This window comes from Parasteatoda tepidariorum, chromosome 5, assembly GCF_982258835.1.
Source record: "Parasteatoda tepidariorum strain Cologne lab strain chromosome 5, Ptep-v5.0, whole genome shotgun sequence".
NCBI lineage: Eukaryota > Metazoa > Arthropoda > Arachnida > Araneae > Theridiidae > Parasteatoda > Parasteatoda tepidariorum.
Genome location: NC_141759.1, coordinates 80300480 through 80410183, shown reverse-complemented (window position 1 = coordinate 80410183; position 109704 = coordinate 80300480). Strand labels below are relative to the sequence as shown.

Here is a 109704-nt window from a genome sequence, read left to right as displayed (position 1 = left end):
CAACATTAGTATAAAAATTTCTATATATTGATTAAGCTATTAGGAATTGTTCAGCGCTCTATTTTAACTAATTGTGTACCAAGACTTCTTGATATAAATTAAATAGTTTTGAAATGAAAAATATTATACCACATTTTGAAGTTTTTAATAATCATGATATCCCTATACTTTTTTACTAAAAAATATTAGTCTATTTATGAACTCAATATTTTTTTTATTTCGCGAAGTTCCAATTTGTTTTAAAGTTATTGTAATTTAAATTGTTTATTTCGGCAACTTTTAATTTTTTTTTTAAAATTTGCATTTTGTTTTGTTGGGCGAAAACAAAATTTAAATTGTTTATTTCGGCAACTTTCAAATTTTTTTTTAAAATTTGCATTTTGTTTTGTTGGGCAAAAACAAATTGACTTCGTAACGAGAAATTTCGAAGGGATATAGAAAAATGTAAGGAATACGATGAAATAAAAAAAAAACTTAACTTTTGTTAATTAGTTCGAGAATTTTTAATTGTTAAACTCGTATTAAAAATACTACGTGATTCACTTAGCAGTTCGCGTAGCTGAAATTACAGAGTGGCTGATAGGACCATTCTCATTTATAACTTATAAAAGTTTTTTTCTTCATTCTCATTTAAATTTGTTCGAGAATTATGACCACTTTATGCACTTTTTCACCATTTCTTTTGCGTTGAATAATTCCTATTTATTATTTTTCTTCTTTTTTTTTCCCCCCGGGAATCTTCATTTTGCATGCTCGCACTTAACTTCATGTCAAAAGTTACAAAAAAAATAATAATAATAATAAAACACTGTAAGAGTCTGAGATTTAATGCTGCTAGATATTAAGTTAATTTTTTTTATTGAAATTTTTTAAAATATACACGACTCAAAAAAAAAAAAAAAATTAAAATTATTTCTAGTTTTAACAGTTAACCATGTCCTTGGGGAGGACATGGACTTTGCCCCATATTTCCGTCTGTCCTGCGCTCATCTCCACTACTGTGTGTGGACGCTACTGGGAGGCTAGGGCCCGCATGGGCTAAGTATGTCACTATGCATTCTATTCTATTTATCTCTTTTTGCCTTGTTTTTCCTGTTATTTTATCCTTTTTGTTCTTTTAAATTGGCCAGTCACTGGAAATAAAAAAAAAAATTATAGAAAGTTATATTTATAAATTTTTAACCATTAAAATTAAATCTTAACAAAATGTGTTTAAACGAGTAGTTTAAAAACAAAATCATCTTTCTTTAAAATCGATTTTTAAGATAAAACATAGTTAATAATTAATCTTCTCAAAAATACAAGTTAAATCAAATCTTTGGGAATGGAATTAATTTACTAGACTTTTAAATTTACTTAATTTTCTAAACTACTCGATTTTTCAGAATTTGACTTTGTTTGGATTTGAAAGTAAAGTATCATGTTTTAAAAACATTATCAGTGTACAGAATTACATAGAAAAAATATATAAGTTACAATTAATTAATAAACATAATCGTTGTAGAATATTTCATTATAAAATAATATTGATGTAATTTTAAATTTCAGGAAAGATAAATAAAGTTGCGTTAAAAAAGTGAGATTGTTTACTTTTTATATTAAGAAATATTTGAACAAGATTAAAAACTAATCATATTAGAAAATTTCTAATTTTCAAGATAATTTATACATTGCAGTTCTAAGTTATATATATATATATATATATATATATATATATAAAAAAAACCATTAAGAAATTTTTCTAATGTTCAGATATTTTAACTGGTATTTTTTTTCCTTCAGACGTTCTTAGTTGTAACAGCAAATCATTAATAAGAAACATTCTTGTAACAGCAACTCATTAAAGACAACATTACCCATGAAATATCATTCCATCTATATATATATGTATATTTGACTTTATCTCGCTATTCTGGTGCACACACATAAAATATTTCTATCTTGCAGTCTATCTTGAACTGATAAGGGGGAGTTAATCAAAGGCAGGTGTGTGGAATGCTTAATTATGGGGTTAGATTCTGGCTGGAACCGTTAGGGAAGGATAGTGCTGTACCCAATATTATTCTGACCCCTGTAAACATTATTGCATTCTAATCCAATTTATGTTCAATTTTCTATTGATTTCATCATCAGTTCAACTGATTGATTTCCCACTCATAACTTTACTACTTCATGCTTGACATCCCCTCTCCCACCAATTTTACTAACACTTCACACATTCCCCTATTATATGTCTCAAAAATCCGACGACTCAGTTAATGCTGCAACATGGTATGGCATTGAGATTTGAGCTATGTTCTAAAGAGTCTGGCAGGTAAACAATTAATAGCTTATTCCGAGCTGAGCTAAAAGTTACAACATTTCGTACGATTTACTTCACGAATACGAAGAAAAAAAAAGTAAATGTGCCCACCATCTATAATTAATAATAAGATTAATACTTAGTTAATTTCTTAAAAGCTAATGAAGATATACAACCACTTTTTATTAATAAGATATGTTAGCCTCGCTAACATATGAAACAAAACCTTGATTAAAGCTAGCCTTAATGTGAAAATCATTTTACATCTAGATAATTATAAGATTTTTTTTGCATCGTTTTGAATCTTCAGCTAAAATCCTCCTTGTTATGACATTTCTATTGACCATGCAAGATGATCCATTTGTTAAAGTGTCGCCAGCTAAAACGCCAGTCTTGACGTGACATCACTCTTCCACATTATAAGAATATTTTTTTTTTTTTGCAACGTTCTGCATCTTCAGCTAAAATCCTCCTTGTTATGACATTTCCATTGACCATGCAATATGATCCATTTGCTTATGTGTCGCCAGCTAAAACGCCAGTCTTGACGTGACATCTCTCTTCCACATTATAAGAATATTTTTTTTTTTTTTTTGAAACGTTCTGCATCTTCAGCTAAAATCCTTCTTGTTATGACATTTCCATTGAGCATGCAATATGATCCATTTGCTTCTGTGTCGCCAGCTAAAACGCCAGTCTTGACGTGACATCACTCTTCCACATTATAAGAATATTTTTTTTTGCAACGTTTTGAATCTTCAGCTAAAATCCTCCTTGCTATGACTCTTCCGTTGACCATGCAATATGATCCATTTGCTTATGTGTCGCCAGCTAAAACGCCAGTCTTGACGTGACATCACTTTTCCACATTATAAGAATATTTTTTTTTTTTTTTGCAACGTTCTGCATCTTCAGCTAAAATCCTCCTTGTTATGAGATTTCCATTGACCATGCAATATGATCCATTTGCTTATGTGTCGCCAGCTAAAACGCCAATCTTGACGTGACATCACTCTTCCACATTATAAGAATATTTTTTTTTGAAACGTTCTGCATCTTCAGCTAAAATCCTCCTTGTTATGACATTTCTATTGACCAAGCAATATGATCCATTTGCTTATGTGTCGCCAGTCAAAACGCCAGTCTTGACGTGACATCACTCTTCCACATTATAAGAATATTTATTATTTTATTTTTGCAACGTTCTGCATCTTCAGCTAAAACCCACCTGGTTATGATTTTCATTGGCCATGCAAGATGATCTATTTGTTAAAGTGTCGCCAGCTAAAACGCTAGTCTTGATGTGACATCACTCTTCCACGATAGAGATCTACAATATAAGATTTTTTTTGCAACGTTTTGCATCTTCGGCTAAAATCCTCCTTGTTATGATGCAATATGATGCATTTGCTAATGTGACGCAAGCTAAAACGGCATTTTTGACGTGACATCACTCTTCCACGATACTATGACAACATATTTCGGAATATTATTTATTTTATATTTTACTATCAATAGCTTTTTAATCCATGGAAAAAATTTCTTTGTTTTCTATAAATTTTCGCTATTATTATGGGGAAAAAAAAGCTTTTTTTTTTTAATTGGTAAGACTTCCTTTGCTGTAAAAACGTATCGATTTATAAGCAAAAATATGATTTAAAAGGAAATAATAATTTTCTTTTATTAACGACTTGAGAATCAAACACAAACATTTCATACAAAATAATTTTATATATGTACAAAGAAAGTTTTAAAGTGCACAAAAAATAGTAAAATAATTTACATATTTTCATTAAAATTTTTGACTGCTTTTCTTTTAACACACATTGGAATAAATTACTAAAATTTCATTTACAAAACACACTGTCTTGTCTCTCAGACGCATCTTCAGTACTTCTTACTATACCTTGAGGCTAAAAAAAAGATATTTACAAATCAGAATATGTTTTGCATTAACATTTAGAGTATTTTATATTATATTACAGTAGCTCCTAGTGCTGGGCAATATCAGAATTTTATTACTTTATCAATAGATTCCTAATTTGATACTAGATTGCCCAAGGAAGTAATTTTGACTGCTTTTTAATTTCAATTAGAAAAACAATGATGTATATAATGACACAATTTCTTAGAATTTTGTGACTTTTTGCATAACATATAATTATTTTTATTGTTAATATATTTTCTAATAGTTATTTATATAACTATAAATAATGTAAAAAATATTAAAAATTAATTTTAAACAAATTTCCTTACACAATCTAGCCATTTTGACTGCTTTTGGGCAATATAGGTACATACTAAGTTTCAGTCTTTCTAGTGTTAACGAACATTTTTTTATTGCTCTTCAATACAATGGTACCCAAATGAAAATTAAAAAAATATCACATTTAATGATTATATTTAGTGACAATATTAACGAATTCAATGCTAATCACTATTAATGATAATATCGTATTCTATAATTATTTATATCAATACTACTCATGATGTTACAGAATTTAATAGTTACAGTAGACAATTCTGAGAGTGACATTACCATATTAAGCAATTATTCACTAAATTCACGATATTCAATGACTGAACTCATGATATTAATTATGATATTCAATGTTCATTGTTGCCGATAATGATCATGACATAATCCTTTGGAGTGCGATAGTTTAGGAGCCTGAACCTCACCTGGCTCTAAATAAGTTGTCGATTGAATGCTTTACGCTAAATACTTACAAGAAGTATGTCATTATGATAAATTTCGGAGTCACGATCAAAATGTTAATATTAAAGATAAAAAAAATTTATCTCTATATGCTAAAAATTACTAGTCTTTTAGAAGTACGACAATTGTTTTTAGGAAAATACATTTTTCTGTTGTTTAAGTGGGCATTATTATAGGGAAAAGGTTTAAGTGATAACATTTTGATTTATTTCTGGTAGAAAAACAAGAAACTAGCTCCTTATTTTAGTAATGTGTAAGTAAACACAGTTTGAGTTATTTTCCTAACAAAATAAAAGTTTTTCAGCTATTTTTAAAATTCCTATGGCACGTTGATCACATATTCCCTTCGTGACAACATACTATCAACATTCACTAAAATCAATAACATCAAAGTGCATTGCATTTCATTTCATTCTTACAAAACCTTGTTACAGTTTGGAAACTTGTTAATCAAATATTTGCATCATAGACATGAGAAATACTATTGCAAATTTTTAAAAACTTGTCTTTTGCAAAATTTATTTAATACATTATCATTAGAAAAGTCACATTTACTGAAGAAAAAAATTTCCGTTTCTTTTTTATAGGCACTTTAAATGATGTCGTAAAAGCAATTGAAATATTAAGTAAATAATGAAATGTGATTACAGGTTTCAAAATGTTTAAAAAAAAAGTCTTGACTTTTGGAGCTTCTTTAACTTTTCCACAGAGCCCTTAGGTTCCGTAGAATACCTTTTGGAAACCGCTGGCCCAATACACCCATGAAATTGAGCATATATTTTGACTTACCCAGCATAAGAAAGAAAAATTGATTAAATATTAAGTAAATGATGAAATATTAAGTAAATAATGAAATGTGATTACAGGCTTTTAAATGTAAAAAAAAAAAAAAAAAAAAACAGTATCGACACTCTTGGAGCCCTTTTAACTTTTCCACAAAACCCTTAGGTTCGGTAGAATACCTTTTAGGAACCACTGGCCCAATACACCCATGAAATCGAGCATTCATTTTTGACTTATCCTGCATAAGAAAAATTGATTAAATATTAAGTAAATGATGAAATATTAAGTAAATAATGAAATGTGATTACAAGCTTAGAAATGTAAAAAAAGAAGAAAAAAATTCTTAAAAAAAAACAAACAAACAAAACAGTTTTGACACTCTTGGAACCTTTTTAACTTTTCCACAAAATCCTTAGGTTCCGTAAAATACCTTTTGGGAACCGCTGGCCCAGTACACTCATGAAATCGAGCATTCATTTGACTTACCCTGCATACAAAAGAAAAATTGATTGATTAAATATTAAGTAAATAATGAAATGTGATTACAGGCTCCAAAATGTAAAAAAAAAGAAAGAAAGTTTTGTTTAAAAAAAAATCTTAACTCTTGGAGCTTTTTTAACTTTTCCACAAAATCCTTAGGTTCCGTAAAATACCTTTTGGGAACCGCTCGCCCAGTATACCTATGAAATCCAGCATTAATTTTTACTTACCCTGGATAAGAAAAAAAAATTAAGAAATAGCTACTGTCTTACCATTATAAATATATGGGAGGGTGTCATATCTTTAATTAAAGAATCCAGAGACATCTCACTACCTCCTCTTCCAGGGCTTAGCGTTAGCCGCAAGTGAGGTAGAAGGACAAAACCAGGTAATAGAGGGTATAGTATGTAGTTTAATTGGTAAACATCCCGAGGAAGAATTCGAAAGTGCATCTGAAAAATAAAACTGTTTTTAGAATGATATGAATAAAGCTTCTGCTTTAAATTATGTTACAAACATATCGTATGTTAAAATTTTCAAGAAATAGGTATAAAAATTTGTTTGGGAAATTTAATTCATATAAAACAAGATATAAATAAAATGATTAAAATTCCCTTTCCTTTTTTCATAACTTGACGAAAAAAATATTTTTTGTGGAATTTTTTTTACTAAGTCAGTGAGAGTAATAAGCATGAAAAGAAAACAATATGCTTTTTAAATTAGCCGCAAACTATTTTTATTTAAGTATTTTTGGCATGGGCAACAGAGCTGAAACAAACTGAGGTATAAAGCAGAGCCCGAATGAAAAGTTAAAAAGCAAAAAGATTTAAATTTAAAGACTAATTTGAGCAATTTTCATGAATTTTTTTATCAAGTCAGTGGGCAGTCATAAGAATGATAAAAAGAATACGTCTTTTACTTATGAACTATTTCAATTTAGATATTTCATGCGTGGGTATTGACAAACTGATTTCACACACTGGCCAATATATTAGAAATCTTAGATTAATATTTTATAGGAGCTTTTTTTGGCAAAGATAAATGCCCTTATTTATGAGAGTATAGATTCTAACAGCTTCTGGAGTGCAATTATGTCAGAGAATATTACACACTTGCTACACGGACTTTAAGATTTTGTAAAATTATATGGAAGAGGAAATTAAGAGCTTGCTGTCAGATGTGCCAGTTCAACCAACATGTCTTGAACATTTTCTATTGAGTTAAGATCTGGCTTTGGGGTAGCCAGGGAAGATGTTAGAAGTTAGATTGATGCTCATTAAAGCAATTTTAAATGTCTCTGGCATGATATACAGTTGTATTATCTTCCATGAAATAGCATCAACTTTGGAATAAAAATGAAACATTGCAAGATGCACTTGATCTGCGATGTCCAGGTAATGTATGTGTTTTTTTTGTTTATTCTTGACAAACACCATTGCGTCCTTTCTATACCAGGGGAAAATGCTCTACATAAACTAGACTCTTGCAAAGTACAAACAAGGTAAGATGAGCCATGGTCGCTCAGGGTATAGAGCGTTCACCTTCCAATGAGATGAACTAGATTAGAATCTTAGACGGCTGGTCAATATGAATTCCTCACCTGGCTTGCACAGACCACAGTGCTGACTTAAATATCCTCAGTGGCAGACGGATTATGGGTTAGCGTCTCCTTGCCATCAGGTTAACCATGGGAGGTTCTCGTGGTTTTACTGTCTATGTAAAGTAAATGCGGGTAGTTCCATCAAAAAGTCCTCCATGAAAGCAAATTTTGTCCAATACTTGATCCAGGAGTTCCCTTGTCTTCCGGATTAGGTTCAAAACCACAAGGTTATGGAGTTGAACATTAGAAGTAGTAGACCCAAATAATTGGGTCATCTGCTCAACAACGGTTATAAAATATAACAAAAAAAAACAAACAAGGTAAGATGGGTTCATAGCTTCATAAGAGTTCACACCAAATTCATCCTCTTCCATCAGTGCAAAACAAAGTGTGCAGTATAGAATAAACATATATATGTACAAAAAGTAAAAAACCATTATTTACCAATTTCTAAGATAGCATTATCATTATGAGATTTTTACTCTAATTGTGATATAAATTATTGTTTACTTGTTTGTTTCCTGCAAACATAAATGCATCACTACTCTCAAGTAACAGTTCCATGTCTTGGACAGCAGTTGTACGGTTGTGGACAAAATATGTAACAGGCAAAGGTTTGCGTGCCAAGCCAGATGCCGGCATTTTCATTTCCAAGTATATTGGTGGTTTTGTGACATCAACTGATGGAAGCAAGATTTCAGTTACCACAGTGGGTGATGTACCATTAGGCGATTTCCTGCCAAAACAATTAAATATGTTCCTCATTATTAAAAAATATATAGATTTTATAGGATTTTAAAATATATTGAATATTATTTAAAACAAAAATAATTAAGCTGCATCAAATTGTTGTTATATGCAATTTATGAGACATTTGAAGAATGTTGCACATTAATGTTAAAGTATGTGCAAATGCTGCTTTTGCAACACCAATAAGTAATGAGTTAAAATTAGTTGACCACCTTTACTTTCCAGGCATGTTGGTACCCATCAATTTAAAGCTGGGTGGACTTCAAGCTGCCATAGGTGATCGAACCCCAGTTCTACACAATTACAGTTCAGTACCTTGACCACTGGGCCATTAAGTCTCACTACAACTTATAGTTGATTAAAATTTCCACAATTTCTAGTTACATTTATATTATCTTTTCAGTATTTTGTGATACTTATAATCGAGGGTGGCGTCCTATCACCTTGTCCCTAAAAAATCCCAAAGGTGTGAATATTTTAAAAATCTGTAATTCCTATTACCTAATCCCTTTTATTAAAATCTGTTTTTGGAAATGTAAATTTTAATTTATTGAAGACTGGCTATTTTTATTATGCTACTTGTTTGTTATTTATCTTTGTTGTGTCATTTATATTTTTGAAACAATTATAACTTTATAATTATTATGTATGAAAAGGAGTAGAAAATGTATATACAGTAGGGAACCGATTATCCGGAACGATTGCGACCATCGCTATTCCGGATAACTGATTTTTCCGGTTTTCTGAATCGCTACAAAAAGCCGTTTTTTTTTTTATCGTTAAACGCAACTTAAAAAAAATTTTGGAAATAATCTTAAAAAGAAGAAAAAACGATGAAGTAATACACTAATGATTATTTCCAAAATGATGGTAAAGTAAACATCTTTCAAAAAAGAAAGAAAAATCCTAAAATCTTATGAGGGAAAAAGTTTTTTTTTTAAAAAAATGGTGGGAAAATTTATCGAATTTCGTTCCGGTTTTCTGATTTCCGGATAACGGGTTCTGTACTGTAATGCGATTATATAAACTATTTTTTATGGATTTAAACAATGAAAATTGCAGCTTAGAAATTTCTGTAACTAAGTAAGAACAATTAACTTTTTACGTTGCTTGTTTAATTATTTATTAAGGGGCTACAATTTCAAAGGATAAGTAAACCAAAATCAATAATTTTTACTAGTTCTAAAGCTTTAGAAAATTTAATTTTTTTTTCTTAAGGGCATATTTTTGTGTTTTTAAGTATTTATATCTAAAAATTAGTTAAAAACATTTAATGATTGATTTGTTTCTGACTAACATTTTTACTGCATTTATTAAGTAAGTTTAAAGATATGTGAAATAATATATCTATAAAATGTAAAGCCTTCTAATTCAAGATTTACGTTATAAAGATTTTCAACTGTACTTTACACAGTTATAAATATTAGTGTAACTTAAGATAAAAGACTTTAAATAACATAAGATCAAAAACTTCTTTTCAACTTTTAAACATATAGAAAAAATCAACAAGCTAAAGGTCAGTTTAACAGATCTTTTTAACTCCCCAACATTGTGTTAGACCCCACTGCCCTGTATAATTAGCACTAATAAACAACACACATAATATGAATCCACTGTGTAACAGACAAATTGCTTTGGAAAATCCCTAAAATTAAATTTCAGCAATGCATGCAGAATAAATGCTACATTACAGATTAATTTTATTTTTTGAAAAATCAATGAAAATTATATGAAAAATAGAGAATGAGTTGACTGATTGTTATTACTTCTGAATTTAAATTTACCTTTGCCATTTCACGGAATACATTCCAAAATTGACTTTGGTTGGTGTATCAAGAGCTGCAACCAAAATGAAACAATCCGTCCCTGCCTCATTGTTATTTAAATCCACTAAAAAAATAACAAAAACAGATTTACATATAAAGTAATACAAAACAATTATAAACTATTATTGAAATAAATAAAAAAATAATATTATTTATTAACAGTTAGATATCAAATTAACATCAGTCTGGTGATTACAATTTTTCTGAACAAAACAAGCAATACTTATTAACTTTTTAATTTTAATTTTGAAATGCATTTAAAGTAATTTTAGAATTTATACTTACAATTTTTCACCATAGACTTGACATTCTTATCAGCAAAGCTTAGGTGATGGGGCTAAAAAAAACGCATATTTTTAGTTAATTGAATGCATAATCAGTGCGAAATAATATGAAGGATTGAGTAAATGGAAAAGAAAAGAAATATTTTTAGATTAGTACTTTAATAAAATTAAGATTTAAGTCAAAAAAAATTAAAAGAATTTAAAAATTGTTTAAATAAAAAACTTGTTATAAAAATAAATTAAAATTTTTTCATTATATTCTTATCAGCAAGGGCTATGTAATTGCAATAAAAAAATATTTTTAGTAAAATAATCAGTAAATAACTATAGATATTATGCGTAAATAAAAAGGAAAGTTCAGTGCTTATATAAAAGAAAGTGATCGTACGATACATAATTCTAAAATATTAAAAAGAATTCAAAACTTGTTTACATTTTGATTAATAAAGCTTAGGTGATCAGGCTAAAGAAATACATATTTTTTATTCAGTACTTATATAAAACAAACTGAATTTGTGATACTTAGTTCCAAAATATTTTTAAAAAAATTATTTAATTAATAACAACATATTATGAAAGACTTTTATTCCACTTAAAATTCCCTTAAAGCAAAATATCTTGCAATTTTTCTTTTGGAATTCTGTCAAAAATTTCATAAGATTATAAAACATTATTATTATATGAAATTAATTACAAAATTCATGCAAAAAATATATTAACTTCATGTTATTTTTATTATGTATATAGATATTATTGGAAGAAGGATAAAATTTTTACAAGCTTAAGATATAAATCAGAATCTTTAGTTTTTTTAATTTTTGGTAATTGCTTAAACAAATTTCTGGAGTTAGAAAGAAAAAATATACTTTTTTAATTCAATATTTGTATGCAATAAAAACATTTAAGTAAAGGTTTAGTTTAAAATTTCAATTACAATAAAATAAAATAAAATACACAATACAACGAATCAAAATCTGTGAGGACCAATAGATTATAATTAAAATATACATAATTAAAATATATGCGACAATCGAAGCATGTACTAATAAAAAATACAAGAAGTAAAAAACAATACATTTGAATGATATCACATTTAATTACAGTACATTATCATTCTATGAACCAAATTAACTTCAAAATTACAAACGCAAAACAAAATTCATAAATTTTTAGATTTTATATCTGAGGTTTATTTAATTTAATTCCGAAATTAATAAATACCTGAGCTCATGTTTTGTGTTTTAAAGTATTTGCATTTAAAAATTAGTTTAAAGCATTAATATTGATCAGTTCGAGATAGATATTAATATAAGTTAAATGTTAAGTTAAGATAAGTTAAGTTAAGTTAAGATAAGTTAAATGTGAAATAATCATTTTGAAACATAATTTAATCTAATGCAAAGTCTCATTTTGCAAGGTTTGCATTATAACGATCTTCTACAATATTAGTACAAACTTTACATATAGTTTGGAGAAAGCAATTCTCACCAATTCAACTTTTGAATCTTCAATATGAAGAGGTAAAGGAGAATAGGAATGCACATCAACCTTAAGGATAAATGGTTCTTCTGAGCGAATTGATTGCATTTCTTCAAACTAAAAATAAAATAACCATTTAATTCACACTTTAATAAAACATTATACTCAGTACGAGCACATTTCAGATTCTTCTTCAAATATATTTGCAAGAATTTTTAAATAAGAAATTGTATTATTGTTGTTTTTAATGACACTTGGTCCTACCAAGCCTTGCAAATTAAGTTAAGAATGTGTGCCTTTCCTTTGACAAGAGAGCACTATAAGAGTGAAAGTACATCTCTGCTCAGAACCCTACAAATAGATGGCAGCACTTCTAATTCATGCGGCTATTTCTCAATTTAGACGTAGATCTGAAGGGGAAGAAAAATTTTTTTCCGGATCCCAGCATTCACAGTACCGATTAGCAACCGACCACAAGACTTTTGATTTCACAAATTTTACGAGAACATACATGGCATGTATTCGGAGGGTTTCAGCAGAGTCGAAGGTCGAACCCTGGCCCCTCTGAGTCAGAGTCTGATTCTCTAACCACTGGGCTACCATGGCTTGTAAGAAATTTTAAATGTTAGTAACTTCTTAAAAATAAAATATAGTCACCTACAGTTTAGCAAGAAGAAGAAAAATCAAACAAATGCATTGCAAAAAATACCATACATTTCTTGATAACTTTTACAGAAGAGAATTAAGAGCAAAAATTTGTATTCGGCATAAGACAAAAAATTCTATCAGTTTCGATCCTTGTAAAAACTAACAAAATAGGTTGAACTGATTAAGAATTAAATACTAAGTTCAGTTCGTCTTTTATTAACTGCTATCTATTATTCATCTTTCATACTCATAGTTGTTTTACCGAAATGATTATAAGTACAATCAAATTTTAAGTCTACAGAAAAATTAAATAAAATAATTACTTTTGTATTCAATATTGCAATTTCAAACTGAAATAGCTCAACAGTAAATTTAAAAAATCTAAGTTTAGGAATAAAATCAAAATTTAAATAAAAATAATTCTTTTAAAAGCATGAATTACTTTTCTATTCAATATCCTAACTACAAACTCAAATGGTTCAACTGTGAAAACTTCTAAATCTTGAGTTTTGCGGCAACTGCAACATAGCAGTTGATCATCAATTTCAATCTTAATGTTGTAAGTGACCTAAAAAAGAAACAAAACTACTTAGATGCTCTTGAAAAACAGAAAAATGATAGAAAATGTCACAATAAATAAATCATATTATTCAAATGTTTTTTTTCTTCCTTTCTTTTCCTGTTGCTAGGTTTTAAATGTATATAAAATTTTTAGAAGCATGAAAAAAAGTTAGTAACTTTGTAGCCTTTCTAAATTCGTAGCTCTTCCAATCTTTTTAAATTCTCAACTCTTTTAAACTTTTTTAACTTCTGACTTCATCTAATGTTTTTTTTTTCTACAATGAAATTTTTTTTTTACTTGAAAGTCTACAATTATGCTTATTATACAAATTAACTTTTAAGCTTATAAATTACTAGTAAGCTCTTTTGCACAGCATCTTGTCAAAACTACCTTTAAAAAAACAATATTTTCAAAAAATATTAAATAAGTTTGGAATAAATATAACTACAGTGGGTGATCGGTTAACGAACACTTTCATGAAATATTTTTGTGTTCGGATAACGAACACTTTCAGGAAAGATTTTTTGTGTTCGGACAACGAACACATATTCGGATAATGAACAAAACGAATTCTAACGAACACTTCTGTCTGAAAAAAAAATTAATATTAAACATTTGTTATCATTTTGCACACAAAATAAGATCACTGAAAGGAGAAATGTTTAAAGCATGCTTAGTATTGATAATTACTAAATGAAACTTGAATTAACAATGAATTTAAAGGTCATTCAATAATTATTATTATGACTAAAATCAATCCAGAAAAAGAGAGAAAAGCAATCGACATTGGACATGCTCTTCAATTATGGGCTTCAATCTTCTTATGGGGCATAAGCAAAAAATGAAAAGGATTGATTAATATGCAAGACTATATGTATGTATTATTTTTTAAAAAACTTACTAAGAAATTATACATTTTTTAAAATTTAATTTTCAGGGTCTCCAGAACGAATTAATCGATTTCACATAGAAGTCTATGGTGAATCGATGATCGGTTAACGAACAATTCGGATAGCGAACATAGTCTTGGAACGGATTATGTTCGTTAACCGATCACCCACTGTAAACTAAAATTTTATAGAAAAAGGATTTTCAGTGAAGTTTCATTTTTTATTTAATTATAATGGTATGATTTAAAAACAGTGGAAATAAAAAAAAAGGAGATTTAATCTAAAAAGTAAATAAAAAGCACATAAAAAGTTAAATAAATAAAAAGGGTATGACAAAGTAAAATATTTTTTTCCCTTTTTTTTTAACATTTTAAATATCCTGTTTCTTTATAACAGTTTTGTTTCCAATATTAAGTAGTTTAATGGTATTTAAGGTTTATTTTCATAGTATTTCAAGGATTGGTTATAGTCTAGTTTTAAAGAACAAAACATAAGTGATTCATACATGAATAAATTGAAATAATCCAAACATAAATAGAAATATTTCAATTAGCTGAATTTTTTAAGAAAGTGTAACGAATAAATAATAAAAACTGAACAATAAAAAAAACTGGTTATGAATAAATAATCTAAATATGAAGACAGGTTTTTCAGTCTAGTAAAAAAAATAAAAGTATAATAAATGTCTTGTAAGGTAATAGGTAAACAATTTGACACTGATTCTGTCATTCAAGTAGGATTTTGACTGTAAAGAATTTCAATAGTTTCATTAATAAATAATAATAATAATAGTTTAGAAAACTTAGGACAAGTAATTTTTTCACAAAATTATTTTTAATGGAGATTTTTTATACAACTAAGATAAAAACATGAATGTAAAACTTTTCTAACAATAATTAACTATATCATGGTATCATCTGATATAGAAAATGAATCAGTACGCTGCATGCAAAAAATGGCAATTAAAATTTATTGTGCAAAATAGGAATTAAAAAAAGATAAAAATTAAACAATTAAATAAAATTTTGAATACAAAATAAACATAATTAGGGAATCACAATTTTATTGAACTTTTGATACTAATAAACTGAACAGGCACACAAAATTAAAATTAAGTATAACTACTTATCACACAGCTAACTAACAAAGTAATAAAAATGATTAAAAAAACCATAAACAAAAATAAATTAATGAAATATGGCATTTATTTTATTTATTTTAGTAAGGCTATTTCATTTGTTAAAGCATAAATTATGTGTTTGAATCAGCCTAACAATAATGAATAAAATAATCTAATTACGTCAAACACTAATCTTCGCACAGATATGTCTAAGACTTTCATATAAATGCACTTCTGAACCTGAAAAATAAATTTAAAAAAATTAGAAGAAAAAAAAACTGCCATGAATAATTTTCATTTAAGTATCTGATTCTTTGATTTTGCAGGAACAATCTCCTACAAAGGAACAAAATTACAACCTCCAAAAATTAACTAAATTCTAACACATTGGAATATAGTGTCTTCAAAACAAATTTGATCATCAATTTGTGATAAGGATGGTAATAAGTTATTAAATAATTATTGAGTATCAATAAAAAGTTTAAAGTAGGGAGCTTTAGAGATAACAAGTACATAGTTAAAAGATAAAAATCATAAAAAAACACAAAATGTATATTATCATACAAATTAAAGTCATAAAAGATGAGAATAAAGAATAAATAAGCAATGATAGTTGACAATAAATCTATTAAATTACTTTCTCCTTCTCACAGGGTTCATACAGAGATCAGAATAAGAAATCCAAGGAGTATCCAATGAGTCCAAAATTTAAAAACTTTGTGTAAAAGATAACTCGACAGTTTTTTTAAAAAATTAAATAGAAAGAACTTGCAAAAATGTATATTTTGCATAAGATATTTTTTTCTAGCTCCTTTGAAATAAATTTTGACTTTGTCAAACTTCATCAAGAAAAATAAGGTTATAACTTTCACACATAAATACATTTTCCAATTTCAAATATTTTAAAAATTAACATAAAAACCTACCAATCTTATATTTTTAAATTTGAATACATAAGAAAATCTAAGGCACTTTATACAAAAACAAAAATCCCAGTAAATCATTAATTAAGTTTGCTTGCAACATGTAAAATTAAAATTATTTGCTGTTAATTTTTTCTTCTAGCTCTTTGCAATTCGAATTTTTTTTCTTTTTCAGTTTTTCTTTAACTATCAGATTTTGACAGCTAAGTCATATCGTTTCGTTTACCTGCTTGGACAGCAAATTCATCAGCGGACTTAGTAAGTTCATCCATGTAATGCAATAATCTAAGGAGTTTCTAAGGACTAATTTAGAAATCTAAGTAGTTTCAAGTACTCCTTGGAGACTTTTTTTATTTCCAAGGAGTTTCTAAGGAAGTATACGGAGTCTGTACGAACCCTGTAACTCAGATTGGTTCAACGTAGAAACCAAGGAGACTGCTAGTGCTCAAGACAACTAGCAAATGGAGATATTTCATCAAACAGACAATAAGTTTGGCCCATATCTCCCTTTCTCCAAAATTGTCTTTTATAATCTCAAGTATGCTGCTTTCTCTACTTATTTACTACTCAATAGGCTATACGGACATATTGGAACCGTATATGATCCCTGAGAAATATGTAGCAAAGTCAAAAAGTTCCCGGAATAGGTCAATTACAAATTATTAAAAGAAAAACAATAATTTACATTTATTAGACTTTAAAGTACTTTCCTCCTGCATCTACACACTTCTTCCAATGTTCGTATAACTGTTCGAAAAATTCCGGAAATCCATTTTTTGAGAAGTCCGCATTTTCAATCACCTCATTTGAATACACAAAATTCAAGTCCACTTAATTTCATTTTCAGCCGTGGAAATAGGTAAAAATCAGCTGGTGCTAGGTTGTGAGAACAAAGAGGGTGTTCCAGTATGGTAATATTGTGCCAAAGAAACCAATCATTTGTAGCCCATTTTACAGGTCGTTTATGCTTAATTGTATCTCATATTCATTTAAGGATCTCCAAGTTCAGAGGCAATAGCATTAATCAACAATCGCTTATCCGCACCCATGATATCTTGAAAGCGCCCAACAGTGTTGTTTGCGGTAGAAGGGGAGGGCGCCCAGTCGGAGGATTATCTTCGATGCTTGTGCGACCTTCACAAAAATGCTTATGCCATTTGTACACAGCTGTTTTTTATGCGTTTCGTTTCCCTATGCACATCATTTCTATATGCACATCATTTCTATATGCTTTATTCAGCATTTTGAGAGTCTTAGAAGGAATTTCCTGAGAAAAATTCAGATTTTAATATTTGAACGCTGCTCTAAAGACGAGATTCAATGAATCCGATGAATCAAAAATTCTTTTCGTCAGAAATGACCTGCAGCTAACGTCGACAGTACCAGAAATAAATTCCAGATAACTGTATATTTTCGTTATTATTGCTGTCTAACTCTAAAAAAATATTTCACCTCAAATGAACACCTGTGTGAATGTAGGCAACCTTTCTGAGAATTTATTTACTCTACCTCGTATTAAGTAAGGTGAAAGAGATTCTTGAATTAAGATGATTCTTGAATTAAGATGATTCTTCTTGAAAATATACTCCCATATTTGCTTCAAAACAATTAAATGGAGATTTTTCGAAAAAAAATATTCACAACCTTCTATAGTTTTTATTAAAAAAAGGTCAAGGACATCTGCAGAAGCAAGTTGTTAGCCAAGGTGGTCAAGGGAAGTAAAGGCTTTGCAATGTTGTTATCGAGCATAACACTCAGGATCTTAACAATGGCAGTTCAGTGCCTTAACCAATATGCCTTCATGGCTTATCATTTGTTTATAAAATGATTTTTACTGTGAATAACTCACAGTTATGGGACATAACTTTACAATGGCAATATAGTGAAAAGTTAAAAATACAAATGAACAGTAATTAAAACTATTATTTAAAACTTATAATGTGAATTATCAATCAATGTGAATTATCAATTTTCACTAGTAATGTAAATAATTGTAGCATAATATAATAAAGTATGCCATTATTTTGAAGAAAAAAAATGCATATACTTGTTGGATTAAAATTTACTACATTTCCCATTGACTTCAAATTGAGAATTGAAAACATGGTATTTTTAGGTTTAAGAACATGCTATGGTTTGTTTTAAGCATAGAAACTTAATTTATTCTACAGAGAAGATTTACTGTAATGTTATAAATGGCTTTTTATTCATGTTATTTGTAAAAATTTAAAGCTAGTTTTCCTTTACTAAAATGTCACATTGTATAATTAATCTGATGAAAATAAGAAAGTACCTTTTCTCCAGGTGCTATTTCTCCCAGAGGTAAATCACTTAAATATTGCATAAATTGCTGTGGTTTTTCCATTTTGTCTGAGATATGAGCTTAAAAAGAAAGAAATTACAATTAGAACTTTAAAAAAAAGATAAAAATCCAGAATGAACATCTTGGCTATTTCCAATGACTATTTCAAATTATGTGGAAACATCCTGTTAAACCTCTGCAAAAATTTCCCGCAAAGAGCAGAGAAGTGCAATAAAACAAGCAAAAATGAATATTTCAGTATGTTTATGAAAATAGGATTTTTGTGTTTTGAAAAGGGGTCACAATTGCATACTAGTTTTACATAACAGTTCCATTATTTTTGTCATTTAAGATAAACTTATTTATTCCAACATAGAAAAGATTCAAAAAGTAAAATAATAATTACACGTTCCTACTTTAAAGAATACTCACTGTTTTCATGGACAAACTGCTCTTGTCCTTCCTTCAAGCCGACATTGATGACTACATTTTCTATTTGGGAGATTTCATCATTTGTGATGGAAAGATTGAAAGCATAAAACTCATTAATTAGAACAGGTGGAGTGTGATCAACATCAATAGTAATATGAGCATTTCTGGGAAGGACACTAAAAACAGAACAATAAAAGACTCTAAATTATGTTTTTAAAACAAAAGGTAATATTTTAATAGAAATTTTAAAAAAAATATTGTAGAAAATTATATTATATTGCAAACAATAGTAATGAGGATCTAAGTGTAAATATGGTAATATAAAGCTATTAAATTCTAAAGATTCAAGGAATTTATAAGAGGCAGGAATAACAATGAGAAAAAAAATATTGTGTTGAATGACCGATGTTGTAATAAATCAGATTTTCACCAAGTTAATTTTAATCTTAATGATTAAAAGGAAAATTATAACGTTAATTAATTAGTACAAACCAAGAATTATGTTACAAAATCAGACACAAAAACATATTTTCATAGAATAAACATATTTTTTTTTAGGAATTTATGTTTTTGGTTTTGAGTAGCCTCTTAAAGTTCAACTTAATCAAAAGAAAAACTTAAGTATTGTTTTACAAAACACTTATAAATGAGTTATAACATATACTTAGGAAACATAGACCTTCATAACAAAAGATGACAATGCTCTCTCAATATCTCAATATTTGAAAGAAGAGTAGTGGTGGAATTTCTAACAATGGTGTAGAGAGGAAAAGATACAACTTTGAACTATATAAATTATATAAAATAGATGACATCATAAAATCAATCAGATTAAACAGAATGAGATGGACAGGCCACCTGCTATGAATGTACTGAAGCAGAATTTCCCTGAAAGATATCAATGTTAATCCTTATAATAAAAGACAGAGGCAGAAAAAAAAAAAGATTGTTCAGAACAAAATTTTTCTATAATTGAAGTAAAGAATTGAAGGACAGTAGTCTACAAAAGAGTGGACTGGAAAAATCTTCTAAAAAAAGGCAATGCCCAACCTGGGCTGTTATGCCACCAATAATGACAAGGATGATAAAAATATGGAAAGGGGGCAAAAGTTAGATCCTTTAGTACTAATAAATTTTTTTGTGTGTATTTCATCATCACAGGATTATCAGATTATCTGCAGCTTATTTTCCCCCTCAGATTTAAAAAATAATTATGGCAGATTTCTTCTGAAAATTATCACTATACTCTGCTGTAAGTTAAGAAAAGACTATTGCAGTCTCGTGATTTAAGTAATCATCTGCCTTTATTTAGTTATCAAATTATACAAATATGGTTTCAAAAACCTTTAAAGCTTTTGAAAGTTAAACACGTCAAACTGACAATTAATTAATGCTATCTCATATAATATAAATCACAGAACTATTAAAAAAAGGTTATAGTATCAAAGTCTCATTGGAATCCTAGATTTAAGGGCATATTTCGAATAAAAAGGAGAGAATTTGTACATGAAAACGAAACAACTATATGACGTTGCAAGAGCATTGAGTTTGATTGGACCACTAAACCTGGTGCATCTTACGCTCACATGCCCTTAACAAATCAAATGCGAGAGATAAGGAATTGTTACTTTTGTTTAATTGTAGAAGAGTTTGCAAGAAACAATATTTATTATTTATTATTAATCGCGAATTGATTATTCAATAAGTTTTATTTTCCTCATTTCACATGACTTAAGAAAGCAAGCAAAAAAAAAAAAAAAAAAAAAAAAAAGGCTGTGCAACATTGTTTCAAGAGTTTGGGTTTTTGTTGATATTTTTGTTCGCTCTTGGAGGATGATTTGACATACATTTAAATACAAACAGGCTCTTTCCATAGGGATAATGGTTTTTGGTTTTTTCTTAACTTGAAACAGAGTATAGATTAGGTACCCCTGAAAAGAAGACTGTTTTCACTGGAAAGGATATAAATAAGCAAAAGAAAAAATACATATTTATGTTCCTTCAATTCTATTATTATTATTTTTTTAATGTAAGTGCAATGCAAAAATTATTGTATGGCAAAAAACTATTTTAAGCAAAATATGATTTTTTAATAAATAAAAAGATCTAAATGTCAAAACCTAGTTTTACCATTAATTTTCTTGAAAAATAATATTTTTTATTTTTCAGAATTACTTTCCTTTAGCCTAATGCAAAAAAAAAAAAAATTATTTAGTAGATGGATGCCTGAGGTGTTTAGATAAGTCAATTAACCTTAATGTTTAAATAAGAAAGTTAAAGTAAGTACACAGTTCATCATTTAGTAGATAAATTTGGTTTAAAGCTGAAAAAGCAAATTTGTAGCAGTGTCCACTTTTGTAACCAATTATTTCCAGCTGTGTTCACTTTTGTAAACACACACTTTGCACACGTCCATTCATGTAACCACACATTTCAATCTGTGTTCAGATTAAAAACTCCACGACAAAATGTTCTTAAAATTTTGGTTTAGATCTAATATGAATATCTGATGCGTGCCTAAGCCTACAAAAGCTTTATCTTAAAAAGAAGAAATATTAATTTAAATTATTTCTTTAAAATCCTGCAAAAGCAAACATTGCTTTTAAAAATTGTTTCAGAAAATATGAAAATGTTTGACAAACATTTTTTAAGAGATTTATAAGAAAATTAAAAAAAAAAAAAAAACAAGTGAAGAATTCAGTACAGAGATTTTAATGGATTATAATATAATATTGCATTCACGGAACAACAAATCGTACTTTATAAATTATTCATCACAATAAAAGGGTCACAGTAATGGAAGGTTGTTTTAAAGAGAATACACTGCATTTAACAAAACTATGATACAGTTATAAAGAAATATTAGAGAATGTAAAATCACCTAGCATGGAACAGAGGAATAATATGTTGAAATGTAGGATCATCACTAAATGAGCTAGCTTTAGGGGTTATAGGATATGATATTTCAGCAGGATATATCTCATGCGGTGTAGTCCAGTGTAGCACAGCGCATATATAATCTGGAGAACCCATTTGAAGTGCAACAGATGTTATCTGCATTAAAAAAACTATGTTATACTATATCAGACTCACGACGTATATAACAAAAGACAAATAAAATGATAATTCATAATAGCAGATGAAATTGCTGTTAGAGTGAGTTTCTCGTTATAAGCAAGAGACATATGTTAAAATAGCAATAAAAAAAAAGACTAGAAAAGTAAATAGACATATTTATCTTTCATTTTCAACAACTTTTTTCATTTAAAATACATGCCCAGAGTACACTGCTTTTGTCCACAGATTGTACAATGAATTACAAAGCAGAAATGGCTATGGCAAAAATGTTTGAATAACAAGTTTTCACATCATAACAATGAAAGAAATAAATGAAATAAAGTTTAATACCTTTTGACCTCATTGACGAGAATGATTGCTAATAGTTGTCAAAAAGGGAAATAAGAAGGCATAATAGATATGTGGTCACCAAAAATGGCATTATTTTAGCAGAAATTTCTTTTTTTTTTTGTTAGGAAGAAGGTAACAAAGGGGGTGGGGTGGTTGAACACATATTGTTTTATAAAAACAAAGGGTAAAATTGCTGGTAGGAAACGAGTTTCTTTTTCTTTTTCATGTAACGACACCAAAGATAAATAAAAATGTCTTCCATTTAAACCTTTTTCATATAATATTATTCACTTAAACAGCAGAAAAACATTATTTCCTAAAAATAAAATATTTTATTGTAACATTAGAAGGATAGTAATTCTTAACTCATTATAAACAATCAATGCTTGTATCTGATATTAGGCATTACTTAATTATTTTATCACAAATAAAGAATAATTAACAATCATTTGATTAGGTGAAATGTATTTAATTTTTAACTATGTATTTCTCTCCTTAACCACTTCCTTACTAATTTTTTTTTAAAAAAAATGCAAAAAATCAACATATTTTCTTTTTATTTCAATAATAAATACAAAGAACTAAAACAAAACATAATACACAAGTTTTAAGTTAAAATTTTAATTCTTTTATGCATAAAAAATATTTAATTTACCATCAGTTTACTATCCCAAATTATTTCGGGCAAATGAAAAAAGTTAAATATTAATCTTTGTATATTTTCTCATTTTCATAATCTGAAAAATCATCTGCATTACTTTCGCTAGAGAAAGCCATTTTTTATACTCTTTTTTCTATATAAAATCATCAACCATAGTGTATACAATTGAACAAAACACGTCTGCAGTCCCACAAATAGCAAACCTCCCAAATAAATATTGGCAAACTTCCAATCATAGCAGATTATTATTATTTTTTGTTTTGCTTTCGGCCGAATACTACTCAGGATAATAAATATTTGCAATATATACATACCCAAGTTACCTTGGGATAATCAGGGAATCTGTTAAGGATATTTCTGCTACAATAATTAAATATATTTTAACCTTGGTATCACATATCTTGATAAAATAAATTTTTCACCATTAAAAAAAATTTAATTCCCCAGGCATTTTTTACTTTGGTAATAGAAAAAAAAAATCATTTAGATCAATACATTTTTCGGTTTCCCTTAATTTTACAAAACTGTTTGATTGAAAAAATATTTTTTTCCCTAATTCTTAAAGACTATTCTTGAAGCCACAATAGAAAAGATATTGCCATGTTTGAAAAGAAGTCACTTAATCTATTCCTAAATAAGTGGACACTAAAATATGCATACATAGATAAGAAGATTTGCCTATAAGATTTTAAAGGGCTTGCTAGTTTAATAAATTCATAAGAAACTGATACTTATGAGGAATTACTTGTACTGTGAACAATAATGTTGCAGTAAGTACTAATAGGAAAAAAAACAGAAATTTTAAAAGAGGCCACAGCATTATGAGATATTTTAGAAGAACATGATCAAACATGCAAAATGTAATGTCAAATAAGAAAGGGATTTGCATTATTTAAAGTAAAATTTTTTTTGCTTTGTTCTTATTAAGAATAGTTTTGACTAAAATGTTACAAAAATACTATAGTTTTTAGTATCTCAAAATCTTTTAGTGTCTTCTTTCAAGTTCATTACATCAAAGTTAGGCTATAATGACAGCAGTTAATAGATGATAAGCTGATTAATATTTGATAAAATAAGTTGAAAACTAACCTGGATAACTTTTCCTATGTCATTAGAATGAGGGATGAAATTGAAGGTATAGGTATAAGTGTTACGAGGCACCAAGTACAGTTTATGCAACTTCTTGTCATCCGAAAGAGCAGTGTTTTCATTAGTACAAGGAACTTCACAAAATTTATTATAATGCTAGAAATGCAAAAACAAAGCAATGTTACTTCATCACAGAACTTACTTAGCTTATTTTTTTCATAAAACGTTTAACTTGACACATTTCTGAGATTTGATTCCACAAGTAAAAAATATCACATTGATTTTTTGTTTACATTCAAAAATATATTTGCAAAAGCTTTTAAAATTTGTAACATAACCTATACTTTCTCGAGATTACGGGCCCATTTTTTTTAATGAAAAATTTATATTAAAACATTAAAAGCCAAAGAAACTAAGATGTTAGTTATTTTTTTTAATGACAATTTAAAACGGCTTAGGATATAAAAAAATTCCTCTAGAATTGTCAGTGTTACAAACTCATTAATAGAAGAGAAATTATTTCAGACCATCAAAAATTAAAAAAACAAAGATTTTTGTTCTTCTTTCAAATGCTATAACTGAAAATTTTTTTTAAGAAGTTTGCTACTTAATAAAATTTTTTATCATTATGATTATATTGATCAAAAAATAGATTACATTTTTGATTTTTCTTTTGAAAACAACTCTGTGGTGTCTTAACAAGTCAATAAAATAAATTCGTATATTGGTATGAGATTATGAGGTAAGTTAAAGGCCTTCCTTTTATTAGTAAGTTGACAGAGCTATGTTGACACTTGTTAACAAACGTATATGTTAACACATCATTAAATATTTAGTTTCTCATATTTTAATGGTAATACTTTTAATTTGAAAATTAAGAAGTTTGCAAGATAAAAAGAGAATACTTATTGAATTAAAAGCTCATTTATAGAAAAAAGAAAATTAGCAATTAAAATATCATGGATTATAAGATGATAAAAACCAGAATTTTAATAATTTTTATTTAGTATAGAACTAAGAGAATCGCTTCCAAAATCATTGTATGCAGCAGCAAATAAGCTAAATACTGTCTTTTAATTAATTACAAGCATTGAATAAGAATACATTGAAACAGGCATTTATATTTTAGAAAATATAATAAAACACCAAAGAAAACAAAAATGAAAATAACATAAATTAATTCTATTAAATAGCAAATAAAATAAAATAAAATAAAGTAATTAATGCAACCTCATAACAAACAATGAAAATTAAAAAATTAGAAATGAACGTTAGAATTTAAAAAAAAATAGTATTATAATATTACTATATAACTATATATAAATTTTTTATGTGTCAAAAATAAAAAAAGCAACAAGTTTTACTAGAATATAGGCTGAAAAACAATTGATAAACCTAAAATGATTAATTTCTTAAACGAAAAAATTAAGTTTATTTAAATGCTTTGAAAGCTTGAAAATATAATAGAAGAAATAAGTTGTGTAAGTAGTAAATTGAGTTAAAAACATTATTTTAGTTTCAAACATAAGAAGGGCAACTCACTCTCAGAAAAACTTATATAATTTGATTTAAAAGATGAAATGTAAATTTTGTTAGATAGGCATAACACTAAAATTTGCCCAGTTGCATCTTCTTCATATAAATAAATGATACAATGAAGATAAAGACTTGAAAAATCATTTATTAAATATAAATACTTTATTTAATGTGTTTTGTAAACAAATAAGCCTTTGAAATAGCTTTTTGAAGAAAGACAATTATTAGTATTACTTAAATATTTTATAAAAACATATTACGTCTTTAGCATATGAAGACTGTAAATTTAGGTAAGTATATAGTTTTAAAATTTCACTCCAACCCCCTTAAAATTTTCTCCTAATTTTTGAAATAAATCTAACTTTCAAACAGTTTAAATCGTGGAGAAAAAAATTTCTCCAAATAGATACAGATTTTGTGAAATAACACAGAACTGTTATTTGCAGTCTTCAGAAAATTGAAATCAGAGCAATGAAGATTCTAAAAAGTGAAATAGTAAATGAAGAAAATGAAAAATACAAAACTTTGAAAAAATTATTAATACAAAAATACCTCATTATTGAAGAGGACAGTCAACTTAGAAAATGACATAGGCTGAGGACAATTCATTCTATAAAAAATATGTATAAGGATATATGTTAAATATAGCAACACAAAAACCGCTAGGAATTATAAAGTCAGAAAAATCAAGATTTAGTAAATTTACAGAAGTACAAAAAGAAGTTTAAAATAAAGATTATTTCTCTACACTTATTAAAGGATAAAACAAACACAAAACTAGACTTTTTTTGACAACAAATTTTAAAGAATTGAACACCATTTTTTTTTTTGATACATGATAAAAGTAATAGCCAGAGTAAGGACAGGCATACTAGACCCTACAGTTCAGTGAATTTTAAAGATGTACTATCTTTAATTAGCACAGTTATAAAAACTCATATATGAATACTTAGAGCACACTATTTTTTTTGCAGAAAATCTATAGATATATATAATAGGTAAAAAAAATTCAAGAAACAAATAGAAATATTTAATGCAAATATTTTTTATTATAAGTATATTTTTATATAAATAATTTTGTTATAATTTGTATTAAAAAAATCAAATTCACTTATTAATGGAAAAACATTTTAACAATACGGAGATTTAAAATATTATAGAAAAATATTAAGTAACACAAATAAGTTTTTTTTCATTGTACCTGAGGTAGATGGTCACAGTTATTCGTTGATCTGCCATGTAGGTTTCTGAGCCAAAACCAGCTTTACATTCAACTGAAATTTAAAAAAAAGTTTATATTAACAAAATAATAAAGGTTAAAAAAAAGATATTTATATAAAAAATATTATAAATTTTAAAATCAGTAGTCTTAACAGAAGAATCTACTTTTAATTAATTTCAATTCATAAATTTTCTTATTATCACTATTACTTAAATTTTTCCTCAAAAGTATGAAAAATATGGAACTGTAACAAACATTAATCTTGATAAAGGATAAAAATATCGTTCAATAACTTTGTTCAAAATTCAAAGTTACAGAGCATAGTTTTGAATACTGCATCATATTATGCAAAATACACATACTGTTAAGGGAATCTTTTGGGCAAATACAACAGAGATATAAATATTACGTGCCTAATTAATCTAAGAATGGTGTTTCAATGCAATTGGAGTAATATTAGATTAAAAATTTTGGACAAACTAACTAATATAATGACCACAATGCATGTGGGGATTGATAGCAAGATTTAATACAAAATTTTGAAATACATGCTAGATTATGTAATGAAATATGTGCCTTTGCAATAATAAAAGATTGTATTTGAGCAAGAATATTGTAACTTAGTGTGTTTCGTGAAAAACGATTAATGTATTAAAATTAATGAGAGGTAGTGTAGGTAGATGAGATATGGTGGTTAAAGCTTCTTAGTTGCCGTAGTGAAGAACTGGGGTTCAATTCTTCTTGAAGCCCACAATATTGATAGGTAAAGCTTAGATGGGAAGTAATGGCAACTTGTATGCAATGCTGACCACATTGCTACAGCCATGCCATTGGTCAAGAAATTGTGGAGCCTTAACTTCTGCAAACTCCTGAATCACAATAGATAGTTGCGGGAATGCTTTACTTTTCTACTCCAGGTTTTATTAGAAAATTATACAGTACGCTAGTTATCAGTACAAGCAGACTAATTCAAACCCTATTAACAACCAAACACAGTTAATTTGAACCAAACAAATGGATTTAAGTTATTTAGAAGAAACAATCAAATGTGAAATTTGTAATTCACATGATTGTGAATTGCTATGGAGAAAAAAAATGAATAAATTTTTATTACTTGACACAAGACATATTACTTGACTAAAAATTTCATTCATTTCAAAAATGTACAAACTGGAAATAACAGTCAACATGTTTTAAGCACTCAAAAACAGGTGCCCATTTTCACGACTTGCCAGACAGACATGAAAGAGAAGAAACAATAGTGATTTTAAAAATAAAACCTAAAATTATCAACAAAAAAACAGAGAAATAAAGGGGAAAAACAAAACAAGATCATCACATGTGATTTTTCTTTACCACCTGTAGTTCAAAGTTTTTAATCGAATGATATGTTACAGATCCAGTTTTTTGGGGTTATTTATTTAATAAGACATTATTTTAATTTAAATTTAATTTAAGTTTTATAATTGAATATATAGTTTAATTGAATATATAGAAAAATTGTTTACATAGTTTCTTTAAAAAAATTAATATGAAAATAATATTAAAAAAAATAGTGAATATAATAACCTACACAAAGATTTTGATGTAGAGAAAGACCACAGATACACTTCAAAGCTAATAACCTACTTGCAGTTCTGTTGTAATGAATTAAAAGGCCTTAACTCAAGTTTTCTTTTCTTCCATATGTTTTTTGTAACATTTTTAAAAGGGTCTTAAAACACTCCTTTTTTGACCCATAAATTCAAAATTGCTCTAAATCCTATACTCAAGGAATTTTACTGAAATTTAGCTTAACTTTAATTTTTATTTGATATAAGACAAAATTAGGAAATTTAGTAATTGACCTATCCAGTAGTAAATTTTAGCAAATGGAGATTTTTGAAAAATTTAAAGCGATCAGATTAAAAAACTGTTGATGTTAATATTGTAAAGTATTATTCAAAACATGGTTAACATTACAAGGTTTATTTCTAAAATGAAAAAAATTTAAAAAACAAGCATGAAATAAAGTAATTTTCATAATAGTATAAAAGATCATAATTCTATATATTTAATAAAATAAAATCTGTGCACATGGGGTGCAGTAATAAAGTGCACAAGGTGGGCATTTTCGATGAAAAAAGTGGCAAATGAGTGCCGACTTGCAGATAATTTTTTAATTATCATTTGTTGAATTTAGCCCCCCTAATGGCAATGAGTACAATCAATTTCGCCCTATATTGTTTGATGCATATGAAGAAATTTGTTTTCTTTTTTTCAATTCTTTTTTTGATTCTTTGAAAATATGGCTTTCCACTGTTATGTGGGTAGAGCTAATTTTGAGTTTGCTGTAATGCTTCAAAAAGTCTTTTCTTAAGTATTAACTGCCATGAAGTAATTAAATTTAAGGTTTTAATTCCTCATTGCAACTTCAGTTGCAGATAGAGCTTCTGAGAACAATGTTTTAAAGTAAGTGTGAATGTAGTAAGTAATTTTATACTCACTGAAAGGAACAACTGATGCCATTTGGATAGTGAATATTGGTTCAACTGGGTTAGATAATTTCTCCATCCATAACTTCTCAGCTTCTTTGCAGTCTTGTTCAGGTATTCCAGGCATTGGCTGGAGTGGTTTTTTCTACAAAATGTATAACAGTTTCATAAAAATTTTTAAGTTATAAAAATAATTTAAGTGTTATGTACTTTTTTAAAAAAAAATTTTAAGAAATTATTTATTCAAAACTTTTTAATTATTTATTCATAAGAAAATTATTCTTCCAACATACCTGCATTATTTGTTTAAATATAATCAATATTTAACCAACAAATCAAAAATTTTAAGATTATAGTAATAACCAAAAGCTAAAAAAAAAAAAAACATCGAATAATAAATGAATGAAATGAAATGGAAGGGGCTTATAAGGATTAACCATTATGCTCCCTCCTAAAAAAAAAACTTCTTAAATTGGGTTACAGCAAATGTATTTTAAGGTTAAAAACCTTAAATAGAATAATTAAAGAAAAAACAACAATGTCAAAAGATTTAAGAAAAATTAAGCATACACATAATTGGTATGCCTATTTTTTTTAGGCTTTTTCAGCTTTATTTACCATATTCCAAAATAATTCAATCAAGAAACTGAAAGAAATTTATTAAAATTCAAACCAATCATAAAATGAGACCCAAGGAGGTAGTGCTAACCTGCGTAATATCAATAGAGTGGTTGGAAAAAAATTATAATGTAGATCCACTATGTTATTATGAAAAAAAATTACCTACATTGAAGTACATATTATTTAAAGGTTAACGTAAAAGCCTTTACAAAAAAAGAGCTAAACAGGTTAGACCATTTATTAATTTTTAAAACTAATTAATAAAAATTATTTCATTTTATGAAAGTATAAGAATTTTTTTTCTGATTTCAGTCCTTTTCAAAAAGTAATAATGATTATTAATTGCATTTGTAATAACTAAATGCTAAAAAGGTAAAAAAGCGTACTTCTTTTAAATTCAGCTTAGTTTTAATTATATATTTTGAAATGAGATATAAAAGAAAATATAAGAATATTTTTAAAAAACATAAGCAACAAAACTTTTAAACATAATAACTGGATAAGGCATATAATTAATAACTGGATAAGGCAGTATGTTCAATGAGGATGATGATTCAAAAAGTTCTCCTAAATGAAAATCAGAATTTATTCACTATATCGAAACTCTAGATCAAGGGCTCCCAATTATTTCCATTTATGGAACCCTAAATGATTGAGGTACAAAATATACAACTGTTTGATAATCATAATAAAGTTCAAATCCTAAGTAAAATTCATTAGCAGATATGAATATACTAACCAAAAAAAACTTCAAATCAATTTGGATAAATATAATGAGAAGATGGATTTTTTAATCATTTTAAGAATCTCAAAATTAAGTAAAATGTCAGACTGTTGAATTCACAGATGTGGAGCGGCTTCTAGTTTTGAATTTGTTTTTGGCAAATGCATTTATGGTTTTCAAAATAGGAATGTATAAACTGGGAGAAATATAAATATATATATATCAGAGAAATATAATTCTATATTCTTGAATTTAGTAATTTTGAATTAAAAAATTTGAAAAATGCTTATGCAATACATGTATGTATAACCTTTTCGTATTTCTTTTTAATACATCAATAATGGAAAATAAAATGTTTTTTTCTTTTTTGATTTTGCTATAGTCTTTCATTAGCATTTTACATAAATAATTTCATGAAAAATAATCAAATCATTGAATAAATTATGGAATATTGGATGGAAACTAATATAATTATAGATTTTAAAAAGCCATTTCTTTTTTTAAAGTTATAACTGTCAGAACCCTTGTTACTTTAGGGTAACACTAGGGATCTGCGATAAACCTTTTGAAAACCTCTGCTCCATACAACAAGTTTTACATTCATGTCTATAATAAACAAAACAAAGTTACTGCATCTATTGTGTATGTTAAAATGTGTAAATTTTTAGAAAAAGATTTTAAATACATATTTTTAAACAAACTAAAAATCTGCATTAAAAAATTAATATAACAAATTCTAGTAAATGTTTGTGCTTACTGATAGTAGATTGCTGATATTATTTTGAACAATATTTTTTTCATCAATACTGCATATAATCCCTTAAAAGTTTGAAGTTAAGGAAACAAAGTGCATCAGCAAAGTATATTATTTCTTTGAAATATAAAAGATTTAAAAACAATGTGTCTTAAAATTTTACTTCATTTTAATAATATAAATAAATCTATGTAAATAATATAATAAATATAAAATGTATAAATGAATTCAAAAATAGTATAATATAAAAAGAGAATGGGGTAACGCTGGGTAGTAGAGAGAGAACAGGTACCTCAATTGCGTAGAAATTAATTCTGTTTTCGAGCAAACAAATTGCGAATTACAGTTTACAAGTCAAGAACAGAAGGACCTACCGTATTAGCATGCTGTGGTTGATTAATTCAATGCATCTGAGTAGATAGGTTTGTTTTACAATATTAACACTTTAATGTTCTTTAGTTTTTAAACTAGCTTTATTTATTGGTCATTGCAATTACACAAGTTATTTTTAGTCTAGCTTATTAAACGTTTAGTAAAGACTCATATCTTAAAAAATAATAAGGATTTAGTCCAATAATAGAACTGCTCTGCTACGTTTTTATAACTTCTACTCTTCAGACTAAGTACTATCCTATTTTGTCCCCACCCCCTTGATGAAAGTCTATGTAGAGCCTACAAAAGCTGCACTGCAGCAGAGAAAGAGGATAACTACATTTAAGGCTAAACAAAGGTTTAATGAGTCGCAGAATAAAATTTATAGTGAGCGATGCAAGTCTATGTCGAGCCTACAAAAGCTGCACAGCAGCAGAGAAAGAAGATAACTACATTCAAGGCTAAACAAAGGTTTTATGAGTTGCAGGATTAAATTTATAGTGGGCCTCTTCTTCAAAGCATAAAAATCCTTACTTTCATATTTTGAAAACCCTTATTCAAAATTGCAGTTTTTATTTCAATGTAAAGAAATTCGTTGGCATTCTTTTTTTTTTTTTTATTAATTAATAAGTACTTCATTTTTTGTAAGAAATTGTGGTCAGGCTCTCAGAAGTCCCAGGCTTTCTTTCTCCTCACCCCTTTGAATCAGCCCTCGATCACATCACATATAAATTACATACATAATTTTCATAAACTGTCACATAAAATAGAAATGCTTGTTAATTTTTCTTTAAAATTTTGGAATTTATTAATTTCCCATTGAGTTAACATGTATACTCAATTTTACCCAACTAGAGGGGCACTTAACTATCAGGCACTTAAACTTTTTCTAGAAAATAAAATCTGTTTTAAATAAAAAGTACATCAATGATTTTTCAGAATGATATACTGTATACAACTAAACAATAAATATCTTAATTAAATCTGACAGTTTCTAGGTCGAACAGTTTATTGCCAACTTACACCACTTCCTCCTATATTGATATAGATATAACAATTTATAAAGTAATCCAATAAAGCTGATATTACAAAATTTATATTTTAATAACTTTAAAAATGTTTTGAAAAGTTTAGTTTTCAGCTAAAATTTTTAAAATTGTAGCAAAATTAATCAAGAAAAAGCCTTTAAACCAATAAAGGATACAATTACTGATCATCTCGATTCCTAAAGATATATAATCATGTTCATTGGCCGATAAATATGCTGATCTCAATGCAGTAATAAGTATACTTGATACAAGAGGTCTCCACTTTTCAAGTCTATAGTCCCAAAGAACATGCTTCAAAAGCCTGAAATCACATGATAAATAGATGCATAAATTAAAGATTAGTCATCCAAACTAAACAAAGTACTTAAAACGGAGGTATTTTTAAGACTACATATAAACAGACTAATGATGTTTAAAAAATTTAAATCTTTTTTAAGACATTCTAATGAAGAAAGTCAATTTTTTGCATTCCAGTTAAAATTTAAAAATGTATACATATTCCAATATCAGATAAATATAAGATGAGAAGTATGATTAAAAATTCATTTATACTAGTAAATTAAGTTATAGAATTAAAATTATTTTTTACTAGGATCTTACTAAGTTGAATAAATAACACATTTTATAAGTGGAAAGAAAGCTTCTATCTTAAAAAAGTATATTTAATCTTATTTAATAGGAAATGATAACACAATTGTGCCACCTGCAGGAAAATAATGATTTAATGCAAAAAGAAGATTTGATTAAAATATTACCATTATTATAATTATCAAATATCACCAATATCTAAAATTAATGTTATTACCTTTCGTATTCAAAAATTTTCAAACCTTGGCATAAGCATAGTAAAAAAGCATTTGTAAATACAGTACAGAACCCGTTATCCGGAAATCAGAAAACCGGAAAACCGGAACGAAATTCGATAAATTTTCTCGCCATTTTTAAAAAAAAAAATTTTTTCCTCTTAAGATTTTACGATTTTTCTTTCTTTTTTTAAAGATGTTTACCTTACCATCATTTTGGAAATAATCATTAGTGTATTACTTCATCGTTTTTTCTTATTTTTAAAATTATTTCCAAATATTTTATTTTTTTAGTTGGGTTTAACAATAAAAAAAAACGGCTTTTTGTAGCGATTCAGAAAACCGGAAAAATCAGTTATCCGGAATAGCGATGGTCCCGACCGTTCCGGATAATCGGTTCCCTACTGTACAAACGAAGACATGTAGGCAAACAGTTACCTACTATATATATATACACATGGAAATATTTCTATGCATAAGTAGTATACTTACGTCAAAGCTTGCTTGTAATCTTTGTATGAATAGTATTCTTCTCCCATTTCAACAGCTAAAAATTAAGTATAATTGAAGTACATCAATATATAGAAATAAAATTGATATTTGCACAGGAAAATGGGCACAAAATAGTAAATATTTAAGAATAAAATAGTATCACTACAATAATTATATAGTTAACAATATAGCTATAATAATTATATAGTTAATAACATAACTATAATAACTATATAGTTAATAATATAACTATAAAAACTATATAGTTAATAATATAACTATAATAAGTATATAATTTTAATATAATTACAGTATGGTTATCTTTATGATTTGGAGGCATGCCATAGCCTCCAAAAACTTCAGTATTTAAATTAAATCAGTTATAGTAAAACAGTAGGTTTTATGAAAGCAAAACTGATGAATGAATTCAAATTATTGGTGTGGTTGGTCTCAATAATCTCAAAACATAAAGAAACACTAAAAATGAAAACTGATTTGAAAATCTAAAACGTTTATGAGTGGTCTTAGTGAGCATAATTTTAAATGATAAAAAAAAATTAAAAATAAACTATAATTGAGAAAATGATTTTTTCAATTTTGCCAAACCTAAAAGGAAAACAGTAAGGTGACTCATTTTTGAAAAAATATTTTGCCAACACCAAAATGTTCTCCATTATTTCTTTGTGACATTTAAAAAACAGTTTCAAACTTATTGTTATTATTGAAGCTCCCTTTATAATCTAGTGCTATATCACCTATTTAAACTCTTAAGTGAACTATTGGAAAATCTAATAGAGTTTGCAACCATGAAAATACAGTGAAACCTCCTGTTATGGACACTCCTGCAAAATGGATGCCTCTCAATATGGACATATTTTTAATTCCCTGTAAATTTTCTATGAATAAACCATTATGTACATTCTCCGCTAAGGTAACACACCCCTAACGGGACAGTCATCTTTGCCCTGAAGCATTATTTTTTTAATCGCTTCAAACCAGGCACTGTTTTTTTCTAAATTTGGAAAAAAAAAAAAAAAAAAACTCCTCTTTTTCTGGTTTAAATTGCAACTTTTCAAAATTTTTAAAGCATGTAAATGTTTTGCCCTATCTATAACTAAAAATATCATTAAGCTATTTCACTACTTAATCAATCATTCTACTATCACCTCGACTGATCTTTGCAAGGAGGGAAAATTATACTGCTCATTCGGATAGCTGCATCTTTTGATCTTTTCATCTGGACGACACAGGTTGTGGGATCTCACAACCTGAAATGACGTCTTAAATGCTCCCAATTCATTACTGAATATTTCTACTGAAAATTTCTTTCATTTTCTCATAAATTTGAAGACTGTATTTAACACAGTTGGGGTAAAAAAAGATAATAGAAATATAATCTTCGAGGTATTCATATAAATGAAACATTTATTCAGACAATTCATAGATGATTAATTGTGAATATATCAACTCCACAGGTCCTCGTATCTTACAGGTAAGCATTGATTTCGTTTGTTTTCTGTGAATCGAGGGAGGTTTACTTTAAAGGAGGTATTAACCATGCTCCCTATTAAGTGATGGGCAGGTGTTAGGAGGTGTAACCTAATAATTGAAACCGACTGGGAACTAAAAGTTCGTATTCGATATCATATGACTAACGTGAAAATCTGCGTTAATAGGAAAATTATATTCATTCATCTGCAGCTGTATCTAGAATCATGTATTTATTAAACTTTACATTATATATAACATTATATTAAACACTTTCACATATAATTTGTATATAAATTTTCTTTTTTTTTGAAAGTTTGAATAAATATCCATGTAGATAGTCATTGTAGATCATTTAATTATTTCTATACAATTGAAAACATTCTAAAAACAATTTACGATGTTAAACTTTGTAATTAGGGTACCCTTTCCCTAAATGGACAATTTTTTCAGTCCCAAGAGTGTCCACTAAATCAAGGTTTCACTGTACATAAAATTCACAAGTAGAATTGGCAAATATATACAAAAAAAGAATTGACAGCTAGAATAGGCAAAAGAAAAAAAAATTAAACTAGCAAAAAAATACTAGTAGAACTGGGACAACTAATAAACTTTACCTACACCTATACATGCGTATTCTTTAAAGACAATATTAATGTTTATAGATATTTAGATGTAAAATAACTACTTACTTAACTGCCTCTTCATCCTTGGACATTTATATTTTTTAAATTGTGTAATAGCACTGCTCAAAAGAGGTATTATCAGCATCTAAACACATACATTTTTTTTTAATATTACAATTTAAATCTACCAGGGCAAACACAAAGTTTTAGAGTCGTGCTTTTGCCTCTTAAAATAATATTTCATGACTTATTCAATAAGGTAGATACAAACGTACATAGTAAAATATTACATCTTGCTCTAACTTATTATATCATTAATTAAATTTTAAGATATCTTGATAGAAACTTCTTTTTTAAATCTAATTTCTTAAACTCTAAAACTGTAATTGTTTGTAAATTTAAAAAAAAAGTATTTAATGAGTGCATGTAGATTGAAAAAAAAATCCTCTTTACAAAAAAATGCATATTTTAATTTTCAAATCATAAAAAATTAAACAAGATAAAAAGAAATATAAATAATCTAACAAAACATACTAGTCATAAATTTAAAACAAAACAAGTACATAAATTAGAACAAAAGATCATCCAAAGTACGATCATTCAAACACAGAAGATTGAATATCAATTTCAAATGTAAAATGAGTTGTAGTGTAAAGGCTAAAAGCAAACTGTAATAGAGATCTTCAATAAAATACATTAGCTTAGAAGGGATATCCAAGAAAGCTACAAAAATAAGAGAGGGAAGAAGTGTATGAACTTTCATAATCATATAGTTTTTTTTTTTTAATGGCCAACTCAAAATTATTCTTTCTTTTATTAGTTGAAAATGCTTTTGAAATAAAAAAGAGTTCCTAAACTTTTTATTGAAGACATTTTGTGGAAAATAATTATGTAAAAGTTGAACACTGATAGCAATTTAAGTAATTAAACATTTCAAAAGATTACAGTGAACATATTAACGCACATGAAAAAATTAATTATATCAAACAAAAATAGGGAGATAGAATATTACCAAGAAAAATGAAATGACAGCAAAACTGTACTTACTGAGTGATCCACATCGTGAAGTTCTTTGTATTTCAAAGCTAAAATACCTTTCATTTCTTTCTGGGGATCTGGTGGTTCAAGACCTGAAAAAATTCATAATAAATAGCAGGTAGGAGAATATTATCATGAAAATCTAAAATTCAGTAAATGTCACCTTCTTTCTGAGAATATCAGATATAATCATAATCAGGAGTTATTCACATTATCCCTTTTGTGAATGTGCCAAAATTTATTTTGCATGTGTATAAGAAAATCCTGACATTCAGCAGTGAGTGTTGAATAAAAAAATTACTTAGAGTATGCTTTTTTCCTTACAATCCTTCGTTAGGACCAGGCAGAATATCACCATTTGCTGGAGTCAGATAGAAGTAATGATATTGAACAAAAATATTTTATTTATTATTCACTATTTACAATAGAATATTTTAACATTCAATAGTGCAACGAATGGTGAAATATGCTAGTATAAGAGAGAAATTACTGACACTCCGGTTACTCTTGTTATTGATTATGAAATTACTCCAATGGAAAAAACTCCTTGAGTTGGCTCTGACCTGCTCTAAAAAGTAGTGCCAAGAAAGAGAGAAATGAGGAAATTTAATATTTATCTAAGGGATTATAAGAGTATCAACGTTCACCAGATGTTGATATTCACTATTTTAGGTCTTTCAAAGTGTATAAATACATAATTAACATTTTAAAGGATATGGCTAGATAAAGTTTTGATATCATTATTAATAGATAGCACTTTTGATATTACTATTGATTGAAAACAACTAAAAAAATTACAGCAAAAGTAGACCAACTGAAATTCATTTGCTTTTTTAATTTTTATTGTTTTTAATGAAGTGGATTTTGTTTATTTGTTGTTATTTTATTGTTTGCAATGAATCTGCTTTTGTTTTTTTGTTTACCTCAACTTTGAGCGATAATTTACTGCAAAGCTCACCAACTTCAACTGGATAATCATGCACATAAAAAAAACAGGCTAAATAAAAATATCAATTTAAAAAAACTAAAATTTAGAAAAGCTAAAAATTTCATACCAAAAAAACACCCAGCAAAAAATTGAATTTGAACTAACTATTTAAATTGGTGTTTTACAACTGTTAGAAAGATCACAAGTAGTATGTAAAAGGTAAAAAAAATTCAAATTTCTTTAATTAAACAATTGATCGGATGAAGGGACAAAGTGACATTTTAACGGAATAAATTGGTATGAAAGCTCAAAGGTTGCTCTTTCACGGAACTGATGAAATGAAGATTATGCTTTGCTCTTTTTTTTCCTGTCTGAAAGCTACTGATTATCAAAATCTTTAAGCCCTGACACTCATTTCAAGTGTTCATGTCTTAACATTCAAAATGTTAGTATTTTAAATTGTGTACAAAATTGTTTACAATTGTGTACTGTTGATCGCCTCCCAATCTTAAAGAAATAAAAGACAGTCTCTTAGTACCTTTATTTACTGAGATCTGTGAAATTTAAATATCTTATATTATTTTCCCATATTATGCATTGACTCCTTAAAATATTATGATGGTTAAAATTTTTAGGTAATTCATTTAGAAGAAAATTTTGTTTTGCATCTAATTCTTTGACTCAAAATTGCTACTTAATTAGCATATTTAATGCCTATTCCTAATACTACTAAATGCTAAGTATCATTTTAGTAAGTGAAAATCCAATCAGTAGATAAAAAGTTGTAAAGGGAAAAGGTTGGGAAATATTGCACTAAAAGACAATCATCAAAATGCACACATAACATTAACAAGTTTTATTTTAAGAAAAATAACATAATTACTTTGACTACAAGCTCTCCATGCTCTTTGGCCATAAAATTCCAGTGATTCTGATCCCTCTAACACTGAAAAGTCAGGTTGATCAGCCATGTTCTAAAAGACACACATAAAAAAAAAAATATATTGCAATATTTTAAGGATAACTTCGAACAGTAACTAAACTACTACATAATTTAAAAAGCATGCCAGAGTCAAGACTGAATGAAACAATTTTGATGCATTAAATTTTTATGAAAGAAATAAAATAAATGTATTCTAGAGCATTAAATTATTAAATAACTATGTCCTGAAGTTCTGAGAAAGAAACATAATAAATTTAGGAATATTTATTAGAATTACATAAATTGAGCTATCATGGCACTGTCATTAGAGGCACCGAGCTGTGATTGTGAAGGATTGGGCTTTTATCCTATGTGGAGACATGAAACACAATAGCTTCTGAATAATTGGCCAATTTGTCTTAGAAGTAAAGGTGGCTTGCGCACAATGAATAATCACATAGCCAAAATCATACTGTTCGTCTAAAAACTTTGGTCCTTTAATCTTCATTGACCTCCCAGGACCATAACGAACAATTACAGGATGGCTTTACTTAAATTTTAAAAAATCATGTTATGTGTCCTTAAATATTATATTACAGATTTAATAACTTTTAAGCTTTCAACACTTAATAACCATTTATAAATTCAACTTCAAAAAAAAAAATAATAAAGAAATAAAATTAATGTAAATCAGCATATCTTACTTAAATTTTAAAAATATCAGATCTTTAATTTCTTTTAAGGAAAATCATACATATATACAGTCAGACCTCGATATAAGGTCACTTTTCCAAAGTCCCGGCTCACTGAATAGAAATTCTTTGTTACAGATTATCGGATATATGGTCAAGTTTTAAAAATCGTTACCGCTTATAAGGTCACTTTTATCTGAGGCTTCAAACAAAATCCTATTTAACTTCCTTACAAGGCAATTACCCCTCTCGAGTTCTAGGAAAATGTTGCAGCCAATGAACAAGCTACAATTTCTGAAATTGTTTCACAAGTTGCGGACAGTGATTACAATGACAGTGATCCTGAAACTGTAGCTGTAACCCAAGTGGAAGCCTTCAATGCAATAAATGTCACATGAAATTTTTTTACAAACCATGAGGGAGCTGAGGAACATTTCGAGAAGTTATAAAATCTAGAAAACATTGTTCTAAAAATGAAACCCAAAACGAGACAGGCCTGCATAAATGATTATTTTAAATAAGGTAAGATGTAATGTATGTATGTACAATTTCAGGAAGTTTGTAAACAGCTTTATTTTAAATTAAAATTTTTTCTAAAAATATAACTTTCTTTAATTCTTTACTAATTCTGTTAAAATTTATTGACTTAAATATTTAATTTATGGCCGATCGTTTTCATTTGTATAACCATTTTTAAAAAGTTATAATGTGTACTATTTACGTGCTTAGTTGCGAACTGCTAATGAATCGGTTAAAAGGTCACCCCGCTTATAAGGTCACTTTTTCAATATCCCTTAGGGTGACCTTATATTGAGGTCTGACTGTATATATATTTTAAGTTGACTGAGTTTTGCACCAAAGCTACAAGACTCTTTACTGTGTTAATATCAATAATGCCTGTCTTGAAAAAATTTTTAATATAAAAGGTTTATGAGAAAAGGTATAGACACAAAAAATAAATAAATAAAAATATAAAGTAAATAAATAGATTACATATGGTACACTATGAGAAAAATTTAGTAATATAATAATCATACTATACCTTGCACAATTTGTAGCATAGTGACTTGCGATTTGAAGCATGATTTGCTGCTTGTTGGTAATAAAATCCTGGATGTTGTGTTTGTATTGCAGCCAAACCTTGCTGTACAGCTTCCTCAAATAAATCTCCAAAATGACTAAATCTGAAAAGGGAAATATTACATGTACAACATTTCAACTCAAAAAGATTTAGATATCAAAAAATAAATGCCTGTAAATTAGCAGAATCGAGGAAAAAATTTAATCTTCGATAACAGTTACAGTAATTGCTAAAATTACTGACTACTGTTGCAGAATTATGGTCTTAGTTAAAATCAATGTCTTGAAAGAGTTTTATTACTTTTTTGTGACGATTATTTCCCTATTATACTGACTGATTTTAAATCACAGAAAATTTTCACCAAGTTTTTTCAGTACATCACTTGCACTGTTATTTCTTAAGTTTTGAATTGAGGATAAAATAAAATAAATAAAAATCACCTTAATCTGTATTTTGACTTGTCTGTTTGTGGGAAGAAAAAATAATAAATGTCCTAAAAATAAAACTTTAAAATTAACACCACGCCTCTCACGGTAGACCTATACATGTCTCATAATTAGTCTTCTAAGTTTGATAGTCAGTAAATTGAGATATATTAAACATATCTCATAAAATTAACATATTAGCCCTAATTTATACTGATTACACCCTAAACTAAATTACCTTAAATTGTGACAAAAGAAAGACCAAAAACTTTTGAGTATGTTAACAAGTAAATTTCATAGAGAGGAAAAAAAATCCTAAACACTCACAAGACTTTAGAAAATTTAAACAAACAACTACAGCTATAAGTATAAAATTAAAAATAACATTAAAAAATATATTTAAAGGAATACAGTACATAAAATGTAAGACATAATAGTAGCGAATTTAAAGATATATATTTAAATGAAATAACTAATTCACATAATAGCTTTAAAAAAAATAAGAAAGGTCTCAAAACAAAATAAAAAGCAAATAAAATATTTACTGTTTAGACATCCAAGCACTGTGCTCAAAGGCCAATTCTGGATGGCCAACTTTATTTTTAAATATATCCACATGATTTCTGAATTGAGAAATGGCATCAAGTGGAGCTCCATTCAGAAAAGATAAGTGACACATCTAATTATAAAATATAACACAATTAGAGAATATATAACTTTAATAACAAAAGGTGACAAGAAACTAGTTCTAAAACACAACATAGTAAACATTTATTGTAGCGGTGTACAACCTTTTTTCAGAGAAGGACATATCTTCCAACTTATAATGGAATTTCCATAGTTAGAAAAAAATAATTTTAATTGAGGTAGCAAAAGTAATGTTGAAATATTTCATTTATTTAGAATTATAATTATATAAATTACATAAACAATTTAAACAGATCAAATAATAAATTGGTAATGACCTGAAGTACTTTCAAATGTTTTATAGAATTTCTATTTATTTTAAAAATATCTGCTTTAGCTTGCTATCATTTGAAAAAATATTCAGCAAAAATCTCAGGTCTTGAACAAACAAAAAAAATGTTCTTTGGCTTTAGAGATCTAATGAATAAAGATTTCACATCAAGGAATCATAAAAGCTATGGGTCAAAGTATATTTTTTACTTTAAAACATTTCAAATTTTGCACACTCTCTTTCCTTCAATAAAATTAAATAGCAGCATGTTTTTAACTTTTCTTGTGGAAACTGAGTATAAATTATTTAAATAAATACTTAACATTTTGTTTTGAATATGCCTTGCTTAAAAAGAAATATTTTTAAAAAACTTGAAACACCGAAGATATATGTCACTCTTGTGACACCTTGCCACTGTATTACAGAATTTTAACGTTATAATTTTGGTGTTCTTAAAGTTTATTAAAATTAGTTTGAAACGTAGTTATACATTTTCTGCTTGTAGTAAACATTCTTCGTTTAGCCATTAGGTTTTCCATTAAATATTTGATAGGAAATCACTACCCATTCAAAATTCACATTTGGTTTTAGCCTTTTCCCCTTTACTTTATATAGGATTATAATACTTTTTAAATCAAGCAACTAACTTTTCCAATTACACTTAAATTGGAAATATTTTATTGCAAAATATAGTTTTCAAACAAAGCAACAACTGCTTTTTCACTTCAATTAAAAAAAAAACTTGTTTCTCATGAAATGGGATATTTGAAATATGGATTGACTTAAAACTGTAAGAAAAATTTCAGTGAATTTCCAAAAATAGTTTTAATGTTTATATGATGACCATTGGAAATAAAGATTCAAGGTTGCATATCTGCAAGTTTCTACTCAGTGAAATTTATAAATCCTTTATACTACTTTAAATTATTGGGGTAATAGCATTTGCTTTCATGGTCTTTTATTTCTGCTAAAAAAAAGGTTTTCTAAGGCAAATCATCGATTATTTATTTCAAAATGCACTTGAAACTTTCTTCCACTTCAAAAATAACTTAAGACTGTCACTTTCCACTGTCATGAACTCAGATCTTTGAAATTTAAAGCAAGGATATAGTACAGTTAAATAAGACTATAATATTGTAAGATTGCTCTCAAAGAAATCTAAATTTTTTCAAAATAGGCATTCAGAACTTTCCACTAAGTTGTTCATTTATGTTGTTAAATGTTTTATTTTTATATAACTGTATAAAATTATGATTGAGAAAGATTCAGAATTGAAATTATATTTTCATGCTAACTTCACCTTAAAATATATATATATATAAATGAAGAATAAAACAAAGAAAAATTATAGACATATGAAAAAAAGGGGGGTGGGAAATAATAAGTAAAAAAAATAACAAACAACAGTTAATTTAAAAAAAAAAAAAGAAATGTTAATTAAAAAACCGGAAAAAAAGCCGGAAAAAAAAAGATATAATCTTTTCTTCAGCCCACACGATTATATCAGCAAAACAGAGTGCTTTCTGATATTGTATCAATAAAGCCAAAGCAAAATATATTAATACAATAGTGTGAGGAGCACTCAAAAATTTTTTTTATAAAAATAACAACAAATAAAATAGATCACAAAAATTAAAAATAAGTAAAAATAACCCGTAAAAACAGATAATAAAATAAAATAAAAAACATTAAAAAGGGTGGACTATAAAGCGAGTAGCAAAATCAGAACAACTTACATGGACGGATATTTTTCAAGAATGATTTAAAAATGTTTTCGCAGAAAGATTGCCAGATTACAAAATATGAAAACAAAAGCGCAAATTGAGTGTAACAAGAGGGTTTTAAAGTGTCGTTCTTACTGCACTGCTGAAGTGATTTGTTATTCTGAGTTTTGATTTGTTAGTTACCAAGGATGGGCCCGAAATGGATGTGTGCAAGGTAATATTATACTGGATAATTTTAAAAATTGATCATAAATAGTTTTAGAAGATAGATGTTTATTTAAGAAAAAATAGAAAAGAGAAACATAAATTGCCTGTTTTGCAAATAATTTTAGCCGCGGATTTGCACGATATGGATTAGCACATAGAAAAATTATTTAAATTATCAAAGAAAAAAATTTTAATAGATAATTTTAACACGGATTTGCCCGAAATGGATTTGCACATGGAAAATTGTATAAATTAATAAAGAAATTTTTAGCAAACAATTTTATCCACGGATATATATATATGTATATATAGTTTATACCTTGTAATTGATAAATCCAGCAACAGTTTTGATTTCTAGCATGTTGGTATCTGATGCTCGGACTTCCATCAAATTGGCATATGCTTGCTTGTAATTCCTGAATGCAAATTAATGTATGTATGTTATATACATATTTAATAAGTTTGTTTATATACATATAAGTTTGTTTAGATACCTATTTAATAAGTAAAAATAATAAGTTTGGCCAAAACTTTAACAAATTAAAAAGAACAATTTATAGCATGATCAAATATGCAATTCAGAATTATAATATGAACACATAAAGGTAACAAATAGCTGCTATAAATAGGAAGAATTTATAACAGTGGTATAACAACTAAAACTTCAAAAAAATCAGTTCACTCTTTAATGAAAGATGAATCAAAGTTTTTTAAAATTTTACAACGCTTCATAGTTGAATAGAATAGAATAAGCAATTAAAATATAGCTTAGAAAGAGCTTAATACAAATAAATGTGGAACAATAAAATGAAAATAATTGAATTGATAAGCAGTTAACAAATATCAATAAAGAAACAACAGGTAACTTACTTTAATGACATCGCAATGTCTTGTTTCAATTCAGTTAGGAATGCTATCTTAAATTGGTGTCGCACGAAAAGTAGCTAAAATCAAAAATATTTTTAAGTGTTGAAAATTATTAATTGAATCACTGACATGATTCAGTTAGTAAGAACTAAAATACAAGCACCAATTCAAGGAAATCAGAAACTCAAAAATATTTAACCGATAAAATATTTTTTGTTAATATGTTATTTTAACCCTTTAATAGATGAAACTTTTTTCATGTTTTTATTATTCATTTCTATGATAATAAATTCTTGAAAATGTTTTAAAAGTGTCAATTCATGAATGGTTAAAATTCTGCTTCTGTGCTAAAGTCTATTATTTTTTTTTAAAAGCAAATTAAAAAAGATCAAACACTTAACAAATTCTTTTTATAAAAGAATAAATAAAAGGAATCTTTAAATATCAGATAATATATCACTAATTCATGCTATAAGCTCGCTTGTTCATTAATCTCCATAATTGTTTTGCTTGCTCATCAATACCCTTGATTGTTTCTCTTGCTCATCAATCCCTTCGATTGTTTCACTTGCTCATCAATCCCCATAATTGCTTCACAATCATTATTTTAATTTCTTAAAACAGATTATTACACCAGTATTAAAAGTTATTCAATTAAAAGGTCCAATATTTTACAAATTTATGATCCTTTAATCCCATATTAGCACAAATTTGGGTTCTACAGATTTAGTTTCAATTCTACTGATATAAAATTTAATCCTCATAATTTCTTTTCTTCTGGTTACCATTCTAACTTTATGACCAAACTTGTTTTTGAAATTATTTAATGTTCAGATAATATAAAAATAATAATTTTCTGCTATTGAAATTTCGATCACCAGATATAATTTTAATTTTAAAACAATCAGCCAGAGAGACATTTTCATTGTATCTACTGACAAACTACAATAAGATTTCCACCTATTAGATTTAATTGTGTTTGAGTCTTGTTCCTTTAGTAAATGTTAAGAGTAGTTACGAGAGATCACTACAAACTTGTGTTTTGATTTATCTCACCACTCACTGTCTGCTTTTTTATTTATCTTTTCTTTTAACCCTTTCTGGTGCTGAGTAGAAAGTCGAGCAACATTAATTCAACAAATGTTGCAAGTCACTAGAAAAGTAAAACTGATTGCTTTTAAACATTTCCTAACCACTATTTTACAAACATCAAAGAGTTGAAGTGTGTCGCTCTACTTAGAACATATTGTCTTGTCTAGAGTTGCACTTGCTAATGTTCGGCCTGACAAAAATTTTCCACTCAAATTTGCTGTCCCGAAAAGGGTTAAAAAGGTAGCGTATTACAGTACAACTACAAAAAATTCAGCCCTACAGTAGTGTTACTATAGTGTTATTTTCAATTATTGCTTTTTCTTAACTTTTAAGACAAATTAATATTGTTCTTATTATGCTAAGAAAAAATTAAGTTCACCATAATATAAAAACTGATAGACATAGTGAAAGATAAAAAATAATAATAATTCTGGAGCTCAATTGTGGATATGGCATTAAAATATAAAATAACAGATTTTATGATTGAGTGACACAAACAATAAACTATTTTGATTTTTTAATGTGTTTAAGAATATTAAAAATAACAAGTTATTGAATAACAAATCAAGTTGATAAAAAATATTACAAATTACCTGATGAGTTGTCTTATTTAAGTGGTCCTTATGGTTTTTAATTCTTCTACTTTCATGATGATAGTATGTTTGAGCCAGCTCATAAAAGGCATTTTGTAACCTATTCATATGATATTTCAATTATTAAGTAAAAGCATCAATAGTTTATTAAAAAATTTTACTAATCAGGCATCATACTTTAAACAGCTAAATTAAAAGTTTGATTAAATTTTTCTAAAACATAAGTTTTTATAATTTTTTTTCTTCATTAATCTTTCAAAAAACATTTTAACAATGGGTGCAATCAGTGTTGAGTGACCTCCTTCCCCCTTCAAATCAAAATATCAACTTGGATGACTTTTATTCTAATGATTGGATTTTCACAAACTAAAAATCAATCTCTGTAGAACTAAAAACCAATCTTGGTTTTTAGTTCTTGAAATTACTGGTAATAATGATGCAAAGAATTGTTTTCAAATATGTTATTTTTTTATTTACAGTACTGTCATTTTCTCACACCTTAATTTTGTGAGCTAATTTTTACATAAAAAAATCAATGAAGTAGTTCTTGTTTGTAACAAGCTATGAAGATAAATCAAACAAACATATCTTGTAAAAATTACTAACAGAAGGAAACATTAATAAAAAATGTAATTTTTTTTTTTTACATTTGAAAAGATAATTGATTTGAAGTTATAAATTTTAAGAAGCATAATTTCCTACATATAAACTGCAGATTACCTGTTAAAAAACATATAAGCTGCCAATGCGAATAATTTGCTGCTGTGGATTATCTGCCGAAATTACTTTTTGGAATTTTATTAAGAAATTTCCTGTCAACTTTCATCAGCAATAAAAATGTAAGGAACCATTCACACAGGATTTAAAAAAAATTGCGTAAGCGAATAAGTTATTGGAAATATAGTTACCTGCAAGAAATCTCCTTTTAGGTACATTCAAATTATAATGTGTATTTACATTACTTCCATCATTAATAAAAGTAGATTGCTGTGTTAGACGAATACATTGATAATAGAGCGGTACGGATTATCCAACGAAATTTTATTTGGAAGGGAGAATGTGACGTATGCAGATTATATTCTACCATGGATAATACACAGTAAATTACGGTACTATTGCATTTAAACACATAAAAAAAAATTTTGAGATCATTATTGCGTAGCTTTACAAAAGACTTCAAATTTTAAAACAACTGAATTAATTTCAATAATTTAGAATCCCAATATTTGTCACTTTAATGCACCCTTTTCTAAACATTTTAATAATTCTTTTAGATATATGTTTATAAAAATGCAAGTCAAATGATAAAAATACCATTCTTAAATATATTACCGCAGTGTGTATCCATACAGATGATCTGAGTGTGGCAAAACAAAAAGAGTTTTTCCAGACAAATCACAAGCACTGCATAATGAAGCCGCTCTCTCAGCTGCTATTTGATCATCCGCTAAAAACAAAATGAGATCAGCACCCTTGATAGTTCAGACAACAAGAAATATATTCTGAATTTCAAATAAAAATATGAGGAGATAGTCATTCTCTGGCATATAAAAAATAATAAAGAAATATCAATTTCAGAGTAATTACAATGAATTTTTGAAAAGTAAAGATACAATGCTGCATAATCACTTGAAAAATTTTTCAATTTATTAAATGTACATTATAAATTACTAGTACAAGTCTTATTTTTCAACATAGTTGCCACCATTGTCAAAGCATTTGCTAAGTCTTTGTAGAAGCTTTTGTATTTCCAAGTAATAGAAATTTGTCACCTGTTGTCGGAACCAAATTTCAAATTCCGTTTTGATAACATCATCGCTAAGAAAGTTTGGCTCTGCAGCATCTTTTTCAGGTAATGGAAATGTGAAAGTCACTGAGTGATAGGTCTAGACTGTATGGCGGATGATCTAAAATTTCCCATTTGTAACTTTTAAGTAGTGTTTTGAAGTGTTATGTGAGGATGAGTGTTGTCTTGGCAGAAACAAACCCCACTTGTCAGCAAGAGCTTGCATTTATTTTGAATTTTATGTCTCTTGTATACCTTTTTTTATGACCTTTTGCATGAAGAAAATGTATTAAGGAATGCACTTCACATCTGATGCGATCTTGAATTAATGCATACATAATTAAGATATGCTGCTTAAACAATTTGCACCATAAAAATGATGAATGACCTTGAGGGAAAAGTGAAACATTCAAGGTTACAATCTAAGTTGTTAAAAAATTCACAGAAGCATTTCCTTTGCTGCTATTGGTGAACTATCTTTACTTTCCAAAAAAGCCTTGCACATTTCTTAACAAATTTTAACTAAGTGTTCATGTTACAAATATTTATCTAAATTTCTTATTTTAACACTAATAAGAGTTGAAACATTATATTCACAAACATGCCTTTTAGAAATATATATATTGCAAAATCTGCCCTCCAGGAAAAAATATTTATAATGCAAATGTATTTAAGCAATATACTTTTCAAAATTAAACCTACAACTTGAAATTAAATGTATAGCAAATATGTTTTTTTTTTTTCGCCTACAGGAAGAAATCTACTACTGGGAAATTACAGTTGTAAAAAAATTGCATTTTTGCAATCAACTCTATATGTTTATAAATAATAATTATTTAGTAATCTACTCTACAGGGACAGAATCTTGTTTAAAAATGGGAAATTTATTGTGAATCACATTTCAATCCGTAAATTTTTTCCGTACAACTTTTAAAAATTTAAAATTTGTATTTGACTGGGAAAAAAATTGGCTAGACATTTATTTTTTAAAGTAGTTAGAGCACATTTGATGGAGAAAAAAAACATATATTTGTAGAATTATAAAATTATCAATTCTACAAGAAGAATCTTAAAATTATACAAACCACCAGGAAGGGCAGCTCGTTTCTGAATTAGAACCAAAGCCACTCTAGTAGATCTACCTTGAAGACTCCCTCTAAAAGAAATTTAAAAGGAATTAAAATATGTAATAAATGAAATATAATGAACAAAAATTGGATATTCATTAATGCTATACTTTAAATCTTAGGTGAGCATTGAAACAATTTTAAGGTACAGAACATTATGTTAGTTCAATTCATGTGGTGAGAACAGCAAAGTAAATCTGAATTTCAGTTACTTTACTAAAGGAAATTTGCAAAAACGCAAATGACATCTTAGTCATCATTACATTTAGTCATCATTAAATTAATATATTACTAGCAGGGATGGCAAGTTTTTTCCATAGCGACAGAAATGCCTGAATGAAATAGTTTTCCTTCAAACAACAGGGAGAAAAAAAATTCACACATTTTTATTATTAATAATTGTGATGTAAATGAAATAATAACATTAATTTTGACTAGTTGCTTTTTAGTTTAAGGCTATTTTAAATAATAGTATTAAATTAAAAGATAACAATTGAAGGAAAAAAATTAATTTAAAGAAATTGAAGTCCAGTGAAAAATCAGAACTCTTCCACAGCCTCAGAGTGCAGCCAGTCTGGGATGGTGTTTAGTTTATCATTTAATTCCAACTAAATCTGTCACTTTTATTTCAAATAGCTTTGAAACTTTTTTTTTAAAAATCTTTTTTAACAACACATTGGATTGAATATTTACAAAAGGTGTTAAAGGAAAAGCAGAAAAATGTAGAAAAAATTATTAAATTTTTTTCCAATGTTACTAACCTCAAAATCTCTAACTTAGTTGCACATTCTAAACGCTTTTCTGACCAGACTGGACTGTCCCAATCTAAATCAACAAACTGCACTGCAACAGCTGGAACTTCCGTTAAATGTTTACTTAGCCAGTTTGTTTTCAATATACCTTTAGGTACATAACGGTCATAGGATGCTCTCTGGAAAGAAAAAAAAAATAATCACAGAATTTTACTTTTTCTCCATACTTCATAGTAAGTATAATAACACATTTTATCAATGATAGTAAGTATTATTCTCTATTCTTATTTCAAAGAAATATACCTTATTACAATCAGATCTTCTAATAATACGAAATAACTTTTTAAAGACTGCTTTTCCCTATCTAGTATCTACTTTGATAGCTATTTAAATACATACTTCTTCCAAGAAAAAATTATTTTAGTCACGAAAAGAGCGATATCTTTTGTTTTATTCTTTTAGCATGAGAATATTGTTATCAGGACTTTATAGAGTAGAAATCTTTCTAACACAAACCTCTAAAAATGTAATGCTATGTGAGAATTTTGTATGATACAGATCATATGATATATCACAAAACTTACTAAGCATGGCAATATACAAAAGGAACGAATCAATATTGATTTAAAATAATTTTTAAATGAAAATTGTTCAAAACAAAAAATATATACACTTACGAACTATTTATTATTTAGGGAACATAATTAAAATTATGAAGAGCATTAGAACCAAAAACAACAAATTTATCAAGTTCAGGTTGCCTTAGAGATTGTAAAGTCAACATGGTTTATGAAGGATTTTAGTTTATAGAATTACATTATATAGACCTTTAACAGTACTGAGAAAAGTGACAGTAAAATGTTTTTTGCTTTAGTTAACTAGTTTTGGTCCTGTAAACTAAAGAAAGTAACATTTATTGCTTTTCTTTTGAAAATGAATTTTTGTGACTATGACTAATGAAAAGAAAATGGCTTTTTTTTCTTTCAAAGAGATAAAATAGTGACTAGTAAGGAACTCTCGATACATTATTTTGTCCACTCATCTTGCCCCAAATTACTACAGAAAACATTACTGTGTGATATTTCAGCAGCTATCCTGTTATAAAGCATTTTTACCTTAGGTTTTGCTTTGGGAAATTCATGTCCAGGAACTAGCAGCTTGAGAAAAAGTGGCACTCTTTCTTGCCGATTAGAGTTAAAAGATTCCCATATTGTTCTGTGAATAGGATTATTTTCCACATCAAGACCACAAATAGCAATATAAGATGAAGGTGTTGATGTTAATTCTGGTGGAAGATCTCCAACATCTAATGCATTCATATTCTAATCTAATGTATTCATCTATGCTACAAATAGAATTTTATGCGAAGGTAAGAATACTACAATCACTGAAATGAAAATATAATTTAACTTGTAAAAATTATTTTTAAAATCAATCATAAAATATACAGGAATGTCAGATATACTTAATAAAGTGAAACCACATTTTACAGACACTTCTCAAAACAAACACCTCTCATTGCGGACATTTTCAATTCCTTTTGAATCTTCTATGAATAAACCATTATGTACAGCTCGCAAAATAAAAAAGGGAGTACCAAGAATAACTTTTCATCTTATGATCAGATATTCACGTTTTAGGATTCAATTTTAAAGGTTTGAGGTGGGGACCTCAAATATGCCAATTAATTAGTGCAGACGATATTTTAAATAATGAAATCAGATGCAAAATATATCTTCACTGAATAAACATACCTTTTTTTGACAAAATTTGATTTCTGACTCCCAAAATGTATGGAGTAGCTGCAATCTGGAAAATATTGTCATAGTTTGGTCATGAGAGTAATCAAAAGTTTGGACGACCGATTTTGTATTTTGCAATGTAAAATTACAGTCTTTAAAATTATGTAAAAAATTGTGTAATTCAATTTTTTACATAATTTTAAAGACTGTACATTTCAACATTTCAAACATTTCAAATTTTTTTTCGACAAATATTTAAAAAAATAATAAATACTTACTAAAAGTGATATTTTTCTTGGAATTATCTTTGGATAAACGCATTTTATAGTTACAGGCAAAAAAAATTTCCTTCTAAGCAAAGGTTCTCAAAATATGGCGAAATAAGCAAAAATAAAATTAGCACTAAAAGTTTCAAACTTTGAACTGCTCTCCTGACGAAACTATGGAGATCCTATTCCCCATATTACGGCTACCTCCTATATTTTGGGGTCAGAAATTTGAATCTTTCGAAAAAAAAGCATGTTTATTCAGAGAAAGTACATTTTTGTGACCGATTTCGCAACTTAAAATATTCTTTGCGCTGATTAATTAGCACATTTGAGGTTCCTCCCTTGAATCATGAAAATATAGTCCTGGAACATGAACATTTGATCATTACATCAGAAGTTATTCGGGATGATTTTTTTTAAAATTTTGCACCCTGTACTCTCAGCAAAGCACACACACCCTAGGATAAGGATATTCATTTATGCTTCAAAACAATATTTTTAAAATCTTCAAACTAGACACCACTTTTTCTAGATTTAACTAGTAAATAATCAATCATTCCCCTGTCACCTTCTCTTACCTTTGCAAAGAAAGGAGAGAAAATGATGGATTGCTCATGTGAAATTTTTGTTGTTGCTTCCAACCCCAGCTCAGATAGCGGAACTATACCAGATTCATGATGCCGTGAGTCTTCAAATAATCGAGGAAAAGGAGAGGTCTCTCTAGAACAGTGTTTCTTAACCTTTTTGGTATAATGGACCCCTTTTCAAATTTTTTTAGAAGTCACAGATCACCCCCTGTGAAAAAAATTATTGCAAAAAACATCAATTATTAGAAAACATTTAATTTTATTATTTTAATAGTATACAAAATTTTTAAAATTTAAATTTTTAATATGAAGGTTGCTGCTGCTTTTCCTTAATTAATAAATTGGATTGGGGGGTGGTATTCGACAAAGCAACGCACATATCATGTTCAACATTCAATCGATTTCGATATTTTGGGTTTATTGTCACAAGTGTGGAAAATCCCGCTTCGCAAAGATTCACTGTAGCAAATGCAATTATAGCTGCCATAGCTCGCTTTACAAGCAATGGGTAGGCTTCCAAACATTTTAAAAATTAGGAGTAGTCAGCGGACCCCCAAAATATGACTCATGGACCCCTTAGGGGTCCATGAACCACAGGTTAAGAAACCCTGCTCTAGAACCTCTTCCATGGTGAAATCCAGGCAATCAAGTAGATGGTGAGGACTAGTCCTGCTAGAGTTGCACTTTTTACAAGTTGGAAAAAGTTTAATTTGTCTACTAAAAGTGAAGCTCTTAGTATGCCCACTGACAAATCTACAGGTTGCGGTTTGGTCGGCACGTGTACCCTGAAGGTCAAGGGCTGTGAAATTTTTTGGACAGTGGTATCTTTTGACCTTTTCATCTGGGCAACTCAGGTTATGACACCCCACATGTTGAAATGACACATTAAATACTCATAATACATTTTTCATTCCAATCAATTAGACACATGTTTTTAATGCAGCTGGATTAGAAAAAAATAAATCAGAAATCTAGTCTTTGAGGTGTTTGTATAGAGTAAACTTTTATTCAGACTTATGACAAATGAAGATTGTGATTATAACAACTTCATAGGGCCTGCTGCCTTACAGATCTGTACCTATCTATAGGTATTGTCAAATTTTTTTTTAGAAAATTGCACGGCTCAAGGTAAAGATCTTTCGGAAGTTGATAACATTTACACAACGACTCATATCATCACTTAACAAATTTCTTCCATAACTGATTGAATACCTAGTTTCGATGATATTGGTAAAAAAGATAAAATAACTGAGCATGTACCCACATCGAATCAACCAATTCAAAGCACAAAAAATAAATAAATAAATATTAAAAAATTTTTATTGAGAAATGCAAACGAAAAGACAATTGAACAGGCATTCATAGATATTGTATTTAAAAATAAAAAGCAAGTCAAGATTACAAATTTTTTTCCACTTGGTAAGTATTCATTTTTAAAAAAATATGTTTAGATTTTTCTAAAGTTTGATTTCACATTTTCCTGCTTTTCAAGTTCTTTATTGATAGTCCAACAGAAAATTTAACATACAGGATCCGCTAAAATCACATAAATTAAAAGTCACTAATACATGAAAACCAATCTAATACCCTTTTGGGAGTTTTAAAATTCAAAACAATTATTATTAGCAAAATATATTTATTTTTACTAAAACATGTATACAAGTTAAGTAACACACAAATACATAAACTAGTCCAATATCTTTTTGTAAAATTTTGCTTACGAAGTAAAAATAAATTTGCCAACATTATTTTTATGAAGATTCCCTAATTGATAGCTGAATTAAACTCTTAACTTTCTCAGTAAATTTCTGTAAAACTATGCACTTTCATATGTAGTTAGTCAGAGCTCATTCTAGGCAGGGTAAACAGGGCGCAGCACCCTGCTGCCCTTTTAGTCAAAAGAATCCACCCTGTTGCCCCTGAAGTAAATTAGTGCCCTGATGTAATAGAGTCCATACTCTTTCTTTCCTCAACCCTTCTTTATTTTTCCACCAAACTCTACAATGGATTTCTTAAACTTTTCAACGCTTTTTATTTAGTTTGTCGTAGCTGTCAATACATAGATTTATATGGGAAAGAAAAAATAGCTATCACACCCCCTTATTGCACTTATCTTTGAAAGTTTGCAGTTACTTCCACTATCATTAAATCATAATTATTAATAATTTTAATTATTAAATAATAACTACTGACACTTAAAAACATGCGTTTATTATTTTATTAGTATATGCATGCATTTTAAATAAATTACTAAGATAATTAGCTCATTAACCCGATATATATGTGAATTTATTATTAAAAATTAGTAATAAATATGATTGCTTTGCTACTTTTAGTAGCAAAGTATGTTCTCTATGTATAATTTAATTTCTTCAGTACCAGTATTCTATGCATTATTTAGTTTCTCCACAACCAGTATTCTAAGTATTAGGTTAGTTTTTCCAGTATCAGAATTCTCTGTATTATTAAGTTTCTCCAGTACTACTGTTGAAGGAAAACTTCTGTATATGCGTCAAGAGGAAATATCCCCGATAAAACTTGTGCGACCCCTAGGAAAATCGTTATACATGCTTTTTAGTTTTCATAAATTTTAAAATCACATTGGCTCTTTAGCAATTGTAGTTGGCACAAAGAGGTACCAATAGAAAACAGAAACGGACCAATTTTAAGGTATAATTTGTAGCAACCCAAGGGTTAACCTCTGTATGTTTTTTTTGTAATTGATTTTTCCTCTTTAAAATCAATTTGGAGCCTTGGCGATTATAGTTGGCGCGGTAGATCACGATACCGAAATATCCCCAACGTCGACAATTCACTGTTAAACTTTCTGTTATATTAAAGTGGGGTAACTATTAAACCTACATGTTTAAGGGTATTTACGTACCTAATATGATTTACTTTTTCATGTATGATATGTTTTTTAGTGTTAGTGAAATGTAAAATTACTGAGTTTCATTTCACATAATTAAAGCTATCTTAAATTGTTATCTTTTCTACGAGAGTATAAGACGCTAAATTTAAAAACGAGAAATATAAACCTTAGGTGAAAAATGAATAATTTCGTAATAATCGTCTCTTTTAATTTCAAATGATGCACATCGTTCATATATAAGGTTAAATAAATAGGTAGCTTAAATAATTTTTAAATAGAATTTAGCTACTTATACCTCAAATCGGACTTCGTATAGTAGGCTTTAAAAATGTCAAGAATCTAAATAAAACCCGGTAGTAATTGTTTCTAAGATCTTATATTTAAAAAATATACAAAATTAAAAAGCATTAATTGCAGATTTACCATTTTTTGATACAAAAAATATAAAATTTCAAGACTTACAAAATTCTTTCGCTAACAAAATAAATAGCAGACGGTTTTCTTTCCCCCCTACTTTTCACGCTGCCATACCTAACAAATGAAAATTTTTATGAATGCTAAAAAATAAAATGCTGATAAATTCAAATTTATATTATTTAAATTATTTAATATATTCCTAAGATAAATTTTTTTCAACTTTTTTACTGCCATTCCCTCTGCATGCGATAGTCACCAATCAGATTCATTTTCCCATGAATCTGATTCGTTTGCAAAAACATTTTTATCCAGTGAAAATTATCGTTAAATCCTTGGTTATTAATTTAAGTAAATGTTTTTGATTATTAAAGTGTGACATATTAATTAGCTAAAATAATGTCGTAAGAATGTTTGACACCCAACCTGTTTCAAATAAAACTTGCATTATTTTGTTTTGAACTAGCTACTACCACTTTAACTATGATGGCAGCACGCTAATATTTGTAATCGCGGTAATTCCTGTGTTATTTATCTTTCGTATTTTGTTCTGGGATTGTAATGGTGAACAAAATAGTGTATTATCTTTGATTTCACATCACATTAAATCTGTAAATTTTGTTAATTTAATTATGTCTTATTATAAACCTGGTGATTTGATTTTTGGAAAGGTGCGTGGATATCCTCCTTGGCCCGCTCGAATAGAAGCGCCAAAACCTGGACAGAAAATACCGCCAAACAAATATCCAGTCTTCTTTTTTGGAACTTATGAAACAGGTATTGTTCAAAGCAAAGATATCTTTCCATATGAAAAGTTTAAAGAGAAATATGGCAAACCGCAAAAGCGGCGATTTTTCAATGAAGGTCTTGAGGAGATCGAAAATGATCCCACCATCCAAGGTCCTTCTGCTTCATCAACTGCTGATAAATCTGCTTCTGAAGATGAAAAAGAAGAAGAAGAAAATGATGAAGTAGAAGAAGAAGAAAGTGAGGAGGAAAAAGAAGACAAACCTGCTGTCAAAGTGGAAAAAAAGGGAAAGAAGAAAGAAGAGAAAAAAGTTTTTGTAAAAGTTGGTCAAGTTGTTAAAAAGCGAAAGAAGACTATAGAGAATGTTGAGCCCCAAAGAAGTCGTAGTGGTCGTATGATTAAAAAGAAAAAGTTTAGTTCTGATAGTGAAGGTTCTGATGAAAAAGATAGTGATGAAGAAAAGAGTGATTATGAAGAAGAAAAGCCTGCTAAATCTAAGAAGAAAGAGTCGTCTTCGGGGAGTTCTTCAGAAAGTGAAGAGGAAAAAAAAGAGAGTGAAAAATCAGAAGAATCATCTGATGAGGATTCTGAAGATGATAAACCTCTTTCAAAGCAAGTGAAAAAGCCTAAAAAAGAAGTTTCTCCGCAAATTAAAAAGATTTCTTCCAAAGTTGCACAAAAGGATGAATCTGAATCAGAAGATTCAGAAAAGGAGTCGAATGTTGATCAGAAACGTAAGAGGACTGATACCGAATCTTCAAATGTTGAATGCAATAACGTTTCAGTGTCATTAATAAAATTAAGTGACGAGACCTGTAAAGAAGCTATGTCCCCTTCAAAATCCAAGGAAAAAAAAGAGCCAGAAGATAAATCTCCTAAAAAAGAAGAAAAATCATCAAAAGCTAAGGTTGAAGAAAAATCATCAAAAGCTAAGGTTGAAGAAAAAACATCAAAGGTAAAAGTTGAAGAAAAGACGTCTAAAGTGAAATCTGAAGAGAAGACTTCAAAAGGGAAGACAGAGGAAAAGACCTCTAAAGTTAAAATTGAAGATAAAGTAAAAAGTAGACTGGAAAAACCTTCAAAGGAAAAATCAACTGAGGAGAAAGATGTTAAACCTGTAAGGAGTAAAAGTGAAGAAAAGTCTACACAGAAAGATGATAAAAAGGCAAAAGAAGAGAAAGTAAAACAAAAGTCTAAAATTGAAGATAGTAGCAAATCATCAAAAAGAAAGCAGGAAAATGGCATTGACAAACCATCAAAAAAAGCAAAAACAGAAGAGGATGACACTAAAAAAGACCAAGAAGAAGAAAAATTGAAACAAAAAATAGAGAAGAAACTAGAAGAGAAAGAAGGAAAAAAGAAAGAAAAATTAGAAAAGAAGAGGAAGGAAAAGATAAGCAAATTACAGGTTGATGTGGAAATTAGTGCAAAACTTCATGAAATTGATGAAAAAATCAAAAGCAGTTTGAAGTTTAATAATTTAGATATTGAAACATGTTTAAACATGTTAAGTGAACTAGACACTATGCATTTGCCTGTAGGAACAATTAGAAAAAACCCTAATATTTTTCATACTTTGAAAAAAATACGTAAGTTTAAGAACAATGAGACTGTGAGACAAAAAGCTGAATATTTGTATAACAAATTTAAAAATTCTTTTACGGGTATTGAAAAAGATCGTGCAAGCTTAAGTAGTGTATCCGAAAAAGAGAACAAGAAACAGGAACAGTCTGCATCGGAACAGAAACGCGAGAATGAAACAGATGGGATTTCTCATGGCGAAGAAGAAAATACTTGAAATAGAACTTTTTAAGGTAATTTATTTTTTATTTCTTCTGGTGCATAATATTACATTCTTATCATCCCAGTGGCTGAATCCAAACGGCATTGTTGCGGAATGTTAGAGTTCTTTCTCAAAGAATTTTCTAGTTTCGAATATTTTAGTTTCCTTTTCTGCCGAAATTTTCAATTTTTTTTTTCTTCTCCATATCTAAGAGATGCTTTTTTTCACACATGGGGGGGGGGAAGAAATGTTCTTTATTTTTCTACTCTTATTCAGAGGACTGAAAAATAATGTAAATGTAATAAGTAAAAATTTCAATTCAGCGGAAATGTTCGAAATTTTTTTTCTCTTGATATCGACTGCACAGTTTAATCATCACTGATTCTATTGTAAACCTATGTTGTGCCTCGATCACTTTTTCAATGTTTTGCTATTAAAATTCTGCATGATTTTAAAAGTTATGATGCCGAACTCGAGTTGTCACATTTCGACTCTCTTTATTTTTGGTATTTTCATAATAAGTTCAAGCGACGATTAATTAAAAAAAAAAAAATTTTTTTTTTCATATCTATACCAAAATCTATGTGGTTATTAAAATCCTGATGCATTTCTCATATTACGAGTTTTAAATCACTAATTTAATTTATCACTTTTTGATGTGTTTTATGTGTGCTGATTTCATTCTCGATCTAAATTATTTTTTTCTTCATTTTTTATAAGCATTTTTTGCTAAGCTTTTACTCAAGATATTGAAAATCCCACATTTTTACTATGAGTTCGTTTTTGCCGATTACATCGTAAACCTAGATTATTTTTGTCCTCGGTTTTTGCAATTTATTCTCTTGCCTTTTTTAAAATTCTGTTTTTTTTTTTTTTTTTTTTTTTGCACCATGCAAATTTTAAAGTATGCATTTAAATAAATACTTATTGTCACGCTTTAAATGTGTTGATTTTATCCTATATTTGAGCATTTGTTTTGTCGCAATTATTGCAGTGCTTTTACACATAATTTTGATGATTCTGTAACCTTAACTAAGATGTTATTATGACCTATGAATTTTTAATCACGTATTCGTATGACCATTTTTGCTGCTATTTATTTGGGCATATTTCATTGTAAATAAAAATTAATTTTCTGGTTTTTTTTTTCGGTATTTAGCGCCATGCATTTTTACTTGGTATGTCGAATCCAGATATTTTAATACAATACTATTGCAATCTAAAGATTTTGAAAACTGGAAGAAAACGTACATTTTTAGACTAGCCCACTGTTTGTAATTTATTTTTATTAATTTTTTAGTAGCTTAGGTGGGTTTTTTTTTAGTTAAAAGCAAAAAAGAAAGTTTTTTATTTAAAATTCATGTAACATCTGATAATGCAAGAAATATATGTAGTATTTGAAGTTTAATACTAAATCAATATTGAATTTTATTTAGTACTATTATGGTTTTATTTTAAATTTTGTTCTAATCCTATAATTTTTTTTCTTTTATTTAAATTTTTTTTTTTTTTTTTTTTTACTTATTTGTAAAAGTGTTTTATTTTCTAAAAAATATACTACAGTAGGGAACCGATTATCCGGAACGGTCGGGACCATCGCTATTCCGGATAACTGATTTTTCCGGTTTTCTGAATAAAAAAAAACTGAGTAATAAAAAAAACAAAAAGCCGTTTTTTTTATTGTTAAACCCAACTAAAAAAAAAAAATTGGAAATAATCTTAAAAATAAGAAAAAAACGATGAAGTAATACACTAATGATTATTTCCAAAATGATGGTAAGGTAAACATCTTTAAAAAAAGAAAGAAAAATCGAGAAATCTTATGAGGAAAAAAAATTTTTTTTTTTAAATTGGGAGAAAATTTATCGAATTTCGTTCCGGTTTTTTGGTTTTCTGATTTCCGGATAACGGGTTCTGTACTGTATTACATTTTTTGATAAGAAAAATTGGTAAAATCTTAGAATAGCCCACCTCTTGGTGACTTTTTGAAATGTCTCCAAGGCGATTATTACTGGAATCAACGTTGCATTTTGATTATTAAAAAAACAACAGCAATTTAAATTATTTCAAATTTATTAAAATATTTTTTTAATAGAATAAAAAATAACTTACTTTCTTCAAAACCATCGACCGCATCATTTCGCGTAATGAAACTCACTTGTTCTCCACATTTAGAGCATTCGTACCTTTTCGAAATTAAATGTTGATTCATGCACCATTCAATCACGGCTCTCTTACCTTTTGCATTCAATAAAGTTGGAAGTTCACTCGTCCATTTTCAACCGGTACCACACAAAAAGGGTTCTGTACTGTATTACATTTTTTGATAAGAAAAATTGGTAAAATCTTAGAATAGCCCACCTCTTGGTGACTTTTTGAAATGTCTCCAAGGCGATTATTACTGGAATCAACGTTGCATTTTGATTATTAAAAAAACAACAGCAATTTAAATTATTTCAAATTTATTAAAATATTTTTTTAATAGAATAAAAAATAACTTACTTTCTTCAAAACCATCGACCGCATCATTTCGCGTAATGAAACTCACTTGTTCTCCACATTTAGAGCATTCGTACCTTTTCGAAATTAAATGTTGATTCATGCACCATTCAATCACGGCTCTCTTACCTTTTGCATTCAATAAAGTTGGAAGTTCACTCGTCCATTTTCAACCGGTACCACACAAAAAGATTTTAAAAAGTGAAATAATGGTGGTAATAAATGAAATAATGGTTTAAAAATGAAATAATAAGGATGATTCTAACTGCAAGAGATCAGAAGCATAAAATGTGGAAGAAAGAATTTTTTTCTAACGAAATCCTACTGTTGTATACATATCAAATAACTAATCAGATTTAGGAATTTTGGTGGTGTGATCAGACGTTCAAAATAATCTCCCCAAAATATCTTCTGGAAACCTTGGTTGGCAAAATAACAAAAACTTGCTTGGCGAAACTTTAAAAAATTGTCATGGGGTGGGCTATTCTGGGATCCACTTGAAAAATTTTGTGATTGGGACAGTTGTTCCCAAATATTATTCTGCTGATATCTAGGGTTCCAAAAAGGTATTGAAGGGGTTCCGTGTGTTAGTATTTTTTAAAACCAGTAATGAGTTTTGAAACCTCCGATTTTACCTCTCCAACCTATAATTCATTATTTATGCAATCTTTTGGTTGTCTTGATATGAAATAATTTCAATAAATGCCAATGAGATAAAAATTATATTTTTAAAAGAAAATATCTTTCTAACAGCTCTATGTTGAACAAATGATGAAGAAAAAAAAGGTTTTATTAAATATTACATTAGTATTTCTTATCGCGCTTTTCACATCAAAATAAAACAATTAAAGTCTTTAATAAAGAAACAAGTGATCCAAATGACCATTTTCAACTCTTAATAACAGTTCTTTTAAGTTTTCATCTAAAACTAGAATATAATTAGGCTTATTTTGTTCATTTTCAGCTTATTCATATTCACAAAAAACAAATTCACAACTAGAATTTATATAGCAGAGGGACTGTAAATTTAACTGTTGAGAAAAAATCTGATTTAAGATAATTAATGAGAAAAGATTTTCATTCCTCTCATTAAATATTTTAAAAATAGTTTTTTATAAGTTATGACATTCACAATTCAATAAACTTTATTTATAATGTCGGGATTCCACCAAGTAAAGGTTAATTATTTAGAGTTCCTTTGCCAGAAAAAAATCTGGAACCATTGGCGTAGAACCCTAAAGTTAATAAGAAAATTATCATATTTGCCAATTGCCACCAACATGATAAAATATGCATGTGGCCCTTTGTTAGTCAACCTGCTGCGAAAGTGGCCCTTTACTCAAAAAGGTGGGCCACCAATCTAATGGAAATGTTCTTAAAAATTGCAGATGGAAACATCAGTAACACAAAGGTTTTTTCAAAACTAGATAAAAAACAAACATTCTTCTTAATTTTTAGAAGGAAAATCCCAATGCTGAAAATTTAACTTTTCACGTCGCTATATTTTTGAATGAAAGGCCACATGACAAAGTATTTAGACTGACATATTGACATCATTGTTCTAGGCACTAGACTATTTTTTTCCAGCTAACATTGTAATATATTTGCATAAAATTAAATGCTTTTAAATGTTTAAAATTAGAAACTGCAAAACTGATTACTTAGGGAAAAAAGAAGAATCTGAATCAATTTATTAGAAAAAAAATTAGATAAATATAAATAATTAAACTATGGGAAAGTTCATGAGTTTTTTTTTTATCTTATTACATAATACATAAGTCCATTAAAAAATTTGTTCTTAGAATTAAATTTAAAAGAAAAATATTCTAGTTATTCAAATCAATGCAAGTTAAAACTTTGATTCAAAGAAAGTTTATAGGGTTAAAAAGGATTAATATTAAAAATGATTTTGAAAAAAAGCAATCGATAAACTATACATTGGTCAAAAACTATTTAATTAAATTCCAATTTCCCGAACTTTTTTAATTTTTTTAAAAAAAAAATTATTTTTTAGATTTAAGGGGTCACAGTACCCAAAAAATGACAAAAATACCAAAAATTTTTTTATTGCTTATAATAAAACTTCAAAGTATTTCAAATGTACAGAAAAGAATTCATCTCTCTATCTACATTTTTAAAAAAGTTATGAATGATTTTAAATTGTTCTAATACAGAAACTTGCTCAGCTGCCTGACTTTAAAGTGCTTTTTCGCATAGATGAAAATTTTGTGTCTTAATCTTAATTAAATCCCTAAGGAATTTTTTCTATTTAAGATAAAGCTTTGAAGTAAACTTTTTTATCTTGAGCATAATACACTTATTTAAACTGTGCATGGAATAAGCATTTTATGAGGTATTACAATTTTTACGGCATGTTATATATACCTAACAGGAATTTTTACCCTTTTTTTTCTACTTTTTTACAAAATAATCTATAAAAAATATTCTAATTGATAAATCAACAAATGAATGCAGAAAATTATTAAGATAAATATTGCAAGCACTATGGAAAAAACTTTTTTTGAAAATATGTTAAAATGAAAAAGCCTTAGGGATTTAAAAATTTAGAATTTTTTCAACTTTTATTAAAATTTTAAAAAACTTAAACAGTTTAATTACTTTTTGAAGATAAATTATTGATGATAACTTAAATGAGCATGTAAAGCATCCTTAAAATGAATGATTATACCTTTATTTTAGAAAATTGTTGCAAAGGTACTGTGACCCCTTAAGTACATTGAAGATTAGCTGGCCGCATGTGGCTCAGGGGGGCGCAGGTAGCGCATGGAATAAAGTTTATAAGAACCTTTAAAAAATTCTGTGTTGTCATAATAAAAACTGATAAAAAGATAAGTTAAAAATAAGCAGGAGAGACAGATAAGAAATCTTAGTTCATAACACAAATCTTTAACATTGAAAATTACATTTACTAGTTATCTATATTACTGTACGGGTAAAAAGTTATAATAAATAAATAGAATAAAGTCTCTCAGAAAAGCTTAGTTAAAATGCTGCACTATAATTAAAACAAACAGCGAAAAAGAATCATTAAAAATAATGTTTTTTCTAAAAAAGGTGGTGATAAAATAAGGATATTGACTTACCTGAATAACGTTCCCGGACAATTTGTTAGCTTCATGGAATTTTTTTTACTATTTTTAAAAAAGAAAAATAAGTCTGCTTCTTTAAAAACAAGTTTGTCTTTTTTTAATTCCTGAGAAAAAAAATTAATTTTCATGCTTTCTCCTACAAATGCAAACCAGATTTAAAATCACACATCACAATTTCTATTTATGCGATTTAAGATTGAGCACCTTTTTTTGTATTTTAACTTTTTTTTAATCAAATATGACCTTTTGTATTTACATGATTTCGAAGTCACTATTATGATTCTTCTTCAAGTGTGTTGAAAATTATACATAAGAATTTGTTGTCACGTGATTTTAAAATCAAAGATCGGGATTCATATTTGCATTCATATTTGCTTGGTTTTAGATAGATTATTCGTATTCACGCAATTAGTATTAAATGTTGAGATTATAATTCACTCAATTTGAAAATCACACATTGAGGTTCATATTCACGCAATTTAAACAAATAAGATTTTGTCTCGAAATTTATATTAAACCGTTCATAACATTTTGTTCATTAAATGTTTCCTGCATACAATTTTTACTTGTTAAAATTTCATGTATTTTTCAGTCATTCAAAAACTGTTTCCTCACCAAGCAAGTATAATAACCTTTTCCTTGGTTGGGAAACCACCTGTCTGTGGAAACCTTGACTTATCTCATTAACATAATTTTATGACTTGTTTTAAGTTGGTCTAATGTGTCTTATTGAATTTGCATTATTTTGTAGGTTTTCATTCTGGATCAGATTGAGTTCTAATTTCAGCTGATCATCATCTCCTTGGAGCCAATGAACCAGTTATTGATCCTGTTCTCATCGATTGAATCATTGGCTTCAGCTGATCCTCATCAACTGAATAGACACTTTTAATTTAAAAAAAGCAGTTATGCTACCTAGATATTTTTTTCTTGTTAATGCTTATTTTATTTTTTGTTTGTAAAGCAACTGGATTAGTATATAAGGGTTATTTTTATTATATTTGATTTTAATGTTTCAGTATAGTGCAGATAATTACTATTACTGCAATATGCATATGATGTTGTTAATCTTGTAAAATACTCATTGTTTAAAACACTCGTTAATGTTTGTTGGCTGGTGTATTCATGTACAGATTTATTATCATTTAATGTCCAAACATCCAAACTCACCAATTGTATTTTAAAATGTGTTGTTTATTAACTGCGATAAAAAAGTAACATATTCCCATTTTTATCATTGTATTCATGTAGAAGTTTAATGACTCAATTTGAAACATAGTTTCTTTTTCCTTTTATGTTTTGCTATAGAAGTGATTAAAAAGTTATGCCATTGATTAAAATTCTCTAATTTATTTCAATTGCAACAACATACAATGACATATCTGCCAAGTCTCTTGTTTTTTTAACGAAGATTCCCGTATTCTACGACTATCTCTTGTATACTCTGTATTTGTTGAAGAAATTTTTAAAAAAATTGACGGTAAAATATCAACTAATGGTGAAAAATTCCTCAACAGATGGTGCTATTGCCAGTACTCAGGGCCGGATTAACCTATAGGCACGTGCCTAGGGCCTACAAAAAACTTGGGAGAAAAAAATTTGTTGACAAAAATAATTTAGCTTTAAAAACAACAAGTGTATTTTGCACAAAATTATGAAGATACAAATAAAAATATAATATTTTTCGATAATAAATTATTTTACAGAATCTAATATATTACTTTTTTGCGATTTTTGGATTCAACGAAATCTTGTATTATGCTGTCGAATTCCAAACTCCGCAAAATATCGTATTCAATCGACATAAGTGCGAGCGATGCCAAACGATCTTGATTCATTGTTGAACGCAAATAATTTTTTATCAATTTTAATCTGGAGAAAGATCTTTCTCCTTCTGCATTTGATCCAAGAATCGACAAATATATTCTTAATGCAATGTGAACGTTAGGAAAAGTATTCACAAGTTTATCTTTAATTTGAGCCTTCAACATTTCTTGTGCAGATTTATGTTCATACAAATTTGAAAATAGTAAAAATTCATCTACAAAGTTTTCCTTTAAATTAGATGAGTAAATTTTCACCAAATTTTGCGCTTCTAGTTTAATCTCAGATTCTGACAGATTTTTGTGAACAAGAAAACCGAAATTATCATACAAATCACTGTAAACTTTACGCCTTTTAGTCATTTCTGAAATTAATACATCTAAAATGGCGTAATACGTTCCTGACAAAACGTGACTAACATTTTATTAAAATAGTATTAAATCACTTTTTTTTTCTATTAGTAAACATTTAACCTACCTTGCAAATTTATTTATAAATAATTTCAGAAGATTTACTTTTGACAATATTAATTTCCTTCACTTAGTTATCATAGTAGTATCATGAAAACTATGAAGCTATTTGTAGTATAAATATTTCTTGTAATTAATCTCACTATCAATTTCACTGTTTTCTTTGCTGGTTTGTTGTTGTATTGTTGATGTGAAGTGTTTACCTTTACATAGTTATCGATGGAACTAATCATAATGGTACGTATTATCGATATCAACTGCAATATCGGCAGTATGTCGGTATTGCAGATAAAGTTCGATAAACTGATTTGTAAATTAAAATCCATATTAAGAAAAATGTAAAAAAAATATGCAAGAAAATTTTAGCATATATTTTGAAAAGAGGGTAGGAGTGGGGGAAGGGTCCCGAAAACGGCTGTGCCTAGGGCCTACGAAAGGTATAATCCGGCTCTGCCAGTACTTATAAATAATGTTTTAAAAAAATCTTAAGATTTATATACATATTTTTTATTATTCAAAATGTAAGTGCTTATATTATTTCCAATTTTGACTTACGTGATTGTATCTAAACTTTATTCGTAGCTTAAAAAATGTCACTAGTAAAATATGTTATTTTATTTCCCCAATCAGGGTTCCCACGGTACTAGAAAAACCTTGAATTTAGTTGAAAAAAATCAGGGCCCTTGAATTCTGCCATAGGGTACTTGAAAAGTACTTCATTTTTTTAGGATTTAAAATAATTCTAATCTTACAAAAGAGCAGTAAAAAATTCAAAGGAAGATTATGGAAATTCTGATAGATTCAACTTATAATGCTTGAAGTGAAAAGGAGTTAAAGAAGATGCAAAACTTTTCTCTCCTAGATTTTTCACACCAGATTATTGTTCATCTCTGATGTTTTGAAGCTGGAATTCATATAGAATGTTCTACAAATTGTGATTTAGATAACAGTGATTAATGAATCACATATCGAATATTACTTTAAAGTGATTTGCGAAATACTCATCGGGATTTGCATTACGGTATTTTATAAATCACACATCATGATTCACAATAAAGTGATTTATCAATCACACATTGTGATTTCAATTATAGTTATTTCTGAATCATATAACAGGATACGTATTTAAGTAATTTCAGAATCGCGTATTGTGATTCACCAAAGAGATATTTAAAAATTACCACTCACAATTCTCATTAAAAGGATTTAAGAATAACACATAGCTGTTCTATATTAAGCACCCTTCGAATCAGAAATTGAAATTTGCATCATAATGATCACTATTCATGTGAAAACTATTAGCTAATCACGCAACAGAGTTCACATTAAAGTGATTTATGTATCACACATCGTGATTTACGTCTTGTTAGTTCGTGCTTTTGTATCATTTGCTATTCATATTGTTTTGATTTAAGAAACATACACCACAATTCAATTTTGATTTACAAATCACGCATTGTGATACGTAATTTACACAATCTTTGAAACTTACTTCACCTTTCTTATAATTTTGATTTGCATTATGTAAATTAGATTCGTATAAATGCCATTTAAAAATTATGCTTGGTGAAAATTATGCATATTCACAAAATTTTTGAAATCACGTTTCATATTTTATGGATATATTTTAAAGAAAATAAAGCTTGGTAAGTTTTAGTTATCTGTAAAATATTGTGCTACAATAGATTTTATTATGTTGAAAATACATTTTTCATATTCTGAAGTAACAAAATAGATAATTTGTTATTAAAATTGAAACAGATATGTTAAATGGATATATTTTGATATTTTATCTAATTATATACATTTCCTGTAACCTAAAATTTGATCTAACATATTAAAAAATAGTATTTATATTAAATAACCTTACAATCACACAAACTTTGTCAATTATTTACTATGCTTGTTTAATGTAATATGCATTAATTAAGTTTAATTAATTCTTATTCACTTCATGAAGAGTTTCACTGAAGCTAGTTTCGTTCGTATGTCAATTGGATTTTTTTTTTGTCAATAGGAATTGAAACAGCAATGTAACTATCAACCATTTGTATCATTAACTGATAAATTTAATAAATTTTTTTGTTGTCAAACAAGCATTGTGCTTTAAAAATATACAGTTTCTGCTTCTATGTAATTGTAAAATTTGGTTGACATGTACTTTAGCATATAACTGTAATACCGAATAGGTCCTTGAAAAATGTTGATTTTTGGTCCTTGAATTTTTTTAAAAAATTGAGTGGGAACCCTGCCAATGTTGGCAGGCATGCAATGACACTTTTGATATTGATAATACAGCATCACTAATAACTTATGCATGCTAACATATTTAAATTGGTTGTAATCTATAATCTATGTTTTTAAATATTATTGTTAAAACTGCAATGAAATACAGGATTAGCCTAAATAATTCATCCAGTTTAAAAAAAATAGGTTTCAGGTTACTAATACTTTTTACGTGTGTACTCATTCCAATGGTAAGCTGTTCGATCGTAACATTCAATACATATATGAATGTTTGTCACTGCTACAGTGATGTGTTTTTGTTGGCATTATGGCTACATAAATTTGTAAATCATGCCATTCTCGATGCATCAACATGTTAGCAAAACACTTTTATCTATAGGATGTGTCTGGGTACATAAGCAGGGTGCATAGAGTTTTTAAAAAGTTCTTAATTTTCCCTTTTTCAAAATGAGTTTTTTCCTTTACTATGTTAAGACACAGTTCACATTGTTCTATTCAACGGTTTCATAATTAATTCAACCCCAATCTATTTCGGCGTGTAATCTGTCCGTAGCGTATGTAAACGCCACTCGTTTTACATTATTCAAAATTTCACAATTATCAAAAACAATGCCAAAAGGTTACTTTTGTTCTTTGACATGACAGTTAAAACAAGATAAAACCGTCGATTAACAAAAACTTTCCAACCCTGCCTAATTATGATATTTTTTAAGGTGCTTATTTTTTGTTGAATAATTTGGCTACGCACCGTGCTAAGGATGCACTCGTAGAACTTTAGTGATATATTTCAGAAAATGAAGAGTGTACCCATCGCCCATTTTTTTATAGATGTAAAAAAATGGTACTTGCAACTGAATAAATCGTTTATGTTATATATTGTACCTAAATTTTTGAAAAGTATTCCTAGTTACTTCAGCAGAATATTTAAAGCTCATCCAGCTTGCCCTCGAAATAAAGGTGGATTATGTAGAATGCTGACATTTTCTTTTTTAAAAAGAAAACCTTCAAATCAACAGTATTACTTATTAAGTAATAAACTGTGCTGAGCAAAGATCAGATGTTCTTTTTAATTTTAGGAAATGGGCAATACAGTATCCCTTAAAATTTGATATTTTCAGTCTTAACAACTTTTTGAAAATTTTTACCCTAAATATAAAAATCTTGTTTTTTTTTTTCTACAAATGTTTATTTAAATTGCCCTAAAAAGCCTTCATAGGTGATACACTTGAAAACAATCCCCAATTGGTCAAGACGTCACATGTGCTGAATGAAAACACCTCTGCCAGAAGTTAAGGATATTTCAATGCTTTTTTAGCCTTGATATTACTAAAGTCGTATGATCATACTTTTTATATTAATAGTTACAAATTTTGTAAATAAAGTTTATGCTATTGAGAGTGTATGCAAGATGGAATAAAATTTCATACTGTTTATAACTAGAATTGCCAAAGAAATTTTGATTATGCCACTTTTCATAGCGAATCAACATTTCGGCTGAAATCAGAGGTTATAATTTATTTTTTTTTTATTCTGCTTGTTTTAAGTTAAAATAATATTCAATTACAGCTTGATTACTTCTTTAAAATAATAAATTCAACTCGCCAAGAGAAATTCTGAAATAGTAAAGTTAATGCATTAAAGTTAAATTAAAATAATTGGAAAAAAAAATCAGCACTCACTATTGCCAAAAAATGATTCAAAAATTTGGTCAATTGAAAAGCATCTGTTTGTCACTGAAAGAATCTACCTACTTATGCTTAAAGTTTTACTTCATATAATTTAGTTTAGCTATATAATTTCAGTGATTCATCAAGCTGGAAAAAAAAAGCACATTAACTTTAAACTGTGAGTAAAATTACTCAAAAGAAGTAATGATTATTTTTAAGCTTTAAAAAAAAAAAAAAGAAGGAAAGAAATTTTTTTCCTTCCTGTTAGCTTCCTAGCAGCACAATTTCAGAGTGGTCTTAGTAATTCGGTGTTATTAGTTGAAATATTGATGAAACTTACAAAGGAATGGTCTTAACTCGAATAAAATATTTAAATTCTTGTATGATGTGGTTTTAATAGATATAAGTCTTAGATTAAAGCTGTGCCCAAGCTTTAGGGCATTCAAAAAGTTTCTTTTCTTACCTTCACGAAAGAGCTTGAAAGAATTCTAAAGTTCAAAAAGCAAGTCTAATCTATGATCACTAAGCATTTGAAAATGAAACAATTCACTAGTACTACAAAAATATTTAATAAATGATTTGTGATGTACAAATTATTATGGCGACATTAGTGTTCTAAACACCGTCTTAATGAAATCTTTTTAGTTTAAATTATGTACAAATCTATAATTGATTTTATAACTCATGGCTTTTAATCTAAGGCAATTTGTAAAACACAAAAGATGAACCTAGTCAACACTATTGTCAAATCTTCAGATCAGATGGTTTATAGTAAAATCGGCATCTTTCATAGAATACCTGCAAAATAAATGAGACAAGAATTAATTATTCCTTAATGTAAATATAAAATGTGCATAGTAAATAACAGACTTAACATTTTTGCACACAATTGGAAAACTTTTTGATTTTTATCCTTTCATTAAATGGTGGTCAAAAAATGATTGAATTGAAAACTATGTATACTTTTATCTCACTTCTTAACTGTAATTTTATATGACAGAATATATACATAAAAAAGAAAAATCAAAATGCGAAATTTTTATCAAAATCCAAATTTGTGGAGTAAAAAGTTATTTACTTAAAACATTTTTGATTATTAAACCTTTCATTGAGAGGGCTGTGTTTAGCTAGCTTTTCTGTGATAATGTGTGAACAAGCGCATTCGCCAGCATCGGAAGAAGAAATTGTCTGAAATTTTTTTTCCTATGTGCTGTTTTATTCAGAACTTATTTTATATTTTTTAACATAGAATATAAACAAAATACTTATTTTGGTGTAGAAAAGTAACATATGAGAAATTTAAAGAGAGAAAGAAAATTTATTTGAATTTCTTGTGCCCTAATAATATTGAGGTTTTAAAAAATCTTGAAAATCAACAGCAAATACAGCAAAAAAAACAATTTACACGCTGCATGGTTTTAGCACAATTTGAGCGTGGCAGAACGTAACAATGTGCAAAACATAATAAATATGAGATTCGAATGTCTTGTTCTTTAATATTGCATGAATATATCAGGATTTATAAAACTACGAGGATATCAGTAACTATAACTGTGAAAAGGTTGATCGAAAAAACAGTGGTATCATTGTCAATAGTGACTAATAAATAAACTAATTGAATTTTGTGGGTCGTAATAATATCGAAATTTTAAAAATCATGTGAAAAAAATTGCATGAAAAGTAAAAGAAAAGAGAATTAGATCGAAATGGATTAAGATATCGAGTACGTTGAAATGCAATTCAAGATTTACATGTCGAAATACCATATTAAAAATTCAATCTAATCGTAGCCAAACAAAAGAGACAATTATATCACATGGATTAAAAAATTGTTCCTTTACAAATCGAAATTTGCTACTCATTTAAAGTTTTTGCTAATTTAGAATCACTTTTTAGTTTATCAATTTATACTTTTCGTTGTTTAGTTCATAAATTCTAGAGGAATTAACTATGAAAATTTTCTACTGTCTCGTTTTTGTTGTTGTTGTTAATTCGAAGTTGCGTTGTTCTCCAACAAATCTGCAATAAAAAAGGCAGTTATCCCTGTAAACAAGAACTTTTAAAAAAAGAGGGTGCTGATAAGGGCGATAAAAATGTTCTGGTAACGAGATTTAAATGTTAGATTTGCGAAATTTCAAGAAAACCGTCGGAATATAAATTATTGATTCGTGGAAGTCCGAGAATAAGTGGAAGAATCACATGCCCTGTAATACCATTTGATAACTGGTCCAAACTGCCACTGGCTAATATTTCATTGACTATTGCCTATTCATAATGGATAAACACCACCTAAGAGTGTCTTTCAAATGCGCTTAATATATTTTGAGTTGCACTTAATATGTTGACACAGTCAGAAAGACTGTGTTGTTTGCAGTGCAAATGACTAAAAAGACAAGTGTCTAAGTATGAGTGTAAAAACGTAATGTGAGTTCGTGAGTCGATCTTTGTTTAAAATTTATCCCACTGAAATAAATTACAGATATTTTTTAATGAACTGAAATAGCAATTTTATTTCTAATGCTTGCAAAGTCTCAGAATATCTCGAAAATTCGAACGTCAGTTTACACACATGCAAACTTTGTGGGTCAGTGCATTATCCAGTGAGTTCACTGCAGTAACCAAAGAATTAAACATCCTCTTTATAAATTAGAACTTCATGTTGAAGTCATAAACGATAATGATTTCATCTTAATAAGTAAAAACTGATCACTAGATGAAATTATTCAAAAATCGTCCAGCAGAATTAGATTCTATATTTGAAACCAAATTTGAGGAAAGAGATACAATTGTTAAATAATTCCATATTTTAGCTAATTTGAAAATATTTCTTGACATTTAATTCAATTATTTAAAAAAGTAAATTGCAATTATGTACTAACTGCACTAGCCAAATTTAGCTATAATAAAACATCAAGTTGTCAGGGCGCGTAGCGTTTGTAAAAAGTACTTAAAGGTGCTTTTTTGGGGATTTCGTTTTTAAAAGCTTTTAAAGGTGCTTTTTTCAGTTGGTGTTTTTAAAAAGTGCTTTTTTTCCACAAATAAATTTTTTTTCTTCAGTGATATCTGGTGGATCCCATGCATTTCACGTAAAATGGGGTGTTTGCTACGTAATCATTCGCGCGGACTTGTAATCACGCGTAATCATTCATGTCGTACCCACACGTTATGACTTGCGCATGCGCGCACACTTAAAACCGAAACCCGAGTGCTCCAATTCGGATAGAGAATATCAGATCCTTATTAAATGTTTTTCTTTTTAATTTAATTTAATTTTATTCTTGTTTATTTTATTTTACTTCTAACACTTTTTAGACGTAGGGGGTAAGGGTACTTTTGTTCTGAGTTCAGGGTCAAGTTGAATTTACTCGGTGATGTGGGAAAGTACTGATTGTTTTGATTTACGTCCGTTTCCTTTTGGGGGTTTTTTTAACGCTAAAACTCTTTATTTTTCAATAATATCATTGGTTGAATATGAATTTTTTGAGTGCTTGAAAATTTTTGTAAAGTGCTTGAAAAGTTTTTAAAAAGTGCTTATTTTTGATTCAAAGATTTGGCTATGCACCCTGAGTTGTTAAACTTACTTTTAAACTACGATCTTTGAGAACCTCTTCAATGTTGAGCTCATTCTGCATAAGTCGAAACTGGAAATGAAGAAAGAAAAGATAATGAATATATGTTTTAAAAGCATTACAATGCATTAATTTATGATCAAAGTGAGAAAAAAATTACTAAAAATTGACTTGATAATTTTTATTCAATTCTTTTCTTTCTAAAAGAAAACCTTTCTAATTTAATAAACCTGGCTATAAAGAAAAAAAATCAGTTTATTTTATTTCTACTCAGGTCCTTGATATCTTTTCATTAAATTTTTTAGACAGAGTTTGTCATAAAATATTTAAGTTACAGTAAATAAAGTAAAATTGCCTGTCTGGAACAGCTGGAGAAGTGCCTTTTCTTTACTAAGTATATAGTTTGGAGTGGACAACTTGTCATTTAGCACCTAGCAGAGTACACATGAAGATAAAAGCAGATAGAAATGTCATTTAATAAATGTCATTATGTGATAATATACTTTTGAAGTAGTCAAAGTATTTTTTAGATTAGTTATTTATGTTTTAATTAAACTTATGCAGCTTCAATATAAATTTTTTCCCCACTGTTTTGTTATTCATTGAAAAATAATGTAAGTCATGCTTTTACGCTTTTTAAGTATAAAAAATGAGCAAATTTTTCTGTTGCAGGTCAGTTACTTCAATTTAACTTTCCAATATTTAGGTCATTTGGCAGCTTTACAGTGATAGTTCAAAGTTTTAAAATTTATAATTGTTTTTAATAAAGTTGTAAATCATTAATAGTAGTTATTTTTTAAAAGAACAATTGTTTTATTTCTGCCAATTTTTCTATAGCATGTCAGTAATTTTTATTCAATTTCCTAATAGTTAGATCATTTGGTAGCTTTACAGTGAACAGTTACACGAATATTTGATTTTTCTTTCTTCATTTTATTTAAATTTTAATAGTCTATTAAAATAATAAATTTATACAGATGACATATTAATGAAACATATTTCATGTGAAGGGTTTGGGCAAATTTAGTGATAGAACACATTTTTTCTCCGAAAGGGGTATTTTTAGACCAGAATATTCCTCAGTATCATTTCTAATAAGATACTTTAAAATTTTTATGCATGACCACTAGATAATATCAAAAAGCATTTGTACATCATATTATCAATATGAAAACTATAAATAGCTTTTTGAAACACAATGAAGAATTTGTGTAGACTGTCCCAAGTCTTTCATATAAACAACACAATCGCCAGATAAATGTTTTAATGAAATATAAGAAAAAATGATTTTATAAGAACCCATTAATGCTTGAAATCAACCAAAAGGAGCAATTTCAAACATTTTTATAATCAAAATTTAAAATACAACACACAAAAATAGAATGAAAACATGAGGGGGGGAAATGTGAATACACAAAAACAATGATTTTATAAAAAGTTTTTTTTTACTTTTTAACTACAGTAGGGAACCGATTATCCGGAACGATCGGGACCATTGCTATTCCGGATAACTGATTTTTCCGGTTTTCTGAATCGCTACAAAAAGCCGTTTTTTGTTGTTGTTAAACCCAAGTAAAAAAAATTTTTTTTTGGAAATAATCTTAAAAAGAAGAAAAAATGATGACGTAATACACTTATGATTATTTCCAAAATGATTCTAAGGTAAACATCTTTCGAAAAAGAAAGAAAAATACTAAATCTTATGAGGAAAAAAAATTTTTATTTTAAAAAATGGTTGAAAAATTTATCGAATTTCGTTCCGGTTTTTTGGTTTTCCGATTTCCGGATAACGGGTTCTGTACTGTATTACAGAAAATTCTAATTATAAAAAGGTAAATAAAGTTACTTGAGTCTGTGCTTTTCTAAGATCTTTTAAGAGTTCAAAATTATCATTATCTTGAGTTCTTTTATCTTTTAGTGATTGTACATGTTTTGATTTGAGGTCTACACAGTTCTTGATGGCCTTTTCTCTTTTCTCATATGATTGTAGCAACTGAAAATGCAATAAAACAATGCTTTAATTCTTTTTAAAATTACATTAATACAATAACACAAGCAAGGCAATAGATAAATAAAAATGCATGTACAATTTAATAAAAATGTTTAGTAACATGATTTAAATTGAAATAAAATAAATTGATTAACCATAGTTTTGATTAAAAAAATGTTAATTCTGCATTAAGGGGTGATGTCTAACATGTTTTTCATAAAACTCACCAAATTTAACCGCAAGGATGAGAAAAGACGATAACAAAAAGTTTAAAAAATGAGCCAATTTTACGATTCCCTGTGATGAAACTATTCCTTGTGATATGAAACTATTAAAGTGGAGCAAACATTACGTCTTGCTCCATGTAACACATAGATAAAAGATTTGGTGCAAACTCTCTCTTAATGAAATCACTTAAATACTTTCTAGGGTTTCCTTCATTATCAAAACAGAAATCATGGAATTCTTCTTAACTAGCTCCTTGACTCAGAATGCCGCATAAATCATGCGATTCAAAATTTCTCTCGAATTTAATAAAATCACTTAAATATTTTGTCGGACTCCCTGCATTATCAAAACGAAGATTATGGAATTTTTTTAAAACAGATACACAGTTAGTTCTTGATGAACTGAGTGCAGAAGATAAATAACCCATTTTAAAACCTGTGTTAGTAAAATCTTCTAAATATTTTGTTTTGTTTCCATCTTCATCAAAGGAAATTTTATGGAAATCTTTTAAAGCACAACAGACATTAGCTCCTACTCCACTTAAAATACCTGATAAATTACTTACTTTAAAATCTGTGTTAGTAAAATCTCCTAAATATTTTGTTTTCTCTCCTTTCTCATCAAACCAAAGGTTATAAAACTCTTCAAATGTTTAGCTTTTGCTCCTGCTCCACTTAAAATATTGGAGACATTAGGTAGAACTACTTTGTTTTCTTTTAGAGTTCGTAAATATTTTGTTGGATTTCTTTTATTATCAAACCAAAGCTTTTAAAGCTCCTTAAAAGCTTGTTTAACTTTTGCTCCTGCTCCATGTAAAATACTAGATATAGTGGATAGATTTACTTCGTTTTCTTCTAAAGTTCGTAAATATTTTGTTTTCTCTCCTTTCTCATCAAACCAAAGGTTATAAAACTCCTCAAAAGTTTGCTTAGCTTTAACCTCTGTTCCACTTAAAACACCAGATATAGCGGATAGGTTTACTTCGTTTTCTTCTAAAGTTTGTAAATATTTTTTTTTCTCTCCTTTCTCATCAAACCAAAGGTTATCAAGCTCCCCAAAAGCTTTAGTTTTTGCTCTTGTTCCACTTAAAATACTGGACATATATTGATGAACTTGATTTTTATACAGAACATTAAACATGTTGCTGCTTTCTGGTGTATTTAAAAAACTTTTAAATACTGGAAAATAATATTTAGTTGCTATACTTTCAGTAAATTTATTTTTTGCTTCACCAATGCCCATACTTTGACTCATCTGATCATTAACTTCAGGCAACTCGGTCATTTCATCCACTCCACTTAAATTATTAAATGATAATTTGGTTTATCTCGTTGTGATCTTTTTACTTCTATATTTTCTTTATCTTCAACATTTCTTTTTCTCTTTTGTGCTTTCTTATTGTCATTCTGATACAATAGCTCTGAATCTGCTGTGAAATTTACAAATAAAATTAACAAATGATCACCTAGTAAGTCACTTAAAAAATTAAAAGTTATGAGACTTGACACTAAACTTCACTAATTGCTAGATTTAAATTTCAACTTTACTAATTATTCCACATTTAATAAAAGATGTTAATCTTTAGTCATAGTAATATAATGTCATTGCTCACATAAAATAAAATTTGCGTTTACTAATGTTACCTGACTATAAAGATCTTTACACTGGTCAGTCGCCTTATCTTTTTCTGCAAAAGAAGCTGTGGGTATTGTAGTATTTAATGAATGAACAATATTGTCATCAATTTTTCGCATAATCCTCAGAGTTTCCTAGAAGGAATCATATAAGTAAGAGTTATGAAGAAATGATTGATAAAACATATTTTTAAATACATTATTTGAATTATTTAAACTTATTTTTTAGAAACATTACAATTAATAAGATGTGTTTTCAAAAAAATGGAGCACACCAAAATATATATATTTTTACAATTGCTCGTAAAAAATATAATAATTTATAAAAGGCTGGATCAAACAAAAGTTGAAATGATTTGGAACACATCACTTAAACTGTTTTCTTGAAAACACATTAGGTATTTTACAATAAATTTATTACACTTAGACTGTTAAAACTAAGACTCTGCTTTTTGAAATAGTTTTCCAGTAATGAGTCAAGTCCACACTATCTTTCTTGAAGAAGAAAAGTTCATAGAAATTCCAAACAATAATAAAATAGCAGGCTTCATTCAGGCCAATGAAAATTGGTTGCTTCACTAAACTTTTATGTTACAAGTAAGAAAAAACAACAATAATTTTCGAAAAGAAAAAAAATATTAAAAACATTTATTTAAAAATTATTCCACATTTTTCAGCCTAATTTAAAATTGTTAATAAAGTAAATTATCTAAATAAAGAAGAATTAATTTAGTAACAGTAAATTTTTCTTTAAAAAAAAAGCAAAAATAATCTCACAAAAACTAATATGATGTTCAATTGTTTTTTCCTCCCTATCATAACTTGTTTCAAACTCTTTCTGCATCTATGTTTTGACAAAATGAAGAAGATGCTTAATTAAAATAACTAAATATCCATATTTGTTTACATGAGTTAATTTGTGATGTTTTACATTTTTATTTTATTTAAGGAAAAATTGTGTGAATCTAAATTCCTGTCTGGTCAATAATGTAAGACACTCGTTTAGATGCATTTAAAAATAGGAAAACATTGCACTTATAACATCAGTAAATTTCAAAGCTAAAATAACAATGATGTAATTTCTATTGCATATATCTTTAATTTATCAATTAATTAAACTATAATCACTAAGATACCCATAGATTTCGATGCTTTAAAAAACATTAAAAAAAAATAATTATTAGTTTGCTACAACATAACCCTTTGAGTTAATCTTTTTCTCACATGCCACTATCCAGTTGTTGCAAAATTTAGTAATTTTTTTGGCACGGGTACCGGTACAGAAATCTTCCCGAACCGGAAAAAGGTAATTATTTTGAAGAATTGTTGCTTGAGATTTGATTTGTGGGTTCTTTAATGGTTGAACTCAACAGAATGATAGTCTCTTAATGTAAAAATTGCATATCATATCATAGTTGAATTTCATAATCCATTAGAGAACAGATATCTCCCAGTAAATTGCCCAATGAAGACATGGGGTTTACTGATTTTACAAGTGCCTTTCATGGGGGAGATTTTCATATCGTAATCTGCAGTAGAATAATAGCCAGGTCTTGGCAATTTTAAGACCAGTGGTTACCAACTGGGGCCCCGCAACGTCTTTTTTAGTGGCCTGAGAGCTAAAATATACATTATTTTTAACTTTTTCGTGGACAATTTTCATAAAAAATATATATGGGTTTAAAATACTTTTCTTTTGTTCAAAAAAACCTAATTTCCTCGTTTTTGTGAAATTTAACGTACCAGAGGTGCGAAAAAACGTATTTCTCAAGTTTTGCATCCAAGAAAATACTTATTATTATTTGCAATTCATTACTTTTCTTTTGAACAACTTGATAAAAATCTAACAGCAATATTTAATGCTCCTTCAAACATAAAAGAGTTCTATATAAAATTTTAACAAAGTTTGCGGCCCGCCATTTGACTGGTATTTTTAATTGCTGGGGTCTGTCCAAGCCGAATTTACTACCGTTTAGCGGTACCTTCATAAATTCAACTTCAGCAAAATACTTACTCTAAAAATTTTATTTTTGTATCCCTTAAGAAACAATAAATCCATATTTTGGTGTTGATTTTTTAATATAATTTTTCACAAATTATGTCTAAATTTTTACAAAATAGGTACCTCTCAGAAAAACTTAGACAGACCCCTGAATTGTGGCCCCCGGCCTCATGCAAGTCGGAAACCCGTTCTAGACAACGGCTTACAGGAAACTTAAAGAAAAATCACAAAAGGAGGATAACTCGAAGGATATAACTCATAGTCAACCAAGTCCGGGCAAACTTTTACCATTTTTATAAAGAAGATTGCAAATTTAAAATTCATTGGAGGCCTCGTCAACCACCTACCAGAAATATCTCCCCTCCTTCATCTGTATTTTTAAGGCCAGCAGATCAAACAAGTTAATCAGCACAATTCATTTACAATTTAATATTTTTTAGAAAACAATAGTAAAGTTTATCTTTATTAAAATTATTACAAGAATTTTGTTTGCAACCCCTTTCGAATTTAATTTATAGTCTCTATTTTCAAAAGGAAACTATGGATAGAAGGAAATCAAAGTTTCTTTATTAGTTTGAAAGAAGGATTCTTATTACATTAATAACACACACATTTTATACGTAGTGTCACAAATAACAGAAAATACGACAAAAGTTTTATAAATTTTTTACAAATCCTAATACACAAATCTTAAAAGGAATAAAACAAACTATCTCTTTAAAAAAAAAAAATCAGAAGAGAAAAATATAAAAACATCAAAAATCCTGCAAGATATCTAACTATACATCCAGACATTTTCTTCAAAAATCTGCTCAGAGCTCTGTTATGTTAAAATATGCTCGTTACGTTACAATGCATTATAAGTATGTTTTTGCACTGAAATTGTGCGATTTGCACATTAACTTGTGAAATGAAACTCATTTTTATAATAAATTAATATGATCCCTAAATAATCAGCTGAATATTTTCATAACTTTTATTGCAAGATATATAGTCACATAATTAATCATAATTTGAGATTCAAATTTTTGGGTAAATGTTTAGTTTTGAAACAGCTGTCTCGAACATTTAGTAAATAAAACATGTGAACTTTTTGACATCAAATACCAATGTAAATCAACAAATAATAATGTGAAAAATAAAACCGGTGTTGCGCAATCAGCATTAATTAAGAAGATCAGAAATAAAAACAGAAAAGGGGGAAAAGGTTTGAATTTTTATTAATAGGTACATAACACGTTTTCAGATAAATGTAAAATACAAAGCAATATAAAATTTACTTGAAATGCTGAAATATCATCGCATGCCATATCGAAGCTGGGCGCAGCCATCTTGTTGTGTGCAGACCTGTTATGTAATAAAAAAATGTTTTTGGTTATAACTATTATGTGGCGTTCAAAAATATGTTAAGGGTTCAAATAATTTTATTTTGTTAAATAGTAATTTTTTGAAACATATTAATATTTTTTTGAAGCTTTTGTAAAAAAAGAAACAAATATCGTGTTTAACTCTTTAGGCCTAGAATTACCGATTGATATTGGTGGCCGTCTCGGAGTTATATGTCGGAGACATCGTTATTTCTAGAAATCACGAGCTATTGGTATGTATTATTCATTAAATATTTTGAATATTTTCATTTAAAGCATTTCCTTTTCGATCATATAATTTCTCAAAATTCCTATGTATGTACACAGTTGGTTATTTTGTGTTTCTATAATCAGTTTTTTTAGGATGAAAGTCTGAAATGAGTGTTCTATACTTTGTTTTTATATTAATTAACTAAAGTTATTTGTTATTTTATCCATTTAAGCACTATATTTGATTTAACAACTTCTGTAATTAAGAATTAATGCTTTTGAAACTTCTTTTCAAGTGTTTGTCACGTGTAAATAACATCAAAATACTGACTGCGACTATAAATATTAATTTTGTTTTAAATAATTTTACTGTTAGATTTTGCTAAGTTTTTTTAATAGTGTTTGATGGTCTTTAATGTTAGCAGCATATATTGAGTCAGCAAATGCTCATTACATTTATACCTATACATATATCCAATTTTAATCTTAATATTAAGCTGTTATGACAATTTCTTCATTTCAATGTCTTCTTGTTTATTGTGACTGAAAAAATAAATCATATTGATTTTTAAATCTTACTGTAATGTTTTTCTTAATTATGTTGTCAGACTGTTTAGTAGGACATACAAAAATCTGTTCTTGCATATTTATATTGAAAAGAATTCATTAAACTTAAGAAATCTTCTTGCGTATATAATGTTAATTTAATTCATGATTTACTAGTCTTATTTTGAGGAATAACATTCTTTTTCCACCCTGTGAAACTGTTATGTATGGCTATATCCAAATGGAAAAACTCTCAAGATTGGTATACATATTTTCCAAAATTTTCTATAGAAACCTTGTTACCCACAAAGTATCTCTTAAATTTGATGAGAAAAGCAAAGCAGAAGCTCATTCAGTTATATTTTATAACAGGGTTGGGTTTTTGACGTCAAAAAGTGGTTTTTGACATGACAAGGATATAATACTGGTTTAAACCGTCAAAAACTGAAGTTTGCCAAGAAAATATATAATTTTCAAAGCTACCAACAGTTGCCATGCATTATATTGAAATTTAATTATACTATAGGTAATCAGCAGGTTTTAAAATATTTTTTAATTAAAATTAAGGTAAAATAACAGATTTAAAATCTCAGAAATTTATATTCAAATGCATGTGCAGAAAAATTTTGCACAAAAATTGTTTAAATATTTATATTTTGAAAAAAAAAAATTTTTTTTTTGATACTTAAGAAAATTAAAAGTTTATTACTATGCATTTTTGACATATAAGGAACATATAACTAATATTAATAAGGAACTTACAAGTTATGTTGTATAAATACAAACTTGATACAAGTGTATAATTTTTTAATGTTATACCGAATATCTTTATTATCCAGTATGTTAATTTGAGTTTAAAAGTAGTTATATTTATGAATAATGATAAATATAATTCATATTGTTTATTATATTTATTTATAATTATTACACTTATCATTTTAAAACAATTTTTACCTCTTAATTTTTTTTTCTCCACTTGTATTAAGAATACAAATAATGCATATCTTGAAAGCAAGAAGTAATTATTCAACAGCTGAATATTTAGATATTCAACAAAACTATATAGTATTCAGCAAAATGAAATTCACAAGTATTTGGATAAACTAAATTTTCAGCATAGTAAATGAATAGGCTGAATATACTGTAAATTGACACTAACTACTCTGTGTATTTAACAGAAAGCACTTAAATTTGTATTGTCTTATGTTAAAAAGATTATTAAGAAGATTTAAAAGAATATTAAAAAGATTTTTCTTTAAGAGATGTCTAATGTACAAAACTGCTAATGTTTATCTTTAAAAATGTCTAATTTTTAGTATAATCTATACTATACACTAAATTTGGTTATAAATAAATTTCTTAATAATATCACTGCAGATTTTCAATAACACATGAAAATGAATACATAATATTACAAAAGATGTGAGCTTTCAAAAGTACAAGATTTTGGTTACTATTCAAAATATAAGTGTTTCTTCAAAATTTTAAATTTATTTTTTCTTGAACATATTTAGAAACACTATCCTTTATTAAAAAAAATAGATAAATTTTATGTATTAATTAAATTTCACATATGAATATAGGTTTTTGACATTTTTGACAGTGAGGTTTTTGACGTGACGGTTTAAACCATGGTTTAAACTGTCAAAAATTGTCACATGTCAAAAACATGCCAACCCTGTTTTATAATAATAGATATAAGTGTGTGTTTATATTTTTCATATTTTACTATTTCACTAAAACCTGCAAAGTTATCAACTTTAAGTAGTTCACCCAAGTTTGATCTCTATGATAGAGTACGAGTTTATTTTTTTTTATCTTAGTGAAGTATCAAATTGGTTTACAAATAATTGTTAATCTTTCACAGATTTCATTGAAATACCATCAATAATTATGACAGGAGACATGAAAATTTTATTCATATTCATTTTTAACATGTCAGATTCAAAAGATCAACTCAAAATGAAAAAAATATTCTATCTTAAGTGGAATTATAGGCATCTCAAATGTTTAATGTAGTCGAACCATGATTCATCCATGATTCTTGTAACTTTTGTTTTCCTGTATGTATAGTCTTGTTTTAACAGTTCTATCAAAAACACTTATTCTTATGATACTAATAACAATGGTTTAGATGCTTTTTTCAAATTACAAATTTCCACATCCGTCTTTCATTCTACAGTACAGAACCCGTTATCCGGAAAACCAAAAAACCGAAACAAATAAATTTTCCCGCCATTTCAAAAAAAAAAAAAAAAAATTTCCCTCCTAAGATTTTAGGATTTTTCTTTCTTTTTTGAAAGATGTTTACCTTACCATTTTGGAAATAATCATTAGTGTATTACTTCATCGTATTTTCTTCTTTTTAAGATTATTTTCAAATATTTTTTTTTTTAGTTGGGTTTAACAATAAAAAAAAAACTGCTTTTTGTAGCGATTCAGAAAACCGGAGGAATCAGTTATCCAGAATAGCGATGGTCCTGATCGTTCCAGATAATCGGTTCCCTACTGTATTAATTTATTTAATTTTAAGTTGGAAAATTGCAGCTCTTCATGCTAATGATGAAAAAAAAATGCGGATTTGTATCAGTTAGGGGGAAATGCCTCAAACACTGTTTTTGATGATTATGTATCAATTGATGATAATGATTTAAAGCAAAGTGATACATTTCTATTTAAATATTTTTTAATACATTTTATTAGTGCTAGCAAAGCCATTTTTATCTCAATGTTAAAATCTCCTGACAATTCAGTAAAAGTCATTTTCAATTTTAAATTAACTTACATTTTTTTATTTTCCAGATCATCATGTCTCAACACAGATATCGTTATAAAAATATTGGTTTGGATGCCCAAGAGCTTCGAAGACGCAGGGAAGAAGAGGGTGTTCAATTAAGGAAGCAAAAGAGAGAGAGTGAGGTACTTTAAATTTAGTTGTAATTAATAACTTTATATTTTTATTCTATAATTAAGTTTTCTATATGATGTTGTCTTTTTATTAGAGATTTATGTAATAATTTCTGTTTAGTTATACAAACGGCGAAACTTAACGAGTACGGACGATAATATACAAGATGGAGAAATTTCAACTTCTATGATGCAAGATGACTGTCCTTCATCTGCACCTCAAGTATATTTCTTTTATTTATTTATTATCAAATTTTTTTTTTAATTTAAATTTTTCTCTACAAGGGTTATGTGATGCTAATAATTGTCACCTTTTCTGCACTGAGACTGCATTTAGGAAGTGTATATTAAAATTTTGTACTTTCTTAGAACTACTTAAATGCATTTATGTGTGAGGATAGCCCCTTCTGTTTTGCTCAGACCATTAACAGGGCTCCCAAAGGGCAGGGAAAACCTGGAATTGTCAGGGAATTTTATTTTGACTATTAAAAGTAGGGAAAGTTGAATTTTTTTTTTTTTTTTTTTTTTTTTTTACGAAAACCTGGAAAATGACCAGTTTTTGAATTGCCAGTAACAGTAATCAGTTATTGAGATTCGATTTAAATAATTCTAACATTTATTACAATTATGTGTTGTGAAATTCTACATTTTACTAAAACTTTTCCATTTTGCCATCTTCATTTAATGATATTTTTTGCTCACAAAACGTAATATTTGACATTCCAAATGAAAATTAAAAATGTTTTCGAATGGGAAATTGAGAGGCATGGATTTACATTAAAAATTTCCTGAAATACCCGAAAAAGTTTATTTTTTTCTGTCCTGAAACTATGTGGGAACCCTGGATTAATGTAAATTATAAGATGCTAAGTGTCTGATATTAACAGAAATTTATAAAAATTTTCTTCTACTTCGGATTTATTTGAGCTGATTCGAATAAAACACGTAATACTATGTCTGTACTTTTCTTTGAATTAAGAATAAGAATTGAAAATGTGTAAAAACTGTTGGATTTTAAGTCATTTCTTCTTCAATTTTAAATGAATCTTCTGCGTTTTTAAAAACAATGGTTGGCAGGTAGGGTTGTTACTGCTAAGGAGTTTAATAAATGTCTTATCAAATGATGCTTGAAGAAATTGAGATAATAAAATATATTTTCCCCCTTCAAAAAGAATCTGATTCTTATTTATATCACCTATGCACAAGTTTTTTTGCATCTAGTGTGAAACCCCCTTTAAAGCTGATTGCAAGTCTGCTGACCTATTTCTTTGCTGATGCCCATTGACTCTTATATGATGTAAATTAACTCACATATGACGTAGATTCTGCTGGATTTCTTTGGAATTTGTAAATTTTCCTTGGTGAAATGAACCACTGTAAAATCAGTGGATTAAATGGCAATGCACATTATTTGCTGTAATTTTTTCTTTTGGGTTGTAACTTCTGTCTGCAGGTCATACGCCTCCATGGGTAGTTTGCAGGAAATTAATTATAGTAATTGTTTTGTTTTTTTTGAAAACTTCATTCATAGTAGAACTTGTGCTTGATCTTATTTAAAAATCTTTTGAAAATATGCACACATAACTGTTATAAATAAAGAGCTAATTAGAGATTTTATTTAAAGGCTGGAATCACAAGTGAAATAATATCAGCTTTGTATAGTGATGATGTTCAGCAGCAATTGTTTGCAACACAGAAATTCAGAAAACTTCTTTCTAGAGGTAACATAATCTATTAAGATTTATTGCTAAGTATTTTACTAAACATATTTATGATAACCTAACGAGAGTTTGGGATCTATTGAAGTTTTTTTTTTTATTATCATTATTTCTTAATGTTCATTGCATTGTAAAACATATGTAAATATTCTGTCATTACTATTTTAAATACTTAAACTTGTGTTGATAGCTGCACTACCTAAAATAAACTATTTAAATGATAATTATTGATTGAAATATTGAATTGTTTAAGATGAATTAAATAGATTAAATTTGTGAAACAAAACAATGTTTTAAGTCAATAAAGCCAAGTTAGCAATTAAACATTCCTCTTGTTTCAAATTTTATGAACTATGTGAAGCACCTATAATTAATTGCAATTCTATGTTGCGTCTTTTTTTAAAAATCTGGAATTTTTTAGTTAATACTTAATTGTTTTTTTCCCCCCTCAATATTTTGGACTATGGTTAAACTCTTATAACGAAAACCTGGCTTTAACGAAGAAATCAGAAATACTTAGTCAGAGCAATACTGGCTTTTAACGAGCAATTTACTGTTGTAATGAGCAATGTTTTTGTGATTCAACAAGAGTCTATCCAGGCCGAATTTAATACCGTTTAGCGGTACCTTCACAAATTCAACTTTAGGAAAAACGGTAGTTTCACAAATTCAATTTTAGGAAAAACGGTAGTTTCACAAAATACTTTTTCTTAAAATTTTATTTTTGTATCCCTTAAGAAACGATAAATCCATGTTTTTGTGTTGATTTTTAAATAAAATTTTTAATTTTTCGCAAATTATGTCTAAATTTTCACAAAATAGGTACCTCTCAGAAAAACCTAGACAGACCGCTGTTCAATTTTTACTCTCCTTGACCGCACCAGCCCAACTAATCCTTTTTTTTAGAAAAATTTATTCAACTTTCCTAAGCCAATTAAAAGCTATTCATATGTCCTAAATCAAACAGACATACAAAGGTGGTCTTTGTGCGTGTATGGAAACTTTCCAATATGACCTTGGTGAGAGAGGGTGGTTTTCTGATTGGTAGGGAGCTTACTCTACTCAAAAATGGCAGGGTAGGTTTGAATTCTTTAATTTGAAAGCCGAAACAAAAAATCCTATCAGCTGATGAAAAGGTAAAGATTTTACGGGAGTTAGTTAATGAGCTTTTATGTTCTTGTTTTTTTTTCACGAACCAGTTTTTTATGAGCATTCAGTCATAAAAAGTAAATTTTGTGGTCCCTTTGTTCTCGTTAACAACAAGTTTGGTATTAGCCTTCCAAACTAATTTTTTGTATTTGAGTTCAAATAAATAAGCTTTAAAGTTTGTTTGTTGACCATAGAAAATAAAGATTATGCCTTGCCTTTATTAAAGTTTTTGCAATCTTCTAGTTAGTCAAACTTATAATTCTCAAGCAATCGTTTAAACTGTAGGTACCATAGCCTTTGCACTCTTGGTGTTTTATTTTTGTTAAACGGAAAGTTTTCCAAAATAAATCATAGATTGTGTGTTGCAACTGTACACAACATTCCTCCATTCTAAATACGATCAAAAACTGACTCTTGGTATCTTTATCAACTGAAATCATATTTGCATTGTTAAATAACGCTAAAATAAGAACATTCCTTGAGTAAACTAGATTTCTTTTTTCAAAGAGGGTGGAACTTTCTTCTACTGAGTTCATCAATTATTTATTATTAGCATTATTGCACACGAAATTTGTATCTAATTATAATGAGTAATGAATGAAGTTTATTTTTTTTTATATTAAATATTTTGAATTTTGTGTGTCATGTTGTATTTGTGAAATGACTTATATTTATTTATTCATTATTTAAATGATTAATTTTATTCAGAGCCAAATCCTCCAATTGATGAAGTCATTCAGACAGGAATTGTTCCCCGTTTTGTGGAGTTCTTGAAACATAATGAAAATTCTACTCTTCAAGTAAGTGAAGGATTGGAAATTTTATTTTTAACTTTCATATTTTGTTGAAAATTTCGTAACAAAAACTTTTTATTTTTCAGTTTGAAGCTGCTTGGGCATTAACAAATATAGCATCTGGTACTTCTCTACAAACCAAAATTGTTATAGAAGCAGAAGCTGTACCTGTATTTATACAATTACTTGACTCTGAGTATGATGATGTTCAAGAACAAGTAATTATTTATTTTATATATATATATTTTTTTTAAAGTTTTCCCCATTGTTTTTTAATGCCTGACATATGTTCTTGGTAGCATTACCATGAATTATAGTGTAGCTGTAAGCACATTCATTGCAAAATTATGTAGTGTGGTTTATTATTGTTTCTTCTCTTCTGATAAGAGGTATAATTTTTTTAGTATTTTTAAGTGAGTGATTTAGAGGTGAAAATATTTAGTGCAAACCAGTCAATATCTTTATGCCTGCAACACCTTGTTATTTTGGTACTTGGTTTTATTGATTTTTTCAGATTTTGTCGTATATCTGATAATTATGTTGAAATTTTCTTCGGATGATGGAAAAGTGTGTGTAATTAAGGAAATAATTTTTGCTGATGTTCTCTGCCCCTAAAATAAATTTTATTACCATATATTTCCTAGTATGAGCTGAGAATTTGTGAAAAATTTTTGTCATCGTTTTAAGTAAGCTTATAATCAATTCGACTAACCAAGAAAAAGTCCAGTAAATATCACCAATAGAAAACTTCTCCTTTAATGAAACATTAGTGATAGTCAGTAAAAAAGCGAAATGTACCTATGAACATAAAAGTTGGAAATGAAATTTGTAAATATAAAAATTGAAAGGAAAAACATGGTAAAAAAAGCAATTTGAAAAGAAACTAGTACAAACCTGTCGAGTTTCCTGTTTTTTAAACTAAGACTCCCATATTTTACGACTATTGTTTAACCGTATTTTCTTGTTTCTCCATATTTTTTGAAGAAATTTCAAGAAAATTTTTTTTTTAGTGATGGATATCTGCTAATGGCAAAGATACTTCTCTTATTCCTCAACAAATGGCACTATTGCCAGTGCTGCAGTTTCAAATCAGGTGTAGTGAAAGTGCCGCTATGAGTTGTTTATTCAGTGAATTGTTCTTTTTCCGATAAAAAACTTCATTATTTACCTATGGGAATATGGCAATAACTTTGTCTGCATTGTATTTTTACTGATTTTCAAAACATAAATGTATTTCTGTTTTCAGAATCATTTATTGTGGGTTTCTATTAGACAATTAGAAAATGAATTGTGTGTGTTTATATATATATATATATATATATATATATATATATATATATATATATATATATATATATATATATATATATAAATATAAAAACAGTTCAAAAATATGGCAGATGTTATATTAGGTATCTTATGCATTCTGCTTAGCAATGCATTGCTCCAAAGAATTTTCTCCAAGATAAAAAATTCGATCTGAATTTCGCTCACCACTTTCGGATGAAAAGCTTAAAAGCTTGCTTTTGATTAAAAGTAATTCTGTGGTAACTGTTATGAACAGAACTTGATACAACTTCTGTAACAAAAAATTTTATAGAATTTCCCCTTATAAGAAACACAGCTATAAGAAAAAAAAATTTTAATAATAAATTGCTTGAAAAGTTGTGTTGTAAAAATAAATGCAAAAAATTTATTGCATTAATATTTTTCTAGGCCGTATGGGCTCTGGGCAACATAGCTGGTGACAGTCCTGAATGTAGAGATTATGTGCTTGAACAAGGGATTTTGATGCCTCTTCTGCAGTAAGATCTTTTTTTTTTTTTAATGAAGGGAATTGCTTTGAATTTTAAATAATATTAATATTTGTGCTGCAACAGCTATTCTTTAGACGATTGGATAATATGCAATTCCTGTTTTTTCATATAATGGTAGTTATATAGTGTTATGATCTTTTTGTAAACCAGGATTGTTAAGTTTGCTATTAAGTTGAAATGGTGTTAAAAAAAAAAAAAAAATGTTTAAACTTTTTCTCAACTGAGATTTTGTAATATTTTGTTTGTTTAGAGTAAATAAATGAATGAAAGAAAAATAATGTTAGGAATATATTCTGTTCAATCCATTAGTTAACTCCAGCAAATTCTTTAGTAATAGTTTGAACAAGTTTTATCATAACTCAGATAAAATTTTCAAAAAGTGATTAACTGTCAAAAATGATCAACAAATATAATTTTTTTTAAATATTAGTTCTATTATTTGCTTTATATTTATCAGCATGCATTTGCTTTGCTACAATTTAACACTGAAGGTGTTCAGACTAATTCTTTATGTTCATATTAAAAGTTTCATTATTTATTATTCTCATCTGAAAATAAGTTTGGGTACTTTTTGGTTATTCGGGCACAAGTGAAAAGTCACCAAAACCTTTGCCCTTGTTTTTTTAAAACACTGAACTAAATGAACATTAACAAGAAATAAAGTAAAATAAAAAGTTTTTTTGAGAAAATAGTTGAATTTCCTTGTGCCTGGCTAACTAGAAAATACAGAAGTTTTAATCTGCCAAATTGTTAAAATCATCCAAGTATTTATATCTCATTTCGCCCTTTTTAGGTTACTAAGCAAATCAATAAGAATGTCTATGACCAGGAATGCTGTATGGACTCTATCTAACCTCTGTAGAGGAAAAAATCCACCTCCTAAATTTGAACAGGTATAAAAATTCAAGAATATGTTACAGGAGTTATTTTATGGCTCTCATCTTTGTAATTAGTGCTCACAAGAGCTATTTCATTGTTTTTATCATTATTTATCTTTAAAATATTCAAGATTTTTTCAGTAAAAGCTTGATGTATTTCAGTGTGGCGTAATAAATTAAAATCCACTTTTGAGAAATCCACTTTTGCAACAAAGTTGCAAATCATCATCAGTATTCTTTTATCAAAGATACTAAAATTGTATTTTTATGACAAGCTAAAATTTGCTAACCTTTCCTTCTTGCAATTTTAAGTGTAATACTCTCCCTCCTCCCTATTTAAGAGTGCAAAACAAGTTAAATGGAAGACATTTTTTTAATTTCTGGATATCAATGCCGAAAGGTGATCACAAACATTTCACATTTCCTCTTTTGTAGAAAATTGCACTCACGTCTTTTTTTACTGATAATTAAACATTAAATATGCATATTTTCGTATAACAAGAAGCTCACTATATTGACAGTTCCATCTACTATTGTGAATTGTCATTAATAGAGTTATATTGTATAATTTATAGGGCTGACCTAATTTAAGAGTGTTAGATGGCTTAGAAAGAAATGTACTGGTACTGTGGTCTAAACTGGAGTACACTTACTAATAAAAAACTAGTCTGGAAAAAACTTCTTGAAGGCCAGGACTCATCCTGAGCTGTCATGCCAATAAAGAAGAAAGAAAGTAACTTACTTTAAATTTGAAGACTTTTTAAAAATATATGGCCTTGAATTTTAGTGAGAAAAGTCAGACTTATGTTTAATTTAACCTGAACTAATCTTATGTATGTTTTTGTCTATACTTTTTTTTTTTATTTCCAATGGCAGGCCAATTTAAAAGAACAAAAAGGATAAAATAACAAGAAAAACAAGGCAAAAAGAGATAAATAGAATTGAATGCATAGTAACATGCTTAGTCCATACTGACCCTAGCTTCCCAGTAGCGTCCACACACAGTAGTGGAGATGAGCGCAGGACAGACGGAAATATGGGGCAAGTCCATGTCCTCCCCAAGGCGACAGAGCTTGCATTTAGGAGAGTCAAAAATGTTTATACTAAAAAGGTGTTTGGCCAGACAGTCATGGCCCGTTACAAGTCTAAAGAGAGCGCCTTAAACCTGAGCTGTTTTGGGATATTTAAAATATGGTTGAGCCAGGTTTTGTGTATATTGCTTTTACCGAAATTTGTCTCTATACTTGTGTTGTCCTTTCCTTCTCTCTTCATTTTTGTCAATAACATAATAACTACTAAGTATTCACTAACATCATTTTAATTAATCACTTTAATCCATTTGACCAGGTACTCGTTTGAATTATTTTCTAGTTTCCAAAGAATATATTTAGAGGAGCAGAAAATTATATAAATCATATTTACTGATAAATGGAGTTTTTTAGTGGTCATTTAAAATTTAATTTATTAACAATATAAATTGAAATATTTTTAATGTCTAATTATGTTGATGGAGACAATATTTTTTATTAAGGATCAAAGCAGTACAATTTCTAAATTGAAGCTTGAAAATGTAGTTTACCTATGAGTGTTTTTATTTCAGATATCACCTTCCTTGCCAGTTCTATCAAGGTTACTCTTCCACTGTGATGCTGATGTCTTATCTGATGCTTGTTGGGCTCTGTCTTACATCTCTGACGGTCCTAATGAGAAAATTCAAGCTGTGATTGATGCTGGTGTTTGCCGAAGATTAGTTGAATTACTCATGTAAGATCCTTAGTTTAATTTAGTCTCTATTTTCAGTAGTCTTAAATTCAGTTATAATCTCTTTCTTCCCTAGTTGTGCTATTTATAAGTTTTTTCTCTCAATTAAATATTCTATTCAAAAGTATATTCTTAATAGAGTGAACATTAATTAATTGTTCATGTTTATTGAACATATATAAAAGCTGTGTTTTTGTTAAGTGTGTTGAACAGTTGAAAGTTTTGTCGCAATGAGAATGGTAACTATATATTTTGAAAGTAAGTTGCTTTTACTTGAACTTTACTTATTTTATTTTTTTAGTGATATCTACTTGCAAATCAAAATATCTACGGGTTATTTTCTCAAACTTGTCCTTCAACAATATTTCTCATTAAAATATTCTTTTGCTATTTAATAGTATGTTTTCCTTAAAATACTCACAAGGAGGAAAAACAATATTTTGTATTAACCCCTTGTCCCTAAATGGCCCCATGTCTTCTAAATGGTATGTCAGAAATGTGAATAACACACATTTCTGAACTTTTTAAGTAATTTACTGTATTATGAAAGCATTGCAGAGATACATGTATACATATTCTGATAGTATAAATTGTCTACTTGAATATTTAGAATCAATATTCTTAAAATAATTTGTTCTATGCTTAAATTTGTATTTGTCTTCAACTTTCTTGAAAATTACTGTCACAACTATGAAACGTCTTAAAACAATTTTTATTAATTTTCTTCAGTTTAAAGATTGTGAAAAAAATATAATTTGAAGCTTACAAAGAACAGTCTTGTATACAGAACAGTGAAGCTCTGTTGCAGTACCATTTCTTTTAGAGTCTTAATTTCACCTCAAAAATCTGTGTGATTTTATCGAATATAATTTCTGCCCCCTAATTTTTTTTTTTAGAAATTATAAGCAGGTAAAAAAAGTTTTTTTTGTATGAAATACAATAACTCTTTAAAAAAATAGGGATAGATTTTATAGAAAAGTTTTCATATATTTTGCAAAAACTATTTTTTTTTTTGTAATAAAATTTTTCTACATTTGTTTTTAAAGCATTTAAGTGTGGGGACAGTTATGAAATTTTTTTTAGCAATTGCAATTTAAAACTGTCCCTAAATTTTTATTTATAAAGTTTCTTTGTTGCTGGTCATTGATTTGTAAATTTTTGATTTTAAATGTATGGTCTTAATAAGGAAATCACCAACATAAAGTTAATTCTGGGATGAATTTTCCTAAACATTTGAGAAAATCATCCATAAACTATAATTTTTTTTTTTTTTTTATGTTGGTGTGTTTATGCTCTTTTTCTACTGTTACCTTTATTGATTTTGCAACCTATTATAGTTAATATTTAGCAAATTTTTTATAATGAGTTTAATTTTTCATTGTCCGTAGCATCAGAAACTTTTCTAATTTAAGAAAGACGTTCAGATTTCGCCCTCTTTTTTGTTCATATTATTATATTTCTTATACAAAATCTATCAATGCTTATTTAAAAAAAATTTACCACTGTTTCATACTTATCAGCTCTTCTGTATTCAACTTCCACTGTTTTTTTTTGTTATTAAAACTCTTCCTGGATTTAAGGAAGATATCAAACTTAATTTTATTTCCAATTCTTTTCATAAATTGCTTACACATTTATTTTTGTTTAAATTTAGGCATAACAATCAAAGTGTAGTTTCTGCAGCTCTGAGAGCGGTTGGAAATATTGTAACAGGAGATGACATACAAACTCAAGTCATACTGAATTGCAACGCTCTGCCGTATTTGCTGCAACTTTTATCATCTCCTAAAGAAAATATCAGAAAAGAAGCTTGTTGGACGATATCTAACATCACTGCTGGTAATAGACAGCAGATACAGGTAAATTTTGTATTTCAGGATATGTTATGTACAAAGTGCTACACATCCTTTTCTTTTCACCTAATGATCAAATTTCTACAAATTGTGTATGAATTCTAATGGTTTTAATAAGTTAAACACTAGGTATTTAAGGCAAAGGAAAGTAAAGGTTAACAAATTAAATACGAAAATAAACTTCTCGTAAGCCTTCTTTGAACTTATTTTGCCATGTCTTAGAACTATTTGAGGGAACAAACCATTTTGGCACTTATTAAAGTAGTTTATCTGAAGTTAATTACAAGTAAGTGGAAGTTTCTTATGTATCATTTAGTTAAATGATGAAACAAAAATATTTGAATTGTAAGGTGTACAAATCTTAATGAACTTTATTATTTTAAAAAATGATACAATCCTCTTAAATTTGGAGAGAGAAATTAAATAGTTCTTTAAAAAATTATTACATAATTAAGTACATTATTTCATACCTGCCAAGTATCCTGTTTTTAACGAAGACTCCTGTATTTTACGACTATTTCCTGTTTACCACTATATTCTCAAATTTCTCCGTATTTATTTAAGAAGTGTAAGAAAAATATATTAATAATTTGGTAATAAAATATCCACTTATGGCAAAAACTACTTCTTATTCCTCAATAGATGATGCTATTGCCAGTACTGCAGTATGTTGAGTGTTAATGGTTTTAGTAATTATAAATAATGGTTTAAAAATCTTTAGATTAAGGTTTTTATGCTTATTTTTTACTTCGCAAAATTTAAGTGCTTATATTATTTCCAATTTTGAATTTCTCTTATTGATTTGCGTGATAATGCATGATTTACCAAAATTACTCGTAGCCTAAAAATTTCACTTATAAAATCTTCGTTATTTTATTTCTTCAATGTTGGCAAGTATGTTATTTATTTATTTTTGGAAAAAAATTTCTTTTAATTTCGAAAATAGTTGATCGACTTGACGATGCTTTTGACTCTAGTGTTTCTCATAACTTTGGGGTCCAGTGAAAGGATTACAGGGGATCTGATAATTCAAAATAAAATTACTGATTTCAAAAATAAAGAATTACTGTCTCAAAGAATTAATTCTGAACAATTATAAAAAAAATTTCTAAAATTCATTTTAACCCTTTCAGTCCCAAATATTTATTTTTCAATAAAAAAATCTGAAATTTGTAAAACAGACTCATTTTGCATTCAAAAGAACAAAACAAACAGAATTTTTTTTTTTTTTAATTTCTTTATTAAAATTTTAAATGATTCCAAATGGCATCATTGGGAATAAAGTAGTGAAGGACGAAAATCACTAGAAAAGTTTTTGAATATATATTATGCATTATTTAAAGATTTATAACTATATAAATGGGGTATTTTTTAATAACTAAATAAATTATAACTATTCCGCAAGAAATATTTGGCACTCTTATATTTATTACACATTGAAAAAAATTGAACCAATTTTCATCATTATTGATATGGTTAGATGAGAACCTTATTATTTCTCAGTATTACTTATTTGTTTTACATGAAATGTTTTAAAACAGTTCTTAGTATTGTTAAGACAGGTATGCATTGGGGTGTATCCAGAGCTGGATTATACCTTTCGTAGGCCCTAGGCATAGCTGTTCTTGGGCCCTCTCCTCCTTCCCCCACTCCTCCCCTCTTTTCAAAATATATGCTAAAATTTTCTTGCATATTTTTTTTCTTACATTTTTATTATAATGGATTTTAATTTACAAATTTGTTTATCGAACTTTATCTGCAATACCGACATACTGCCGATATTGCAGCTGATATCGATAATACCATTATGATTAGTTCGATCGATAACTATGTAAGCACTTCACGTCAACAATACAACAACAAAAGAACAAAGAAAACAGTGAAATTGATAGTGAGATTAATTACAAGAAATATTTATACTACAAATAGCTTCATAGTTCTTATGATACAACAATGATAACTAAGTGAAGGAAATTAACATTGTCAAAAGTTAATCTTTTGAAATTATTGATAAATAAATTTGCAAGGTAGGTTAGATGTTTACTAATAGAAAAAAAAATTATTTTTGTCAACAAATTTTTTTTTCCAAGTTTTTCGTAGGTCCCTGAATTTTGTAGGCCCTAGGATTAACTTTAGATTCCATTGATATATCACCTAGAACATTATCACTAGTTTCTTCATCTGAATCCAAGTCTTCTATTTCGATGTCAGACAAGTCTCCATTCATAAGCAAATGAACCGCTTTATCAATAGATAAAGCCTCTGCTTTTTGTTTTGGCATCAGGAAAAATAATGACAAAAAGAAATAAGTCTTTTTTTCCCCAAAATCTTAGTAAAACTTGAAAAAGTAATAAGAAAGAGCAAAAAAAACGATATAAATTCAAAATAAACAACGCATTAGAGAATGATATAGAGTTGTACTCAACTCCCACTGATTCCATTTGGAATCATAACTTTTCAATAAATAAAAGCAATAAATTTTCAAAATGAAAATTGTTTAAAATTGTTGAAATACTATTTATGAACATTTAAATAAATAAAAATGAAATATTTAAAAATATTCTTTAATTTAAAATGCCTCAAAAAGATATTTTATTTCAATAACTTTTATGGATTTGAACAAAACTGAAACAAGTATCATTTCAATCACAAACACATGTAGTGCCGCCATGTATTGGTGAAAAATAAAAATATATTTCGTTAGAGGAATGTTTGTAGATTAAAATACCGCCTATTTCAAATCAAATGGAGTTTTAGGTAAGCAGATAAAAAATCTTAAATGTAATGATTCCAATTGGAATCACTGGGACTGAAAGGGTTAACAAGCGCATACACCAAGAACAAATTTCTAATATTAAATATTTGTTCTTCACATAAAATACTTACCGTATATTCCGGCGCATAACGCGCCCCAGCGTATAACGCGCACCCGTAATTTCTAATAACTTTTTTTAAATTTTAAGATATACTCTTCGTATAACACGCATGAAAATTTGGATTGTACATGTGCAATATCTCGTCTAGTATCTATAGAAAACCAGAAAGACCTTCAGTGTGGGACATGTTTAGGTCCCACCTTACAGATAATGCAAAAAAAAATTTTGAAAGAATGTAACACCGATGTGGCAGTTATTACGGGCAGATTGACACCATTAGTTCAGCCATTGGACTTCTGCTCTTAAAGCCAATTTAAAAAAACAGTGGAACACTTGGATGTTGGAGGGCGAGAAAACCTTTACGAAAGGAGGACATATGCGTCATGCAAGTTTGGAAACAGTGTGTGAATGGATATTAAAAGCATGGGATGAAATTAAGCCTGAGATGGTTAGAAAATCATTCAAAAAATGCAGCATTTCAAATAATCTGGACGGATCAGAAGATGACTGTTTATTCATGGATGAGGGTAACACAGATGATGAAGACGAAACAGATTGTGAGGACGTGCCTGAAGAAATAACGGAAGACGAATATAATGAACTATTTATATAATAACGAAAATCAATAAAGTATATAGGTTTGTTATTTCTTTAAAATAAAAGTATTTTTCTATATTTAAATTTTTTTAGTTTATAATTTTTTATATTCGGCGTATACCGCGCACCCGTAAATTCCAATGTTATTTTTTGCATTAAAAGTGCGCGTTATACGCCGGAATATACGGTAGTAATTTTTTATTTATTTTTTTATTATGTTTTTTTAGTAGTATATTTACACCTGTTAATTCATATTTTTTTACTAATAATTGTATCAATAATTAAGGTGAAATTTTTTTTTTTTTAAGTAACTGTTAAATGGTTTAACCTTAAATAACTAAACACGTGTCATAGTCTTTTGGCACTTATGTATGACGCTTATGTAAAGATAGCAAACAACATCTGTTAAGATTGTAATCATTAAATTTTGTTAATTATCTATATGTTTGTAAAAATTTAAAGTTACAGTTATCTTAGTTACATTAGATATTTCTCTTATACTGCACTAATTAATTTCATATAAATAGTAGAAATATGCAAAAAGCTCATTTTTGATTCCTTTATTAGTAGATTTATTCACTAAAAAGTAGCACTGACTAATTTAGTTATCTTGGATTAAATTACTTGTTATTCATGGTTATACCATGTCATACTGAGTATGTCCCCTCTTTTTTAGGCAATTATTGATGCAAACATCTTCCCAGTTTTAATTGAAATCTTAAGTAAAGCAGAATTCAAAACAAGAAAAGAAGCTGCATGGGCAATAGCTAATGCCACATCTGGAGGATCACCAGAACAAGTGAGGTAAGAGCACATGCAAATTGTGTATCGCTCGTGTGCACATTCTACCACTACAAAGTTACAATTCACTGGTATATAAGACGTGTTAACTTGATTCTACGGTGGGGTACCTTTTCATAGATGACGGTTGACATTGTCGAAAGCTACTATACCCACATTGGTGATCCGGGCGAGATGTGAACGCGCCTACCTTGGCAGTAACTCCCACTTCGATCTGGTAAAGTCCAGGGCAGATTGTGCTCTGGAAAAAGTCCGGATTTTCGGACTATTCGCTAACAGTGATTCGCAAGTTTCCGGAGATCAAACAGAACAGAAGTTTCCGGAAATCAAATTTTCAAAGGTGGAACTTAAAAATACAGTTTATTTTATTTGTTTGTAAGGGAGAGCCAGAGCTTGTTTATTATTCCAAATTCATAATGCGAATATTTAATCATTGCTGCATAAGCTTATATTCATGATTAATATTCATTTTTTATCAGTAAATAGTTGTTATAATCACAAACTCGAGAAAGAAAGACATATTTGTGAATTTTAATTACTTCTCCAGGTCATCATAGGTATGTGTAAATGGTATAGGTATGTGTAAAAATTTAAAAATATTTTAAGTAAACTAAGAAATATTGAGAAAAAGGAAAAAAAACCTTGCTTAAATTTTTTTCTAACTTTTCAATTTAAACTCTTTTTTTTTTAACTCAAGAAATTTTCCTAGAATTTTGACTTGGGCTCACAATTACCCCTGAACGCCTACTTCGATGGATGGTCACATTGAACAGTTGACTTGCTACTTGTGTTGTCATTGTCAATAACGACTCACTCCCCACAAACTGCTTAACTGGTTGACATAATAGTTTTTTTAGTTATGTTTTTTTTCCCACAAAACTGACTGATTGCTTTATTAAGGTAATAGGGGAAAAAAAAGATATAATAGTGTATTATGCAGCAATGATTAAATATTCTCATTATGAATTTGAAATAATAAACAACTACAAGTCCTAAATGTGTGCATGCTATATGAAGGTAAACTGTTGAATTATTGTTTAACTGGCTGGCTGAATAGTTTTTTAAGTATTTATTTTCGCGAAACTGACTGATAGCTTTTTTAAAGTAATTGGGGCATGTGGAGAAAAAGATGATGTAATATTGAATTATGCAGCAATGATTAAATATTTTCATTATGAATTTGAAATTATAAAAAATTGCTAATTCTTTTACAGTTTACTTTTGTTCAAGCTGATAAAAATATCTGTCAATCATTATTTTTATTAAACACAGGGATGAGATTTTTCCGCTTTTTAGCTGATTTCCGCTTTTTTCACTTTTATCTCTTGAATTTCAGCTTTTTTATCAAAAATTCAGATTTTTCTAAAAATTTCACTTTTTTTTTAATAAGTATTCCGCTTTTTCAGAAAATTCACCCATTTTCAAAGAGAAACAGAAAATTCAAACTACGTAGCTACCAATCTTTTCTCATTTTTACTTATTTTAGCTATTTTCTCCCCTTTTACTCGCAGCAGATAAGATTTTCCGAATTTTTTACCCGCCCTCCAGATAGATCCGATTTTTGTAGTTCAAACGACGCTGTTTCTGACAAGCCTTTTAGAGGTCCCAAGCCTGGAATCTGCCAATATCTCGATTCTTATTCACACGATTTTAATATCAAACATAGCTTTTCATATTTGCGTGTTGAGATTCTTATTCACGCGATTTGAATATTGTACGTTGTGATTCGTATTTACGCCTTTTTAAAAACCTATGAAGCGATTCGTATTCACGCAAGTTTAAAATTCAATGTCTTGATTTGCTCATGCTGTTTATAATATCAAACATTGATTTTCATTTATACGTGATTTTAAAATAAGGCATTGGGTTTCGCAATCACGCATTCTAAAAATTATGCATCATAATTCTTATTTATGCGATCTAAAAATTACGCATCATGATTCGTATTTACGCGATCTAAAAATTATGAATCGGGATTTGTATTTACGCGTTTTAAAAATTCTATATCCCAGTTTGTATCTTCTCATTTTCAAAATCGTATATTTAGTTTCATATTCATGTGATTTCAAAATCCATAATTGTTATTCATATTCACGCAATTTTAAGATCAACTCTCGCGATTCTTGTAAGAAGTAAATTTTTTTTAAAAATTAGTTACTATAAAGGTGACTGTTTTTCTAACGACGATTATTAGTATGTATATATAAGTGTTACAACATCAAAGGAACTGGAAGGGAATATATTCAAAACTTACATTCTGTGCTTGCAAAGAAGAAAAAATAGGATTTGTCACAAGATGTTTGAAAATGGACTAACGACTAAATATAGCAAACATTAAAGATATAGGAAACAAAAGCAATAACTTAAAAAGGGATTCAATTTAATTTTTTTTATTGGAAAAAGAGTTAATTAACTCATCATCAAAATTTTATTTATAATTGCTGTTATTTATGCTATAAAATGCAAAATTCTTATCAAATAAAAAACAATTATCTAAACAGCTGATGATTGTCATGTAATTTTTCAAACTAAAATACCAATTTTTTTATGTTAGGGAGTTACTATATATTTCTACTTCACTGTTATTGATATGTTTCAAAGGGCTGTAGTTAGGTTAGACTATAACATGAACATAATGATTTGGTCCATTGTTAAAGTTTTTTTTCCCCAATATAATTTAAAAAGTAAAATTATTGATATATTTGCTATAAATCACATAACAGTATTTATTAAAAGAAATGAAATATTAATGTATATTCTCAGTAGTTTTAGTTTGCTAAACCAAGTAGTTTTTCAAGTAATAATTGTCTCTTATGTGAACTGAGGAAAAATATAATTTCCAGCTTTATTTTTTCAATTGGTAATTTTTATTTTCACTAAATATTAGGTATCAATGTTGTCGTTTTTATAATAATAGATTAGTACGCAATTGTATGTCAACACATTATTTATTACCTTAAACTGTCTGGAATTTATTATTAAAGGGCTGCGCTTGCGTAAAATTTACAATCGTGGAAATTCAGCTTTTTTGCCTTTTGGCTAATCTCATCCCTGTAAACATAAATATAAATTTGACATGTATGTTGCCTTTTTGTGCGTAATGTCTATTAAAAATTACTTTTGAATTTTTTTCCATTTACTCTTATTTTTTCAATTCATTTTGTCAAATTCAGTTTTAAAGATAATTGAAATCATAAGTAAAAAGTAATTTTAAGGTGCAATAAATAAGGCCTATAACCTAGTAACAATTATAATAAAAAAATAAACCACTTTTGATTTGATTTAAATTGACTTTATTATAAAGCCTGCCTGATTTTGGCTTTAATTTTTTGTACATTTTTTTTATCAACATTGATTTTAAGTAATGTAATATTGTATTTTTTAAGTTGTTTTTATTTATTATGCTATGACCAATTTTGACTCTTCTTTTCTAATGTTAAGCTAATGTCTTTTGATCTTCACCACATTTTATAAGTATACAAACACATTGCATAATTGTTTAAATCAAAAGAATATAAATTGTGAATTAACTTGAGAAAAAATTCTTTTTCAAATCTGATTGCGTCAAAAATTTCATTTTAAGACTGTTGTTGTAAATTGATTGATTTCTGAGGAAAATGTTGCATATGAGCATTGTATCCTGTTATTGTAGTGAGGTTATTATCTAGAATGGTCTTATGAAATCACATGGTAAACCAGTGCAACAATTGCAATAAAAAAACATAAGTAAATAAACCGTGTCAATAAGTAATTATTTAAAGTATCGAGATTTTGAAAACCAAATGAAAATTAGTATTTTGTTAATTGTTAAAAAATGAATGGATTTATGGTGAAATCTGCAGTCAAAAGCAAGTAAAAAAGTGATTACTCAAATTCGCGGATCGTAACATCATATTAAAAATATTGGTTTTTTTAATAACCATGCTGAATTCCAAAGCAATTACCCCAGAAAAAGCGATCAGGCAATAATTCAGTTTTGCAATAAAATCTGTGCAAATTGAGTGCATCAAAAATTCATGGCTTAAAAGTCAGATCAAAATTTTCGAAATTTTTTTTTTTTTATTTAAAAAAAATATTGTGCTTCGAAACTTCTTCAGGCCACACATCTACAGTCAGTGGGCCACAGTTTGAACACCCCAGGAACCGATTGATTTGTTTTTACTGGGTTATATGTTTTTTTTTTTTTTTTTTTAAGAATGTGTTCTATTTAAACGATAGAATTGCTTGTATAAGCGGGGCAATAATTTAGTATAAGTATTTTTGTTCCTGATTGACAAACATCATAATTATGCTTTTTTACTTTTTCAGATACTTAGTTGAACAGCAATGTATACCACCTTTATGTGAATTGTTGACAGTGTTAGATACAAAGATTATCCAGGTTGCACTAAATGGCCTTGAAAATATATTGAGGTTGGGAGAACAAGATGCAAAAGCACAGGGCACTGTCAACCCTTATGCAGTGATGATTGAAGGGTGCTATGGTAAAATATATTCTTTGTGAATTACTTTATATTGTTTGTGAATTTTATTTTTAAAACCCTTATTGAATCTGTGTTATTTCAAATTTATTTGCTTTATAATTTGAATTAAACTAATAAGTGTTTTAACCACTTAGAATCATGAAATATTTAAATGTTAAATTAAGGAATCATCCACTAAAATTTGTTTTTGTATAAAAATGTTAAGTGGCATATTAAAATTTTGTTTTACTTTTAAGATTATTGAAACCCTATTTTAAAATTGTTATTTGATTAAGGAAGTCTTGTACTAAATTAATTGATGTTTTTTTTTTTAATGCAGCAGTTTTACAATAATTTTCCGTGCTTTGATTTCAAACTATTATGAGTTGTTCAGTAATGATAAAATTATGCTGGAAATTGTTAAAACTGTGTGTTCTAAACAAAGTAATTCAAAAAAAAAAAAGGAAAATTTTATTATTCTTTTGTGGTGAAATTTGCTTATAATTACACATATGTAAAACAAATTATAATTTATTTATTTTTTTAGTTTGTATTTTTTAAAAGTGGTTAGGAGTATACATACTGTTCTAAAATAATGTCCTTGAAAATTGTTTCTTTTTTGACCCATTACAAAGTCTAAGTGGTGCAAGGACATTTCTAGTCATGGTTTGCTATGTAGTTATCAATCTAACTACCTCTAAATATGTCATAACATTTATGGTATTTCCTGTAGACAACTTTTGTTAGTTTAATTTATTATAGTTTACCACATTCAGTATTATTTATGTCAATTCATTTTTTAGGTTTGGACAAGATAGAATTCCTACAATCACATGAAAACATGGAAATCTACCAGAAAGCTTTTGACATGATAGAGCATTATTTCGGCCTGGATGAAGAAGATTCACATCTAGCTCCTCAAGTTGATCCAGCTAATCAACAGTTTCAGTTCAATGCTCCAGATCAAAATATGCCCATGGGAGGCTATAGCTTTTAAAATTATTAAATTAATTTCATATTAAATTATAAAAAGAAACTGCTGTAGCGAAATTTCTTTAATTCAATCATTTGCTGAAACATATGTTTTATTACTCTCTGAGAAACTTACAGTATGAACATGTCAGTCTCAAACCAAAAAGAAATAACTCAGCTTCTTTTATGATGTTCAGTTTTTATAATGCCAGGAAAGCTTTTCATTGAGGAATAATAGAGTTCCGATTGTTGAGGAAATATGAGAGTTATGAAATCCACATTGACTTTATTTTCTTTGTAAAAATGACTATGATGACATTCTCTTTTTTTTTTTTCAAGTGAATCTTTTTCTTGGCGTTTAATGTGATATTATATTAAAACATTTTTGTTGTCTAACAAATAAATGTTTAATTTAAATGGCTAAAAACGTGTATATACTTTATCAATTTGCCCTCGGTGGTAAGTTGAGATAACCAAATAAAATAAACTTTAAAATGATAGTATCAATATATATAAGTTTACTAAATAAAATCAACTTGAAATTGGTTATGCCAGTTCAGTTATTATATAATAAAATAAGCTTTAAATTGATTTTGTCAATTTTAGTTTATACGAATAAAGTAAGCTTCAAATTGGTAATGTCAATTTTAATTCAGATTAATGAAATATGTAAGCTATAAATTTGTAACTTTTTAATTGTTAGTACTAATTCACAAATTTACATAATTAGCTTTGAATAATTGGCTAGACCTACTTGCAAATATAAGTTCAAGTATATAAAGGAAGTACGCTTTGAATTAGCTACTTATTATTTGATTACACCTACTTGTGTATGATACACATATAAATAAAACTTCTTTAATAATTTAAAAGATTTTGAAAAAAGAAAGTTTTCACCTTAAAGATTTGCTCTGAAGACTACTTTAGGAACATAACACTGTCCATTTATAAAGGCAACATAATTTTAATAACAATGCCTCAAAGCCTAAGCTCAGTAAAGACTATCACTAATAATATAACCTGATTTTTTTTAATAGATATGCTTGAATTTTAATTTTTATACTAAAATTGTGTTTTATTTTTAAACCTCTGTGCATATATATTTAAATTTTTTGAAATGATTGGGTAGATAGTTGCTGGAAACTCCATTATAATTTTTCTGTTCTATTTCTAAATGTTTCTGTGTATTTTATTTTGTTTCAATTTGAGAAGATTTTTTAACTTTTTCTGTGATGTTGTATATATGGAATTTATTGTATTTGTATTGTAAATTACAGAAGTTTTTGCTTCATTCCGGTCTATAATTATTGTAGCAACCGGTTTGATCAATGGGAATATCTTTATAAATTGTGCAGAAAACTAGGGATGCATTCATCGATTCATTCTAAGTTGAGATTTAGGAAACGCTTTGTATGCTATTCTGCGTCGATAAAGAAAATAAAGAAAGATGTTAAAATTTTGTGGTTTGGTATTTAAAAAAAACATTCAGTATGCGGTTTGCCTCTTAGGAATTAGTATAAGAATTATACCTCCACCACAAGCAATAAAACAGGCAAAAAATAACACAATATTTTGGATCATTTAAGGTTTTATAATTTTGTATCTTTTTTGAAAATAATTTAATTCTGGTAAAAAAATTTCTGGGTGAGATCAATTAAAAAAAAGTAACAATTTCTAACTATGTGTCTTTTCTAAAAACAATGTATTTTTCAGTTCAAATCAAAATTTAGTTCTTTTTTTTTTCCTTGCAGAAAAAGATCTAAAATTTGGAAATACAAAGTTTTTTTATTTTTTTAATAGTTACGTCTTTTGTTTGTTGAAGACTGTTCAATTTGGAATTTTTCACAAGCCTTATTATGTTTCCCTTTTCACAGTTAAGAAAAAATCATTTTAATTTTGTCTAAATTCCATGATTCTTATATTATTATTCATAAAAGCTTATTTTTATTATTATTTTTGTCTTTTTTTTCTCTTTTTTTTCCAAAATTTTATATTAGGGTGTCAAATTTTATTTACCACCAATTATTTACACAAAATCTCAAAATATATTAAAAAAATAACAATTTCTTCAAAATTTGTTAACCATTTCTCTAACAACATTTCTTCACAAGGCAGAAGGCTCTCTTTTTACCATGTCAGTTTCTTGAAAGTGGCAGAATAGTAACAAAGTTCATAGTTCTTGTTTCCTAAATTTGCTGCGATTATTTTTGCTGTGGTTTCTTGCATGGGAAAAGTCTGCAAGTTCCCAGTGGCATCCCTGTAGTCTGTGGTTGAGTTACTGTGTGCAGTTAAACTATTTTCATAACACATACACGCACACACAACACTACACAGATAACAAGGTACACAACATGAACATGCTACTTTGACACAACACGAAACACATAACAGACAAAATGTCTCACTCTTTTTCTAAAGTTGATGGAATAGTCCTTCACAAGAGATAAATATATTTTAAATCGATTATTTTTGAGATAATAATCATGCTTAGTCGTAGTATACAATGTCCAGTTGGGTTTGTTGTGTCGAATTTCTGTAAGTTTTTAATTCTATTTAATGTGCTTAGAAACTTGCAAAGTGTTTTATTTAAAAAGGAAAAAAAATGTGCAATTATAATTTCTAATTTATTCTTTTTGTGTAATTTTTTCTATGTTTTGTTTCTAAAGATATAGAAAAATTGTAAAAAAAACTTTTTTTTATCGTGCAATTATAATCTATTTATAAACTAATCATTTATTAAGGTATCCGACTAGGTTTGGCACTATACCTTATTGAAAATAGCCTTAATTAAAATTTTCAGCAGGGATTCTAACATAAATTTAAAGTGAATTTTATCAAATATTTTTTCAAAATAAAAGCAAATTTGAGAATGTAAACTAAAATTATTTAATGAACCAACAGCTCTACTACAAATTATGATTCATAAATATCTAAATAAATTTTTTCTAGATCAATTGCATGATTATCCTGTAATTCTTTTTATTATAATATGTGTTAGCGTAAAGAGATTTTCTCAAAATCAATGTTTTTCTAGAAATACATTTATAGTATACAATCGCTGTTCTGTTTCATTTGTCAGGAACAACTGCAACTTCGATTCTAATGATCAGATAACACAAAATTTAAAAAAAATTGAGAAAGCTAATGAACTAAAGTTTAAATATAGACTATGAAAAAATAGTCGAAATTGCCGATTTCCACCCAGTTGGATACTTTAAAAATTATTTTACTCTACCATTTAATTAAGTTTTTGACCAGTTTTTTTTAAATTTAAATTATTATCTGACCTTAGCTATGTCAACTAACCTTATTAGTCGCCCCATGAAACAATTTTACTGAAATATTGTTTGTTAGCAAATTTACACACAAAATAGATTTGTTTTTTAAAACATTTTTAAGTTTTTTTTTTATGTTTCATGCTTTTTTTTTCCTGTGAGGAAGGGCACTCTTAAATTGATTATATGTGTAGGAAAATTTCAGTGCAATCTTACTTCAGATCAATTATAGAGGATTAAGAAAATCAGGGGTTGTAAGGGTACGATATAACAGTTTGTCAACCATATGAATTTCAATAAAAATTTACATGAAATTTGGCACTATACACCCAAGATAATTATACTCCTGTTTTATGTAAAGCTCTTGGATGTATTTAACTTAAAAACTTTTCATTACATATACCACTTCCTGTATAAAAATTGCCAAAACAGATTAGTTGAGTAGCTATATTTTCCCCTTGATCTGGTGGTTTGGTATTAACTAATAACCGGTAAAAAATAATTTGTAAACATTAGAAATTTTATCTGTTTTACTATCTTAAATTTGGCATAGTATAAATAGTAAATTCTGTGATTTGTAAAAAAAGTTCTCAGTTCTGTTAATATTATTTTAGTTCTAGGAATAAGATCTTTATTTTAATTATAAAATTACTTGCATTTACTCGTGTATTATTAGTTCTAATCCACCATAAGTTTTAATTTTCAGGATCACTCACAAAAAGTTCTGAAGTATGTTCTTAAAAAATAATTATTTAATTAAGACAATACAATGTAGGGAGCTAAACAAACTTTCACATCCTTTAGACTTTATATTCTTGTTATACTGGTGTATAAAAACATGTTAAATGAAAGTTTTCTAACATGTACCAAAATTAACACATGTGTTTTAATGTCCTTATTGCTTTTGTTGAAAAATTCAATCAACCCTCTACCTGTGTATGCATCATTTTTGATTATTAAATCCAGTTTTTAAAGATTATGTATGATTTGAATTTTTATTTATATATATTTTTTGTAATTTCTAGCTATTGTATATTTAGTTTTTAATTTGTCCATACACATATACTTCTATTGTATATGTGCAATTACAATTTAGAATGATATTAAAAAGCTACCTCTTTAATTTTTTTTCTTTTTGCTAATGCATGGCTATATAATGTCTTTTAATTTGAGAAAATATGTTATTTTGATTATTATAATACTGATGCAAGAAATGTATTCTAAATCTTTAATATTCATATAACATTTTGTCATGTGTAATACTTTTGTTTTTATAAAATAATTATTTTTCTGATATAAACTTAAGTAAAATTAACAATCACTCTTAAAAATTTAAAATACATAATTGATTTTTGATTTTATCTGAAGAAAACGTTTTAATTTCTTAATACTTTATCAATTATTTTTAGAATTAATGCATTCCTTAAAAAGGTTTTATTGCTAAATTTTACTTG

The 109704-nt window shown here is 27.8% G+C and overlaps 4 protein-coding genes across 11 annotated transcripts; 2 read left to right on the top strand and 2 right to left on the bottom strand.

Annotated features, from left to right (window-relative positions):
• Positions 1–3957: 3957 nt before the first annotated feature.
• Positions 3958–56759, bottom strand: gry (trafficking protein particle complex subunit 11 gry). Of its 6 annotated transcripts, none has more exons than XM_043052586.3 (31): positions 56544–56759; positions 51727–51998; positions 50621–50790; positions 49818–49888; positions 48279–48393; positions 46947–47046; positions 45265–45338; positions 44714–44810; positions 42051–42184; positions 41042–41183; positions 39269–39359; positions 37467–37549; positions 36486–36564; positions 34306–34360; positions 33166–33311; positions 31593–31654; positions 29503–29635; positions 26996–27068; positions 26347–26404; positions 24259–24414; positions 21982–22154; positions 19101–19276; positions 18660–18748; positions 15624–15683; positions 13314–13439; positions 12233–12340; positions 10746–10797; positions 10419–10524; positions 8395–8620; positions 6557–6736; positions 3958–4215 (listed from the first exon to the last, which is right to left on the bottom strand). In XM_043052586.3, the coding sequence occupies exons 2-31, from the start codon at positions 51928–51930 to the stop codon at positions 4150–4152; spliced, it is 3405 nt and encodes a 1134-aa protein (XP_042908520.2). In that variant the 5' UTR covers positions 51931–51998; positions 56544–56759; the 3' UTR covers positions 3958–4149. The 6 variants fall into 6 exon arrangements, with proteins under 6 accessions (XP_042908520.2, XP_042908521.2, XP_042908523.2 ...); XM_043052587.3 differs by having other exon boundaries at positions 51727–51956; positions 56544–56748; XM_043052589.3 differs by having other exon boundaries at positions 51727–51956; positions 56377–56600.
• A 201-nt stretch (positions 56760–56960) lies between these two features.
• On the top strand, positions 56961–65975 carry LOC107457205 (uncharacterized). The gene is made up of 2 exons (XM_016075305.5): positions 56961–59057; positions 65387–65975. The coding sequence occupies exon 1, from the start codon at positions 57128–57130 to the stop codon at positions 59039–59041; it is 1914 nt and encodes a 637-aa protein (XP_015930791.3). The 5' UTR covers positions 56961–57127; the 3' UTR covers positions 59042–59057; positions 65387–65975.
• Positions 65976–71393: 5418 nt separating this feature from the next.
• Positions 71394–81613, bottom strand: Ccdc58 (Coiled-coil domain-containing 58). Of its 2 annotated transcripts, none has more exons than XM_016075304.4 (5): positions 81547–81613; positions 78274–78399; positions 76259–76405; positions 74425–74484; positions 71394–71641 (listed from the first exon to the last, which is right to left on the bottom strand). In XM_016075304.4, exons 1-5 carry the CDS (start codon positions 81595–81597, stop codon positions 71588–71590), a joined length of 438 nt encoding a protein of 145 aa, XP_015930790.4. In that variant the 5' UTR covers positions 81598–81613; the 3' UTR covers positions 71394–71587. The 2 variants fall into 2 exon arrangements, with proteins under 2 accessions (XP_015930790.4, XP_087020522.1); XM_087164396.1 differs by having other exon boundaries at positions 80614–81586.
• Kap-alpha1 (karyopherin alpha1) lies at positions 81575–106431 on the top strand. Of its 2 annotated transcripts, none has more exons than XM_043052585.3 (13): positions 81575–81866; positions 85192–85308; positions 85418–85519; positions 86921–87017; positions 88872–88963; positions 89044–89175; positions 90674–90762; positions 91568–91667; positions 93253–93416; positions 95068–95272; positions 99416–99543; positions 103849–104024; positions 104807–106431. In XM_043052585.3, the coding sequence occupies exons 2-13, from the start codon at positions 85198–85200 to the stop codon at positions 104998–105000; spliced, it is 1590 nt and encodes a 529-aa protein (XP_042908519.1). In that variant the 5' UTR covers positions 81575–81866; positions 85192–85197; the 3' UTR covers positions 105001–106431. The 2 variants fall into 2 exon arrangements, with proteins under 2 accessions (XP_042908519.1, XP_042908518.1); XM_043052584.3 differs by having other exon boundaries at positions 81790–81948.
• Positions 106432–109704: the final 3273 nt, after the last annotated feature.

Coding starts and splice junctions, on each gene's coding strand:
- gry (XM_043052586.3), bottom strand. CDS start 51,930: ATGAATGCATTAGATGTTGGAGATCTTCCACCAGAATTAACATCAACA. Junction 44,811..45,264: donor GACATTGCGATGTCATTAAA/GTAAGTTACCTG, acceptor ATTTGCATTCAG/GAATTACAAGCAAGCATATG. Junction 26,405..26,995: donor ACTGTGACCATCTACCTCAG/GTACAATGAAAA, acceptor TATTTTTTATAG/AATGAATTGTCCTCAGCCTA.
- LOC107457205 (XM_016075305.5), top strand. CDS start 57,128: ATGTCTTATTATAAACCTGGTGATTTGATTTTTGGAAAGGTGCGTGGA.
- Ccdc58 (XM_016075304.4), bottom strand. CDS start 81,597: ATGGCTGCGCCCAGCTTCGATATGGCATGCGATGATATTTCAGCATTT. Junction 78,400..81,546: donor ATGATATTTCAGCATTTCAA/GTAAATTTTATA, acceptor GATTCCTTCTAG/GAAACTCTGAGGATTATGCG. Junction 74,485..76,258: donor TTAGAAAAGCACAGACTCAA/GTAACTTTATTT, acceptor CTTCATTTCCAG/TTTCGACTTATGCAGAATGA.
- Kap-alpha1 (XM_043052584.3), top strand. CDS start 81,826: ATGTCGGAGACATCGTTATTTCTAGAAATCACGAGCTATTGGTATGTA. Junction 85,520..86,920: donor GTCCTTCATCTGCACCTCAA/GTATATTTCTTT, acceptor TTTTATTTAAAG/GCTGGAATCACAAGTGAAAT. Junction 93,417..95,067: donor AGATTAGTTGAATTACTCAT/GTAAGATCCTTA, acceptor GTTTAAATTTAG/GCATAACAATCAAAGTGTAG.